Source organism: Hyperoodon ampullatus, assembly GCF_949752795.1.
Source record: "Hyperoodon ampullatus genome assembly, chromosome: 14".
In the NCBI taxonomy this organism is placed as follows: Eukaryota; Metazoa; Chordata; class Mammalia; order Artiodactyla; family Ziphiidae; genus Hyperoodon; species Hyperoodon ampullatus.
Genome location: NC_136927.1, coordinates 76,401,140 through 76,524,774, shown reverse-complemented (window position 1 = coordinate 76,524,774; position 123,635 = coordinate 76,401,140). Strand labels below are relative to the sequence as shown.

Genomic DNA, 123,635 nt, shown 5'->3' with positions numbered 1-123,635 from the left:
TAATTAAAAAGTAATTTTCCACACCAAAAGCAAAGTCAACAAAAGCAAAAATAAACAAGTCAGACTACATCAAACTAAAAAGTGTCTGCATGGCAAAAGAAAACATCAACAAAATGAAAAGACAACATACCAAATGGGAGAAAATATTTGCAAATCATATCTGATAAAAAGGTTAATTTCCAAAACATACATAAAAAAACTCATACAACTTGGAAAAAAATCCAATTGAAAAATGGGCAGAAGAGCTGAACAGACATTTTTCCAAAGAAAACATACAGTTGGCCAAAAGGTACATGAAAAGGAGCTCAACATCATTAAACATGAGGGAATGCAAATCAAAACTACAATGAGATTAACACCTCACACCTGTTAGAATGGTGCTCATCAAAAAGACAAGGAGGACTTCCTTGGTGGCGCAGTGGTTAAAAATCCACCTGCCAATGCAGGGGACATGGGTTCGAGCCCTGGTCCAGGAAGATCCCACATGCCATGGAGCAACTAAGCCCATGGTGCCACAACTAGAGAGAAGCCTGTGCACCGCAACAAAAGATCCTGAGTGCCGCAACTAAGACCGGACACAGCCCAAAAAAAAAAAAAAAAAAAAAAAAGCCTAGTTGGAAGACAAGATAAAACTGAAATACCAACTACAGACCTATAATCCCTTTTCTGCAGTTCTGAGATCCAAACATCTATAAACTGAGTTTTTTTTTTAACAAGTTTGTGGCAAACTCACTTGGCAACAAAACCTGGCCTGAACTGTTCGAGGCTGTAAATATGAATATCTCACTTAGTATGTATATTTGTTTCACTAAATAATGTATTTGATTGCGGGGTGATACCCCATGCCCCACTGGGGATGCTGTATAATCTACAGCAAGTGCATTTCAAAAAAAAAAAAATCTGAATTCTGAAACACTTTTGAGTGTAAGTGCCAAATGAATCACACAGACAGCAACTTAACTGCTAGGTTAAGAAGAGAGTCACTGGAGTATTTGTGGTCCAAGACTTCCCAGAGGCTGTGAACTTGAAGGATATATAGATTTGGATAGGCCAAGTGGAATGAGGACCCATCTCATACAGGCAACAGTGTGAGCAAAGTACAGAGATGGGAAGAATCCATAGCTCCTTTGGGGATCAGTGAACTCGGAGGCTGAGATCAGATCATATAGGTTCCCCAATACTTAGCTGAAGAATTTCATGATTTAATGTACAAGAGGAAGGTACTAAAGGTTTTTTGAAATGGGTAAAAACTTAATGAAAGTGGAATATATGTACTTTGGGCTGGTAATGGTTTACAGATTGGAGTCGAGGAAGAGAACAGAAGATCTATTAGGACACTTTTGTAAAATGGGGGAAGGGTCACAAACATGAACCAGGCACAGTGCTAGATGAGACGCTTCACATCATTTCACACAATAACCATTTTACAATCAAGGAAGGCAATTCTGGGAGATTAACTAACTTTCCCCAAGCACACAATTAATAAAGATTAGATTCAAATCAGTCTGACCCTATAGGTCTACCCTATGCCTACTACCCAAGGCTGCCTCTGAAGTGGAAATAATGACAAAGGGCTGAACTAGAGCGGAAGCACCAGCAACAGCAATAGAAAGGATGATGTGACAAAGACGGCCAGATGAGAAGTAGGGAGAGGAAGACGTCAGAGATGACTGAGACTTTGAACAAGACTGATCCAAACAAAAAAAGCCATAACGCTTCACCTTGTCACTAAAAAAAAAAAAAAAAGCTAGAAAGATTTTATAAAGGGCTATAGCTAATGCTGTGCCTGTGCAGAGTACTCCTCCACAGCCAGAAACCACAACCTGCTACGGAGACTGATCTGTTTGAAGCTAATTGTATTCTCCTCTGTACAGTCGTTTTTATCATAAGGGAAGCCAATATGCTGACTGATTTAGTAGATTCCCCCACCTATATATTCACCTCCTTTGACCCAGGGCAAACCACTCTATGGGCATGAATATCAAGTCCTGCTTAACCACACACATAATTTATCAAGAGGCTACTCTTTCTGGTTTTTATACCAAAAGTTTGGAAAATGCTACGCATCATATTCCCCCTCTCTTGGAGATTCACTTTAAAGGCTTCAGGAACTCAAAGAGTAAGTTATCCATTTAACGTTCTTTACTCGAGTTCCTCCCATCACTTGCCCACCGAACCACTTTATTATGGAACACATGTTGGAAAGGAGTGATTTAATCAATTCATTTCCCATTCTTTTTTGGGTTGCCATGCTGAATCTGTTATGAAATCATGAAAGTTCGCTGTGCCAAGCAAAACCATTTACATCAGTATATATGAGCTAAAAAAACCCTTACTTTGCCACATGCAAATTATTCTACCTTTTGGGATTTATGCAAGGCAACATGTTACAAACTGTGTGTGTGTGTGTTGAGGGGATTATAGATGTTAACTGAATCTATTTTGTTGAGTTTTTAAAGACACTCCTCAATAAATCTGCATTTTACTAACTTTCTTCATGACAGAGTCCCATGCAATCTGGCACCTGTCAACCTCGTCTCCTACCTTCTTCTTGCCCCTATGTTCCAGCCCCCAAAGCCTTCTTTATGTTCCTCAAACCAGACAAAGACAGTTCTCTCTGCCTGTAATAACACCCTTCCTTCTAATTTGATATCAGGTATCATTCAGCTGTCAGCCCACTGTCAAATCCTCCAAAGAGCCTTCCATGACTATCATCTACCCGTCACCCCTATTGTACTGTTAATAGCATTTATCCTCATCTGAGGGATCTTTGACTTGTTATCTCTTATTTGTAAGCTCCTTAGGGCAGGGACTTTGTAGGTCTTGTTCCTCTCTGTATACCCAGGACCTTCAACACTGCCTGGCACACAGCAGACATTTATTAAGCATTTGTTGCATGAACTAACGGATAAGACAATATGTCAGCGAACCAGCTAAAACATGGATCCAGTTTGGAGACTATTCTCTGAGGATCAGTTACTAGCAGGCCCGACATAATGTAGTAACTCAGTTACACCTGTCAGATAAACAGTGACCAACTTACTGCCATCATTAGTTTCTGTTCATTCAAAAATGCTTGAAGAAAGATGTGAATTTGAAATCTGTCCTGTATTATTGTTCACATCTGCCAGTGCTAGCACTTTTGTTTCGGAGGCTTGCACTTACTGTCCTGTCTGCCTGGATATCTCTGCCTCTGGAGAGCTTTGTGGCTCACTGCCCACTTCATTCAGGTCTCTTTGCAAATGTCATCTCTTTTTACAGGCGCTGTCCTGGACCATCGTATCTAAAAGATCGCCCACCTCAGCCACTCTCCATTCTCCTGCTCTGTTTTTCCAAGTCAATTTTATCAGACATATGAATTGCTTTCTTGTTTACTATGCTTTTCCCTCCATTAGACTGTAAGCTCCATGTGCGCAGGGACTTTGTGTTTTGTTCACTGCAATCTCCCTAGACCCTTAAAACAGTGATGGGTACCTAACTACATATTTGTTGTACGATTTTCAAAGGCTACATACCCTTTATTGATTTTTTTTCCCCAGCAAAAAGCACTATCGGGGCTTCCCTGGTGGCGCAGTGGTTGAGAATCTGCCTGCCAATGCAGGGGACACGGGTTCGAACCCTGGTCTGGGAAGATCCCACATGCCACGGAGCAACTGGGCCCGTGAGCCACAACTACTGAGCCTGCGCGTCTGGTGCCTGTGCTCCACAACAAAAGAGGCCGCGATAGTGAGAGGCCTGTGCACCATGGTGAAGAGCGGCCCCCACTTGCCACAACTGGAGACAGCCCTCGCACAGAAACAAAGACCCAACACAGCCATAAATAATAAATAAATAAAATAAAAATAAATTTTAAAAAAGCACTATCATTCTTCACATTTATTTTGGTCAATTGACTGTGACGAACAGGAAGAGCTGGAGACAACTGATTCTAAGAGCACATGACAGGGTGACCCCACAAAACAACAAAGTTGAAGTGCTACGGTGGGACTGTTTTTAAATTTAAAAAAAATTAAATTAAAAAAAAAAAAGTGTGGGGCTTCCCTGGTGGCGCAGTGGTTGAGAGTCCGCCTGCCGATGCAGGGGACACGGGTTCGTGCCCCGGTCTGGGAAGATCCCACATGCCGCGGAGCGGCTGGGTCCGTGAGCCATGGCCGCTGAGCCTGCTCTCTGCAACGGGAGAGGCCACAACCGTGAGAGGCCCGCGTACCGCAAAAAAAAAAAAAAAAAAAAAAAAGTGTGTAGGAGGAAAAACTGTGTGAGGCGGTTGGCAGGGGGAGGATATAAATATGCATGCTACAACCCTGAAAGTTAAAATACTATATTAAGTCCTATATTTTGAATGTTAGTTAAGGGACTAAATGTCAACAAATCCTTTTTCTATCTCCTCAGTGACAATGTCTATACACCCAACTTATAAGCTTAGCCTTGATTTGGGAAAGCATGACGAATCAGGGAATTTCAGCAAATACTCCACAGGTTTTCACAATACATCAGCAAGATAAAGGTCTAATTAAATTATCTTATTTGCCACAGGTGAAGGTGCTTCGACACCTGGAAATGTTAGCAATATATAAACGTAAAAAGTGTTATTGACATTAAAGACTCAAACTAGAAGTGAAAAAATTCACTCTTTTGCCTTTAAATAAGGGGTGATACTTTACTTCTCCACTGAGTTATTTTTGGAAATCCTTACCAATACACAAAAAATAAAAAATATGTACCACAATAAATCAATTATGACAGACTTATTTAAATCCCAAGTTCTTCTTATTGAAAGAATGGCTGGGCCTAAGTCTAGCCTCTTCTCACAGGCCCTCAATTACAGATGAAGATTTCTGGAATAAAAGATTTGCTTTCCAAGGCCATCTCACAGGCATCTGTGACATAAGTTGATCCAAGATGTGTGCCTTTTCCTTAGATATTTCCTCCACATTAGAGAACCATTCCTGAAGCCCTACATCTGGGGAAAGGGAGAGAGATCCAATAAATTAAAACTATCTGGCACACACACAAATCAAGAACATACCCCAACACCTCAATCCACCCTCTGCTATTTTTTTTTTTAATAAATTTATTTATTTTATTTATTTTCGGCCGCGTTGGGTCTTTGTTGCTGCGCGTCGGCTTTCTCTAGTTGCAGAGAGCAGAGGCTACTCTTCGTTGCGGTGCGCAGGCTTCTCACTGTGGTGGCTTCTCCCGTTGCGGAGCACGGGCTCTAGGCGGGCGGGCTTCAGTAGCTGTGGCACGTGGGCTCAGTAGTTGTGGCTCTCGCGGCTCTAGAGCACAGGCTCAGTAGTTGTGGCGCACGGGCTTAGTGGGCATGTGGGATCTTCCCGGACCAGGGCTCGAATCCGCGTCCCCTGCATTGGCAGGCGGATTCCTAACCACTGCGCCACCAGGGAAGCCCCGCCCTCTGCTTTCTAATCACAAGAACATACCAATGAGGTGCAAATCCAAACATTTTACATTGTCTGCAAAGCCCTATGAGATGTGGCCCCTGGATACCTCTCCCTTCATATACTACTCTGTGCAAGCTGGATTTTCCTCAAATAGTCCAGGCTTGTTCCTGTCCCGAGCCCTTTGTACTTTCTATTCAATCTGCCTGGAATGTTCTGTTCCCTCATCTTTCCACAGCTGGTCTCAGCTCAAATGCCACCTCCTCAGAGAAGTCGCCTTCGTCTGTCACTATCTGAAATTATCTAGGTCATTTATGTGTATTCTTGTTTCTTTCCTTGGGACTTCGTCCATTTTTGTTTCTTCACTGTATTCACAGAGATTAAGAGGATGCTCAGTCAAGTTATTAAATGAATAAAGGAACAAATTAATACCAAAGGTGGAGCACTGCCCCCAAACCCATCTAATACTATATAGTAAATGGTTTTCCTCTATCCCAGTCCCCAACCAGCAAAAATCAAAGTCAACAGAAGGGGAGAGAGAACTCTCTTGCACTGATGTAAAGAAATGAAAGATAAAGGGTCTTAAGAGGGAAGAGGCTGCGTAGATCAAGTCCCAAGAATTACGCAAAAAATGGAGACACACAAAAAAGGGCCAAAAATTTGACTATGGGGGCCCAAGTGGAGGAGAAAAAGAGCACTGTTAGGATCCAAGAGTAAAAAGCCCCTTTCTGTGATTATTCCAAGGAATAATACTTGTGCATCTACCACGTGGTAAGCAACAGCCATCTGCATACAGCAGTAATGAGACAGGCGAGGTCCTTGCTTTTTTACATCCTAGCAGTTGAGGAAGACAGTAAACAAGTAAACTACACGTGATTCTAGAATATGATAAAAGCTGTGAAGTAACTAAAACTCGGGTGATGTGATGAAGAGTTGAAGGAAAGAGATCCTTTGAGAGGTTGGTCAAAAAAGGCGTAAGGGGAGTGAAACTCGAAGGACAGGAACCAGCAAAGACCTGATGTTGGTAATTTCCAAGCAGAGGAAAGGCGCGTCCAAACGCTTTATGGAGGACATGAGCTCGTAACATTTAAGAAAAAGAAAGGTCAGCAGTATGGCTACAGTGGCTAAGGAGGAAAAGAGACAGATGGGAGAGGCGGACAATGGTCACCACCGACGGGACTTTGTAATCCACGGTAGTAACTCAGTGGACTCACTTTACGAAATAGATGTTTTCAACCCCACTTTGCAGATAAGAAAGTGGAGGCCTGAGAGATGAAGAGACCAGCCCTACGTTACACCCCTAGGGAGAGGCTAAATCTGGAACGGACGCAGGCCTTCTCATTCCAAAGCTGAATTCCACGCTCCGAACGGTATACCACGCCATAGCGTCTCCCCCAAGAGGCGGACCCCGTGTTACCGCGCAGGTGCGTACACCCCCCCGGTGCACGGACTACAAGCTAATCTTCACGAGCAACGCACCAAAGTGAGATCACGAAGCCCGTGTTACAGTTGCGGAGACTGAAGCACTGGGAGGTGCCGCTCCACCGCCTCCTTAATGACAAAGTGAGGCCAGGGGAAGAGGCGGTCGGGGCGGCTGCCCGCAAGCCCGCTCAGCCGCCGGATAGGCCTGGAGGCCGCACTCCGCTCGCGTTGCGGGTGGCCCGGAGCGCCGAGAACGGACGCGCGGGCGCCACCAATGAGAGGCGGCCTTCCCGAGCGGCGCGGCCAATCAGCGCGGCGCTGGAGGGGAAGGGGCGGGCGCCAGGGCCGCTCCGGTTAGGCCGCGCCTGGGCTGCCCTCGCCCCTCGCAGGCTCGGGGGCCGCCGGGCCTGGGCCTCAGACCTGGGATGCCAAGAGAGGACGCGAAACCCGTCGGCGAAGACCCTGCCCGAGGGCGCTGCCCGGGACACGGGCCCATATTCCGCTCTCCCCCAGAGGTGCGGTCCTTGCTTCCCAGCGTTCGGAAGTGCCGGGAGCGCCTCATTCCTCCCGCAGCCGGGTCCCAAGAGGCCACTGTGCCAGGCCGTGTACGCCCGCGCCTTACCTCGTGGGGATACGGGTACGGAGAAGGGAATCTCAGCCGCAAACCGTAGCCGGCAATACCCACCCCTGCTGCCGCTCCACCGCACATTCAAACCCCGGCAAAATGGCGCGGCGGCGAGGCTGTGGTCGGGGCGCATGCGTGAGCGGGACCGAGGCAGGGGGCGGGGCCGAGGGCGCTCGGCTCCACCCAGGCTGGAATCGCCAATCGCGGCCCCGCTCTGTGTGTGCTGACGTCACAAGCGACAATGCCCTTTGGCTTTGAACGCTGCATCGGGCATCGCAATACCCATTCTGAGACGAGCACAGATTCGGCGAGTGGCCGCTGCATTGTGGCCTATTTTAATGTCAGGCACCTAGTAGGTCTTATATAACTGTTGAACGAACTGCCCAAAGTCATGTCCAAAGCGTCTCCAATCGAAGAGAACTGTCTGCCCCTCATGGAGCTTATGTTTTAGAGGGAGGAACGGAATAAACAGGATAATTTCAAATTTTATAAGGGCTATGAGTCTTCTCATAGGATTTAGAAACAGAATGATGTGGCAGCAGTGACGTAGAATGTCAATGGGATGGCCAGAGGAGACCTCTAAACAAGTGACAATTGACTTGAATTTCAACAAGGAGACAGCTGTGGATCAGCCTGCAGACCGTTCCAGGAGGAGGGGATGCTAATAGCAAAGGCTCTGAGGCAGGACTGGGCTAGGCTGGGGCTTAAAAAATAAAGTGGAGATGGCAGGAGATGAAGTTAGGTCAGCAGGGGCCAGATGATGCAGGCCTCTTAAGCCAGTGTTATGTCTTAAATGCACCCATTACAGGATGACCACCAAATTTATATATATATATATATATATATATTTTTTTTGTGTGTGTGTGTGTGGTACGTGGGCCTCTCACTGTTGTGGCCTCTCCCGTTGCGGAGCACAGGCTCCGGATGCGCAGGCTCAGCGGCCATGGCTCACGGGCCCAGCCGCTCCGCGGCATGTGGGATCTTCCCAGACCGGGGCACGAACCCGTGTCCCCTGCATCGGCAGGTGGACTCTCAACCACTGCGCCACCAGGGAAGCCCCAAATTTATATTTTAAAAGATCCACCAGTTGGTGCTTGGACTGTATGGGGGGGGGGAAGACCTTGAAGCAGGGAGACCAGTGAGGAAGCTGCTGGAGGCATCCAGGAGAGAGACACTAGGCCTGGACTAGGGTGAGTAGCAGTGCACGTGGAGAGAAGTGGACAGCTTCAGGATATACTTTAGAGGGAGAGCGCATAGGATCTTATGACACACTGAGCGCGGGAAAGAGGAGCCAATGGTGACTTATGGAAACCCCAACCCTCAGTTTTGGCCACCTCCTCTGCCTCCCTCAACAGGCTCAGCTGTCTCCCCTCAGAGCCCATCCCTTGGAATTGCTAGCTTGCTACTCCTGGGACTGAAAGGCATGCTATTTGGTCATCATTCAAGGAAACAAATATAGGCACAAAAGGATATAGACACTGAGGACAGCAGAGCTCTCAGCCCGTGGTGACTCCGTCCAAACCTCTACACTAAGCGCTGACCAATCTCGAACATGGCTTTTAGCAACACAAGGCTGTGTCCCTAGGATGACCCCAGTGTCCCCACCCCCTCACGACTGCCTGAGAAAACTCAGTGCCACCAGGAGAATTTACTGTTTTTTCTAACCAATATCTGAGGATGGGCTCCAACCTCCCTTTCTTAAAGCATTTACTGAAAAGGGCTTACAACTGTGAACTCCTTCCTCCGTCCCTTTGAGAGGTATATGTATCTCCTACACTTCAGGAATGTTTTTCTTAAGGACCTGAAAGCCCTTCCTTTGAAATGTAATCATCAGGAGGGTAGTGTCTCTGTCTCCCAGTCTCTATGGGAGGCTAGAAGCCTAACTTTGGTAATTCCCAGCTAGCAGACACTGCTGGCCTCATCACATTTACACTGACCAACTCTCTAACTTTTCACTTGAGCCCCTGTTCTTTCCTAACTCCCTCATTCTCCTTTTAAAACATCCAATCACCTCCGCAAAGGTCCAGAATGAGCTCAGCTCTTTCCCCACCACTAATTACCAGTAATTACAGAATAAAATCTGTTCTCACCACTTTAACAATGTCCGGCTGTGTTTATCTTTGACTGCACCCTGGCTACAGACATGCAAAAGCAACTCCTATGTATAAAATGTAAAAAGTTGCTCTGTTTGAGTAGAAAGGTTGTAGTTATAAGTTTCTGGTAAAATTGCTCAACCTCTCTCATCATAGTCCACAAACCCTACGAGATCTGACGCCTGCCAACCCGTTTGACTCATCACCTTCCTCTCTGCTTCCCTCCACCCTCACTCAGCTCAGCCACCCCACCTTCCTTTCTGTTCTTCCAAGCTCCAAGCTTATTCCTACCTCATTCCTACGTGCTCTTCCCTCTTTGTCTGGAAGGCTCTTCTAGATCCTTGAAAGACTGGCTTTTCTGCACCTTCAGATTCCAGCTCAAATGTCACCTCCTCAAAGAGGCCTTCCACTTTCTTCCAAATGAAATTACTCACTCCTCACCACCCAATAACAAGACATTTAGGGTTGCCAGATATAGCAAATGAAATACAGGACACCCGGTGCAACGTGAATTTCAGAAAATCAATGCATGATTTTTTAGTATAAATATCGCATGGGACGTAGTTACACTAAAAAAATCATAGTGTTTATCTGAAATTCACATTGAATCAAGTGTCCTGTATTTTATCTGACAGCCCTACCTCCATTACATCATCATCTTCACAGCATTTATCACTCCCTGCAATTGTCTCCTTTTTTTTTTTTTTTTTTTTGGCCGCGCCGTGAAGCATGCGGGATCTTAGTTCCCCAACCAGGGACCGAACCTGTGCCCCTTGCACTGAGAGGCCGGAGTCTTAACCACTGGACTGCAGGGAAGTCCCCAACTGTCTCTTTTTCAATTGTCCCCCCCCCCGCACCTGCCTAAGGACGCTATTAAAACAAGGACTTTCTCTTATTTACAGCTATACCCCCAGCACCTAGCACAGCGTAGCTGTTCAATAAATATTTGTTGAATGTTGAATTAAATGCCCTATATAAATAGGTGAAGTCCATTGGGAGAGGTGTACATTATTAGGACACTGGTGGAAAAGATATATTTTTACCATTGCAGCAATAGTATAAGCAATCATCTTGATCATACTAGTCTGCTTTCCTGGACATTTCCTTTAGTCCTGGGGAGAGCAACCCTGATGACTTAAGAGTTTTTCATCCCCGAGAGCCAATCAGGAAGGAAGCTGGCTGGCATCTTGTGTCTGTCTAGCATCACTGTCCGTTTCTGTAGGAAGCCCTCAAGATGTGCCAAGGTTATCATGTCTGTGGACGTGGCTCCAGCGGGGCGCTCTCCCCTCACGCGTAGCAGCCTCAAGAACTACAGGGGTGAGGGTCACAGAAAGGCTTGTGGGTCCTCTCTCTCCATCCTCTGTGGGGCGTGGGTGATCCATGAAGAGTCCCTGGGGATCCCCATCCTCCCTGCCCCCACGTACACACACTCTTAGGTTTGCCACAACTGCTGTTGTGCTGGAAACCAAGGAAAATAATTCAGCCATTTTCAGGAGCTAGAACTGAGTATGCATGTAGTTTTCTTTCTTTCCAAACCCTGATAATACAGTGCATATACTGTATGGAAAGATTTTCTGAAAAAAGGAAGATACTCTTACATTTTATTTGGATTCAGAAGGACATGGACACATCTGGCTGTGCTTGGAAAGAAGAAGTCTTCTTTTGGTTCTATCTCACTTTTAAGGCCCAGCTGAGATGCAGAAAAGTGTTGACAGCTAAAATTGAGACGTGTCAGATTGCTGTTTCTTACCTTTTTTTAAATGGAGGCAACTTTCTTTCTTGTGCACATGGTAGAAAATTCACATGGTACAAACAGCTTTTGGTCTTTCACTAATCAGGACATTAGCTGTAGATAATATATTGAATATTTAAGCCCTTTATGTTCTTTTTTTTTTTTTTTTTTTTGCGGTAGGCGGGCCTCTCACTGTTGTGGCCTCTCCCCTTGCGGAGCACAGGCTCCGGAGCACAGGCTCAGTGGCCATGGCTCACGGGCCCAGCTGCTCCGCGGCATGTGGGATCTTCCCAGACCGGGGCACGAACCCGTGTCCCCTGCATTGGCAGGCGGACTCTCAACCACTGCGCCACCAGGGAAGCCCTATGTTCTTATTTTTTAAATGTTCTTTATCTGATGTTCTCTGAGAGGCGTGTGAGTCTCCCATCGTGGTTCTGGCTTTGTCATCGTTAAAGGGTACTTCAGTCAGCTTTTGATTTATAGTTTGAAGCTGTTAGGTGGATAAAGGGTTCCTGCCCTTTCTTCCTGATGAAGTCTACCATTTGATAATGTGAAATATTCCTCTTCGGCCCTTTCAAAGCTTTCCTCTTCCAATTCTTGTCTGATATCAGTACAGCTGGACCTACTTTCTTTCTGTTAACGATTTCCTGGCTCTTCCCCTCCCCGTTTTATTGAGATATAATTTTTTAAAATAAATGTATTCATTCATTTATTTTTGGCTGCGTTGGGTCTTCGTTGCTGCACGTGGGCTTTCTCTAGTTGCGGTGAGCGGGGGCTATTCCTCCTTGCGGAGCACGGGCTCTAGGCGCACGGGCCTAGCTGCTCCGCGGCATGTAGGATTTTCCCAGACCAGGGCTCGAACCTGTGTCCCCTGCACTGGCAGGCGGATTCTTAACCACTGTGCCACCAGGGAAGCCCCTGCAGCGGGTTTGGACAGAGCTGGATATCCACACACACATTCAAAGCCCTGTGGTGCAAGTGAGGCTTGAGGGGGGAGGAGAAAGGGTGCAGGACAAAGGCCAATTCTCCCCCCGCTGCTCTGTTCTGGCATGGGGAACTCTGGGGAGCCTGAGAATTCAACTATTGAACCTAGACTTGCAGGTATTACAAAGGTATTTATCAAGGAAGGTGGTTAGGGTCTGTTTTATTCGAAAGCTTATAGCTTGACATATAACTTTGAAATATGTAGACTTAAATGCATGTGAGCCCATGGTTGTATTTCTGCCCCACAGCCAGCAGGTGTCAGTAGTGGGCTGTGCTCTCTGCCCTCTGGAGCCAGTGTCACAGTGATCTATCAATACATCCATCTGTCTGCTCTCCAGCACATTAAATAGCCCTTCCCTTGTGTGAGATCCCTCCTTAGGGAGGGACTGAAGGGAGCATCAATGATGCAGTGGAGGGAATTCCCTGGGAGTCCAGTAGTTAGGACTCTGAGCTTTCACTGCCAAGGGCCCGGGGTTCGATCTCTGGTCAGGAAACTAGGATCCCGCAAGCCACATGGCTCCCCGCCCCGTCCCCAAAAAAAGGTGTAGTGGAGGGGAGGGATGGGGACAGGAGGTGACGGCTCTCACAAGCACTGATAGGTGGTGTGGGGCAGTGGTTAAGAGGCAGGCTCTAGAGCCAGACTGCAGGGCGTCAAATCTAGCTGTGTGGCTTAGGCAAGTTCCTTGAACTCTCTGAGCCCCATGTTAAAAAATGGGGTGTGGGGCTTCCCTGGTGGCGCAGTGGTTGGGAGTCCGCCTGCTGATGCAGGGGACACGGGTTCGTGCCCCGGTCCGGGAGGATCCCACATGCCGCGGAGCGGCTGGGCCCGTGAGCCATGGCCGCTGAGCCTGTGCGTCCGGAGCCTGTGCTCCGCAACGGGAGAGGCCACAACAGTGAGAGGCCCGCGTACTGCAAAAAAAAAAAAAAAAAAAAAAAAAAAAAGGGGTGTGATGGGAATTCCCTGGAGGCCCAGTGGTTGGAACTCTGTGCTTCCACTGCAGGCGGCATGGGTTTGATCCCTGGTTGGGGAACTAAGATCCCACAAGCTGCACAGCCAAAAAAAAAAAATGGGGTGTGACGATGGTAGCTATCTTATGTCCTTATGGAGAGGTTGTGAGGATTAAAGGGGATAATATATGCAGAACAAATGCCTTGCACATTAAAAATCCAGTAAACGGTCATTATTTGATCATTGCTCTGGTGCTATCACAGAAATGGAAAAAAAAAAAAAAGGCTGAACAATGGCTGAAATGGCAAAGAGCATATCAAATGATCAACAGGGAAGCCGAACAGAAGAAATGAAGTTCTCTTTCTCACCTCCTCTGGTGGAGGGGAACGGGGAAGTGAGGCCAGCAAGAATCCAGGGAATGTGGAGTTTCAAACCGGAGCCCTTTGGGCACCTTTGGAGTTGAGGACTGAGCATCTTCCTGAATGCTCTCAGGGGAAGCAGGTACCTAGTGCTGATTTCCACCATGGCAGGTACAGAGGGCAAGTGGGGTCTTTGGGTGGCAGCTTCCCCTTCAAGCTGAGCAAGGCAAATGGAGAGTGGAATTGCCAGCAACTCAAGAAAGCACAGGAAATTACCAAATTCCCAAGTTTGTGAACTGTCCCATGATCACCCTAGAATTTCCACTTAAAAAAAAAAAAAAAAATCCCTGGGCTTCCCTGGTGGCGCAGTGGTTAAGAATCTGCCTACCAATGCAGGGGACACGGGTTCAAGCCCTGGTCCGGGAAGATCCCACATGCCATGGAGCAACTAAGCCCGTGCGCCACATCTACTGAGCCTGCACTCTAGAGCCCGTGAGCCACAACTACTGAGCCCATGTGCCACAACTACTGAGCCCGTGTGCCACAACTACTGAAGCCCGTGCGCCTAGAGCCCGTGCTCCACAACAAGAGAAACCACTGCAATGAGAAGCCCAGGCACCACAATGAAGAGTAGCCCCCGCTCACCGCAACTAGAGAAAGCCCACGCGCAGCAACGAAGACCCAACACAGCCAAAAATAAATAAATTAAAAATAAAAAAAAGAACTAAAAAAACATTTAAAAAAATTCTTACATCCTTTCACCAAAAATTCACTGAGTGAATTTTATATCTGGTACTGTGTTCTGGTTGGTGAGATTGTCATAAACAAAACAGCCCTGGTTCCTGTCCCCATTCCATTCCCCCATTTCAGTGGGGGGAGACATATCAAACAGATCATTACAGATGGTGGTGAGCTCTGAGGAGGACACCAAGAAGGCACAAGGAGTTAGTGTTTCGGTTGAACCCAGGAGGAGGAACTAGCCATGAAGCAATCTAGAGAAAGCGCCTTCCAGGCAGAGGAACAGCATGGGCAAAGGCCCTGAGGCAGGAGCAAGTGTGGGACTCTAAAGAAGTCACGAATTTGTGCCTTTTTTTTTTAATTGGAGTATAGTTGATGTTGTTAGTTTCAGGTGTACAGCAAAGTGATTCAGATATCTATATCTATAAATATCTATATAAATATCTTTTTCACATTCTTTTCCATTATCGGTTATTACAAGATCTTGAATATAGTCCCCCATGTTATACAGTAGGTCCTTATTGTTTACCTGTTTTACATATAGTAGTGTATATCTGTTAATCCCAAACTCCTAAATTATCCCTCCCTCCCCACCTTTCCCCTTTGATAACCGTGTTTGTTTTCTATGTCTGTGAGTCTATTTCTCTATTGTAAATAAGTTCATTTGTATAATTTTTTTTAGATTCCACATATAAGCAATATCATATGATATTTGCCTTTATCTGTGTGACTTACTTCACTTGGTATGATAATCTCTAGGTTCATCCATGTTGCTGCAAATGGCATTATTTCATTCCTTTTTATGGCTAATATTACTATATATATATATACACAGACACACACACACACACACACACACTACGTCTTCTTTATCCATTCATCTGTTGATAGACACTTAGGTTGCTTCCTTGTCTTGGCTATTGTAAATAGGGCTGCTGAGAACATTGGGGGTGCATGTATCTTTTTGAATTAGAGGTTTTGTCTTTTCTGGATATATGCCCAGGAGTGGGATTTCTGGATCACATGGTAACTCTGTCTTAAGTTTTTTAAGGGACCTCCATACTGTTCTCCAAAGTGGCTGCACCGATTTACATTCCTACCAACAACATAAGAGGGTTCCCTTTTCTCCACACCCTCTTCAGCATTTACAAATTGGTGACTTTTAAGGTGTGTATCAAAGTGGAAAAATGAAGGCACAAACCACAAACGCTTACTGGCCCAACCTCGGCATCTGCTCGCTTCCTCTTACATCTTCTCTGCCAGTCACCGTTCCTTTCCTCGACTTCTGAATGTCTGTGCTAGTCTGGAAAGGCTCTGAGGGTATAGTATAGCCCTACCAAGGTAGTGTTAAGAGATCTGATAATGATTGTTTCTAACTCAGGTGTTTGTAATATCCAAGCAGTTCAACTTACAAACAGAGGCCTTGGAACATCAGCTCCTCAGAGACCAGGACTGTGTTCTGCTGGACGCCCTGCTGGGTTTCCCACCTCATCCACCAGATCAACCGGCGCAGTGATATGCAGTGTGGTTGGTGTGCGTGTGCCCTGAAGACAGAGTCTGGGTCAGAATCCCAGCTCTGCCACTTCCCAACCGTGTGATTCCCCGCCTCGGTGGGCCTCTTGGGCCTCAGTGTCCTCATCTAATGCTGCGACCTTCATCATATGGTTGTGGTGAGGTTTAAAGGACTTCCTGTAGGCAAAGCGCTTAGTAAGGTGTCTGGAGTGCCGTAAACATCAATAAATGTTAATGATGTTGGGACTTCCCTGGTGGCGCAGTGGTTAAGAATCCACCCGCCAATGCAGGGGACACGGGTTCGAGCCCTGGTCCAGGAAGATCCCACATGCCGCGGAGCAACTAAGCCCGTGAGCCACAGCTACTGAGCCTGCGCTCTAGAGCCCATGAGCCACAACTACTGAATCTGCATGTCACAGCTACTGAAGCCTGTGTGCCTAGAGCCTGTGCTCCGCGAGAAGCCACTGCAATGAGAAGCCCGCGCACCGCAACGAAGAGTGGCCCCCGCTCGCCGCAACTAGAGAAAGCCCGCGCGCAGCAACAGAGACCCAACGACCCAACGCAGCCGAAAATAATAAATAAAAAAATGTTAATTAACATCATTAATGTTAATGAATGAATGACATTGATAGCCTGCTCAGTGCTAATACCCCGAAAGGGCAGAAAGTTAGCACAAATCCTTCTACACAAAGAGTTCTTCCTCTTTTTTGGATTTCCTTCTCATTTAGGTCACCACAGAGCACTGAGTAGAGTTCCTGTGCTATACAACAGGTTCTCATTAGTTATCTATTTTATATATAGTATCAATAGTGTATATATGTCAATCCCAATCTCCCAGTTCATCCCACCACCCCGCTTTCCCCCTCGGTATCCATACGTTTGTTCTCTACATCTGTGTCTCTATTTCTGCTTTGTAAATAAGATTGTCTATGCCAATTTTTTCAGATTCCACATATATGTGTTATATACGATATTTGTTTTTCTCTTTCTGACTTACTTCACTCTGTATGACAGTCTCTAGGTCCATCCATGTCTCTACAAATGAGCCAATTTCGTTCCTTCTTATGGCCGAGTAATATTCTATTGTATATATGTACCACATCTTCTTTATCCATTCCTCTGTTGATGGACACTTAGGTTGCTTCCACATCCTGGCTACTGTAAATAGTGCTGCAATGAACACTGGGGTGCATGTGTCTTTTTGAATTATGGTTTTCTCTGGGTATATGCCCAGTAGTGGTATTGTAGGTATAGCTGATTCACTTTGCTGTACAGTATAAACTAACACAATATTGTGAAGCAACTATACTCCAATAAAAAAAAAGATATGAAAAAAAACAGAACAAAAGAATTCTTCCTTCCAGCTTCCATGATCTGACCACTGGCCTCTCCTACAGCGTGGTGCTTGGTTCTTCTCAGAAATCCATACACTCCGGAGAAGGAAATCAATATGCCATTATTTAAGCTCAAATTCACTCAAGCTAAGGAGTTTATTAGAACATATGGGTATTTCTTGGACATAAATCAAGATAAATTCTTTAGGCAAATCTGAACTAGGTTAAAGGAGAGGAGGCTACATAAGCTTCATGTAAAGACTGGGAGTCTCTGGGAAAGATGAAAATTGACTATTACATAAAATTATCCTCAGAGGCTCAATCGTCAGTTGAGTACCAGATAAGGTTGGCTTGTGTCTAGAAATAGGCATTTAAAAAAATACTGAAATCGTTTTTGCTGGAACCCTTGGGGAGTCCCCATCCCTGCTCCTCCTCCTCCTCTCGCTGTGGGCATGTAGCTGCATTTACTGAGCTGGACGCTCCTAAGATGTGATACAAATCACTAACTCAAGGACAACTTAGATTTCTTAAACTGGACAACAGGCATGTTACACAGGTTTGCAAAAATTCCAGGGAACCATTCTGGTCCTCTGAAAAAGGAAACGTACTTTTGCCTAAAATGTGTTCCAGTCTGTTGGCAGGGTACAAATGCAGAATAATGCTAAAATTACCTTTCAAAATGCTTGTGGGGGGTGGGATGAATTGGGAGATTGGGACTGACATACGTACCCTACTATGCATAAAACAGATAACTAATGAGAACCTACTGTATAGCACAGGGAACTCCACTCAATTCTCTGTGGTAACCTAAATGGGAAGGAAATCTAAAAAAGAGTGGATATATGTGTACGTATGACCGATTCACTTTGCTGTACAGTAGAAACTAACAGAACATTGTAAAGCAACTATACTCCAATAAAAATTAATTTTTAAAAAAAAGCTTAAATAAGTAGCACTTGAAATAAGGTAGAGCTGGCCCTTCCCTAACCAGTGACCTCAGCATGCCCTCCGTAGGGGCGAGCAGAAGAGACTTTTTTTTTTACAGGAAGGCCAAAGAAAGCTGAAAGTATCTGCCACAAAGGGACTTTTAGGTCCTGTAACACATGCTGAAGGAGCCCTGTTACTCAGAAGAAAGAAGTCACTTTAGTTCAGGGTGTTTCAACCTTGGCACTACTGACATTGGGGCTGGGTTATTCCTTGTGGGGCGGGGGTTCGGGCTGTTTGTTAGCCTCTACTCACTAGATGCCAGTAGCACAGCCACTCCCACCCCATTGTGACAACCAAACATGTCTTCAGACCTTGCCAAGTGTCCCCCGTGTTCCCTGGGGGCAGAACTGAAAACCACTGGTTGGCAGCAGGTTGAAAACCACTGCTCTAGATAAAACTCAGGCACTATCTGCTCTGAAGAGATAAAGACACTTCAGAAAACTTTTCCAAAAGAAAGCGCTGTCCCTTTGTTCTTCCCTGGAAGCACCTGAAACGTGGCACCAGAGAGAGATGTTTTATACCTGTGAATTAATAAAGACGACCATGCATTAGTCAATTTCACCAGTGGATTTTTTTTTTTTTCCTGGCCGTGCTGCGTGGCACATGGGATCTTAGTTCCCCTACCAGGGATCGAACGCGTGCCCCCTGCAGTGGAAGCATGGAGTCCTAAACACTGGATCGCCAGGGAATTCCCAGCAGTGGATTATTTTAAATATAATCATGATTTACAACTTTACATATTTCAGAAGGAGTGGATTCTGTGCTTGGAGGCAGGAAAGGCAAGGTTAGAGCTCACTGCCTTCCTAGGCCAGCTCCCCAAGTGAATCTCAGAATCGTCTCTGGCTCGGTGCCCACTTGGCTTACCTGTGAGTCTTCCTCTGTGATCTTGCCCTCAGTGCCAGCAGGAGGAGATGTCTGTCTTTCTTGGGAACTAACCCACTGGTCAAACTAATTAATGAGATAAATAAGAATCTTCTCATGACCTCATAACTGGATATTCTTCCCTTTCACAGGGGGGCGGAAAGTGAACGAAGGGAATTTTACTTAAAAAAATTAAAACCCACAATTAATATTCTCCCATTAATAATTATAATAGTTAAACATAAAGACCAAATTTTACCACCAATACCTGCCACAAGAACTAACCCAAAACTTGATATAATTATCAAGTTTGATATAAATAATGGCTTGATATACATTAATTACTACATTAAAAGCAGCTTTACTTTTTAAAACTTTATTGATTTACCACCTGATTAAAGCATGGGATATTTATTTTAACAGTATTATACATAATATTTTTACATAGAAAACTTTACATAGCATTTCATATTATATAATTCTGCTTATTCTTTCAAAAATGTATACATCCATTGGGCAAGGAATGCTTTTCATTAAATTACCAATATTAAATGCACTTAATCATTGTGTATAGATTAAACAAAAGTAGCTATTAACTAACTTTTAGGCATTTTTAAGGAGGTAAAACATACATTTGCACATAAAGAAATATTTGATGCAAATATGCAGATAAAATTTTTTAAAAATTAGAACACTGAGAAAAACTACACTTTTGATGAGTGTCTTTTTTTGAGAGCAAGGATTTCCATATATAGTCATTCTTTTAAATATTCAGCTTTGGTTTCTTTGTTTCCCAAACTACAAAGCTGCCGACAGCAAAACTCCAAGATTTCACATGAGTTCAAGCTATATCTACTTAACACAAATACTAAAACAGAATTCAGAAAATGCAGTATTAAGGATCCAGCTTCTATTTAAACCAATACCCATTTGCATCATAACAACAAACGTCTGAATGAGATGGCCATACTTGCATGTCAGCAGGTTCCTTTAATAACTATGAAGACTACTAAATGTAGAGCCATAATCACAAAAGAATGACGAGAAAGTTTAGGGTTTTTTGTTTTTTTTTTTTGCATTTTGTACAAAAGTCACCTCTCAGAGGAAAATGTTGTTGCCAGATATTATTATACAAGTTCCATTATGTATGTTCTTTGCTTGTATGTGAGGAGTAACAGGGAAAAGGTGTATTTGACTCTAAAGATCCATATTAGAAATAAAATTTCCCATCCACCGTTTGTTGTTAAGATGCCAAAGCTGGTGATCTCCCTAAAGGACAGTGAAGAAAAACAAAGCTGCTCAAAGCAGCAGTACTGTAACAAACAAAAACTTCTCCAGAGACTCAGCACAAAAAATCAACACTTAAAGCATGCTGAGAAAGAAATAAGGCCTTGGAAATGTGTCGCTCTTCTCCATAACCCTGTGAATGAATGGCCCCTGGCCCAGTGCTGCAGGGTCACACACACCCCTTTCACTGGTGTGTGAGTGGCACAAGCCACGTTCACTGTGAGCTAGAATAGCTTCATCACAAAAGAGGACCTAGGCCGAATGGCTTCCTATTGAATTAAGGGACTTCCTCTGTACGTCACTGTCCACCGACAAGAAAAATCACCCTAAATGGTTTTACATCCAGTTTCTAAAAGGTCCATGCTGGACCAATTCAAATGCCTTACTCAGAATATAGAATCTTTTAAAAAACACAGCTGAAAAGAAATTCAAACCTGAATGTTTCGGCAAGTGACAAAACGCGCTTACACATTTCCTACTCTGCGAGAGGGGACAAAAATGAAAGAGAAGGCAGGAACACATGGGCGAAGTCTTGCAGTCACATTCAGTGAAGAAAACGTCCCATGAGAACCTCAGAAGGAAAGGAAAAATCTCTACCTAGGGACGCAGCTGGACAGAAAATGTAAGTATGAACAAACCCGCACGCTCCCCATTTATACCTTTAGTGCAAATGTCAATGGAGACGGCTGACTTGCGGAGGCTGTGACCACAGTACCAGCGAGGACGTCTCAGCATGTGGGGTCCATGCTTCAGGGTAAAGATGTAACGGATTCCAGGACCAGGATGTCAAACGTGCTAACATTTTCCATTCACAGTAAAATATTTAGCAGGTCCTTTCCTGCTAAATTCCGTAGCCCCTCTTCTCTCATGTATGTAAATAACGTAAACACCTAAACCTGCTCTTTTTTTTTTCTTTGGTAGAGAAATTAAAACACTTTTGAGGAAAGAAGAAAGTAGACAGAGTACTACTGCTGGCCAAAACCAAACATTGCTCAAGGCTGTTAGAACACAAAAAATGTAAGAAATCGGTCTCTTAGTAAACAAAAGCACCAGAAATCCTTCTCTATAAAGAAAAACTATCCGATTGTTTAGATAGGTTCCCAACTTACTAACTTCTAAGGCACCAGAGTCGACATCAATACAACCCAATTTACAGGACTACAGGGCGTAGGGAGCAGTCTCCATGTGTTAATAACCCTGCAACGCTTCTAACGCTGAGTGCTGCTCTCGGTGAGCAGGGGATGAGAGGGCAGAGACGAAGCCTGTGTTCTTTCTCACCGACTCAATAAAATTCAGCTCCCAAATCTACTGCTTGCAGACCTCGGGCTGTATTCCTAGACCGCCAGCTTTTACACAAGCTGCACCAGAATTCAGTTCTACTGCAGCTGAGAGTATTGCACCGTCATTAACGTGATAGGGATCCCAGAATCTAACCCTTCCAAAGAACTCAGCTCCTTGGTTCAAATTAACGGAAGCACTGAACACAGGCCACCTCCTGCCGAGGTCACGGTCAGCTGTGCTGGACCACAACAGCACAGGTCTGCTCGGGTTCAACCCATGACACGTGGCTGGGGGAGGCTCACAGGAGCCACCCTTCTCACGCAGAGCCCCCACCCCCTCTCTCTGGAGGGACCTTGCGTGGGGACTGTGCCCAAGCAGGGACACTAACCACTGGTACACCCACTATCCCGAGGTACAAAGAAAAGGGTTCCTCAGATATAAATTAATTCTCTTAAATTACTACTTCACTTTTGTTACTGCTTCATATATTAGATGGACAATGTATTCTGGAAATTTTAATACCCCTCCACAAATACTTACTTCACTGAAGACTAATCATCTTCATTCAATTGTTGACTTTTTCCTATAGACTTTTTCTCCCCCAGTTACTAAAACAGGGAGAGCCAGGAGGCACTACATTTGTTTTTTAAACCTTGCAAGCTCTTAATTCTAACTTAATTACTAAACTCTGCCTTCAATCAAATCCTCAGTAATCTTTTTTGTCAAATGCTTTAAAAATCACCCAGACGTTAACAAATGAAACAGAAAAAAAAAAAAAACCCAAAAAACCCAACCCTTTTCCCCCTACCTTTCCCCAAACTAATATAACTACAGTTGACTCACAACTGACAAAAACACTCAAACTTCTCTAGCACACTCAAACAACAAAAGATCCCAGCGTATTTTAGGTGGCACTCAGCCGTTACAAGAAATTTTATTAACATACTTTCTAATAATCACAAACCTATACAGCTATGCTCAGTATCTTCAAGGAGAGCGACTTCCTCTGACAGAACATCTACAGCCAATCGTGGGAATTTGCTTGAGAATGACGGCAAGTGCAATGACAGATATGACAGGCAGTTCAATCGGTAAAGTGGAATGACAGATGAGACAGACTCCCCACCTACTGTGTTAACTGGGTGCGCAACAGTTTAGGGAAATACCACAACGCCTCAGTCGGGGACTCTGACGGAACCATCTTTATCCAGGCCATTCTGAGCTCCAGGATGCCGACTTTCTACGGTCTGACCCTTCCCGAGATGTGCCAGGCAGAGGCGGCGTGGTGACAGTGCTGCAGAGCTGCAGCAGTGGCCCGGAGGGGCCAGGGTTACCATACTGGTGACGGGGTCCCTGGTACCTGGGATGGCTCTTCTGGAATCCATATCTTATACACAACACCTATCCTTAGGAAGAACTTCCGCAGAACTGCTCGGAGCTCAGGAATCAGGTCAAACTGCATAATTTCACACAAGTAGGGGTAGTACATTGAAGCATGTGCTTTAAACTTGAGGTGGGAGAAACAGAGAGAGAGAAAATTAGACATGGAACTATTTTTTGGCACTAGTTTTTCAAAAGTATTCATCTCACCCTGGAACTTCTTGCAAATAATATTGGTGTTTTTTCTGGCTATTAGAAAGTAGGTGCAAAAAGTTGTAAATTAAAACTTCTTTTAATTATATTTAACTACTAACACAAACTATTTGGGGACAACCTTGCTACCAAAGTCAACTTTCATTTTAATAAATCAAGTTTCCAGTTCTAAACCAGTGTTTCACAATCTCAACCCTCCCTTCCAACAAAGCCACACTGAAAATCACGGTAGCTGTTTAACAGCAACCTGCCTGGCTTCAACTTCAGCCTTTCTCCGCTGGGGCTCTTTGAGAGAAAAAGCCCCAATAACCCCAGGCACTCATTGTTTGTAATTAATTAACTTCTCTCCGATGCATCTAGAATGGTGCTAGTTATGTAACCATCCTTGGAAGAATGAGGAAAGTAGTTACTTCAAAGTCTCAATGAAAAGCCAACCCAAATCCCAGTGGAGACGTTACTTGTTTATACCTTTTCATCGTTTATTTTGAGGGTTTTTGTTAGAAGTAACAATAGGAGACTTGTCCAGGCCTCCCGATGGCTTTCAGAGTTCACCGTGATGAAATAGGCCAGCGCCTCGCTGCACACACTAGAAGAATCAGAAGGGGGGTGGGGGGTGTGATGTCAAATAAAAGAGGAACATCTCACATTCCACTGGAGTGAAGAACTCTTTATTCTTTTATTATTCATTTATTTTTAAAAAATCTTTTGGCTGCGCTGTGCAGCGTGTGGGATCTTAGTTCCCCAACCAGGGACTGAACCCCTGGCCCCTGCTGGAAGCATGGAGCCTTAACCACTGGACCGTCAGGGAAGTCCCAAGAACTCTTTATTCTTGCAATTAAGTATTTAGTGAACACCTGCTCTGGCTGTGCCATCTTGAACAAATCCTGAGCCTCAGTTTGCTTAGCTGTAAAATGGGAATAAATAACTGCACCAAACTCAAGGGGCTGCTGTGAAGATGAAATGAAGCAAGTACATTAAACGTTAGCCCAGTGCAGGCCTGGCACGTGGCTGGGGCTCAATCAGGGTTTGCAGCACAATCAGCACAAGAGCCTGTTACCCACAGTTAACCATGAACTGTCTTTCTTTTCCCACATCGCACACAACGGCTATTTTTAAAACATGTTGTGCTAAAAACATATATGTATCTCCTTTAGAGAAACTTTATGAGACTATGTAGGTAGTTCTCTTTTGGGCTTGATGTAAATTGAAATGAGCTGCTGATGTCCTCTTTAATTAATTCATTTTTCAGTTTATGACTTGTCATATATTCTCATTGCAAGACGATTGAAAAGTGCAAAAATTATAGAAGAGAAAAAAATTCCCATAATTCCGTCATCCTAAGAGACACATAACAATATTCTGGAATAGGAAATATTCCAGGTTTTTAAAAAACATTACTGAAAAATCACAAGTATATATGGTTTTACATCCTGCTTTTTTGTGGTGAAACTTGTATTATGAGCATGTTCCCACATCAAGGAAAATTATTTTTTAAAAACTTCATTTTAAAAAAAAATTTATTTTTTGGGGGGCCACGCTGTGCAGTTTGTGGGATCTCAGTTCCCTGACCAGGGATTGAACCTGGGCCACGGCAGTGAAAGCCCGGAATCCTAACCACTAGGCCACCAGGGAACTCCCCAAAACTTCATTTTTAAAGGCTGCATAATATTCTATCATAGGATATACCACAATGTAGTTATCGATTCCACAGTCGAGCTGCTTTAAGTGTTTTCTCTTTATAAGTCTGCAATGAATGTTCTCTGTGGGAATCCTGATTCCCTAACAGTGGATTACTGAGTCAAAGAAAGAGATTGAACACTTTAAGGCTCTTGATATATATATAATGCCCCCTGATTTCCAGAAATCTGAGAGTGAGTGTCTTTATCTCGTGTTTGCCAGCACTGCATGTTAATGTTTTCAAATCTTAAAGGAGCGAAAGGAGGCTTAGACATAGCATCTTGCTCACAGTTGCCCAAGAAACTGGGTGACAAAGATCTAGTTCTTTGCAGGGGGCTCTCTCAATGCCATCCACTGCCGGCCCACTGCTGCATTTCCACACAAAGTAAGTACATCCTGGTACCCACACGATTCTAATACGTTCCTCTTGGGAAGAAGGGATGGTGGGATGTTAGAGCTGACAGTGCTCTAAAGAGGACCCAGTCAGGACTTCAATCCAGGCTGCATGACTCTGAGCTCAGAGCACTTTTCCCTGCCTATGTTTCTGTGCTTTAAACAATGTTGAATGGAAGAAATGAGGCCCTGCCCTCTTCAGGGCATTAAGAAAAGTGAAATAGAAGAACCAGATAGGATGAAAAAACAAAAAGGAAAACACCTGGTGAGGGTGTCAGCATATAGGTATTTTTCTACTACTCTTTTCAAATCACAGTATTGTTATGAAGCATCTGTGTATTACAGGTAAGAAATTTAATCAGAAATCATTCTTCTTACGTTAAAAGTCGCTGCTGTATTTCTTCCCAGGAATCCCTGCGGTTCTCATCGACATACATTCGAAACAGGATCCTCAGACAACAGGCCAGGCTGCTGGTTTCTTGTTTTAGAAGGTTGGGTTTAGACTTGCCCTTAAAACCTGGAGATCAGATATAGTCATATAAATAGTGCACACTTCCAGGGTAATGCTGAGAAATCACGTGGGAAACTAATTGAGTTACTTTAGGAAATACTGAAAGATCTCACATTTTTAATATGGCTCAATTGTGATACCAGATGAGGCAGCCCTGACATCTCATCCTCCCCACAAGATACACTTTGCTCAACACCCTGAGCTGTTCTCCATTCAGACTCTGTTCACTGGCTAGTGAAGCCATTCATTTCATCTTCTCAAGTGTAACAGCTCTTAAGAATTCTAGAATGTCTCTGACTTGCTAGATTTTTTTCACAAACCACATATAAGAACACGTTTTGTTTTTGTTTTTTTTTGAGAACCAACATGATAATTATTTTATTTTTCTAGCCTTCCAAATTAGACCCTCCATTAGAGCATTTTATCATTTGAAAATAAGGACCACTGCCCTAGATGAAAACTGCACAGCAGTTCCTGAAATAGCTCCTCAGTGCGTCTCTGTCATCTCTTCTCCTTCTGCCAATCCATCCCACACACACCAGCCAGAACAATCTTCCATAAGTATCCTTTTCTCTGTATCTCATCCCTGAAGAACACGTTTTCTTAAACAAAGCAATACCAATCTGCCACAGAGATGTGTAAAACCACTCTTATACGCAAAATCTTTTTTTTTTTTTTTTTTTGGCTGCTCCACGCAGCATGTGGGATCTTAGTTCCCCGACCAGGGATCGAGCCTGTGCCCCCTGCAGTAGAAGTGCAGAGTCCTAACCACTGGACCACCAGGGAAGTCCCTAAGCCAAATCTTATTATAGGCAAAGACATAAAACACCTAGATAGTTTAAAGCTATAGAGAAAAATGACATTTTAAAATTATGGATTAAAACAGGCATTTGGGTGGAAAATTCAAGTAATGGTAACAATACAAGAATTATATAAAGTATCACTTTTGTACACAGTTCACAAAATGAGACTCCTACCATCACCCCTGCACATACATGTGTGTCTACACGCACACACATATCACTCACTTCCAGGACTTATATATTTATTTGTACAGGTGGGAGAGAAAACCCCTAAAAGCCTCAAAAAAATGTATGAATGCTTTTGTTGCTCCTAGATGACCACACTTTTTATATCATCATACTTAACTTTACATACATACATACATTTATTTACTTATTTATTTATTTACGCTGTGCCGGGTCTTAGTTGAGGCATGTGGAATCTTTTAGTTGTGGCATGTGGGCTTCTTAGTTGTGGCATGCAGACTCTTAGTTGCGGCACGCATGCGGGATCTAGTTCCCCAACGAGGGAATGAACCTGGGCCCCCTGCATTGGGAGTGCGGAGGCTTAGCCACTGGACCACCAGGGAAGTCCCTAACTGTACAATCTTAACCTAATGTAAAATTTCTTGCCCTTGCTAGATCAATTAAACTCTACCAATTCATTTTTCCATCAAATACTTACTGAGAGTCTCCCGTGTGCCGGACAATATTCCTGGTACTAGGATGAAATTTCCCTTCTCTCTCCCTCAAGCATGAAATATCTGGTAAGTTATTCCAGCTGTGTGTACCATGCCAGGAATTTTCCAAAGGCTTTAATGTTTTAGGATGGTGACCAGTGTGACCACCTGTCCCATCTGCTGTGCTTCCTCCCTTACCTGCTCGCCACAGGACAGTCCGTTGCTCGTAATTGGAGTTGAAGGCCTTTGAGAATGAATGGGACTCCTGCAAGCAGTCTAAGAGCTTGAAGAGATGCTGGGAAGACATGCACTTATACATGCCCTGGTCCTCTGTCTCTATATGGATATCTGCATCCAGCGTGTCTTGCTAGAGAGGGGAGGATAAGAGAGCTAAGTAAAGAAGATGGAATGGTTTTGGACACTGTGGTATCAGACAGAGATCATCGTAACTCTCCAGAAGTCCTCCTCTCTATAATGTACACTTCATTCCTCAATACCCTGAAATGTTTTCCATTTAGACTCTGCTCACTGGCTGGTGAAAGAATATGCTGAGCTCTTGCATGATGGCAGGCTTTGCTGGCCAGAGTTTCAGTTTTGTCAGTACTGCTTTCATTGCATGAACAGGAGTGTGTACTTCTCCAATTATTTCACTACAGGATTGCACTGTCCTCTTTTTATTTTATAAAGAAATTGGAAAATGAGAAAATCAAACTGTAGTGCATGTGATAGAAGGTGTGAGTCTCAAAACATACTCACTGAAAGAAATTGTTAAGCAAGGCCCAAGTGGCATCTTTAGCCTCATCAGGTGATTAATGAACTTTAATAAGATTGACAACTGTGTTTCAAATGTGAAGGGAAAAACCATAGAAATAGGTATGGAACGCTAGAAATTTTTATTGAACGTGTTGCCTAAAATAATTAGGGATTATTAGACATAATTAAGGATTTTATATTTGTTGAGCCCTCTAGGAATAGACCACAACCCTCCCTAGAAGCCAGAGGTTACAAAAGGGCAGAGTTTGCAATACTCCCCAAATTGATCTATAAATTCAATGTAATCCTTATCAAAATTCCAACTGACATCTTTGCAGGAATTAACAAGCTGATCCTAAAATTCATATGGAGATGTAAATGACATGGAATAGCCAAAATAGTCTTGAAAAAAGAAGCACAAAGTTGGAAGACTCATACTTCCCTATTTCAAAACTTACTAAAAAAACGACAGTAATCAAGACAGTGTGGTACTGGCATAAAGAGAGACATATAGATCAATGGAACAGAACTGAGAATCCAGAAATAAATCCTCATATTTATGGTCAAGAGATTTCCAACATGGCTATCAGAACAATTCAATGGGGAAAAAACAGTCTTTACATCAAATGGTGCTGGGATAATTAAACATCTACATGCAAAAGAATGAAGGCAGACCCCCTATCTCCCATCATATACATAAATAAACTCAAAAATGGATCAAAGACCTAAATATAAGAGCTAAAATTATGAAACTCTTAAAAGAAAATGTAGGCCTAAATCTTTGTGACCTTGAATTAGGCAATGCTTTCTTAGAAATAACTTTAAAAGTACAAGTAACTAAAGAAAAAATAGTAACTTGGACTTTATCAAAATTAAAAACTTTTGTGCTTCAAAGGACACCATCAAGAAATTGAAAAGACAATGTACAAAATGGGAGAAAATAGGTGCAAATCATATATCTATCTGATAAGAGACTAATAACTAGAATATATAAAAACTCTTACAATCCAATGATAGAAAGATAAATAACCCAACTTAAAACTGGGCAAAGGATTTGAACAGACATTTCTCCAAAGATATACAAATGGCCAACAAGCACAAAAGATGCTCTACATCATTAGTCATTAGGGAAATGGAAATCAAAACCACAAAGAGATACTACTTCACACACACTGGGATGGTTATAATAATTAAAAAAAAAAAAAGACAGTAACAACCACTGGTGAGGATGTGAAGAAACTGGAACCTTCATACATTGCTGATGGGAACGTAAAATAGTCTAGCTGCTCTGGAAAACAGTCTGGCAATTCCTCAAAAAAGGTAAACACTGAGTTACCATATGACCCAGCAATTCCACTCCTAGGTATATACTCAAGAGAATTAAAAACATATGTGCACATTAAAATTTGTATAAAAATGTTCACTGCAGCATTATTCATAATAGCCAGACAATGGACACAACCTAAATGTCCATCAACTGATGAATGGATAAACAAAATGTGGTACAGCCATACAATGGAATATTATTCAGTCATATATAAAAATGAAGTACTGATACATGCCACAATACGGATGAGCCTGGAAAACATTATGCTAAGAGGCCAGGCACAAAAGCTCACATATTACATGATTCCAGTAATATGAAATATCCGGAATCAGACAAATCCATAGAGACAGAAAATAGATTAATGGTTGCTAGGGCTGGGGCAAGGAGGGAGTGGCAAGTGACACTGATGGTTAGGGCGTTCCCTTTTGCAGTGGTAAAAATATTCTGGTGCAGACAAAGAGAATGGACTTGAAAACATGGGGAGGGGGAAGGGTAAGCCGAGATGAAGTGAGAGAGTGGCATGGACATATCTACACTACCAAACGTAAAATAGATAGCTAGTGGGAATCAGCCGCATAGCACAGGGAGATCAGCTCAGTGCTTTCTGACCACCTAGAGGCGGGGGATAGGGAGGGTGGGAGGGAGACGCAAGAGGGAGGGGATATGGGGATATATGTATATGTACAGCTGATTCACTTTGTTATACAGCAGCAACTAACACAACAATGTAAAGCAATTATACTCTAATAAAGATGTTAAAAAAATATTCTGGAATTAGACGGTGGGGATATTTGCACAACTCTGTGAATATACTAAAGCCACTGAATTGTATACTTAAAAAATAAAACCAAAAACCGAAAAAGGACAGCCTTTGTGCTGGATCTGGCCAACAGATGTATTTTGTTGATCAATAATTATAGTATTTAATAAACAAGAGATGCCCTATATGAGAAAAATCTTGATTTCTGACTCCTCTTGAAAAACTGGAAGACCATCCCAGCTTGACCCACCTGACAGCAACTTGCCCCTGGTGCTGGAGGTGGCTGGGCTCTGGCGGGCCTCAAGCTCGGTGGTTCCCATTGTCCCACCAAGCCTGCCACCCACACTCACAGCATCTCCCAGCCCCTGAAGCACTTAAGTTTGCAACCCATGGTGTAAGGTTACTGTCCAACTTTTGGACAACAAATTCTGTTTCCAAGCAAACCATATATATAAAAGGTTGCACATAGAAAACAAAAAAGTGCACTTCCTGAAGGAAAAATTGGTACCTTTATCCACATATTTTCCCTCTCAGTGATTCATGGTTAAACTGTATATCAATTATAAGGAATAGTCCCTGTGATTAATAACACATTTTTTTCGAAGCACCAAGGTGGGGGGTGGAGTCTGAGTAGTAGTATGCTGGTAAACTGGCTCTCGGTGAGGGTGGGGGGAGAAAATGCCTGATTTTTAGCGTTCGGTGATTTCGGTGGTGTAAATACTCCCATCGTGGCCAGTTTTAAGTTACTAGTACCCTGTCACTGAACGTGGGCCTGGGAGCAGTGAGCATGCTGGGCTCTTACAAGCCAGTCTCACCAGGCTGCAGCACACCACCGCACCTGAACCACCTCCCCTCAGATGCCCTTCTTCAGGCCACTCTCACCTGGGCAGCAACCATGTGCTCCGCATCTTCCTTTTTGCTCGTTGCAGGGTAGAACACGATGTTGTCAATGGTCTGTATCAATTCCAACTGGACCACGCACTTGATGAGGAGGCTGGCAAACAGTTTCTGATCTATATTAGATGATAAAGATTAACCCTAATAATGATTCAGCCAGTACTGAATTCACTGAGCTCTGACTATGTGCCAGGCATGGTTCTTGATGCTGTGGCATGAACAGTGAATAAGCTGGACAAAAATCCCTGCTCCCGTGGCAGAGACAGACAGTAAACAAGCTACTTAAGTTAAGATGGAGTACGTGAAACGATGAGGACATCAGGCAGGGATGGGGATATGGTAGGGACGGTGTCAAGGTGGGGAAGCAAGTTTAAACAAGCTGGTCAGGAAAGGTTCTCTCTGAAAATAAGCTCCCTGAGCAAAGACCTGAAGACGGGGAGGGAGTCAGCGATGCAGGTCCCATGTCCTCTGGCACGTTCTTCTGCTGCCTGAAGGGTCACTCCTACAGACCAGCTCTGGACTGTGCTCTATCCACAGGAGGCTACAGGTTCCTGCGGTAGCTGGGAGCCGACTCTCCAAAGGGCTGAATCTCAGTCTTGAGGGGCGGGGGGTGGTGGTGGGGGGGGGAGGAGGGTGCGGCTTATTTAAGCTCTTAGTTCCTGGATCACTTTCTGTCTGTGGAGCTGCTTCCCACATTTTCTGCTTCCATATCCCTCAGAGTCTTCTCCTACTTCTTTCAGTGGTTAGCCCTCTTTGACTAGTTAACAATTCTTTTTTTTTAAATTTTTTAAACTTTATTTTATTTTTTAAATTTTTCATTTATTTTTTTTTTTAACAATTCTTTATGTAGAATTTTCCCTGTTCAAATTATTGGTGTGGTTTCTGCCTACTGATCAGACTCTGACTAATGTCTCATCTTCTCAATCCCTGGGCTCAGGGACAGCCCACGTCTGGCACTTTGTAAGTGTTGGCTGATTTGACTACAGTAAAAGTAGAGCTTCCTTTTCAACTTGTTAAAGAATCAGAATGTTGAAAATATTAAATAAACATTAAATAAAAACAAGGAGTTGGGTCATCTTCAAGCTTTTGAAAGCGACTGTGAAATTATATATATGCATATAAAAATTCTCCATGCAGAATTAGTTTTTTTTTTGGCCGCACCACAGGGCATGTGGGATCTTAGTTCCCCGACCAGGGGCTGAACCCATGGCCCCTGCAATGGAAAGGCAGAGTCTTAACCACTGGACCACCAGGAAGTCCCCAGAATTAGTTTTAATGGAAAAAGTGTACAGTGGAATTGCAACAGTTTTACATTTAACATATGCCAATTCAATGACACCATCTTGGACCAAAAAGAAAAAGAAAAAAACCAATACGAGTGGTGTAAGAGATTCTGCCTGCTGCTCTATTCACTGAGCTCATGCCCAGAAGGGAGGCTGAGATGGGAGCCTGGGAGAAACAAAGCACTGTTCCTTGAAGGAATGGCAGGGGTCTCAAGCCCCAGACATCTCTTAGAGCATAAACATCTTGCTGCACTCAGTGGTTCCATTTAAAGAAATGTCTACTTGCCCCTCCCACACAAGCCAACCCCTTTGTTTGGGGCTGATGAGGAAACAGCTTCTCTCCTTGGACATTGGAGAGACACTGGCTATGCTGCAGACACAGAGGAGCAGCCCGTCAGTCTCCAACATGGCACCTCCTGAAAGGATTCCATATTTTTTGTGCCTTCAAAAGATAACAGTGACCACACTGGGCTTTGTCTAATGTGCTGCTTCAGAAGTTTAATGTCAGTGTGAACACCTACAAACTGGCATGTTGAGAAGAGGCTGAAACTGCTATGAAGAAAAATAATGGGGACCACAACTTTAAGAAGACCAGACTAATACCAGAAAAGTTCCAATTTCTCAGTCAGCCAAAAGGGTCTGAACCCCGACTCTACTACATATTGGCAAGTCATGTCATCTAAGGCCCAGTTCACTCAAATGTAAAACAGTACTGCCTCAAAGGGCAAGCACAAGGATCACATGAGAGTACACACATGGGACACACAGTGCTGTGCCTGGCTGAGAGCAACTGCGAAACCTATTTGTTTAAATGACAGGGAAACACACCATAAGCAACATTAAGAGAGAAATTAGTAAAAGTAATTTGAAACTCATATCCAGAAAAGGGATATCTAACACATAAAGAGCCCCCCACCCAAACCAATAAAAAGACAATAATCAATACAAAATGAACAAAGATTATGAATAGATAGCTCATCGAAATTGTTCTTAAACACATGAAAAACTGCTCAATTTCATTCATAATTAGAAAACTGCAAATTAAAACTACTCAAGAGATACCAAATAGCACCTACGTATTCCCAGAGATCATGTAAATAGGTACAACCTTAACAGGCAGCAATGGGGAATTATCTATCAAAATAGCAAATGCACTTTCTCTTTTAACCTAGCAATCTTTTTTTCTGGGAATTTACCGTAGAGATAAACTCACAAATAACACATGTGTTAGGTGATTCAATGCAGTATTGTTTATAACAGAAGGAGACTGGGAATAACATAAATGTCCAGGTAGGAACCGAATTAAGCAAATAATAGCACATCTACAGCCTGCAGCAATGTACAAAAGAGTGTGAAAGCACTTTAGGTACTGATTTTGAATGATCTATAAGCTATATTAAGTGAAAAAGGAATAATGCACAGTATTCTATAATTTGTATAAAAAGGAGTGGAGAATTCATATATAAACATAGATACATATTGTATGCTTGTGTATGTGAATATGCATTTGCTTGCATATGAGCAAAATGTCTCTAGAAAGGTATATAAGAAACTGGTGACACTGGCTGCCATGAGGGAAGGGACAGGCAGACTGAGGCCCAGGGGTGAAAGAAAAGCTTATATCCTGTTTACCTTTCTGCACCTTCTGAATATTTGAATCATGTAAACATGTTACCTATTTTAAACAAACAAACAAACAAACAATAAAGAAAGTGGTCTTACTTGCATACGGTCTAGCTTTCCAGCTGTCATCGGTCGGGTTAGAGAGTTGGCTCTGGCCTCTCTCAGAGGCATTTTTATCTATGCTGCTTAAAGACTGGCGGTCTAGATCCACATCCTAGAAGTAAACCGGAGAGAAACACAATGTTCATTTCTCGGTCCACAATTCAGTACCCGGACAGAGATGAGCCTGTTTTAACACTGCTGGCCCAACTTGAATCTGTGTCTTGCTCAGCCTGAAGTATAAAAGTAGCACTTCTCAGAGGCTGCATGGGAGAGATTACAAATTTCAATAACTTCTCCCTCCCATTAAAATTTCACATTTTCTGATTCCAACTTGGACGGCATTTCTCTACATACTATGAGTTCATGATGAGTGTGACAAATTTTTAATGAGCTCAAGTTCAAAAATAAATGAGCACGGTAGCTAGGCTTTTTTTTTTTTTTTTAAAGTTGACAGCAGAAAGTTAAAAAACAGAGAATGTTTATATAATGTGCTTCATTTTTAAGTTGCTATATCCCAAATGCCTTTTAAAATCTAATGGCTTTATAGGTATTTGGAAATAGAAGCTAATTAGACAAACCCCCTTGTAAACCAAAGTATTTTAAAGTGACACGTGAATTAGAACTTTTTTATGGGGCCTTACACAACAAATAAAAACTACTATTTCATTGGTGGAGAGGAAAGTGCTCCTTACATAGGAGGGCAATAAATAAGGATAATGACACCAAAGCGATATTTATAACAGTGAAACACCAGAACTGACGAGTGTCTAACAAGGGAAAATTTGTTAAATAAATTACAATAGTGTGCAGCCACTGAAGAGGCTGTTCTCAGAGAATATTTAAGAATATGGAGGGACTTCTCTGGGGGTCCAGTGGTAAAGATGCCACACTTCCAATGCAGGGGGCGTGGGTTCAAACCCTGGTCAGGGAACTAAGCTCCCACATGCCATGCAGAGGGCCCCCCCAAAAGAAGGAACATGGAAAAATGCCCACAGTGGTGTTAAGTAACACATTATGTACAAAGTGAGCCCAAATTGCAAACATGTGGGTTGTGTGTGCTCAGTCACATAAATAAGAAACCAGAAGTGTTTTGTGGTTTTTATTGAGTGAAGTGACTTATTTCCTTAACACTTTTCTGTACCTTCTAAAAAGTATTTTAATGAACATAGTGCTTAGCTCTTAAAACCTTTTCTACTCACTTCCCAACAGAAAAGCACAAACCCTTCGGGCTGCTTAATTTTTTACTATAATATGTGATCAGAGAAAAGACAACTGAAAAAAAAATCCTACCAAATGTTTTTCTGATGGATCTTCCTCCATTCCTACAGGTCTCCATGTCAGCAAACTAAAGGGAATGCAAGAGAAGGAAATGAATCAGTGTGAAGGGCAACCCGGAGCTTTAAAATAACCACTGAAAGTAGAAATAAACAGCAGTAATCACATTAACACTTACACATGTGGGATGGTTGTTTTGAAAATATCCAACATACAATTGCATGTTTTGTCCCAGACGTCAGAACTGAATTTCTCTCCATTGGATATTACTAAGTTTTCTAAGCAATTTGTACCTGATCGAGCCAACTGCTCATTATCTGCAAAATAAAACATCTATCATTAAACTTCAAATGCCGTTTTGATCCCAACCTGATTGCTGATGCTTCCTATCGTGAGGTAGAGACAATGCAACTGTTTGGGCTTGTTGGCTTCTAATTAATGAAGCACTGGTACGGACGGTAAAATTTTCAGTTTTAAGTAGGCTATAAAGAGGCAGAATTATTTATCATGCTATATTGCTAGGGATGGAAGAAGGTCAACATTTTGCTACTTAATTAACTGGCTCCTTGTTCGAGAAATGGTAAAGTAACACAGAAAATATTAGACCAGTGTTTCTGAAAACTTAGTCACTCAAACATTACATTTCCCATTTTTGCTGTGTATCAACTGTTTTATCAGTTACTTGAAAACTGAGTACTCTTTGAAAAACTTAACTAAATTAAGCCTTGTCCTAAGCCAAATCTATCTATGGGATCCAGGTCTAATGTGCTACGTGGGTATTTTTCGTAATACATACTAAAATAAACACATAAGTACTCAAAACCAAGAATGTCCATTGATGAAGCTGTTGATCTTGATTCTCACAGTACAGTTAAAAAACATTTTATTTTAGAAAATTTCAAACATACACAAAAGTAGAAAGAATAGTAATATACAAAGGTACATCTTTTGAGATTTAAAATTTACTATATCCCACCTTAAAAGAAATGCTTTATAAACTGACTTGGTGGAAAGACTGTTTTTATTTTCTAATTAAATTTTAAAAATACACATTTTCACCTATTAAATTATACACTGTACTCCTTGGCATTACATCCATGCTTTTATATACTGAAAAAATTAATCTCTCGTTAAGGACTATGTCAAGAAAAATGATGCCTAACCACATAAAGAATACCTTGTTTTACACACCACTGCAACTGTGCAAATACATCAGAAAGAAGAACTTCATTCAAAGCTTCATAGAACTGGGTAAATACGTCACAAATAGCATAAAGTGCATGATTGCAAGTTGTTGTCATCCACTCAGATTTCTGGAAAAACAATTAAAAGATAATGTTTAAAAGCCACTCTCCCTGCGGTGAGATGGGCATTCTCACATAACATTGGTAAAATGTTCTGAAAAGCAATTCAGCACTAGGTAGCAACTGTCTTAAAATGTTCACATCCACTGATGTGATAACACTACTTCCAGTAATGGACCCTGAAGAAATAATCAAAGATCTGTGGCTGAAGGTTTAGAATAAAGATGTTTACCAACACTGGTATTTATATACTGTAAACACAGACATAAACTAATGCTCAGTAATGTGGCAATTAAATTGAGTACATCCATATGACAGAATATTAAGTCATTCAGTGATACTTCCAAAAAATTTTTGTTATGCTAAATATTCACACCTTACACCAAAAATTTAAATACTAAAAATGATGTTAGATAGACATTTTTCCAAAGAAGATATACAAATGGCCAACAGACAAGGTGCTCAAAATCAATTATCAGAGAGATGCAAATCAAAACCACAATGAGATATCACCTCATGCCTATTAGAATGGCCATCATCAAAAAGACAAGAGATAACAAATGCTGGGGAGAATGTGGAGAAAAGGGAACCCTTGTGCACTGTTGGTGGGAATGTAAATTGGTGCAGCCACTGTGGAAAACAATATGGAGGTCCCTCAAAAAATTAAAAATAGAACTACCATATGATCCAGCACATTCTACTTCTGGGTATATGCCTAAAGGAAACAAAAACACTATGTTGAAGAAATATATCCAACCCCCTGTTCGCAGCATCATTATTTACAATAGCTGAGACATGGCAACAACCTAAGTGTCCATCAACAGATGAACGGATATAGAAAATGTGATATATATACACATAATGGAATACTATTCAGCCATAAAAAAGAAAGTCCTGTCATTTGCAATAACATGGATGGAACTTGAGGGCATTACACTAAGTGAAATAAGTCAAAGACAAATACTGTATGATCTCACTTATATGTGGAATCTAAAAATAAACCCCAAAACCCAAAGAACAAAAACCAAAAAACACCCAAAACCAAACTCAGAAAAAAAGATCAGATTTGTGGTTCAGGATGGGGATGGGGAACTGGATGAAGGGGGTTAAAAGGTCCAACTTCCAGTAATAAGATAAATAAGTCCTGGGGATGTAATGTATAACATGATGACTATAGTTAACACTGCCGGATGGTATACCTGAGAGTTGCTAGGAGAGTAGATCCTAAACGTTCTTCTCAGAAGGAAAAAGAGAAGTTTTTTTCTCTTTTCCTTTCTATCTACATGGGATAATGGATGTTAACTCAACTGACTGTGTTAATCATTTCACAATACATGTAAATTGAGTCATTCTGCTGTACCCCTCAAACTTATACAGTGCTTTATGCCAATTATATCTCAGAAAGCTGAAAATAAAAAAAATAAAAATGTCACGAAATTACCAACGGAAATATATAGAGATATTTATAAATTAAGGAAAAGGGAAAGGTTGCTAAGCATGATTTCCAAAGTGGAAACTATAAAGTAAAAAACTAATAGATTGGGTTACTTAAAAGCTAAAATTTTCCGGGCTTCCCTGGTGGCGCAGTGGTTGCGAGTCCGCCTGCCGATGCAGAGAACGCGGGTTCGTGCCCCGGTCCGGGAAGATCCCACATGCCGCGGAGCGGCTGGGCCCGTGAGCCATGGCTGCTGAGCCTGTGCGTCCGGAGCCTGTGCTCCGCAACGGGAGAGGCCACAACAGTGAGAGGCCCGCGTACCGCAAAAAAAAAAAAGCTAAAATTTTCCAAAACAAAAAAGAAACCAAGTGGGCAAAATCATCTGCAATTTATGTAAGGATATTCTATATTATTTTTATACTAAAAAACTCATAAATCAATAGGAAAAAAAGATGAGTAAGTCAATAAATGGGCTAAGGATATGAAAAGGCAATTTGTAAAAGAAGAAATGTAATGATCAGTGACGTGAAGGAAAATAACAGAACCTCACTAGCAGTTAAAAAGCTTTTAAATGTTTTACTCTTGGTCTATCAAATTGATGATTAAATAAACTAAAATATGAAGAGCCGGAGTGGGTGTGGAGAAACATGAACTCCCCTGCATTGCTGACAGCAGTGTAAACGACTACATATGTATTTGGTCAACTCAGAAGTATATATCAAAAGCCTCAGTAACATGTATGCCCCAAACCTGACAGTCAGCCACTTGCCCTAAACAAATAAAGAAATAAGTACAAGTGTAGCTGGAAAAAATGTTCATTATAGTGCTCTTTAAAGAAAGAAAAACGGCAAAGAATTTTCCATGGACTATGGAACATCCACAACTAGGAATGTTTTGCAGTCCTTAAAAACATTGTAGGAAAAAAGTTACAGCTGTGGAAAAAATACTTACGTATTAAGTTAAAAAGTATGTGAGGTGGGATTCCATTTTTGTCAAAAGAAAAAAGCTATGAGATGTACAAACACACAAGAACTATCTGACGGGGTAACAGTGGTTACCAGTGGAAGACTGAAACTGTGGGTGTTTAAATTTTTTTGTTTTCCTGTTTTATAATGAAGAAAACTTTAAAGTAAGATTAGAAAACTGTATGTATACTATAACCTCAACCACATCTGAACCATGTAGAAGACTGGGGGAGTTTGCCACAGCATTGTCTAATTTCGGAATGGTAAAATTATGAATTTTCTGTATATTCCTAATATTCTTTATTAAGCATATGGTACTTTTATACCAGGGGGAGGGCAGAAACACTGTTCCTAAAAGAAGGTAAAAATGTTGCATTCCCACCTAAAAATCTTGGGATAGTACATCCTTCCCTGACCCCCTTGTCCCTAGGGGAGAAATAACAAAGACTCCTAGATGTATCAAACATTCTTTAAAAACAAGGTCTAGGGCTTCCCTGGTGGCGCAGTGGTTGAGAGTCCGCCTGCCGATGCAGGGGACACGGGTTCGTGCCCTGGTCCGGGAAGATCCCACATGCCACGGAGCGGCTGGGCCCGTGAGCCATGGCCGCTGGGCCTGCGCGTCCGGAGCCTGTGCTCCGCAACGGGAGAGGCCACAACAGTGAGAGGCCCACGTACCGCAAAAAAAAAAAAAAAAAAAAAAAAAAAAAAAAAAAAAAAAAAAAAAAAACAAGGTCTAATATTTGCCAACATTATCTCCAGCTGTAACCTCATTAAAAATCCTTTTAATGGATTTTTAAAGGGACGAGAGATGTTCCACATTTTACCAACTGTTCGGAAGTTGATATGAAGCAAATAAGTAAGAGGACCAGTGGGGTGCCTGCGAGTCCAATGCCTGAGGGCCAAGTAGGCAGACGGTGGTGATTTATTTCCCCTCACTCTTCCCCGGATGGGGAGAGTTTCTTAGCACTACTCGATACTGGTAGAAGAAGGCCAGGAAGGGTGTTTCCATTTTCAAAACAGACCCGAAATGGCTCAGTATTTAAGACTTCCGTGTGCTGTGGATGACGATGCAACACCAGACGCAGACAAAGGCTGGAGGGGCTCTTCTCCCATCTCCCCAGGGCAGTGCTTTAGTCATCACCCACCTCCGACTGCTGCTCAGGGAGTTTCATGTTGTCAAAAATCCTGAACACGATTCTGAACAGGTCCTGCCACCAGTGCTTTTCGAAGGTATGGCCATAGCTCTTCATGATCTCGAACATGACCGTGAGCCCTCTGGAGGAAAGAAAGCCAGCATGGAAGAGGGAACGGGTCGGGGAAGAGGACAGCAGAGACGACAGTGGGAGAGCCTGGGGCCAGGGGAGCAGGGGCCGGAGGCTCATTCAGTGACCGAAGGAAGGGGCACCACCCTAGGTCACGGTTACCTTGTCCGTACATCTAGCTTGCATCTGTTAATGATGCAGGAGAGCTCGAAGAGGATGGGGAACCAGCCTCGGACCCAGACTCTGTCGCCAGTAGCCACATTCATGTCGTCACTAGTGTATTCTTGCAGCACCTACAGTGAGAATCACCTCTCAGAGACAGACTAAGCAAGTGAAATAAAGGAACTGAAACAGAACTACACGAAGATTAAAGCCCTGCACATTTTCCTCTCCTGAAAATACCCATTCAGCAAGGGTCTGATGGGAAATCCTGAGGAGACAGAGACAAGCCTGTTCCAAGGGCACATGAGCAGTTTTCCCCTACGAACCTTTGGAACTTAGGGGGCTTTAGAATAAGTTGAGTGGGGCTGACCACAAGAGTCCTGGGGGCAGGAGGTGGTACATTAAGAAAAGCAATAAAGGTCAAATGGTGATAGCAAAATATCCAGGATGATTCAATATCTTAGGTCTTTCTGGAATGTTAGTGTAACATGTATTACTTAAAATAATAGTGGCAGCAGCTACTATTTACTAAATGCTTGCTATGGGTCAGGAACTGTGACGGTGCATTACATGGATTAACAATTCCCACAACAATTCCAGGAAGCAGGTAGAAATAATGGCCCCATTATACAGGTGAGTTAACTGAGGCACTAAGAGATTAAGTAAGCTGCCCAAGGTCATGCAGCTGGGAGTTGGCAATCTTTCCACAGTCTAAGTAGGTAGCCCTACTTTCTGCCCTATCTCTGGGATCTTGAGCCTTCTGTTCCTTAACCACTCTTGAAGTAGTATTGTCTGTGGTAATGGAATTTATTTAACCAACCCTGGTTATTTAACATTAGGCAATTTCTCTCTCTGCTTTGGTTAACTCCCCTGTACAATGGGGATATAATTACCCATCTCGTAGGTCTGATGTGGGATTAAACAAATCTACACACACAAAATGCCTAGAATGTTGCCTGACATGTAGTGAGTACTCAATCAACAGCGGCTCTCATTATCATCACATCTTAATGAACCACTGTAGGGACCAGAGATATCATCTTAGGGGTTTACCCTTCTGTAAAGAATGCTTAAGAAGAGATCTATACAGGCCATCAGTTTAGTTGTGTTCATTTCCACCCAATTTCAGTGTTTTGAGACAGTCAGCTGAACCAAACAGGACTCTTTATTTTTTACTTTTTAAAGGTTTTTTTTTTTTTTGATGTGGACCTTTTTTTTTTTTTTTTTGCGGTACGCGGGCCTCTCACTGCTGTGGCCTCTCCCGTTGTGGAGCACAGGCTCCGGACGCGCAGGCTCAGTGGCCATGGCTCACGGGCCTAGCCGCTCCGCGGCATGTGGGATCTTCCCGGACCGGGGCACAAACCCATGTCCCCTGCATCAGCAGGCAGACTCTCAACCACTGTGCCATCAGGGAAGCCCTGATGTGGACCATTTTTAAAGTCTTTATTGAATCTGTTACAATATTGCTTCCGTTTTATGTTTTGGATTTTTGGCCACGAGGCATGTGGGATCTTAGCTCCCCAACCAGGGACTGAACCTGCACACCCTGTACTAGAAGGTAAAGTGTCAACCACTGGACCGCCAGGGAAGTCCCAAGCAGGCCTCTCTAGAAAGGTGAGATGTAACAGAAAAACCCTAAACATTTTCAGAAGTAAACAAAAGGTCATCTTTAAATGTGATTTCTCAACCACATCACAGTGGCATAATGTCACTTCCTAAAAGAGAGGGTTGTTTTCTTTCAAATAGTAATGTCTTGCTTCTTCAGCTTTGTCAAAATTCATAGCTAAACTACTATTATCATCTACATAAACAACCTGTAGAATACCATATAAAAGTTCAGTGTGAATAAAATAACTTCATACATACAAAATAACATAAAAGGTATAAACCCTGTAATGGCAGCATTCTGAAATAAACACCTAGTTTAGGGGAAACATGCGTTTCTAAAAGAGTAGCTGGAAAGGTCTTTGCCAGGATCAAGGGGTTTTTGCCTACAACTCCTTTCCCCCCTCACAGCCCAAATGAGTACAGAGAGGAAAACCGTACCCGAGGCCTCTCGGAGACATATTTCCCACAGAAGCGGATGAGCCGGATGGCTTCCATGCTAGTGTCAGGGAAAGCAGCATTGCAGGCAAACTCTGATAAGCACTTCACAGCATCCTGAAAGGAATCGATGGCTGCAGGGAAATGATGCTGGAAAATGGTTGCTGGGGAAACAAAGGCACATTTTTTATAAGCCCAGGATTTAGAAATGGGGATTAAACACACACACACACACATACATACACCAGAGATGATTACTTTTGTGAAAATCTAAGGAAAGCATGTCAGTGTCTCTGGAAGACAGGGTTTCTTATTAAATTATTCAGGAATGAATGCATTGAGTACAGCCTGGGCTAAACTACACTGGTTCCTGAGCTCACGCAACGATGTAAAGGCCTAAACAGTCACTGATTCAACAAACATTTGTTGAGTGCTGACTACATGCAAAGCATGGTTATGGGCCCTGGGTACACAGAGGTAACCAAATTTCCTACCTTTGCTCCAATGGGCAAGATGGACAATAATCACCTAAATCTGTAGATATGTAAAATCATCACAGCTGGGGTAAGTGCTGAGTAAGGGGACAGAAGACAGAAAAGGCTAGTGGTGAGGGAAGGGGGACTCTGTGAAGAGGTCCTTTCTGAGAAGTGGCCCTAAGGAAGTGAGAGAGGACAGCCAAGAGGAAACCAAGTTTCACCAGGATGCCAAGGTGTCCGTTTTAGGATGGAGCTTACATAACCATATAAGATATAAAAGTGGATGTGTGGCGGGGGTTGGCCCAGAGGGTCTGCCTGACAGAAGCTGAGCACTATGCAAAGCTCTGGCCCCAGTTCTGTGATTCTGAGCATGTCCCTTAATTCCCCAGCTGTTTCCACCCTAAGACCACACCTCATGCTACCTCACTGGAGCCTTATGAAGACAAAGTGAGATAAAGAAAGTCAGTGCGCTAAAGGTGACAGGCAATTTAGAAACTGAAGGTTTTCAAAACCCTACAAATACCACCTAAGAGAAGAATACGAGGGGAGAGAAGTTTACAAAAAGTTAAACGACCTCAAAAAATCAAAGCTGACCCACTGCTTTACAATTTCCACAAAAACCAAGACAAGTAAACATCTTGTGACATGATGACAGGCAGGACCGGGGACCTGTGGTCAGTGCAGAGTGGAGGGACACTGTACCAGCTCCGGGCTGGCTGCCAGGTGTCAATCTTCCACCACCTCCCAGCCGCATGACCTCAGACAAGTCGTCCTACTTTACTTTTCTGTGCCTGTTTTCCTCTTCAGTAAAATAGGGGGAAATAATGGTATCCACATCAGTGGGTTCAACTAACCCCAGATCGAAAATATTCAGGAAAAAAAAACTGCAGCAAGTTCCAAAAAGCAAAGCTTGAATTTGCTGTGCACCAGCAACTATTTGCATAGCCTTACGTTGTGTTTATGAGTAATCTAGACGTGATTTAAAGTATACAGGAGGATGTGTGTAGATTATATCCATTTCAGCTTAGGGACTTGAGCACCTGTGGATTTTGGTACCCAAGATGTGTCCTGGAACCAGTCTCTCATAGATATGAAGGGATGACTGTAGTCAGTTCTTGTTACTCATGGTACTTGTGTTCTACAAAGTCGCTGTGAACAATGAATTAGCAAATACTGAACCATCTCCTAGGGGAAAAAGGGGTTAGGTTCCTGTGAGGCTCTGGTTACAATACTTTCATCAACCTATTAACACACAGCCTTGTTTTATGTGTGTTTCTGTTTAACTTATTTAATATATTTTGTTGATTCATTAACATTACACTCATGGTCAACAGCTCTATAACTCATGCCTGAACGGAGCTAATCTAAAACATGTATTTTTCTCCATAAAGTACACCACAGTCTCCCTTAGGAACACCTGTCAGCACTTCAGCACTGGGCTATGGACTGGTTTAAATGGCAAAGTCACCAACTAAGACAAAGATGCCAAAAACGTGGCAGTAAGTTTTTACCACAGAAAGGCTACCTGTTTATTTACAGTAAGAGAGCTGAAACACGAAGGCCTTGTTCAACCTCAGCTGGGAACGTGTGCCTTGGGTGACAAGCATTTTGCTGCTCTGTGCATGCATATGTCAGCAAATGACCACAAAAGGGCCAGGAATGTTGGTTTTGGGGTTACATATAAATTTTAGCAAGTAGATGAACTCACAAATGTGGAACCTGCAAATAATGAGGGTCGACTGTGTTTCCTTCCTAGGGTTGTTGAGCACATGTCAAGAGCCCAGCACATCACCTGGCACGTTAGCACATCACAGTGTAGCTAAACAAGGAAGGCCCTTTTGGGAGTAAAATAGATGGGAAAGAAATGATCACCCTTCTGGACTTGCATGTGGTACATTAGTCAGGAGGGAACAGAGACACTTACTGACGATGTGGCCTGTGGTCTGGAAGGCCAGCTCCACGATGTTCCCGTCATGATCCGAGGCAGCCTGGTGGAACACAGCGAAGATGTTCTTCCAGCCTGAGCGGATGTTGGCCGCCTGGGAGTTCACCATCTGGGTGATGCAGCGGATCACCATGTCCCGGATGGTTGGAGACCTGAGAAAAGAATGGGGCAGCCCATGTCATCTGTACTTTGGACAGTGGGAAGATAAATGAATACAGCTCATTGCTTAGAAGCAGCACTTAAAAAAACCACTTTTTAAAGCATGTTGTAATCTACATTCATTAAAAAAAAATTAGAGACAACAAAAAGAAAAAATAGTAAGACAGTCAACATGTCAGTTAGTTGCCTACCCAGCAGTCATCTTCCCACATCCTTAGTAAGTCTGATTTCATCTGGGCAGCAACATGCCCGACCTCAGGGAACCGATCATAAATAATATAAAACAACATGACAATCTTGTCTCATGTGCCAGGACCTCAATCTCCCAGCCTCCCTTGCAGCTAGGGGAGCTACATGACCTGTTCTAACTAATCAGATGTAAGAGAAAATCTATGGGTATGGGAGGGGAGGGATTTCTAGGAAGGTTCTGCTTTTCTCTTAAAAGGAATACACTTGGGGGCTTCCCTGGTGGCACAGTGGTTGAGAGTCCGCCTGCCGATGCAGGGGACACGGGTTCGTGCCGCAGTCCGGGAAGATCCCACATGCCGTGGAGCAGCTAGGCCCGTGAGCCATGGCCGCTGAGCCTGCGCGTCCGGAGCCTGTGCTCCGCAACGGGAGAGGCCACAGCAGTGAGAGGCCCGCGTACTGAGAAAAAAAAAAAAAAAAAAAAGATACACTTGGTAGGCTCTGCCCCTTTTCCTCTTGCTCCCATTCTGATGGGGGGCTCTGCCTCCTTTAATCACTCCCACTGTGAACACGGCATGATGCCTGGAGCTAAAGTCTCTGTCCAGCAATCATGAAACAGTAAACTCAAGGAAGAAAAGCACCCTGTTTATGGCCAAACAAAGGGACAGAAAGAACCTGGGTCCTTGGTTACAATTTGGGCTATGGAACCAAAGTTGGGACTGCCTGCTTCTGACTTGTTAAGTAAACAATACATAGACTTGTGATTTAAGCCACTGTTGGTCAATTTTTCTGGCCCCAAACATTTAGACTAATATACTCATAATTTTGCCACCCAGAGATAATGATTCCTAAATTCTTAATGCATATCCTCTTAGGTTTTTGGGCAGAGATATTTGTGGATGGCAAACACATACACTTGGATGGGAGCATACATATGTAACTTAAGATGAATATTTTAAATTTAATTATTACAAAACAAAACATGAAGACAGAAAAAATGGTCCATTTTCTGAAGCAGCTGCAAGGTTCAACATGGTGTGACCTGGATATTTACAACAGATTAGCACATATGTCTTTCAGACATGTATGATTATGGGGTGAACACTATTATCTCACAAATAGCGAGACGCAAGGCAACACAAACCTAATGCTTCTATCGCACTAGCTTTGAAAGTCATTAGAGTGGTTTTAGGAGGAGAGACTTGGCTTGCAAATTTCATCTGGCTTAGGATAACATTCATGCTTGTCTGCTGGACCTATACTAACTGATAATAGGAAAGGTTGCTTACAGAAGGCAAGGAGAAAGTTAAAAATTAGCTGAGAGTCCACAAAGAAAATTTGCTACCTGCAGATAATGGAGGACTGACTACATACCTAGGTGACTTTAACACATAATACCAATGAATTCATAGTTTTCTCTCCCAGGAAAAAAAAGCAACTTGTTGGCAAGAACCATACATATTTATTAAAATGTTTTTTGCCTCACTGTTAAAAGTAATAAATGATGACAATAAATGTTTTAGAAAATGTAGGGAAAAACATAAAGAAAAAGATTCTTTTATATGATGCTATGGCATTTCATATGGAGAGATATACTATATCACAATCTTTATTATTACACTGACTGCCCAATTCTATAACCTGCTCTTTTCACTAAGCGACTAAGCATTTCTCAAATTACAAACTTTCTTTTTTTTATTGAATTTTATAATTTTATTTTATTTTTTATACAGCAGGTTCTTATTAGTTATCCATTTTATACATGTTAGTGTATATATGTCAATCCCAATCTCCCAATTCATCCCACCACCACCACCACTTTCCCCCCTTGGTGTCCATACATTTGTTCTCTACATCTGTGTCTCTATTTCTGCCCTGAAAACCAGTTCATCTGTACCATTTTTCTAGGTTCCACATATATGTGTTAATATACGATATTTTTCCCTTTCTGACTTACTTCACTCTGTATGACAGTCTCTAGATCCATCCACATCCCTACAAATGACCCAATTTCCTTCCTTTTTATGGCTGATTCCATTGTATATATGTACCACACCTTCTTTATCCATTCATCTGTTACTGGGTATTGAAGTTGCTTCCATGACCTGGCTATTGTAAATAGTGCTGCAATGAACACTGGGGTGCATGTGTCTTTGTGAATTATGGTTTTCTCTGGGTATATGCCCAACAGTGGGATTGTTGGATCATATGGTAATTCTATTTTTAGTTTTTTAAGGAACCTCCATACTGTTCTCCATAGTGTATCAATTTATATTCCCACCAACAGTGCAAGAGCGTTCCCTTTTCTCCACATCCTCGCCAGCATTTGTTATTTGCGGATTTTCTGATGATGCCCATTCTAACTGGTGTGAGGTGATACCTCATTGTAGTTTTGATTTGCATTTCTCTAATAATTAACGATGTTGAGCAGCTTTTCACGTGCTTCTTGGCCATCTGTATGTCTTCTTTGGAGAAATGTCTATTTAGGTCTTCTGCCCATTTTTGGATTGGGTTGTTTGTTTTTTAATATTGAGCTGCATGAGCTGTTTATATATTTTGGAGATTAATCCTTTGTCCGTTGATTAGTTTGCAAATATTTTCTCCCATTCTGAGGTCTGTCTTTTCATCTTTCTTGTAGTTTCCTTTGCTTTGCAAAAAAACCTTTTAAATTTTGTTAGGTCCCACTTGTTTATTTTTCTTTTTATTTCCATTACTCTAGGAGGTGGATCAAAAAAGACCTTGCTGTGATTTATGTCAGAGTGTTCTTCCTATGTTTTCCTCTAAGAGTTTTATAGTGTCCGATCTTACATTTAGGTCTCTAATCCACTATGAGTTTATTTTTGTGTATGGTGTTAGGGAGTGTTCTAATTTCATTCTTCTACATGTAGCTGTCCAGTTTTCCCAGCACCACTTATTGAAGAGACTGTCTTTTCTCCATTGCATATCCTTGCCTCCTGTGTCATAGGTTAGTTGACCATAGGTGTGTGGGTTTATCTCTGGGCTTTCTATCCTGTTCCATTGATCTATATTTCTGTTTTTGTGCCAGTATCATATTGTCTTGGTTGCTGTAGCTTTGTAGTATAGTCTGAAGTCAGGGAGTCTGATTCCTCCAGATCCCTTTTTCTCCCTCAAGACTGCTTTGGCTATTCGGGATCTTTTGTGTCTCCATACAAATTTTAAGATCTTTTGTTATAGTTCTGTAAAAAATGCCATTGGTAACTTGATGGGGATTGCATTGAATCTGTAGATTGCTTTGAGTAGTATAGTCATCTTCACAATATTGATTCTTCCAATCCAAGAGCATGGTATATCTCTCCATCTGTTAGTATCATTTTTAATTTCTTTCATCAGTGTCTTATAGTTTTCTGCATACAGGTCTTTTGTCTCCCTAGGTAGGTTTATTCCTAGGTGTTTTATTCTTTTTGTTGCAATGGTAAATGGCAGTGTTCCCCTAATTGCTCTTGCAGATTTTTCATCATTAGTGTATAAAAATGCAGGAGATTTCTGTGCATTAATTTTGTTTCCTGCAACTTTACCACATTCATTGATTAGCTCTAGTAGTTTTCTGGTGGCATCTTTAGGATTCTCTATGTATAGTATCATGTCATCTGCAAACAGTGACAGTTTTACTTCTTTTCCAATCTGTATTCTTTTTCTTTCTTTTTCTTCTCTGATTGCCGTGGCTAAGACTTCCAAAACTATGTTGAATAATAGTGGCAAGAGTGGACATCCTTGTCTTGTTCCTGATGTTAGAGGAAATACTTTCAGTTTTTCACCACTGAGAATGATGTTTGCTGTGGGTTTGTTGTATATGGCCTTTATTATGTTGAGATAGGTTCTCTCTATGCCCACTTTCTGGAGACTTTTTATCATAAATGGGTGTTGAATTTTGTCAAAAGCTTTTTCTTTATCTATTGAGATGATCATATGGTTTTTCTTCTTCAATTTGTTAACATGGTGTACCACACTGATTGATTTGCGTATACTGAAGAATCTTTGCATCCCTGGGATAAATCCCACTGGATCATGGTGTATGATCCTTTCAATGTGTTGTTGGATTCTGTTTGCTAGTATTTTGTTGAGGATTTTTGCATTTATATTCAGTAGTGATATTGGTCTGTCATTTTCTTTTTTTTGTAGTATCTTTGTCTGGTTTTGTTATCAGGGTGATGGTGGCCTCATAGAATGAGTTTGGGAGTATTCCTTCCTCTGCAGTTTTTTGGAAGAGTTTGAGAAGGATGGGTGCTAGCTCTTCTCTAAATGTTTGATAGAATTCACCTGTGAAGCCATCTGGTCCTGGACTTTTGTTTGTTGGAAGACTTTTAATCTCAGTTTCAATTTCATTACTTGTGATTGGTCTGTTCATATTTTCTATTTCTTCCTGGTTCAGTCTTGGAAGGTTATACCTTTCTAAGAATTTGTCCATTTCTTCCAGGTTGTCCATTTTATTGGCATTGAGTTGCTTGTAGTTGTCTCTTAGGATGCTTTGTATTTCTGCGGTGTCTGTTGTAACTCCTCCTTTTTCATTTCTAATTTTATTGATTTGAGTCCTGTCCCTCTTTTTCTTGATGAGTCTGGCTAATGGTTTATGAGTTTTGTTTATCTTCTCAAAGAACCAGCTTTTAGTTTTATTGATCTTTGCTACTGCTTTCTTTGTTTCTATTTCATTTATTTCTGCTCTGATCTTTATGATTTCTTTCCTTCTACTAACTTTGGGTTTTGTTTGTTCTTCTTTCTCTAGTTCCTTTAGGTGTAAGGTTAGATTGTTTGAGATTCTGCTTGTTTCTTAAGGTAGGCTTGTATAGCTATAAACTTCCCTCTTACAACTGCTTTTGCTGCATCCCATGTTTAGCATCGTCGTGTTTTCGTTGTAATTTGTCTCTAGGTATTTTTTGATTTCCCCTTTGATTTCTTCAGTGATCTCTTGGTTATTTAGTAACGTATTGTTTAGCTGCCATGTGTTTGTGTTTTTTACGTTCCTTTCCCTGTAATTCATTTCTAATCTCATAGCGTTGTGGTCAGAAAAGATGTTTGATGTGATTTCAATTTTCTTAAATTTCCTGAGGCTTGATTTGTGACCCAAGATGTGATCTATCCTGGAGAATGTTCCATGAGCACTTGAGAAGAATGTGTAACCTGCTATTTTTGGATGGAATGTCCTATAAATATCAGTTAAATCTGGTCTATTGTGTCATTTAAAGCTTGTGTTTCCTTATTAATTTTCTGTTTGGATGATCTGTCCATTGCTGTTAAGTGAGGTGTTAAAAGTCCCCCACTATTATTGTGTTACTGTCGATTTCCTCTTTTACAGCTGTTAGCCATTGCCTTATGTATTGAGGTGCTCCTAGGTTGGGTGCATATATATTTATAATTGTTATATCTTCTTCTTGGATTGATCCCTTGATCATTATGTAGTGTCCTTCCTTGTCTCTTGTAACATTCTTTATTTTAAAGTCTATTTTATCTGTTATGAGTATTGCTACTCCAGCTTTCTTCTGATTTCCATTTGCATGGAATATCTTTTTCCTTCCCCTCACTTTCAGTCTGTAAGTGTCCCTAGGTCTGAAGTGGGTCTCTTGTAGACAGCATATATATGGGTCTTGTTTTTGTATCCATTCAGCAAGCCTGTGGCTTTTGGTTGGAGCACTTAATCCGTTCATGTTTAAGGTAATTATCGATATGTATGTTCCTATGACCATTTTCTTAATTGTTTTGGGTTTGTTTTTGTAGGTCCTTCTCTTCTCTTGTGTTTCCCACTTAGAGAAGTTCCTTTAGCATCTGTTGTAGAGCTGGTTTGGTGGTGCTGAATTCTCTTAGCTTTTGCTTGTCTGTAAAGCTTTTGATTCCTCCATCGAATCTGAATGAGATCCTTGCCGGGTAGAGTAATCTTGGTTGTAGGTTCTTCCCTTTCATCACTTTAAATATGTCATGCCACTCCCTTCTGGCTTGTAGAGTTTCTGCTGAGAAATCAGCTGTTAACCTTATGGGAGTTCCCTTGTATGTTATTTGTCATTTTTCCCTTGCTGCTTTCAATAATTTTTCTTTAATTTTTGCCATTTTGATTACTGTGTGTCTCGGTGTGTTTCTCCTTGGGTTTATCCTGTATGGGACTCGCTGCACTTCCTGCACTTGGGTGGCTATTTCCTTTCCCATGTTAGGAAAGTTTTCGACTATAATCTCTTCAAATATTTTCTCGAGTCCTTTCTCTCTCTCTTCTCCTTCTGGGACCCCTATAACGTGAATATTGCTGCATTTAATGTTGTCCCAGAGGTCTCTTAGGCTGTCTTCATTTCTTTTCATTATGTTTTCTTTATTCTGTTCCGCAGCAGTGAATTCCACCATTCTGTCTTCCAGGTCACTTATCTGTTCTTCTGCCTCAGTTATTCTGCTACCGATTCCTTCTAGTGTATTTTTCATTTCAGTTATCGTATTCTTCATCTCTGTTTGTTCTTTAATTCTTCTAGGTCTTTGTTAAACATTTCTTGCCATTTTCTCGATTTGCCTCCATTCTTTTTCCGAGGTCCTGGATCATCTTCACTATCATTATTCTGAATTCTTTTCCTGGAAGGCTGCCTATCTCCACTTCATTTAGTTGTTTTTCTGGGGTTCTATATTGTTCCTTCATCTGGTACATAGCCCTCTGCCTTTTCATCTTGTCTTTCTGTGAATGTGGTTTTTGTTCCACAGGTTGCAGGATTGTAGTTCTTCTTGTTTCTGCTGTCTGCCCTCTGGTGGATGAGGCTATCCAAGAGGCTTGTGCAAGCTTCCTGATGGGAGGGACTGGTGGTGGGTAGAGCTGGCTGCTGCTCTGGTGGGCAGAGCTCAATAAAACTTTAATCCGCTTGTCTGCTGATGGGTGGGGCTGGGTTCCCTCCCTGTTGGTTGTTTGGCCTGAGGTGACCCAACACTGGAGCCTACCTGAGCTCTTTGGTGGGACTAATGGCAGACTCTCGGAGGGCTCATGCCAAGGAGTACTTTCCAGAACTTCTGCTGCCAGTGTCCTTGTCCTCACGGTGAGACACAGCCACCCCCCGCCTCTGCAGGAAACCCTCCCAACACCAGCAGGTAGGTCTGGTTCAGTCTCTTACGGGGTCACTGTTCCCTCCCCTGGGTCCCGATGCGCACACTACTTTGTGTGTGCCCTCCAAGAGTGGAGTCTATGTTTCCCCCAGTCCTGTTGAAGCCCTGTAATCAAATCCCGCTAGCCTTCAAAGTCTGATTCTCTAGGAATTCCTTCTCCCACTGCCGGACCCCCAGGTTGGGAAGCCTGACGTGGGGCTCGGAACCTTCACTCCAGTGGGTGGACTTCTGTGGTATAAGTGTTCTCCAGTTTGTGAGTCACCCACCCAGCAGTTACGGGATTTGATTTTATTGTGATAGCGCTCCTCCTACCGTCTCATTGTGGCTTCTCCTTTGTCTTTGGATGTGGGGTATCTTTTTTGGTGAGTTCCAGTGTCTTCTGTCGATGACTGTTCAGCAGTTAGTTGTGATTCCAGTGCTCTCGCAAGAGGGAGTGAGAGCACGTCCTTCTACTCCACCACCTTGAACCAATCTGGGTCACACAGTTCTTGACCCTGTGTGAGGCTGCTTTGGCAGTGGCTCTTTCTCTGAACTCCCTCAGCACCCAGACCCCCGGTAAGGATGCATGACATACTTCTATTAGATGCAGTTGTATGATCTGCCCTTCTGGGAAAGGTTACACATAGATCTTAGTGTGATTTACTTAGAGACAATAGGTGTGAATCAAAGGCCGCTCATTTTATTTGCTTCCGCCAAACAAGAGAAGAAAAAACGAATCGTGTGGTTAGTGTTAAGAGACCTTTTTAGACCCCCAGCAGGGATTTGACTAAGGGTCTTCCAGAATAATGCACATACCTGTTTTTCTTCATGATATGCTCAAAGGGCCTCAGAAAATCTTTCTGGAAACGGAAGTTGGCTAATTCTCCCTTCTCAAGAAACTTCATGGAGAGCTGCCTTAATGAGTCAACAGCAAAGATAGCCACATCCTCATTGGGGTTACAGCCAACCTGAGCAGGAACAGGAGGTGAGGTGAAATAGGCACAGTGGAACAACTATGGATTTGGGGTTCTGAACCTCAAACATGGACAGCCTGCCTTCAAAACAACTGCTCTGGGAAAACACACCTCAGGAGGAAGAAAAAAGTATTTCTTGGCATGAGCTGGACAGTTTTAAGGTTAATGACGAAACACATTTAATTAAACATGCTTTCAAAATATGCTCACTTTGTGTCTCTGTGTCACATTTTGATAATTCTTGCGATATTTCAAACTTTTTCATTATTATTATATCTGCTATGGTGATCTGGGATCAGTGTTCTTTGATGTTACTATTTGCAAAAAGATTAAAACCTACTGAAGGCTCAGGTGATGGTTCACATTTTTTAGCAATAAACTAAGGCATGTACATTTTTTTGGTTGTAAAATTAAAGGTATGTACATTTTTTTTGGTTGTTGCACACTTTATAGACTACAGTATGGTGTAAACGTAACTTTTTTATGCACTGGGAAACCAAAAAAATTCGTGTGACTTGCATTACTGCGATATTTGCTTTATTGCTTTGGTCCGGAACTGAACCCGCCATATCTCTGAGGTCAGCCTGTATACTGAATGGATAAAAAATAATTAGCTTTGGGGAGGGTCTGGTTGAGGGGTGCTGATGGTCAAAGGTGTTTTTAGCTGTAATTTTTTTTTTTTTTTTTTTGCGGTATGCAGGCCTCTCACTGTTGTGGCCTCTCCCGTTGCGGAGCACAGGCTCTGGACGCGCAGGCTCAGCGGCCATGGCTCACAGGCCCAGCTGCTCCGCAGCATGTGGGATCTTCCCGGACTGGGGCATGAACCTGTGTCCCCTGCATCAGCAGGCAGACTCTCAACCACTGCGCCACCAGGGAAGCCCTGTAATTTTTTTTTAAGTGTTCGTGTAATGTTGATGTAATTAGAGACTAATAAGAATACTATTCCCCAGCTAAAAATCCCTGGCTGCTTCAGGAATACACACCACGCTTACTATGCAGCTTTGCACACCCCAGGACATATTTGTGCCCTAGTTTAGAAGAAGAGAAACATGTGACTGTCCCAATGACTGTCCTAGAATCCTGAGAGTTCTACTAGGCCATTTACTTCTTCAAACCCACAGGATTTTCATGTGCTCCGGCTCCCAGGGGGAAGCAGAACATCCTTCTGAGGTGGTGGAAAGAATGATGAGCCCCAGAGTGAGCAACTGAATTTTCCACAACTTTGTGCTTAACAGCACTGATGAGACGGAGTGGACATTTGTAATGAGGTTGACAACCACGACATGTCTAATTACTACCCGCCAGCCTAGATCCGAAGCTTGTCATAGGCTTGGACAAGAATACAAGGTGCAGTCATGGTAATGGTTCACATTTTTTCTCTCAAACAAGTTCATATCAGTGATGTCCACTAAGAATTTATTTACCCACAATAGTGGGAAAGATGGTTGCTGAGCTGACTGATTACTTCAGACGACAGTGTTACCACTCGCTCAACAAACAGTTGCTCTGGGGCATCTGCAGGCTCTCATGGCCACCTCCTCACTGAGGGTTCAGAAAGGTCACCTCCGGAGAGGCCTGACACACTGCACTGCCTGACCCTTTACCATCAGTTATTTTATCATAAAATCCAAGGAGCTCCAGGAGGGCAGGGACCTCATCTGTCTACTACCTGGTACAAGGCACTCGGACAGTTTGGTAAACAGATGGTGTGCTGAGAGGTACCTTACTTAGAGCTGATAAGGAAGCAAAGTAAACAAAGAACTCTGATTAGCTGATGGACCAAGTTAGAAGCAAGACTACATGTGACAATGCCTCATTTCACTGGGGTTCCCCAGCTGCCCAGAAAAGCCAACAGTACCCAACTCTTCCCAGTTCACATTTAGTGACATCACACTGCTAACCTTCCATCGAGCATGGGGCGGTGTTCACACCATAGAAATCAGCAGACGCTACAAATCATTTACCAGCGCTCTACTGCTTGTTCTATATCCCAATGACAGATTGCTTCTTCTTATGATTTTCTCCTATTCAATGTAGAGAGGGCAATTCTCTTTTGGATAAACCGTCTTTTATTAACACTATTTTTAAGCATCTCTATTACAACTCTTTATCTCCAGGCCTGAGAAAATTTTTTTGAAATCATGAAATGTGTTTTGGTAGCAAACAGTGTTGTTAAGCTGTTAGTTTTCCCCTAAAAAGCAAATGACATTACAGATACAGACACTCATATACATAAAATATATTCTGATTTCATTTGTTCAATTTACATGTACATGTGCCTATGTGTATATAACGAAACCTCGAGTGGAGAAAAATCTGGTTTTCCCTCCATGGTTTTCAGTTTTAGAACACAGAAGTCTCTGGCTTGTTTCTGATTTAAATAAATGTTAGTTTCCTCAACAAAGGTTTTAGAAGAGTGGTGGCAAAGGAAGCCAGAACACAAGAAGTAGTGACATTTAGAGTGAAACTACTGATATAAAGAACATAACTTAATCTTTGGTCATTCAGAAGGTGCTTCAGGATTTCACAATGCTTTCAAACACCAATGTCTGTCCAGTGACTATAATGATTTTTGTGGTGTAAGCCTACCTCCTAAGTATGGGATATTAAAGTATTTTAGATACAAATGGATTTTTAATTCATTCTCCATGCGCTCTATCAATATGTAGGTATGCTACGAGCTGTTCTCCACTCCACAGGGAATGTGAATTATACGCACCTACACACTCAATCATTTCTATTTTGAAGTTAGTTGCCTGCCTTTTTTTTGGACATTGATGCAGTGGGGTTTTTGAATTTGAAGAGTTACCTTATTGAAGTGATCTCCAATCACATGCCATATTCGGGACCACTGTAGTCGGATCCGATTCATGTTGTAGTAAGATATCTCCACAATCTTCTGCAAGCTGAACATGCGGGGGTGGTGGGGGGAAGCCAGCTCATCCATGGACACGGCACACAGCCAGCGGACAAAGTCAACTATAGGCCAGACCCAACAACACACGCGAGGCCTCGTTAGTAATGGTCAGACAGTTATGATAGGAGGCTTCTGTAGTTGTCACAGGTGAGTCAAATACATACCTATTGCATTTCCATCCAGTCTGGTAGAGCCAGTAAAAATTCTAGGAAGAAAATTCCAGACATAAAAAAATAAAAATTAGACTTGGAAGCTGCAGCTTCAATTTCAAACACTCACAAAAGACAGAAAGGAAACATTTCAGGTGTGGCACTTCCACTAACATAAACAATGAGGCATCAGAGGAACGAAACTGGTCAATGAGCTGAGTTGAGAGCTGAAATGCTTATACTGATAGGAAGAGAAAGTGACACATCAAAAGGATGGGGGAGAGTCAAGATAGGATAGCATGGAATGTCACGACAGTGGGAATGGCAGACTGAGGACCTTTAAAAACCAAAAAAACTGGCAAAAATTTAACAAAATCAACTCTTTCAGAACTGAACTCTGGAAACTACCAAAGGCTTGTAAAAATGTTCCTTCAAGAAAAATGGCTGAATCTTTAGACAGCATAGAGTTGGATCATGTTTATTTTCATTCATCCTGCCAATCTCATTTTAGCTTCAAAGACACAAATAGGTTGAAAGTAAAAGTAGGAAAGAAGACACAGCATGCAAACAGTAACCAAAAGAGAACAAGAGTAGCTGCACTGATATCAGACAATGTAGACTTAAGACTAAAATCATTACTAAAGACAAAGAACATTTTATAATGATAAAAAGTTTAATCTGTCAAGAAAACCTAACAATTATAAACGTATGTGCATCTAACAACAGAGCCCCAAAATCATGAGGCAAAAACCACAGAATTAAACGGGAGAAATAGACAATTCAACAATGTCCAGAATCGGCAAACCTACACAAACAGAAAGTATATCAGTGGTTACAGGAACGGCGGGAGAGGAAATGGGGAGCAACTGCAATAAATGCAGGGCTTCGTTATTGGGGGTGATGAAAATGCTCTGAAATTAGATAGTGGTAATGCTTGCACAACTCTGAATATACTAAAAACCACTGAATTGTACATTTTAAAAAGAGTAAGTCTTATGGTGTATGAATTATATCTCAACTTAAAACAATTTAACAGCACACAAAAAGGTGCTAGGCAAGTTACTATTGCGCACTATCTGGCTAAGGCAGAAAAACAGGAAAGAAATGTGCGGTTAATGGTACAACAAACATTTTGTTGTATTAGCCTAAACCTAAGGGGAAAAGTAGGGAAAACTCATCAAAAGTACATTACAGACAATATCTCTGTTGGAGAGAAGCAGAAAAGCAACAAGAGCAAGGTGATCAAAATATGCTGATGAAGAGTTTAAAATTCTAGGAAAATTGTTCTGAGAGCAATACAAATTATGTCATAAATTCTATACTGCTATCATTTCAGAATTATCTATATTTAATGTACATGATTAATCAATGGTAGTTTTCAGAGGTTTGTTGATTTTAAGAAAATTCCTATTTTAAGCCCTCATATATAATGAATATCTTCAAATGGGAATACCTGTATTTCTCCTGGATGTTTAGGTCAAGTTTTAAGTGAACAGAAACAGTGGGAAGGTTTTGAGGAAAAAGAAATGGAGATGTCAACTTGTCCAACTCTCACTCATGGGTAGGCTTAAATCCAAAACTCTTCTTGAAATTTTTTAAAAAGTAATTTCTACACTAAGGAAACAAGGTGATTTAAAACACTAGCACAAGGAAAAACTCTTGTTTTTGAAATAATTTGGTCACAGTTATAATTTTAAAAAAGGTTATGATACAATTCAAGATCAAAATCCAAACGAATGTGAAGGTAATTAGTAGCTGTGGATCATGTGTGCCACTTTTAATCTTTCCTAGTTTGAGTAATCTAGAACTGACAATACTTACAACAGTCAAACAAATTAGTGATCATTCATACCCAGTAAATATACAGAAGATGCCAAGCCACTGGGTAGTCCAGCTTCACTGGAGAAGAAAATCATTACCTGTCTACAGCTACGACCACACTCTGTGAGCTGGTCTCACCGACTGATTCCTGGAAGCTGGCCATCTGTCTTTTGTCCACTCCACCACTCACCAAATTACCTGAAACACAATGCACAAAATCAACGGTGTTTCCAAAACAGTGAAGTATTTAGAACAAAGTATGCTGTGATATCCAATATGCACAGACAAGAAACATAAGTGAGAATGGTTTGCAGGCAAAACAAACAAAAAACCCCCCAATGATGACAGAATAAAATTAAACTCAGGTTTTGGCATTTGGCATTCAGAATACATTCTTATTAGAGGCTCCCTGGCTTGTACCATTCATCTCCCTTTCTTAAGCGTCTTTTACATTTTTATAGTATTAAATGTCTCTTTTTAGGGAAACAAATTCAAATTGATCAATACTAACTCAGCACTCCTAGAACATGTAATGGTTTCCACACGCAGAAGGTCTGGAAAGCTCTCTAGGATTTCACTCCAGTCACCCTCATATACACCCCAAGAAGTAGATGCTATTACCCCTCCCCCAATTTCAGAGTCTGTGCTTTTATACTGTACTACTGTGTGTGGGACCTAGGAAGCCTGCTCTCCGCATCAAATGGCCTGGGTTTGAAACCTACCTCTGCCACTTCCTCATAATGTCACCTTGTTCAAGTCACTTCACCCTCTGTACCTCACTTTCCTCATTTACAAAATGGGGATGATAACAGCCCCAATTTCACTGAGTTGTTACAAGGTTTAAACGAATTAAAATATATAAACTGAGTGCCTAGAATGTGGCCTGGCATGTTTGTTTACCCTTTTTACTATTATTATTGTTATATCACGGACAAGAGAGTCTCTCAGTTCACTGTATCGCCAGAAATAATTCTACTTTGATAAGAACATCAGTTAACAAAAGATGAACATGGAAGAGAGGTTGAATCTACCTTTGAAAATCTAGAGATAACACACACCCACTCCTCGAATACCAGATGGCTTTCCCTCCAACATATTTATATGTATAGAAAGAAAAGTAATGCACCCTGCTGATGTTGATAAAATAGGCATTTACTCGACAGTTTAATCACAATTTAGAGAGCTGAGGCAGCACTTCCGCTTCCATCAACAAACATACTGTCAGCTGGCACGTAAGGAAGAGACAATCTACGGGACAGTCCTGATGAGACAAGAAGGGTTTCGTGCCGGTTAACTTGTGAGTCCATGACGGCTGGCTGGGGGGCCTGGTATCTTACCGAGGCCAAGGCCCATGAACTCTTCTCCCGACAACGTGTGGCCCTTCAGGCTCCCTTCTCTTTCACGCCCGGATCCAGACAGGTAGCGTGTCTTGACACCGGTTCCTATCAGCTGAGCGAGCTCCAGCTGGCTGATGCATTTCAAGATCTGATGAAAAGAAGGTGTGAAGAGATGAGTTCCCATTTCATTGGCTGAAAAGGGCACTATCATCTTAAATTAGCCACTAGAGAGTTCTCTGAAACAAGCAGCTTTTCAGGTGAGAATAAAATCTGAGGGTCTCAGACTGGCTTCCTTAGTTCCAGCTAGGCAACCCTCTGAGTGGGGGTCTGGAAGACAGACTTCATTATTTTTTTTCTTTTTTTAACTATTAAAAAGGGAAAGAGAAAACGAGCAAAAGAAAAACTGGTACAGTAGAGTTATGCTACACAGATGTTTAGTTATGCAAATTTAATAAGTGCTCAATAAAAAAAGAAAAAGCATTTGACTGGAGCAGGGGATTCCATCCACCATGCCACTCAGTAAGTGCACCATCTAGTCTGACTCAGCCACCCCCATCTCCCTTCCACTCGACCCCTCAGATATACAACACACTAGCCTCCCCAGCCTCCCTGCTGCTCCTTTACCTCGACACGTCTAGTCCTACCTCAGAGTCTTTGCACTCTCTGTTCCTTATGCCTGAATGTGTTCCTTATGCTCCTCCCCATGGCTCACCCCTTAGATTCCCAGCTCAGACATGTGTTCCTCAGACAGACCTCCCTCGACCGCCCTGAGGTCACACACCCTCCCCTGGCCACGCATATTTTTTTCCTTAGCACTGACTACTTTTTGGCATTATGCCAGATATTTGTTTTGTTCTCTGTCTTAAGAGCCAGCAGGGCATTAACTCTGTCTTGTTCACTGCTGAATCCCCAGCACTTAAAATAGTTGGTGATTATTATTTGGGTAATCAAATAGATGAGAATGTGCCCTGGAATGGCGTGCAGTAGGAGAAAAGACTATCTCCCAGCCCTACGGGGTGGTGCAGGTGCTTGACAACGCGTCCCTGCGCACAGGCCGTCTCTCACCTGGAGCTTACCCGAAGAAACAGAGATTGGTTTCAACTTCTACTGGAGCAAAAACTGGCTGCTTAAAACTTACTGAGGGACGACGGCATGTAGACCTCTAGGTAAACCCTTCCTAAGGAATTTCCATGGGGACTTCTGACTAAAGCTGAGTTTTGCTTTTCATGGTGACCTACAGTCTAATCCCAGAGTATGGGACTCCACTATACCACTGAGCACTGCTGAGTATTTTCACTTATAAACTGCCTTCCCCTTGACTGAGAAAGGTACTTAATTCGGCCAGAGAGAGCCAACCCCTGACTGTTCCACACAGCATAATACTGTTAAATTATTACTAGTAAACTACTAGTGTCCTCCCTTTTCCAGAAGCTGGAATCTCAAGTAGGTCAATAACACTTGTGGCCGAGGACTTACTGATTCCAACCTGATTTCTCAAGGTTTCTGCATATCAAATAGGTGGCTGATTCATTTTTAACATTTCCAGATGCTGCTATATACTTGGCAACTGGCAGAAACCCCACCTTCACCATATCTCTCAGGTTAAAGAAAAAAGAAAGTTCTAGGAGAGAAAGCAGCTATTTATTGATGCACTAGGTATCACGACTCAGAAAACAGGAAATTATTTCTTAAATAAGCGCACAACTCAAAACTACACCACTGCCCCGCCCCCCCCTCTTTTCTAATATGGAATACTCCAGAGTGGTGACCGAGAAAGTAAACATTCGGTGAAAAGGGACTGAGGTATGTGCCATGATGATGACGATCATGATGACCATGACAGCTAATACCTACTGAGTTCTTACTACTTGCCAAATGCAGTTGTAAGCCCTTTTCCACATGTTAACCCCCTTTTTTCTCAGAACAACCCTATGAAGGCTGTAGAGAGGAGGAAGATGAGGCTCGAAGACTAAGCAACTTGCCATGTCATACAGGCAGGAAAAGGATGATACCCAGACTGGATGCCAGTCGTCTGGCGCTAGGCCTTCCCCCTGAACCACATGATCCCCATGGCAGGAGGAGGCTGATAACAATTTTCTTTCTAGGTCATAACAGTCCCCACCACTCTCCATGCCCTCACCTCTACTCTTTCACAGCTTTCTCTCTAAAACAAAAAGTAATACGTACAGACAGTAGAGAAATTAGAAAACTTTAGGAAAAAGAGAAAATAAATCGCCTCTATAACGCTATCACACAGATAGGATGTTAACATTCCTGTTTATCTTTTCAAATCCATTTTCTGTGCACGTCTGGCATGAGGGACGAAGCCTCACAATGTTTATAACGATTTTTCAATTTAATATACTGTGATCACCTTCCCACAGTATTAGACAGTGTTTAATAACATCTTTACCTTTTTCTCTGAAGTCTTTTAATCCACAGGCCCGCCCCCGCCTCACCCCCAACCACCTACTATTTTCCATGCAATGTATTTGTTGAAGAACCTGGTCACTGGCTCTGAGGCTCTGTCGTATCCTAGAGTTTGCACGCTGCATTCTCATGATACCATTTATTGTGTTCCTCTGTCCCCTACATTTCCTTTAAACTGACAGTGGAGGCTTGAATTGACTCAGGTTGGAGTTTTAGGCAAAAACATTTCTTAGGAGGTATTGTGTGCTTCCATCAGGGAGCATGTCATGTCCAGCTGTCTCTCCCTTCAGCAACGTTATTTTATTTTGTTTCGTTTGGTTTTATTTATATTTTTTTTAAGATTTTTTTTTGATGTGGATCATTTTTAAAGTCTTTATCGAATTTGTTACAATATTGCTTCTGATTTATGTTCTGGGTTTTTGGCCACAAGGCATGTGGGATCTTAGCTCCCTGACCAGGGATCGAACCTGCACCCCCTGCATTGGAAGGCGTAGTCTTAACCACTGGGCTGCCAGGGAAGTCCCTCAGCAACATCATTTTAAATGGCCACACAGCATTCTAAGGAGTGGTGCAGCACACTTTTTAAAAAAAGAGCAATCTCTCATTGTTGGGACATCTAGGCTGTTTCTAACTTAATTTTTCCCTTGAACGACTAAAATTTCCATGAACAACCTTTCAAACACCTGTTTGTGCACATGGATAATTATATCCTTATGTAAAACTCTTAGAATATGGTTTAGTTAAATAAAAACGTGAAACCACTGGCAATTTCCCTAATGGCTCATTGTAGATGCTGACCATCTCTTTTCTGATACACTCAGGAGAAATCGGGCTCCTTGGCTTTGTCTTAAATCTACTCCCTGGTGGTAAGAGCTCTCAGGAGGTACATAAGGACTTGGGAAAAGTGGGAAGGAAGCTGCCACAACAGAAGTGCTCTCCGTGTGGACACTGGCCACCGGGGACAGGAGCACCTTGTGAGGTGGCCCATCTGAGGCACTTCACCCACCACGCCCCAGGGAGTCTGACTTTTCTGATACATGATGTATTTGAGGAATGAGACAAAACCCAGTTAAAGTTAGGCTTGACTTCAAGGAAAATGGAATCGACCAAAGAGAGACTGGTTCTGAATCAAAGGAAAGCTGGGATTCATCCTCACTAAGAAAAGGCAACCCCAGGCTTTCAAAGAAACACACACCTCGTGCCAGGAATTCCCGAGGTAGTTGCCGTCCGTGTGAGCCACCGTGATGAGCGTCTTTATGGTGTCGATGTTCTTCTGCTTCATCTCTGTGATGCTGGAGCTGGCCGTCAGCAGGGAGAAGCGCGCGAGAGCCTGAACGTAAGCATCTCGTTCCAGCTGTAAGGGAAGCCGAGAGGGAACGCTGAGATCCCGCCCTGAGCAAGACCGTTTTCACACTGAAGGGACCGAGCACTGGATCCTCTGCCGCCTTCTGTACGCACGTCGACAGGCTTTACGTACATTAACACACCAGCTACTCCACGCTGCTATCCTCCCGCTACCCGAACAGCCCATCTCGTGTTTGAGAACTAGTCTCTCCTTTGCAGCCGACCTCAAACTGATGTTCACGTTCCATTCCCTTCGGAGGGAGTAGGGGAGGAGTCTGCTGAATGCTAAGACTGTCACATAAATGCTAATTTCTACAACAACCCTGCAAGGTAGGTCTATGTTCTTAAGTTTACAAATGAGGAAATAAAGGGTGTCTTAGGGAGAAGTTAGCTAGACCAATGCTAGAGAAGCAGCAGAGCTGAGGTTTGAAACCCAGACTGTCTGATGTCAAAGCCCGGGGTCTTGGTACAAAAGAAAATGTCTAACTGTAAGATAAATGGGAACAGAAGACTGAGTTTTTCAACATAAATGGGTGCCAATTCTTAGTGATTTAGAAAATGATACATGGGACTGACAACTTCCTGATTTCCTAACATTTTGAGAACTGTATTTTGCTTATTTGCTTATTTGAGTTTGTCAAGATTCAAAAGATTTACAGACATATTCATTGTGCATTGAACTATTTATTTCCCCCAGAGAAGACCTGGAGATAAGGGAAATTAAAACAATAAGCTGCTTTTAAAACGAAAAACAATATTTTAAGCACCAGGGCAGGCAGTTAGCCAGATGGATAGGAAGGCTGTTTTGTCAAATCCAATTAAGTAGCTTGGACCCCACCTATCTTCAAAGAAGGTTTTAATCCAAACCTCCAGTTTTTTCCCCTAATGAGGCTGTTGCCAGCACAAATCTGTGGGCTTCCTCTTGGTGGGCATGAGTACGGAGTTTGCTGATATGTTTCTGGCTAATTGGAAATGTCTGATAATTTCTAAATTTTTCCAAATCTGAAAGAAAATGGCCCACCAGTATCTCTGGAGCTGTGCTTATACCCACCTGCATTCCAAAGATGCAGGCAATCCGGATTGCACATCGGATGCCTTCCAAACACAGGGAGGCCACTTCAGTGTCGTCACAGTTCTGCAGTCCGATGCTGTAGGCTGCCAACAGTGGCGTCCACACCAGCTACCAAGGAAGGAAGGTTTCAATAACGTCTAGAATCTCAGTGTGGAAGAGCACTTAGAGGCCACACTGTTAGTTATGAGCACAGCCAGGATGCCAAGTTCACTGCTACTTTGATTCATTCACAAAGTAAAATAATTCCTCCTCAACTGTGGTCAAAGCTGTCACTATAGATATGCCATTTACTAAACGTACAGTTCTAAAGGAAGAATGGCAAACATGCGGCTAGTGTGCCACCAGCATATCTATCTGTGCTCATGGCAGACATCACTGATCAATCAGAGATCCCACTCCCTGCTGAGTCTAATCAGGGCTCGAGAATCCTTTACACAGTGCAGCAGGCATCCATCACTAATCAGAGGCCGGCATGCAAGGTGAAATCTATAAGCAACTTGTGTTCTATAAACTTTGTTTATTGAAAGGTTCCTAATTCAAATTATTTAGACTTTACTCTTCCTCCAAGTTTCTTGTGAATTCCCTGAAAATAAAAGCTCACAAAAATCTAGAATTGATCAACTAACAGGATATTAACAGTTACTATAAAAACATCTTGGAGAAAAACATGAGTCCTATGTATTTAGAAAGTGTACCTTTTCTAGGCATTTAAAAAAGAGATCTTAGGATATTGTCTTTTACTTCTACATAATTTCATCTGATAAACTAACCCTGAGGCCACTGAGATGAGATGTCACAATAAAACTGTCTCTTATGCCTGAATTAATTCATTCAACCCCCCCGGCAGCCCTGTAGCACTCTGTATTTGTCTCCATTTCACAGACGATGAACAGAGAGAGGCTGAATAACCTCACCATGGTCACAGAGCGACAAAGTGGCAAAAGCAGGGTTTAAACCAGATGTTTTGATGGTAAAGCCCATGCTGACGTATCCCTAGCATCGTCACAGGGCTTCTAAGAAGGACTTGCTTTAGTTGCTGTCCAGAAAGACACACCCAGGCTTGGCCTTTTCCTCTCCTCAATCTCTTCACCATTATAAACTCGCTGGTGAGCTTCTGGCTGGTCAGCTCTAGAATCAGGCTTAGCTGTGTCCTAACTTCTCAGGATACTCACTTTGAACATTGGCCGGACATGGTCCAGGTGAGTGGCACTCGTAAATGGGGCTTTGGCGTGGCTCACAGCCTCCATCAGGGCTTTGGCTGTTTTAGCCATTTGCTCCATCTCCAAATTGTATAGTAGCCGTCGCTGCTTTTCACTAGCGACACCTACAAAGAAATAAGAGAATAATAGCAGCTAACATTCACTAAGCGCTTGCCATGTGCCAGGCTCTGTTTCAAAAGATTTACAACAATTAACTCACAAACGCTCATGAGGACCACTACATGAGTCTGTTGCAAGTATTATCGCCATTTTACTGATGGGAAATGAGGCACAAAGACATTAAGTGACTTGCCCAGGGTCACACAACTAAGCAGTAGAGCTGGGACCTGAATCCAGGCAGCATGGCTCTAGAGCCCATGCTCTAAACCAGCGGTCCCCAAACCTTTTTGGCACCAGGGACGGGTTTCGTGGAAGACAATTCTTCGACGGACCTGGGGGGAGGGGATGATTTCGGGATGACTCAAGCGCATTACATTTATTGTGCACTTTATTATTATTATATTGTAATATATAATGAAATAATTATACAAGTCACCATAATGCTGACAGGAGGCGGAGCTCAGGCGGTAACGCGAGCGATGAGAAGCAGCTGTAAATGCAGATGGAACTTCACTCGCTGGCCTGCCGCTCACCTCCTGCTGTGCGGCCCGGTTCCTAACAGGCTGCGGACTGCTACCAGTCTGTGGCCCGGGGGTTGGGGACCCCTGCTCTAAACCATACACACTGCTGCCTCTCAAATAAAGAAACTGATAGCTTCACAGGGGTGTTAACTGAGAGAATTCTAATCAAGGTTGGCACAATCACCACTGGTATTATAGCAGAGTTTTAAGGAACATTTTTGGGGAATAATTTAGCTCTCAGATTATTTTAAATTCCATCTTGTAACTAATTACAAATCTAGCAAGAAGATTAGGTGATATTACGAAAGCACCAACATAATCATAATAACTAATTTAATCACATTTCTTATTTAGATAGCTAGATATGCAAATTAAATCTATCACCAGGGAACTTAATCATGCATTCCGATACACTCGAAAATTGGAATTAATAGAAATAATTTGCCATTAGACCTTACTCTGCTTAGTAGATTTGGTTGCAATCGTGTGTTCTTTTGTTTCTTTCATCGCAATTTTCTTGCCTTCTATCTCTTCATAGATGCTTGAGAGATATTCTTCAGGCAGATCTTTACTATCATTGATACCCCGATTCATTTTAATATACTGCTCTTTTGTCATTTTATTTTTTACCTGAAATTTAAAAAAATTAAGAACCCATTTAGAAGATAGCCAATGGCCCAAATAAAGCTCCTTATTTAGCCACTATAGTATATGTATCATTAAAATATTTTACCTGAGGGCTGTGCAAGTCTGTAGTTAGCATAATAATTGAATATGCTAGGACATATGCAGTGTCAGCACTAGCAAATAGAGTCTGCCTGAAAAAAAAAAAAAGATTCCAGATGTGAGAACACACACGGAGCCGAGGCTGGAAGGGTGCAGTGCTCAAGGAGATGTGCTTCTCTCAGAGCAGGCCAACTGCTCTTCAGGATGCTTTCATCATCACTGAATGATAACTAATGATCCAGAGTGTAGAAAAAGCTAGTTAAGAATACGTGTCAGATTTAGACTTCTTTGAATAAAGCAGTTTCAAGTCGATTTTTAAAAAAAAATCCTTAAGGAGCCTCCAGGGCCAGGGACGAGGGTGAGGCAAGCGAGGCACCCCCCTACTCCCAGGTGCCGACCCTACAGCACATGACTCTGAACGAGGCCCTTTACAGTCTGCACCTTTAGTGCTTCGCTTGCCTCACCTTGGTCCTAGTCCTGAGAATATCTACTGTGTGCTAGGCACCGGGTGGAAAGATGACTAAAACTCCTGTCCAGTTATTAGCCATTTAAAGTTTACATTATAAGGGCTTCCCTGGTGGCGCAGTGGTTGAGAGTCCGCCTGCCAATGCAGGGGACACAGGTTCGTGTCCCGGTCCGGGAAGATCCCACATGCCGCAGAACGGCTAGACCCGTGAGCCATGGCCGCTGAGCCTGCGCATCCGGAGCCTTTGCTCCGCCACGGGAGAGGCCACAACAGTGAGAGGCCCGCGTACCGCAAAAAAAAAAAAAAAGTTTACATTATGCACTGTAATATTTAACAGCAGAAATACAAAGAAAAATATTTATGTTGTTTTAATAAACAATATGCTGGTGAACCCTGACTTTTTTCACCTTAGGCAAGAGAAGAAAGACAAATACTTGGGGATGCACAGCCTTACAATATGTGAGGCTAAAGAAAAACTTGTCTATCCAAACTGCCCCCAACAGGAGAAGGAGAAGTTCTGAAGAACACAGTAAAAGGTCTACATTCTAACGTGACATTTAATTGGGTCACATATTTACCGACTAGGGGACACAGACCAAGGTCTCTAGGTCCACATAAGAGATATGTTTAAAGTAAATAACATCTAATTGTGTCTTCACAGAAAATTCTAATAACCTGTTTGGTTAAAACAACCAGAGGCTGCCTTTGCTGACCAGGTCATCTCATGGAGACAGCCTGGAGGATTGGGACCAATTAATATGAAAACCAAGCTGACTTAAGAGGCAAAACTGTTCTCAAAATGTTTCCACTGAAAATTTTCCACTTCATGTTCACAGTATATTCAGACATTCTTAACTTCATGTTCAGAGGAAAGAGCATGAGCTTTTTTGAGTCAGACAAATTCATATTCAATCTCTGCTACTTTCTAGCTGATTAATATTTGGACAGGTTGCTCACTATCTCAGAGCCTGTTTCCTCACCTATAAAACAGGGATACTACCTCCCAGGCTTACCATTAATTAAGATGAAATGCATGTAAAACTCACGGCATGGCTGGCACACAGGAGGTGTTTAATAAAGGTTATTAGCTCTCCTTTCAATTTCCATTTCCTACGCAAAAATGAACTACCTATCAAAAAAGGCCCCAAGGGACATCCCTGGTGGTGCAGTGGTTAAGAATCTGCCTGCCAATGCAGGGGACACAGATTCAAGCCCTGGTGTGGGAAAGATCCCACATGCCACGGAGCAAATAAGCCTGTGCACCACAACTACTGAGCCTGTGCTCTAGAGCCTGTGAGCCACAACTAGTGAGCCCACGTGCCACAACTAATGAAGCCCACGCACCTAGAGTCCGTGCTCCGCAACAGAAGCCCCCGCAATGAGAAGCCCGTGCACCGCAACGAAGAGTAGCCCCTGCTCGCCGCAACTAGAGAAAGCCCGCGCGCAGCAACGAAGACCCAACGCAGCCAAAAATAAGTAAAATAATAATTTAAAAAATTGAACTGTAGGGAAAATAAACTATTTTAAAAATAAAAGAATTAAAAAAATTTTTTTAATTAAAAAAAAAAAAGTTAAGAAGAAAGGCCCCAAGATGAAATCATGTACTTAGGTGGGGTTTTATTAGTTACGGAGCCATTTCAGTAACCTGCTCATCAGTATGTAATCAAAGAAAAACTAAAATTCTTCAGATCTACCCCATATATTAAGTCAGGGAGCTGTTCTTGATTAGGGAAGAAATGCCTGAGTGCCTCTTCTCAACCCACAGAACTGCTCTTTTGTCATAATTAAGAGCGTGGGCTCTAGCTGTGTAGTCTTGGGCAAGTTACTTAGCCTCTCTGGTCCTCAACCTCCTGTAAAGGGGACATGAATGGTCAAGGTGAGGTCTTAACGTGAGACACAGTGAACAGAAACTTTAATAGCTTGGCACAGGTTAAACCCCAACCACGCTAAGACTGGTGCTCTGAGGAAGGCAAAAAGAGGGCGCAGAAGGGACTTAAACACTGTGCTCACCCCTGGTTGCACTCTATGTATCTTGCAGCAAACTTCTCCATTAACCGATCAATCTTCTGAGCTTCCCCAGGTAGGCGGAAACCTTCTAGAAACGTCCGCAGGGCTGAGACAAACTCCTTTTCACAGAAGTCAAGTTGGTCCACATAGGCATACATCACCTCCTTGTTGAACTTCATGCTTTCTCCCAGAAAATCACCTACTTGGGTCTGAAACATACACACTCACTCATACCTACAAATTGTCAAATATGAACACCCAGTGAAAGACACTTCAGTCGAAGGCGGGGAGGGGGGGCCCGAATGCCCCGGCTCTGAACACCCAGAATGGGCTGAACTGCTAGAAAAGTTAGGCGACTCCCCGAGCCTGCCCACCCACCCAACCATTCCAGGTTCAGACTGTCCCGCCACGAAGGAAGCGGGGAGGCACAGGAGACTGAAAAGTGGAGGAATGATGGGGCACACTCAGGAGGGAGGTGAGCTGCCAACAAGCACCCAGAACAATTTCTAGCAGCCAAGTGACACTTTTAGCTCTGACACTGTCCCACCAAATACACAACCACCTGTCAGGAGGCTGGTTTATTCCCTTTAAAGAACTTTTTGCAACACTGGCCAAAGGGGTAAATAGGACTGCTGTAAGCAGGGGTGTGGACACTAGCACTGCACTCAGGGTCGGCCAGTCTCTAGGTTAAAGCCGAAAGGTCTCAGAATCACCCGAAAGAGCCCACATGCGCGTATCCAGCCCCCAGTCTTACAGAATCAAGCCGCTCCTCCTGGTGCAGGAATTGGGCAATGTCTTCAACTGATGTTCCCAGCATGCCCTGCTCCTGGAGATACTGGATCCCTCTCTTGGGTTTCTTATTGAACCTTTTTCAAGAGATGGGACACAGGTTGCTTATTTCAAACTCTGGAGGATAGAAAAAAGCTAGCATTTGAGGCAAATTACAGTAACAGCACGAACTGTGTGTCCTGGTAGTTTTTCTCAATTCCGCTTTTTAATTTTTGACCTAGCTTTAACAGAATCTGCTGGTTGTCATCCATTCTCCTCTTCTCCGACACTAATAAAGCCTAGATGTTTAGCTGGGCACACAACTATCTGGGATAAGAACTACATTCCCCTGCCTCCCTTAGACAAAGTACGGCCATGTGATAAAGTTCTGGCCAGTGAGAGATGAGCAGAAGTGGTGTGGATACTTCTAGGAAGGATCCTTAAACAAAGCTGACTTGGCAGGGAGGTGTACATTTTTTGCTCTTTCCCCTTCTTCCCCAGAATATATGTGTGATGACTGGAGCTCCAGCAGTCCTCTTAAACCATGAGGCAACACTGAAGATGAAAACTGTATTCAAGATGGTGAAGCAGAAAGATAAAAGGAGCCTGGGTCTCTGACGTCCCTAAGAGTCACTGCAACTATCCTAGCCTGTCCCCTGTGGGATTTCCTTTAATGGTGCTTAAGCACTGTTATTTCTGGATTTTCTGTTAAAGGCAGGCAAACTTAATTGACGTATAAATTCAACTTGTTATTTACCAGGCCATGCATTGGGGAATGATCTTCATGTATAAGCACAAACTGTGGAAAGGACTGTGAGGACAGGCTATGACTATGGTGCAGGGACAGAGACTACCTCGGAACTGTTCAGAGAGTGTGGTTACAGGGGGCCTCTTTCAGGAAGAGATGCTTTGCCAAGCCCGAAGAATGAAAAAGATCCAAGAATATTCTAAGCAGAAGGTGCAATAGTGCAAAAAGCTTGAGGTGTTCAAGGGACTGAAACGCCCCTTGTGACCCAGGAGTACTGAAAGGGGATGAGGTCAGTGAGGGAGGCTGGAGGCTGGATCGGGCTGTGGGGAGGAAATGGGAAACCTGCAATGACTGTAGGCAGGGAGTGACAAGACCTGATTTAAGTTTTTAAAAGATTCCTTTAACTGCTGTGGGAGAACAGACTGGGAGGGATGCAGGGATGGTGAGAGTGGAAATGAGGAGATCAACATTTTAATTAATAAATGAGTATTATAACATCAACTTTTAAAATAAACTGAGTTTACAAAATTAATCATTCAGAAGTTGGACAGGATGTGAGATTGTGTGTGTATGTACTTTTGTGTATAAAAAAACTGAAAAGAAACATGATTTACCAGTGATTGTAATGATGATGATGTGGTTATATGGGAGACTGTCCTTATTTCTCAACTATGTACAGCTGAAATATTATGATGGCTACAAATTACTTTCAAATGGTTCAGGAAAAAAATACACAGATAACACTGATATGGCAAAAGTTAATTTTTCTGTATGTTGAAATTTTTCACAATACACAGTTAGAAAAAAGTGTTACTAAAGGTGATTTCCTCTAGGTAGTAATTGTATGAGTGATTTTAACATTCTTGCTTTATGCTTTTCTGTATTTTCTAAACTGGTTTGACTTTTTTAATTGGGCGGGGGAAAGACCAGGCAACAACCGCACAAAGCTATTAAATTTCTCTCTCACACACACTCACTCTCAGCCCAGTCTGATCAGGCCTGGGCACAAGTGCCAGCACTAGTCTCTGGAAACAGGCATTTCGTCTTGAGGAGTCAGTGCCAGGTTCCCAAGAGATTCAGCTAGAGTGACAGCCACACTCACAGGTCAATGCCGTGTTCAATCATCTCCTTTTGTTGCTTGATGACCTCAAACTGTTCTGGATCATCCTGGACGGCCGTCTGAGTCCCCGAGGACACCGTGGACTCCATGGATGTCACGCTGCTCCGTCTCGCCATGTCAAGGCTTTTCCCGTCCCCCATTTCCTGATCCGTGGGCCTCTCCTGACCTGCGATGACATAAAAGCAAAAGAAACCAAATAAACAGATGGGACAGAGACACGGCTGAGGTGAGGTTTGCCTCTGCAGTTCCCTTTCCCAGACCTGTAACAATAAAGTTTGTACCGTAAGGGTCATGAGCACCTTGATCTCACTCAGTTACTTTACTTAACAACTTACTTGTTTGTGGAACTTGATAAGCTAATGCTAAAATTCACATGAAAGAATAAAAGTACAAAACCAGTCAAGACACTTAAGGAACAATGAACAGGAGGACCTGTCCTAGCAGGTATTAAAGTTCACTGCTAAGAACTCTAGGCATTTGAAAGGCATGGTATTGGTGCAAGAACAGGCAAATCAATAAAACAGAATATTCAGAAACAGACTTACGCACACAAGAGAATTTGGTATATCATAAACCAAATCAGTGGTGCTTCAAATCAGTGAGGGAAGGAGAGACTACTTTAAAAATGTTAGAATAACTGGCTCCCCTTTTGGAAAAATTGAGTTTAAGCACAACTCACACTATTCCCCCCCAAATTCCAGATGGATGAAAAAACAGAACATTTAAAATACTTCACATAGTTTGCAAATGAAAGTGTTCTGCTAACTCTAAGACACCTATATCAGGATAGCTTCTCCCAATGACGTGAGTAGCCTTTTGTGCGTGGTGGGCATGAGGGCTGGATGGGGAGGCTGTTTGCAGCAGGGGTCTCTCACCGAGGCTGGCCTGGTGGTTGGGATTCACATACAGGTCTTTGCTCCACTCCACCATGCACTTGAGGATGGACACGAGGCACTCCAGGCCTTTCTTCCTCAGACTGAGCTCCTAAAGGACGAAAGTGACACGACACAGAGACTCAGCAGATAAATTAAGTGCCGACATCTAGAGGGCTCCAGGAATCCTGAGACGACATGAGATAAGCACTGACATTCGGTGCTATTAACCCAAGGAAAAGCTAATGGGTGACATAAATATTGACGGCTCACTGCAAAAACCATGAACATCTTTAAAGGTGTTCATTACAAACTCCCCAGCAGCAAAAATATGGGATGTGTGCATTCCTAAAACAGAGTATTATCTGGATTTTTTAAAAGAAAGTCCTCATTCATTGCTTGTTTAAACAAAACACTTAAAAATACCATTTAAAAAAATAAATAAGAGGGTCTTAACTAGTGCCCCTGAAAAAAGAGAAAAGAATCTTGTGCAGCAGATGAATGATTGTGGACATACCATTATCCCCTAAACACCCACAAAAGCATTCCATTTTAAGGCTTATTCTGCAAGTAAATAAAAATACTGTTTTTTTTTTAAGTAGCATTTCTTAAAAGTTGAATGCAAGTTGTAAATGTCTTAAAAAATGTTGCAGTACCCTGGTGGCCTAGTGGTTAGGAGTTTAATCCCTGGTCGAGGTAACATCCCATAAGACACACAGCCAAAAAAAAAAAAAGCAAATATTTTAGACTCAAAACAGCATCTAAAATAGTACGGATCTCTCTCTGTGAATTTAATGACAACTATGGACCTTCATCTAGGAAAAATGCCCAAACACCAAAATTCTATATATAATTCCAGGTGGCTCACAGACCTTCTGACCAGTTTATTCAGAGACCTCAGGTTAAGAATCCTATTCTCTTTGTAGGCACCCTAATAATGAGGGAATCTAATAAGAAGCAATCTCCTTTGCCTTTACTGGAGTCTGGGATCCTGTTTTCACATGATCTATGGAAAGGTGACAGAGTGAACTCGCTTCCTACAGGTCTCAGCTCAAGTGTCACCTTCTCAGGGAGACTACCCTGATGCCCCATTAAAAATGGCACCACCCTCACCTCCAACATCCCTTCTCTATCGTCCCTGCTTTATTTTTCTCTGAGGCTTACTTCTTCATTGTTTGCTTTTAAGTGTTGGGACCACAGCAATTGTGCACATGGATGTGCGTGTGTTTTTTTCACTGGTGTATTCCCAGCACCAAGGACAGTGCCTGGCACACCGTGACTCTCGACAAATGTTTACTGAAATGAATGAACTTTAAATTATAAATGAATGTTCTCAGTGTTTGTACCTGCAGAGGTGTCATTCCCAGCTCGTGTCCACTTCTTCCCTGAGCGATTTTGGATAAATCGTTTACGAGGCGCTCAAAAATGTTAGCAGCATTTAAATCACAGTCGTAGTTGACATAAATATCTACAACACACTGGGCATCTTGGAAAATAACACATGGATATTAGAAATTCTGACTGAACACAGACAGTAGTTACATTATCTTATTAAATGAGATTCCTTGGTAAAAAACTTTTCCCAGTGAATTACTAACTCAGGCTGGACACACCTCACTCTGGAAATGCATGTTGGAAGGACCAGGAGCATGGAAGGCCCTCTTTCTAGGCCTGCCCTGGTACTAAATGAAATCTTAGGCGGCTGCTTCCACCTCTCTACAGCTCACTTTCCTCATCAAAAAAAGGGAGAACAACTGCCCGATCCAATTCTTAAAGTTGTGTAACTTTTATGCAGTTACTCAGATAACAAATAGATGCTCGGTTTATAGCTACACAATTGTACGGTGTAAGGGAAATACACATTTACCTTAGCATCCAATCAAGGGTTGGCAGCACCAAGACCCAGGACCCTGTGACTTACAAACCACGTTCAGCTTGTAGGTAGGGTGACAAGTGTCCTGGTTTTCCAGGATTACGGGGTTTCCCAGGACGTGGGACTTTCCATGCTAGAATCAGAAAGTCCTGGGCAAACCAGTCTGAGTGGGTCATTAGGCTAGCAGTAGCCTTTAAGGTAATGATTTCCTCAGCACTTCATTAAAACGCTAAAAGGAGGAGTTAAAGGTCTTAACCTGGACTTTGGAGAATGAAAGCATCAGAAGTGTTTCTGGGCAAGTCAAATAGATGAGCACCCTCAGGGTGAAAATACCTGCACAGATCCTTGTCAGGGTCTGAATGACCATCCACCTGTGCTCAAAAGAACTTGTTGATGTTTCTAAAATGTTCAGGAAAATCTCTTTGAAAAAGACCTATACGACAAGAAGAAGATAAAGAAGGACACCAATTAATAGTTTAAATTAGGGCTCAAAACCCCCAAAGCCTTTGAAGAACAGGCAGAGCCTATGAGTGAAGCAGTCCGGGCAGGAGAAGAGATGAGGCACACACACTGCTGACCGGCACCAGAACCCTGGGTGGGAAGAGCTAATAGGGTAGGACCACAGTGAAGGGAGAACACGGCCCCATCAGAGGGAGTAGCTGCTCCTGAGAAACCACCAAGAGCTGCTACGTGGAAAGGCAGGACCGGGGTTGTGGTTTTTTTGAGAGAAATCACAAATCTGGATGTTCACGGAGAATCTGATTTCTCAATTTGGAAACGAATTCAAGTTATCCCAAACAACTTACAGGCACATGTTTGGGGACTGAGCCCAACACACAGACCATATGATTTAAACCTCTGGTTAAAATGAAATATACCTTTATATACAAGATTTGGGGGCAGTAACTTTTTATGAAAAGGTGTTCTCTTGCTCAAAATATTCTTCTTTGGGGCACTAGCAAGTAGACTGTGTAACTCTAGTTCCTAGTGACTATGCGGCCAGCAGTTAACGCATCATGCAAAAGTGTCATCAAACTTAAAAAAAAAAAAAAAGTCAATTTGGAGTCCTTACCTCTATCTGCATCTTCAAGTGCATTTTAAAGTTTGAAAGAAGAGTAAGAAAAATGGCGAGAGAGAGCTCAAAGACATCAGGCACTGAGGAGACGCCGTTTTTGGACAACGCCACGCAGAGATACTGCTTGATTGCATTGATGAACATCTCGTGAGTCCTGAAGACCGGGCCAGCGTTCTGCAACACGGAGAGGAGGAGCTGCAGGGAAACCACCTTGGAGCGCAGCTCGTGGGATCTGGCGAAGGAAATGGAAAACAAGGACAGAGCTGAAAGGTGAAATTTTAGAAAGGATGTTTCTTGAGGTCTCACTCCTCTACCAGTGGGGCAGGATTTTCTGAGAAGCCAGGGAGTTGAGAATTGGCAACAGCACCTAAATGTCAAGAGAATGAGGGCAGATGGCATGAGGTGGGTTCTCACAGAACCTGCAGGCCCTGGGAGAACGAGAGCTGCCAACTCCCCGTCATAAAGCACAGAGCCGAGCAGGAGCAAAATAAGTGCACACAGACTCTGGAAAGCTGGTTCTGCAACTAATCTAATAGAACCAATTACTTCACATCCATCACATGAGACGAAAACGTCTGTCCCGCTCTACCTTTAGGGACGAGGAGAACAGTGCTCTTCATCCATCTGCCTCATGCTCCCCACCCCAGCCCACAAGGGATGGTAAGAATGGGACACTTTCATGAGTCTTTTCCCTAACGGTCACCATATTCTTAACAGAAGAGTGAGGATTATTATTAGCGACTAATAATAATGATAATAATAGTAACTAAAAACTCTCATAAAGTACTAGGCCCTATGCTTGGGATGTCATTCTATCATTTCATATCACTGATCCTGTGAGGTGATTTTCCGTATTCCCATTTTTCAGATGAGGTTTAGTAGCTCATATGGCCATGAAGTTGGACTCAAGTAAGCCAGGGCTGAACACAGCTCCCTGTGGCTCCAGAACTCCTGCTTTGACACTCCACAGCACTACCATCCTTGTGGTACATCCTTGACTTTAAAGGTTTGGCTTCTCTGAGTTGAATCTGGGGCTTAAATCTGTATGCACAAAGAAGAAGTTTCCAATCAGGGTAAGAAATTGAGGTTTGTATGCATCCTGATGGTGGACCCCCAGATCAGGAGATTGAATTAATTCATTAGTCAGTAAAAAGAAGATGAATGTTCAATATAATGATTATTTTTAGCATGTAAACCAAGGAAAGGAAAATTGGGCACGATAATCATGGTTGGTGGGAACACAGAGACAATTCATGATGAAAGGACTAGGGGACCTGCATGAGCCTGAAAAAGTTGTAAAACCATCCTGTAAATTCCTGAATTTACACCAACCAGGGGACAAGGCCCTGGGGTTTCTTGGAGCCCCCAAGATCCTCCTGGGTCATTTGGGTTATAGACGGCCAAGAACTGCTGTCCGCTCACTTTGGATCTGGGGGACCTTCGCCCAGGGGTTTCATGGACAGCTTGCACAGGGAGCGAAACACCAGGAAGGCGTCCTTCTGCAGAATGTGCGAGAACCTGGCGGCCACTGGATGTCCTTGTGCATCTGATTCCTAAGATTAGAACAAAGATGAGAAAAATCAAAGGGTCCAAACCAAAGGGTAACTCTTCAAAATTAAGAAATGTAATTATCTCATGAAAATTTAAATTATTGGGTGGGCCAAAAAGTACCTTCGGTTTTTTAAGTAAAAATAAAAGACACATTTTTCATTTTCACCAAGAACTTTATTCAACAACGTATTCACCCTTTTGTTCCACTACCTTCTGCCATTTTTCAGACAACTTCATAATTCCATCTTCCCAAAACTTTTTATCTTTTTCAGCAAAGAACTGTTCCAGGTGCCTTTTACAGTCTTCCAGGGAATTGAAATTTTTTCCATTAAGAGAATTTTGTAAAGACCGAAATAAATGGAAATCCAAAGGAGCAATGTCTAGTGAATACGGTGGATGAATCAGAACTTCCCAGCCAAGCTATAACAGTTTTTGCCTGGTCGTCAAAGAAACATGCAGTCTTGGGTTATCCTGATGGAAGATTACGTTTTCTGTTGACTAATTCTGGATGTTTTTTCTTGCCAGCCGCTTTCAGTTGGTCTAATTAGGAGCAGTACTTGTTGGAATTAATCATCTGGTTTTCTGGAAGGAGCTCATAATAGAGGACTCCCTTCCAATCCCACCATATACACAACGTCACCTTCTTTGGATGAAGACCGGCCTTTGGTGTGGTTGGTGGTGGTTCATTTCATTTGCCCCACAATCTCTTCTGTTCCACATTATTGTACAGTATCCCCTTTTCATTGCCCATCACAATTTGTTTTAAAATAGGAATGGTTTCATTACGTTTCAGTAGAGAATCGCACGCAGAAATACGGTCAAAACATTTTTTTCCCCTTAACTTATGTGGAACCCAAACATCAAACCGATGAACATAATCAAGCTGGTGCAAATGATTTTCAACGCTTGATTTGGATATTTTGAGTATGTCAGCTATCTCTTGCGTGGTATAACGTTGATTGCTGTCAATTATTGTTTCGATTTGATCATTATCAACTTCAACTGGTCTACCCAACCTTGGAGCATCGTCCAGCAAGAAATCTCCAGCACAAAACTTTGCAAACCACTTTTTTTTTTTTTTTTTTTTTTTTTTTTTTTTTGCGTTATGTGGGCCTCTCACTGTTGTGGCCTCTCCCGTTGCGGAGCACAGGCTCCGGACGCACAGGCCCAGCGGCCATGGCTCACGGGCCCAGCCGCTCCGCGGCATGTGGGATCTTCCCAGACCGGGGCACGAACCCGTGTCCCCTGCATCGGCAGGCGGACTCTCAACCACTGCGCCACCAGGGAAGCCCTGCAAACCACTTTTGACACGTTTGATCAGTCACAGCACCTTCTCCATACACTGCACAAATCTTTTTATGCATTTCAGCTGCGTTTTTACCTTTCTTGAAATAATGAAGCATGAAAATGTTGCTTTTTTCTTCCATCTTCAATATTAAAATGGCTACACAAAAATTCACCAATTTTGATGTCTTTTTTTTTAAATGTCTGCTGATATGACAGCTGTCACATACAATTTTAACAAACCTGTTTCAAATGAAGTTAAAGACGACTAAGTGCTACTAGAGCCATCTTATGGAAAAAACTGAACGAACCTTTTGGCCCACCCAGTATTTATTCAATGGGGAAGTGAGGGATGTGGAGGAGGAAACAATATGTCAAAACAGGAGCTTATGGGGGAGTCATTACAGCAATTCTAAAAATTGTTCCTTGTCCTTCAAAAAGTGGGTGTGGGTGGTTTAAAATGATAAACAAGCAAAGGTTAAACCATAAAAGAACCCAAAACAAATATAGGTAATTATTTATATTAGCTTGGGTGAAAAAGGTATTTCTAAGAATATTATTGCAGGATAAATGGGGGAAAAATGACAGGTATTTGTTTTAAAATAAACTTCTTTAACTAAAAAAGTAAGCTACATTAAAAAATTTTTTAAATAAATGTTTGCAACATATGACAAGGATTAAATCCTCAACATACAAAAAGTTCTCATAATTCATTCAGGAAATATGGAAACCCTACTCCCAAATGAAAAACAGGCAGAAAGCATGAGTAAACAATTCACCAAGAAATGCAAATAACAGATAAACCAAAATAACCTTACTACTAATTATTAAGGCAGGATCTTTCTTCCATCAGACCAGCAAAGATCTGAGTGAATGCTACTGCTCAGTTTTAATGAGGGAATGGGAAAATGAGTGCTGAGAGCCTCCAAGTGGGCAGAAATTCGACCATTGCCCTCCTGGCTGCCTAATTTGATGTTGAGGAACAAAAGCCTTAAAGCTCCCAACTCTTGACCCAACAATACCACTTGTATGAATTTATCATAAATAATTAAGGATGGGCATAAGATCTATCTACAAGGGTGTTCACTGTAGAACTGTCTCCTGTGATTAAACTGAAAATAACCCAAAAACCTAATAGGGAACTGTTACATTATGGTAATCCATGATAAAATCTCACATGGTCATTAAAAACATTAGTTAGACATATATGTACTACTGATGTAAAAAGATGTCCATAGAACAGTGTTGAGTGAACAAAGTTGCAGCCTAGTACATAACACACAAATACCTAGTGTGGATTTAAGTACATCCCTATATAAGTGCATTCTTTTTTTTTTTTTTTTTTTTTTTTGTGGTACGCGGGCCTCTCACTGTTGTGGCCTCTCCCGTTGCGGAGCACAGGCTCCGGATGCACAGGCTCAGCAGCCATGGCTCACGGGCCCAGCCGCTCCGCGGCATATGGGATCCTCCCAGACCGGGGCACGAACCCGTATCCCCTGCATCGGCAGGCGGACTCTCAACCACTGCGCCACCAGGGAGGCCCTATAAGTGCATTCTTAATGGGGATGATATAACCCCAAGGGGACTGCTATAGACTGGATGTCTGTGCCCTCCACTCCACCCCAAAATTCACATGTTGAAACCTAATCCTTATGTGACGGTGTTTGGAGGTGGGGCCTTCGAGAGGTGATTAGGTCATGAGGGTGGAGCTCTCATGGATGGGATTAATGTCCTTATTAAAGAGGCCCCAGAGAGCTCCCTCGCCCCTTCTGCCAGAAGGACAGAGTAAAAAGACAGTTATCTGTGAGCCAGGAAACAGACTCTCACCAGACACTGAAACTGCTGGTACCTTGATCTTGGACTTCCCAGTTTCCAGAACTGTGAGAAACATATTTCTGTTGTTTACAAGTCACCCAGTAAATAGTATTCTGTTAGAGCAGCCTATACAGACTAAGACAGGGGCAAAAATGGTTGGAGGCGGGGGCAATGGGTGTGGAAAAAAATCATTCTTTTTACGAATAAAGCACAGATATACATACAGTACATAAACAGGTATCTAGTTTACCAATAGCTTTAAAATTTCATGAAACAGGGTGATGAATGGGAAAAATACATAAAAAGGCTCCCGTGTGTGTGTGTGTGTGTGTGTGTGTGTGTGTGTGTGTGTGAGTGTGAGTGTGTGAGAGAGAGAGAGATCATTTAAAAGGTTGAGAAACATTGGTGAAAAGGTACAGCGAGAGAGTGGGTTCAGGTGGGATGTTAATATCATTTCTTCCTGTTTTGAATGTTTATATATACTGTTTTCAAGAGAACAACAAAGCTACCTAAAAAAATAATAATAATGTAGCAGACACACTTAGGGGGGCCCTGAAAGGATGTTCATAATACACCTCAAATTTAAAAAGCAGGTTACAAAACAGCATGTACATTGTGTTACTACATTTAAGCGGTAAAAAACATGGGAGGGAGAGAAAAATCTAGAGTATAAGTAGAATGTTAACAAATGTTATCTCTGGGTTTAGAAGATTATGGATGACTTCTATTTCCTTATTTTCCTTCTCTGTACTATTTTTCTATAACGAATGTACACCATTTTAAGATAAAAGAAAAAGGGCAGGAAACGTAAGTTTTTAAAAGTCTGAATAAATACGGTTTAACAACCCTATTATATACCACCAACATTAGCATGTTCCAAGAATGGAACCTATTAACACAAAGACTATCAGGCCAGGATGGTGTGACTAAAGAACTGAACAGGGCTTGTTGGTTTTCACTCGCTTCTTCTGATAGAGATTTAATTCTGCATCTTCTAAAAAAGTAAAAACCAAAACAAGCCTGATAGGAAGATCACCAACGTACCAGATTATCTGCCGAAGACAAGGACTGCCTGTCGTCTGCTATCCCATTGGTCTGTGAGTTTTCGTCAGCTGCTGGGGGCGTGGCATGTTCCTGGCGCTCCAGTTCACCCAGGACCCTCTCAGGCTCTGTCAGGCCATGCTTTTGTGCTGCTTCTTAAAATACAATGCAAAAGTCATTACCAAGTTAGTACTTACCCTAAAAGGTGGCCTCACACCAAGAAGAAGTTATTCACATAACCTTCCAGCTACTGCTTTCCCCCTTTCCCTGAGCCACTGCCCTGCTCTGGCTGTATGTGTCTATTACCCACAGCCCCACTCCCAGGTGGCTTCCTTCACATTGTGGCCCAGGTCAGTGGTGCCTCCAGAATTGTCCAATACAGCAGTCCTGCCCACCCCTACCTACTTCCAAAGAAGATTAGAACCAGCTAAACATAAAAAGCACAGATTTTCTTTTTTAAAAAGGCTACTAATACAGGGGTTAGAGAACAAGAGTTACATAAATGAAAAGAGTTTGATAGTTATGATAGAAAACCTCAGTCACAGGAAAAAAAAAAAAATGTAGACCTGAGCTTCCTGGCAGCCATGTGGAAAAGGAAAAGACAAAGAATTAAATAGATTCCATCATTTAATGAAAGAAAGCATATCTGATGATTAGCAGAACAGCTGAACTCTATGAGGAATTTACCATGTGGATCATGTATTTAAGGGACACCGAACAACTTAATAAGCATAATCGTCCATAATGGTTTTTGAAGCATATATTCATTCAACAAATATTTATCAGGTGTCTATTATGTGCCAAGCTCTGTGCTAGGGGCTGGGGGATATAGCAGTGAACAAGACAGATAAGTGTTCATTACGTGAGGACTTCTTGCATTGGCCCCAGAAAAAAAAAATCTAAAGGTATGAAATAAAATTATTTTATTTTAAAGACATTTCTATAAAAAGTTAAACAAATAATGAAATCTATGAATATAGTTTGGTGGTACCCTAAATTAATAAAAGGATAGGGCTTAGAGCAGTGGGTCAAACTTCTTTGACCATGATCCTCACTAAGAAATACATTTTAACAGTCATGACCCAGTATACACGTGTGCACAAAAATAAATCACTGAAACATGTTTCATGAAACAATGCTTAACATTACTATATGAGTCACATTCAGCTTGCATCTATTTTCATTTTATTCTCTTCCATTTAGAAAACGCTGATTGCAACCCACTAATTTATTGAGTTCTCAATCCATTCATGGTTTATTGGCACTGGAGCTGAGTACTCAGCACATAACCACTGACCTGAGATTTTGGGTAAAAACAAAGGAAAAATCATCTGATAGTCATTCTGAGCTATGCAAGGTTAATTCCACTGAAACTACACCAAAAACTGAGGGAGTTAAGAATGAAGTCTAACAAAATGAACGAAGCCTCCCTGTGCATCTGATACCTGCTGACGTGGGGACGGTCCCCTGGATACATCAATGGCTAGCCAGGAAAATTCACCACCTCAGGGCTCCCCGCCCACTTCTGGAAAAACCTGGCTGTATACAGGAGTGGCCCTCTGCATCTCCATGTGGAGCACCCAACTCTTAACACTGTCGGACTGTGCTTCTTGAACCCAACCCGAGTGAGAACACCGATCACTAACGACAAGTAATTTCTGAATTCCATATGAATGTTGGGCAGACAGGGGCAGACTCAGCTTCCATGAGTTTACTGGGGGTGGGCACTAAAATACCTGGCTGGGGACGTCTATGAAGGAACGAGTAGGAGGAAAGGCTGGGGTCTTGGTTCTTACCTTTAACTGCAGACGTGACCACATCTTCTAAGATCTCCTTCACCACTTCCTGAGCTCCATCTTCCGTCCCTACACATACACCAAATACACAAACGCAAACACATACGTGTGGGCATTTCCAGGGAAAACTAAGGAAGGTGGAGAAGGAGATTAAGAGTCACAGTCGGAAGGCAAGGGTACAAATAAGCTCTCTCCAAAGCCAAATCTGACTGTGTCCCAGGAAATCTGGAAACTCATAGGCAGCATCTGCTATGACTCGGTTTTCCCTCTGTGGAACACTAAGACCTCGCTGTCTTATACATTCTTCCTTCCTGAGTCACAGCTGCTGGCCCAGGGCCCTCTCTACCACCCCGGCTTGGAGGCAGGAGCTGGACTGTATCCAGCTATGGTTCCTGGCAGAACAGAAGAAGGAGCTTCATCTTGTCCCTTCACCTCGTGTACCACAGAGCCCTGGTAAATGACATGCCTTCTGCTGCTTCGTTTTCCCACACTGTAAACCCAGAACTTAGCATGAGATTTCTAATGTGACAGTTGAGGATTTACTAAATTTTAAATTGAATTATTCTATAAAATGTTAACTGTTTAAGTGGAAGAGGTTTGGTACCAGTTGTTTTTGTAGAAAACTAGTTCTGGGAGAACTAGTAAACAGCACTTGACTAGACCTTTGGAAGTAAATATTACTGATTTATAAAACATCACTGACCAAAAGGCCATCATGTTAAATAAACAAAACCAAAATAACCCTTTAAATTCTTCCGTAACGAGGATTTTCAATCAGGCCACTATTTTTATGAGTTCTGGGCTTGGTCCACTAGATCCTGCAGAAGCAGCACCAAGTATTTTCATTTCCATTGAGCACTTAACTCATGTGAAAGAAAAATGCTGCCCCACATATCATATCAGTAAACAAAGGATGTTGCAGCCAACAGCCGCCCCCTACGGTAATCCCTGGGGGAACTCAGGATGGAGACAAATGACACCACGCCCTCAGCCACTGCAGCCACCTCCAAAGGGTGCACCTGAGGGGACTCAGGATGGGAAAGCACAGGACACTGGCCCCAGATAGTTAAGGTGCACATCAAAGGAATGACTTCAATGCGCCCAGGCTCTTGCATCTTCCCATAAACAGAAAAGTACTCAATTCATTAACTTGAGACATCTGGTTTTCTTGAATTAACAGTAATATTTTGAAGTTCCGACTACCTGGTCTTTGTTGCAAAAACTCCTCTACCCGCTGGCTCCTCCCTGACCTCTTCGGGGCAGGTCCGCAGAGAGGCTGTGTCCTGGCTTAAGTCCTCAGGTTTGTCCGCCAATAAAACATAATTCTCAACTTTTATTCTCAACTGTGCATTTTTTTTTCAGTTGGTACTCACCACAACTATGTATTTATTCTCCACCCCCCAGCTTTACTGAGGGCTAATTGACAAATAAAACCATCATAATTATTTAAATGGGTAAGTAAATTTATGGGGAAAATACTGATGTTATATGCTTTTCTTAGAGGGCAAAAAAGAACTTGGATGGAAGTTAGAAAAGTCCGCAGCCACAGGCAGAATCTTCTAAACCTGTTTTTTCATCTAAATAAGATGATTTAGTCTGGATCAGTGTTACTCACACTTCAGTCATTCTCACACAACCTTCACAATTTTTGCCATTTTCGTGCACCACTTATAGTATTATATTTATTACATACATATTTACATACATATTTAACAGTGCTCTTTAACTCACCTTAAATAGTAACTAATATTCACAAAAACACAGGCTTCATACGCTAATCATACTTTCTGAATGCGTGTTAAAATAAATGTACAACTATTAAAATAAAAACCATTCACCTATGAGCCGTCTAAGATCTCATCTACACCATGATTTGGTAAACAAGTGGCTAGATATTTCCAAGTTCCTTTCTAGTTCCAACATTCTCTTATGCTATGATTTAATAGAATTATGATGACAGTTTCTAATCTGTTAGTCCCTTGTACACATTCAACACCCAAGAAATATCAGCCTGATGCACACATTTCATCAGAGGAGCTGCAGGCTTGATGAGTTAAATCAGAGTCTGGGAAGTGGTGGCTGCCGGGTACATCTGGTCTACAGATATGCACTGTTTAGCCTACACCCTGCTTCCCCCCGCCCCCAAACTTTAGTGAGCTGTAAGTGACAAGAATTATATCTATCTAAGGTGTATGACTTGATGATATGATATATGCATACATTGAGAAATAAACACTACAAACAAGCCAATTAACATATTCATCACCTCACAGAGTTACCTTATTTTTTTCCTTTTTTTTCTGATGAAAACACTTAAGATCTACACTCAGCAAATTTCAAGTGTATAGCACAGTACTGTTAACTCTGGTCACACAGGTGTACATTAGATCTCCAGAACTTATCTATCTTGCATAACTGAAACTTTGTACCCCCGACAAACATTTCTCCAGCCACCTTTTTACACTATCTCTATGAATCTGACTACTCTAGGTACACCTCATATAAATGGAATCATGCAGTATTTGTCTTTTTTGTGACTGGCTTCTTTCACTTAGCATAATGCCCCCAGGTCCATCCATGTTGTTACAACTGGCAGGATATCCTTTTTTAAGGCTGAATAATATTTCACTGTATGTATATAACCACATCTCTTTTTCCATTCATCTGTTGATGGGCACTTACGCTGTTTCCATATCTTGGTTATCATGAATAATGCTGCAATGAACATGGGAGTGTAGATTATCTCTTCAAGATCCTGATTTCATTTCCTGATTTCATTTCATTTCTACATACTCAGAAACAGAATTGCTGGATCATAAAGTATTTCTATTTCTAATTTTTTGAGGAACCTCCATACTGTTCTTTTTTTCCTCCACACTTTTTTGTAACAGCTGTACCAACTTACATTCCTACCAACAGGGTACAAGGGTTCCCTTTTCTCTACATCCCCTCCAACTCTTTCTGATGAAAGTCATTCTAACAGACATGAGGTGGTATCTCATCGTACTTTTGATTTCTATTTTCCTGGTTATTAGTGAAGTTGAGCACCTTCTTAAATGTCTCCTGACCATTTGTATATCTTCTTCTGAGAAATGTCTATTCAGGTCCTTTACCCATTTTTCAATGGGGTTATTTGTGGTTTTTTACTCTTGTATGAGTTTCTTAGATATTTTGGATGTTAACCCCTTATCAGATATATAGTTTGCAAATATTTTCTCCCAATCCATAGGTTGCATTTTCACTCTGTTGATTGTTTCCTTTGCTGTGCCTATGCACTGCTTTCTAAAACTTTTGAATTAGCTGTGAACATTTAAAGACTGGGAGACATGTCATAAAAATCCAGATCTCGCTTCTATTTGAAAAAAAAAGAATATCTGGTAACACTGGCCCCAACCGGCTAGAACCAGGAGTAGCTGTCCCCTTTAGCCAGGGCATGAACTCTGCAGATGTCCTGCTGCCTCATCCCATGCCACTCCCAACTGTCTATCCTCCACTGAGGTCAAGCACAGAGAGTAGGAAAGGAACACACGCCTAGTAGCATGTCTCTGACAAGAGTGGTAAAAATGGGAGACTGACGGGGTAGGGTGTTTTAAGAACCTCAGAGAGAAAATGTTCCTCAACACGGTGATTAAGAGTGAGGGCTCTGGGGCTTCCCTGGTAGCGCAGTGGTTGAAAGTCCGCCTGCCGATGCAGGGGACACGGGTTCGTGCCCCGGTCTGGGAAGATCCCACATGCCGTGGAGCGGCTGGGCCCGTGAGCCATGGCCGCTGAGCCTGCACGTCCGGAGCCTGTGCTCCGCAACTGGAGAGGCCACAACAGTGAGAGGCCCGCGTACCGCAAAAACAAAAAAGAGTGAGGGCCCTGGAGCCAGTATACCTGGTTCAGATCCCGCTCTACCACTTCCCGATGTGGGAACTTAAGTAACTGCCCCGAGCCTTGGTTTCCTCAGCAGTGAACAAGGATGATTACAACAGCACCTACCTCACAGGGTTTGTGAGAACTGGATAAGATAAAACACGTAAAGCGTTTAAGATGGTGCCTGAAAAGAAGAGCGCTCAAACGTTCCTTTTTCTTGGGACTGTGTGTTTTATATGTAGAGCGTAATTGCGTTAAGACATTCACGATGCCCTGGTGATAGAAGCTTTCTCGTTTCTGCCATCTGCCTGGCCCTGGAGACTAAGTCCATATTGAAATTTCCCAACTAGCCATGTTGAAATCACTTTCAGTTAGCTAAAGCCTTCACTATCTTTCACTCCTACAGAGAAAAGTAAAATTTCCATTTCAACATAGATCTCTCCTTTCCTTCACTGCCGTTTTTCCATTTAAACAGCATCAGGATCACCATTTTTTTGAGGGTAAGAGTGTTTAACCTATCTTCCTTGACAGGCTGGATCCGTACCAGCACCCATTCAAAATTAAAATAGTCTCAGGCTAGGAAGGGGTGGGGAGTCAGGAAGTCCAGACTCCCATGGAAGGTTCCTGCAGAGGGAGCTGTTGCTGAGGAATCCCACTAGAGGCCCAGAAGCAGCAGGACTCCACACAGGAACCCTGGGCCACTTCCCCTGCTAACATGACCGCCTGCAGGACTCAGAAGAGGCCTTCCTGGACGGTGTAATGACCACCAAGAAGGCTGCTGTGTTTAAGTTTCAAGCCTGCTGTGAAAATGTGGGACAACCAAATCAAATCAAATCCTTGCAAAGTTCAGAGTACGCTTAAAAAACACTGGTTTGCGGGGAAGTCCAGAGGCCACCACCTGGCCGTTACTGATTAGGTAACAGACCCTACCTGTTTCACAGACTCTGTCCCCAAGTAAAATAAGATGGACACCTTGACTAGGTTCAGACTGGAGAAACCCTTGCTGCCACCCCCTCCCTAGCCAGCTAGACAACAACCCCTGAGGCAGGCACTGCCAGTTACCTAACTCAGATCCTTCTTCCTCAGAGAGCTCTATTTCTGTTTCGGAAGGGGCTGTGCCTACGTTTCCTGGCCTTCCTAGTAGAAAGGGTGGCCATGTGACCCAGTTTTAGCCAATGAGGGGCAAGCCTAAGTAACGTGGATGGCACAGGCTTCCAGGAAGGCTCCTTAGAAGGGGCGTGACTCGGCTAGGAGTCCTTTAGTCCATAAAAAAGAAAGAAATCTTGCCATTCGTGACAACATGGATGGACCTAGAGCATATTATGCTAAGTGAAATAAGTCAGAAAAAGACAAATCCTCTATGTTTTCACTTATACGTGGAATATAAAAAACAAAACAAATGGACAAATATAACAAAACAGAAATAGACTCACAGATACAGAGAACAGACTAGTGGCTGCTAGAGGGGAGGGGAGTGGGGTATGGGGCAAAATAGGTGAAGGAGATTAAGAGGTACAAACTACCACTTATAAGATAAATAAGTCACAGGGATGTAATGCACAGCACAGGATACACAGTCAATAATATTGTGATAACTGTGTACAGTTTGTCACCTCTAAAAATATCAAATCACGATGGTGTACACCTGAAACTAATATCAGGTGGTAAGTCAGTTATACTTCAATTAAAGAAATAAAAATGAATCAGTTAGTCAAAGATCCTTACTCTCATGGTACTTACATCCTAGCTAGGATAATAAGTAAATTATACTTTCTGCTACATGCTAGGGAAAAAGTAGAGTGGGAGGAGGGAGACGTGGAGTTAGAAGGGGCCAGTGTGTGCATGTGGTGACAATGAAATATGACATACACCTGTTTCCTAGAAACGAGGCTTTGGTGATGTCCAGCGTCTAAGCATTTGGTAACACGTAAGAAAACTAAAGGGAAAAACCAAGGCATAAAGCTGTTTGCTGTCACATTCTGGCCACACACCAATACGGTTCCTCAAATATATGAAATACATTGGACAACTTATTGTCCCAAAAGAAATGTCCATTACACAGCTAATAAAAATGCTATAAACCAATGAGCTGCAAAGCCTCCCTGTAAAGCAGGCTGTGCCAAAAACAAGTCAGAAAGAAGGGGGACCTGTGGGTACATTTTGTTGTTTTGATAAAGTGTTAGCCTGAGAACTTTTGTTTGTTTGTTTAAAGCTATTTTCGTTTTTTTTTTTTTTTGGCCAAGCAGCACCGTGTAGCATGGGGGATCTTAGTTCCCCGACCAGGGATTGAACCCACGCCCCCTGTAGTGGAAGCGTGGAGTCATAACCACTGGACTGCCAGGGAATTCCCCAGACCCTTTTTTTTTCTGGTCGACAAAAATAATAAAATTCCTAAAGCAGAGGATCTGGTATCGTTAACGTGGAAAACAGACTCACGTTATCCTACTGCACTGTTCCCATTATCTTCACGTCTGATTACCACTTGAAATATTTGTAATTTTTTTCTCTAAACTAACTCATTTTTTAAGCTGAAACTTATATGAAAGATAATAACAACAAACACTTACAGAGCCCTAAGTGCCAGACACTGTTCTCATTAATTCTCACAAACCTATAAGTACCAGTTGTATTCTCATTTTAAAGATGAGGAAACTGAGGCTCAGAGAGGTTAAAGATTTTGCTCAAGGTCACAGAGCTACTAAGTGGTCAGCCATGATCTGAACCCAGGCTGTCTGATCAGAACCTCCACAGTGGCTGAGGGAGGATACGTTTTCTCTATTTTGTAGTACCTAAGAGTTGGGTTGTTTTTCCCTTAAAGAATGGGTTGCAAGATGAAAAAAGTGAGCTAAGAAATCTGTGAACACACTGGTAACTCTGTACCTACAACAGCTACATATTAGCTGTATACATGTAAAAATGCTAAAGTCTAATGCTGGGAGTGAAAGAGTCAGAATCTTAAAAATAAACTTAAAAGAAAAGGGGAAGTGACTGCTCGTGGGTACAGGGCTGGGTGTGATAAAAATGCTCTAAAACTGATTGTGGTGATTGTTGCAAACTGTGACCATTCTAAAAAGAACTGAACTGTACATTTTAAACGGGTGAACTTATGGAATGTGAATTGTATTTCAATCAAGCTGTTTTTTAAAAAATTGACAAGAATAGCTGGGCCATCGGAGGGGTGTGAATGGACAAATGGGGTGAGGTCCCAAGGGAAGGCTGTTGGCCATGCCCTAAAATTCACATAAGCTAGCATGTCACAGGCTCAAAAATCTCATTTTGCGAATTTACAGAGAGCCATCTGATCCACTTCTTGGTCAGGCCGATAAGACTGACAAACTGTCGATTTATCAACTCCGGATGAAAAACTGCTGAGGGGGAAAAGATGCTCTGGTCTGTCGGTGAATTGTTACCCACACAAATTTCACTGGGAGGCACATTATCCCAAGAAGGCCCAGGAAGGGTTCCCAGTAAAGCAGGACAACGTATGTGGAGCACCCAGGTAGCAAGCACCACTCCTGGCACAGTGACTGCCTAGCCAGGGGTGGCTACGTGACGGCCATTCCACAGGATAGAACCCACAGGAGAGCTGGATGTGTCCTCTGTCACAGAGGCACTGGAGCCTGGGGGCCTCGGCAGCCTGGACTCTACCCTGGGGCGCAGTGTCCCCCAGGCCGGCACCTCCACCATCTGCCTCGCAGGCTGCTCTTCCTCCCAGGCCTCCCAGGCTCCTCAACCGGTTCTCCTGAAGGACTCGTTCTTTCTTTAGAGCCACATCTGGAGAACTGGAAGCCAGTCACTCTTTGTAAGGGTGACGGTGCACCTCCATTCTGACCTACCATTGGCAGGTTTGCGGTCTGATTTCTATAGGCAATCTGATGCCCATGCTCTTGGAAGAAGCCTCACAGGGTATATCATACTGGCAACAAAATCCACAGCAATATACTAAGTGTAAAGCATACTTTGTTAGAACAGAATTTTAAGTTAAAAAAATGTATTTACTGAATATGTATGCTGGGCACCAGACCAGGTGTTGGGAATATAGTGTGAACAGGGTGACCAAGGTCTTAGACCGGGTGCAAGTGAACACAAACTCTTCAGTGATTTGGGGTAGTAATAAGTGCTATGAGGGGGACTTCCTTGGTGGGGCAGTGGTTGAGAATCCGCCTGCCAATACAGAGGACACGGGTTCGAGCCCTGGTCCAGGAAGATTCCACATGCTGTGGAGCAACTAAGCCCATGTGCCACAACTACTGAGCCTGTGCTCTAGAGCCCACGAGCCACAACTACTGAAGCCTGCGCACCTAGAGCCTGTGCTCTGCAACAAGAGAAGCCACGACAATGAGAAGTCCATGCACCACAATGAAGAGTAGCCCGCCCCGTACAGCAACGAAGACCCAATGCAGTACAGCAAAGGAAACCATAAACAAGATGAAAAGACAACCCTCAGAATGGGAGAAAATATTTGCAAATGAAGCAACTGACAAAGGATTAATCTCCAAAATTTACAAGCAGCTCATGCAGCTCAATATCAAAAAAACAAACAACCCAATCTAAAAATGGGCAGAAGACCTAAATAGACATTTCTCCAAAGAAGATATACAGATTGCCAACAAACACATGAAAGAATGCTCAACATCATTAATCATTACAGAAATGCAAATCAAAACTACAATGAGATATCATCTCACACCAGTCAGAATGGCCATGATCAAAAAATCTACAAACAATAAATGCTGGAGAGGGTGTGGAGAAAAGGGAACCCTCTTGCGCTGTTGGTGGGAATGTAAATTGATAACAGCCACTATGGAGAACAGTATGGAGGTTCCTTAAAAAACTACAAATAGAACTACCATACGACCCAGCAATCCCACTACTGGGCATATACCCTGAGAAAACCATTAATTCAAAAAGAGTCATGTACCAAAATGTTCACTTCAGCTCTGTTTACAATAGCCAGGACATGGAGGCAACCAAAGTGTCCATCAACAGATGAATGGATAAAGATGTGGCACATATATACAATGGAATATTACTCAGCCATAAAAAGAAACGAAATTGAGTTATTTGTAGTAAGGTGGATGGACCTAGAGTCTGTCATGCAGAGTGAAGTTAAGTCAGAAAGAGAAAAACAAATACCGTATGCTAACACATATATATGGAATCTAAAAAAAAAAAAAAAATGGTCATGAAGAACCTAGGGACAAGATGGGAATAAAGACACAGACCTACTAGAGAATGGACTTGAGGATATGGGGAGGGGGAAGGGTAAGCTGGGACAAAGTGAGAGAGTGGCATGGACATATATACACTACCAAATGTAAAACAGATAGCTAGTGGGAAGCAGCCGCATAGCACAGGGAGATCAGCTTGGTGCTTTGTGACCATCTAGAGGGGTGGGATAGGGAGGGTGGGAGGGAGGGAGACGCAAGAGGGAAGAAATATGGGGACATATGTACATGTATAACGGATTCACTTTGTTATCAAGCGGAAACTAACACACCATTGTAAAGCAATTATTCTCCAATAAAGATGTTAAAAAAGAAGACCCAATGAAGCCAATAAATAAATAAAATTATATATATTTTAAAAATCTGCCGCTAGACTAAAAGCAAAATAAAGCAACCTTACAAAGGATGAAAAAAAAAATGCTACGAGGAAAATAAAAGAGGATGATGGGACGCTTCAGAGAGAGGGATCAGTTAGAACTGGGAGACCTGAAGACACAGTGGGGGACAAGGAAGGGACAGTTAAGTACATAGGCACCAAGAGCAAGCACCACACTTTCAAGAACCAGAACCACTATCACAAACGAGGGGAAAGGAAGTAAAAGAAGGGTATAGGGAGGTGGGCGGGGCCAGGTCACACAGGGCCTTGGAAGCTGTGGGGATGGGGCAGGCCTAGACTTCACTCTGAATGGGACAGAATGGGAAATTATCAGAGGGGTTTAAGCAGAGGGGGGTGGTGATCTAATTCATGCTTTTAAGAGATCACTTTGGCTGCCCTGTGGAAAATGGGCTGTAGTGGAAGGACGTTCTTACAGCTCAGAGAGACTTGCTTTTACATCTGCACAGCTATGCTCACTACAGTCTGTTTCAATATTAATGCTGATTGATTGACCACAGTCTGATAAAGGTTACAGTAAAAACCTGCCTGGTCCTTGCCCTGAGAGTTAATAAGGCAAAGACGATGACACATACAGGGGGTGGGCCAGGACTTCCTGAGCACCTTCCAAGACACTGGACAGTGGGACCGAGTAGCCTGCAACAGTGTTCACACGAGACACACATGTAGTTCTTTGTGGCAACTTTTTCTTTGATCCTTGCCTTGGGTAAACTGATACAGAACAACATTCCAGCAACAACACTTGGTCTGTTCCTACCTGTGCCAAGCACTGGTAAATTACAGATGAACAAAAACTGCTCAAGTATGGTCTCTCTGGTAGTGAACATACCACCAACAGACGTCATTACCAATAATGGGGCAAAGGAAGACATGAGACCAATTATAAAGGCAGGTCAGACATATATACGCTACTATGTATAAAACAGATAACTAATGAGAACCTACTGCATAGCACAGGGGAGGAAAAAAACACAATCTGTTTAAAAATGCGTTCCAATATACAGTAGGTGCAAAAAATACTGTTTGATTCCACTTATACGAAATACCTAGAATAGTCAAATTCATAGTCAGAAAGTACACTGCTGGATGCCAGGGGCCAGGGGGTGCGGAGGGGGAATGGGGAGTCAGTGTTTAATGGGGACAGAGTTTCAGTTCAGGAAGGTGAAAATTTCGGGAGACGGATGATGGTGAGAGTGGCACAACGATGTGAAACGTACTTAGTGTCACTGAATTGTACAGTTAAATATGGTTGAAACAGTATGTTTTATATTATGTGACTTTTACCACAATAAAAAAAACATTAAAAAAAAAAAAAAGGCAGGTCAGATACTTCACTGTAGAGCCGTCAGCTAGAGTGAAGAATTATTTGGCAGAATCACTTGGGAAGAAGGTACATTCTTGAAAAATATATGAACTTAGGATCTGGTTTGTACAAATTCCCCAGAGAGAGATGCAATCATTCAGAAATATATGACAACCCAGTCCAAAATTTCATGCGTAATGTTTTACTTACTTTAAGACTATCACCAGGTGTGGAATATCTCTTTCAATTAAAAAAGCAAACACAACCAAATAGTGTACTTGGTCTCAGAAGAAGAAAACAAAGCTATCTGTTTATCTGTTTCTCTATGAATCCACCCACCCACCCACCTTCTGGCTCCCTTCACAGATGTCCATAAATAGCAACTAACTGTCCGGCAGTGGGCAAAGCACGGAGATCCTGTGGATACGTGACAGAGGAGGTCCTTGTCTTCCTCTGGGAGATAAACAGACACTGAACGATCAACTACCCAAACGATTAATTCCTGGGAGACAAATGCTCCAAAGTGAACCCACGGCATTGAAGCTGACATCAAGTAGCAGTGGCTAGATATCAATACATTCCAGGAACTATCCAAAGAAAACTGCACAACTGACAACGTGATCTGAGACACCATGCCTCACTGGCTGTGTTTCGTAAGAGAAAAGTGAAAGGGAAGTCAAGGGGGAGGCCCAGAAATAGAAGAGCTGCTATCAGAGGTTTCCTGCGATGACACCAGACAACTTTTTCACCTGCCCCTCGGATACAGGATGGGCAGGGAAGCGCATGGGCCGTACCTGATAGCGAAGGGTCTCTGTCTCTGGGCACATCTCCATTCTCTGTGCTCACTTTTCCAGAACCACTCCTGCCATGTTCACCATTGGTTAAATCGGTCTTCTCAGGAGTTGTTGGTTTGCTGTGTGCCTGGCTCTGCTTCAAACGATTGAACTTTGGGGACACTGCTGCAGCTTGGATCACAGGGGACTGGGGTTTCGAATGGATTGGTTTTTCCAATTCTCTGGCCTCCTGCAACTGAAAGGCAATGAAAAAGGGATTCAATCTAAATGGATCCAGCGTGTTGATAAGGAATAGAAAATACGCCAGCCTGTTGCATAAAAAATTTCCAAACAGAAGGATAGAATTTAAAAAAGGAAATAAATTCCTGCAGCAAACTCAAAGCAAATTCTGAATGCAAATTTCAAAACCCATGCTAGATTCTCTCTCTGCTTTTTAAAGCAAGGATAAAAACAGAGTGCAGAGAACTCAGAGGAGGAAGGGATTGATTTTAAAATGCTATGAATCTTCACCAAGCACCGAGGCCACACATGAAACAGTTCACAGCGTGGGATGGTGTCCCGCCCCCCAGCAGCTGATAACTGCTACCGCTCACCACTTGGTTTTCCATGCGGGTGAAAATGACGTTCAGCATCTGAGTAAGAGTAGCCTTGGCAGTGGTTTGATTGATGAGATTTCTGCTGGCCAAATAGATATTGTAACATGTCCTGACTGTCTGCAGGATAGTACCCTCGTGAATTTCAATGTGCGGGGACGTCACTGCAGTCAGAAGAGCCTAAAACAGAAATCCGCAACCTTCACCTTCACGAGCACCCACCTCCCATCCTCTCACAGCCAAACTTTTCTACACGGTTTGGCTTTGTTTTTAATTTGGTTTGGTTTAAGAAGATGGCTCTGCAAACTAAACTGGATGATTAGTACCAAAAGCCAACCCCCTACTGCTCTGAGTTTAAACACTATTATTAACTCCATAGAATACAAGTCATTTAAAGTACGTAAGTTGTGTTGAAGTGGGCTTTCTACCAGCTTACTTTTTAAAAAGCCAAAAATACAGACACTTCTCTCAGGAGGGAAAGTGCTCCAACTTGATCTCACCTACGCCAGTCACAAAATATACATGTTTTGATGGGGGGGGAGGGTCAGTTTCAGAGTTCCCTGGTGGGTTTTCAAGGGGACTTCAGGAAAGGTGTGGCTAACAGGGAGCTCTCTCACAAAGCTAATATATCCAGGATTTAAGATTTGAAACACTGACCGCACCCATCCTGATCGGTTCTCTGACAAGCAGACGGGACCACCCCATGCCAAACCATTCCTGGCAGCAGAAATGGAACAGGGCGAAGGAAAGGGAGGGTAAGAGGACAAGGGCAAATGGGTGATAAAAGTACCAACAGGAGGACCTGCTGAGAAATGGCAGTCTGGGAATCCAGAATTTCGAGGGGAAAGAGCAGAGGATTTGAAGTCAATTTAATTCACAAGCAATTTACGTAGTTATTAGCGCAACTGTTTACTTTGAAAACACACCTGGTTCCACTCTTTTTGTCTCAGTCCACACTAATCAGTTCTGACACTTAACAAAAGATCTAAGTGATGCTTACATTTTTCTGTTCCAGCTCAGCACCTCCTGAGACAACTAACACATGGTAAATTAGAAATCCAAATTCCCAAGGGCGATGAGCTTTCTCATTTAAAATCCAGACCAGGCAGACAGACAGAAATACCTTAATTATTTGTAACTGAACTCCTTCATCGGTCTGAGGGCCTTGAAAACAATTGCAAATGGTTTCAACGATCCTGTCAATCAGCCGCTTCCCGGGGGCTCCACTGTCGGGGGCATTGCCGGTGATGTGCCCATATGCGATGAGTTTCTAAACACAGAAATCATAGACATGAGAAGTTTCTGCCGCCCACAGCAGTAAGAGGCAGGCAGTGGGGTCGGTCTTTAACTTCCGGTTCCCACACAGATCTCTCTGCTCTCCTGGGTGCAGGGGGCACAGCCACCCTGAGAGGGCAGCATCCAGCCTGACTCCCGATGGCAGAAGAGCCCACGATGGTGGAAAAGGCACGTGTACAACAGCCCCCAGTGCACAATCACTTGTGTAAAAAATGGAGCAATTAAAAACTATACATAATAGAGAAAGAAAGTAGTCAGCAGCTGCCTAGACCTGGGGGGATCCCAGGGAAACAGGGAGTGACTGCTGATGAGCAAAAACGGGGCTTCTTTCTGAGGATAAAGATGGTCTCTAATTAGACTGTGGTGAGGGCTCCATAACTTTGTCAATATACGAAAGTCACTGAACTGTATACCTCAGATGGGTGAATTGTACGCATGTGAATTATACGCATGTGAATTATATCTCAAGCTGCTAAAAAACTTTTTCTTTTTCCTAACGGTAAGATACATAAAAAACTAATGATAACATGGTTTGCTTGAGCGCAGGGAGAACTAAGCAGCTGTAGGCAGGGGTGGGACTAACACATTTTGTAGAGCAGGCTTTCATTCTTTTTGAATGCTGAATCAAATCATGTTGGTGTATTTTCTATTCCAAAAATTAAAGTAAAAAAACTAACTGACTTTTGCACCTACGTTATCAAACTGCATGTCACCCGTGCGGCAGCCTCTTCAGATGAGAGGCTGCTTGAGCTGTGCCCTCTCGGTCAGGTGACAGATCAGTTTGGACAGGGGCCGCCTGCCTGCCTGGGCCACCTCACTCCTGACCTGGATTTCATCAGGGACAATCTGAGAGCTGGAAGGGAACTCAAAGGTCAGGATGGTTTCAAAGCCTGGCTGAGATTCAGGGTCACCTGAGGGAGATCGTTACAAATACAGATTCCTGGACCGCAACACAAACTTCCTCTAACAGAACTTGTCGGGTGGAGCCCAGGAATCGGTTTTTCTCCAAGCCTTGCATGTTATCCTGATGGCTGACCAGATAAAAAGAACCACTCATCTGCTACAAGCCCTCTGGGATCCGTGAATTCTAAGGCACCCTCTGCTTCCAGTGACTTAGTAAAGACTCTGAGAAATGCTGTTCTGTTCTTTATCTTTTTGGTTTCTGGCGTGTCACATTCTTGATCTACCTGCCCAGAGAGACACAGCTCCTGAGGCGATCCACAGTGCCGCCACCACTGCAACAGGAAGATGCGCCGCCCTGCGGAGGCCAGATGCCGTTTCTCAATGGCTCTTCCCCATCATTAGCCTCGAAAGCACCGCCATTCAATACGCAGGAAGAAAAACAGATGGAAAGAGAGTGACTGAGAGCACAAATACGACACTGCTGGATCAAGTGACCGAGTGAGCAAGAGAGAGGCCTGCACACACTCTGCTGCTCAAGACCAACCTCAAAGAGCTCCAGACGGAGGCGGGGAGGTGCTCAAGTGTGTTTTTGAAGAACGAGTCCAGATGCCTTTTACCTCATCTGCTCTCATCGCTGCTCCCCATGCGGGCTTCCTGTGAGGGCAGCGCCGGCCGCCTGGTAAATAAGCTCTGGTGCCGGCCATCTGGTAAATGAGCTCTGCTTTTGGACACTGCTGACTCCTTACTCCTAATGGACTCAAGCCCATTTTGAGTACTAGGTTATGAGTGGGATGGTCTATGAGCTCCTAAAATGTGAATGCTGAAAAGCAGGCCCCACAGAACCCAACACTGACGGTACAAAGCAAAGATGGAGGTGAATTACAGATGTTTAATTCAAATATAAAAAAAGATTGGAAGTATTCGCCCCTCTATGCGCTCCTTAAAGGGCATGTTACCATTCCAATGGAAAAGGGTTTTAAGTATAATTTTACTCCCTTGTGAGGCAGGGCCGGAAGAAAGCAGAGTTCCTGCAACCTGTGGGTCTTTCTTTTTTTTTTTTTTTGCGGTATGCGGGCCTCTCACTGTTGTGGCCTCTCCCGTTGCGGAGCACGGGCTCCGGACGCGCAGGCTCAGCGGCCATGGCTCACGGGCCCAGCCGCTCCGCGGCATGTGGGATCCTCCCAGACCGGGGCACGAACCCGTGTCCCCTGCATCGGCAGGCGGACTCTCAACAACTGCGCCACCAGGGAAGCCCTGTGGGTCTTTCTAGCTCTGCCTTCTCGCCCTTGCTTGTACCGGATGTTGTTCTGGCACTGGGGGTACAACAGTGATAGGACAGTCCTTTTTCTCACAGGGGCAGAAGCGTGCCTGGCAGGCTCACTTGAGGAAGGTGCTCTGCACAGTGAGTGAGGGAGGAAGTACTAGCAGGTGTAAGCAAAGGATGCACATGATGGGATACATTTCTAAAGGCTCCGCCCGGCTCCTGAGTACAGAAAAGGCTGGAGGGCAACAGCAGTGGAAGCCGGGCACCCATGACGAGGCCACCTCAGCTGTCTAGGGGGGAGATGCTGGTGGCTTGGACCACGAGGGACTGACAGAGATGGAGAGTAGAAGTTCCTGTCTTATTCTTTGCTGATGCGAAGCAGGGATGGGAAGAAGGGCAGAGGAGGGAGGCCTCTGGGCAGCTGGCTCACTGATACCTGTGTCCAAGGAGACTGCCTGCACAGGGATGCTACTTGTCAATGCCCCTCTAGACGGGGAGGGATAAGTAAAATGGTTGCATAACATATCATTTATCAGTCCAAAGGAATGCCCTCAATTTGCATGTAGTGTTCTGGCATTAAAAACACTGTTGTAAAAAGCAAGCCACAGAGGGCTTCCCTGGTGGCGCAGTGGCTGAGAGTCCGCCTGCCAACGCAGGGGACACGGGTTCATGCCCCGGTCCGGGAAGATCCCACATGCCGCGAAGCAGCTGGGCCCGTGAGCCATGGCCGCTGAGCCTGCACGTCCGGAGCCTGTGCTCCGCAACAGGAGAGGCCACAGCAGTGAGAGGCCCGCGTACCGCAAAAAGAAAAAAAAAAAAAAGCAAGCCACAGAAAAATCTGTACAAGTATAAATGATACATGATATCATTTCCAGCTACTACAGTTGAGTTGAAGAGTTGAAATGGAGACCATACGACCTACAAAGCCTAAATATTTAGCATGTGGTCCTCCACAGAAAATTGATATCATAAATGATATCATTTATGTTTAAAAAAAAAGAAAGAAAGAAAAAGAAAAAAAGAAAGAAAAAAAAGAGAGAGAAAATTATACACCTAAATAGGCAACTGGGTTTGGGGTTAGCAGTCCAAGGGCCTTCAGCCTTAATCTGTAAAGTTCTAAAAGAAATTTCTAACAGAGAATATAGTCAGGTACAATTTATATTATTACAATAGATTTTTAAATGTGCATTAAAAAATCCAAAGTCTTTTAGAAATAAGAGCTAAAAGATAACGCTTGTGGGCTTCCCTGGTGGCGCAGTGGTTAAGAATCTGCCTGCCAATGCAGGGGACATTGGTTCGAGCCCTGGTCCGGGAAGATCCCACATGCCGTGGAGCAACTAAGCCCGTGCGCCACAACTACTGAGCCTGTGCTCTAGAGCCCGCAAGGCACAACTACTGAAGCCCGCACGGCTAGAGCCCGTGCTCCACAACAAGAGAAGCCACCGCAATGAGAAGCCCACGCACCGCAACAAAGAGTAGCCCCCACTCGCCACAACTAGAGAAAGCCTGTGCACAGCAATGAAGACCCAACACAGCCAAAAATAAATAAATTAAATAAATTTATTTTCAAAAAAAAAAGATAATGCTTGTGGTACGAACCAGACGGCTCAGACCAGTGGTTTCCTACAGCCTTACGTAGAAAGAAAATATTAGAAGTCTGTTTCTACTTTTTTGTCCTACCCTTTTAAAAGGTCTGTTTTTGTATTGTTTATAATGTACATAATTTAATAACAGTAGTACCTGTATATAATCTTATAATTGAAGAAATATGAATATTCTGAGAGAATATCCTCAAAAATAATTTCTGTGGTTGGTATGTGCCCAGAGAAACTTGAAGATCACTCACTAGTTTAGGCAAGACTGAACTAACCCTCCTTCCTCCAGTCCTGGCCCTGGGGGAGCGTGTGGCAACCAGGTGCTGAAGGAAAGGAATAAGGAGAATCTTTATCCCTTGGGAGAAGTGAGAAGGGAAGGCTCTGGGCTTCTCCCTGTGGGGGAGGGAATGCTGAGCTCTGTACTCACAGCAAACCAAACCCAGAAGCACCTTTGTTATCCCATCATCTCTCCATGCTCAAAAAGGGACTCCTTAAAATGCCCAGGGCACAATATGGATGCCTCTGCAGCTGGCTTCAGTCCTGCCAAAACCAACCTTTACTCCTAGAACCTGGCCCTCCATTTCCAAGGCAGAAGTCACATCACCCACACTGGGAAAAGCCAGTCAAACAGGTTTGCAAGGACAAACCCCAAGAGGAAATGAATTTTTTCATTCAGTATTCCAGGGAGCACCCAGCCACTTTCTAATGTCATAAAAAGGACGATACATTTTGCATTTTGTATACTAACCAAAGAAATCTTAGTGTACCTATCAAATTACAGAGAACTTCCGTTCTGAAAAAGTGTTAACCACATGCCAAAAGCCTCAAGACAGGTACTGCACTCAAGTCGCTGAAGTACAGCAGGATGCCGATGTTTCCATCAGAAACCATACTCACGGTACACAGAGTTCCAGAAACAGACTATTTCCAGGAAAACACAGCATATTTTTAATTAAAGAGGCCAGAACTACAGGGTAATAGTTAAGAGCAGAGGTCAGCAGCCTCTTTCTGTAGAGGACCACATGCTAAATATTTAGGCTGTGCAGGTCATATGGTCTCCATTCCAACTCTTCAACTCAGCTGTAGTAGCTGGAAAGCAGCCATATAGATAATACATCAACAAAAGGGCATGGCTGGTGTTATGGACTGAATGTTTCTGTTTCCGCAATTCCTATGTTGAAGTCCTAACCCTCAGTATGATGGTATTAGGAGGTGGGGCCTTTGGGCGGTGATTAAGTTTACATGAGGCCATGAGGGTGGGGTCCTCATGACGGGATTAATGCCCTATAAGAAGAGACCAGACACCTAGCTTGCTCTGTCTGCCATGTGAGGACACAGTGAGAACTTGGCCATTTACAAATCAGGAAGACGGCTCACCAGGAACTTAATCAGCTGGTACTTTATCTTGGACTCCCCAGCCTCCAGAACTGTAGGAAATAAATGTCTCTTGTTTAAGCCACCCAGTCTGTGGTATTCTGCTATAACAGTCTTAACAGATTAAGGCAGCTTTGTTCCAATAAAACTTTATTTACCAAAGCAGGCTGCAGGCCAGATTTGGCTCATAGCGTAGTTTAAGGACCCCTGATTAAGAACATAGGCTTGGGGTAAACAAGTCCTAGACACCCACCCAATGCCATCACTGCCTGGCCAGGGGAACTTGGCAGGGCTGGTCATTTTATTCTCCAAGCCTCAGTTTCATTGATTCTAAAATGAGGATGAGAGTAGGAACCTCAGGTGGTTGCTGGGAAGATTAAACATGATGATGGGGATAAGGCACTTAGCACAGGGCCCAGCACAGGCTGAGTGCTCAATACACTGGCATTGTTTAGGACATCGATAATGTTAACTATCAGCACCAGCTTCCAAACTCAACCTTAACGTGAGGACAAAACAGCTAATTATGCCAAATTTCCTCTGAAAATGTTCACAACAACAAATATTTTAGGATAGAAGTAGGATTCGAGCCTGCCACTTTAAAATTCTTGGCTCATTACATGTTCCACATAGGACAATTTGTACAGAATTATACTGAATGAGAAAATGGCTTTTCATTTAGAAGAGCTGCTTCTGTGAAGAAACTCTCATCAATTTTCAAGTATAGATGTATCAAACAAGAGAAATTAATAGAGTAAATATTAGACTAGAGATGCCAAAAATGTGGCCTGCCCACTGCCACTTGGCAGTCCTGTTCCTCAGCAGACATAACCAATCAATCATGGCACTTTCTCAAGAAACCCAGATGAGGTTCCACGTATTTTTTCAACACAGCTTCCAAGCAATATAATATAGAACCTATTCACTATTCCTGTTCTAGAAAGTACTGGTAAATTGTGGCTCTCTCCACTGTATTTTTAAAAATTTATCAAGCTCTTTTCATTGCTGTAGGTTGCCCACTGGGGTTAAAAACAAATGTTTCTGAGGTAACTGGAAGCTTCATGAGTAGATCTTAGGAAAAATACAAGAATGCTGGACTGGGAATTAAGAAGCCCAAGTTGTAGTCCTGTTTCTGTCCCTTACTATGTGCACGTCATTGGACAAGTCACCCTAACTTCTCCACTGCTGCTTTTTCACCAGTAAAAAGTAACTTATAACAAGGTTACTTATGGCCCTAAGTACAGTTGATCCTCATTATTCACAGGTTTGTACTTGTGAATGTGCCCGCTCACTAAAATTTGTAAGTCCCCAGTCAATATTTGGGACGCTTTTGTGGTCACCTGCAGACACCTGCAGCGCAGTGAAAATTTTGAATCACTTGATGCACAAGTTCCTGGCTAAGGTCAAACAAGGAGACGCTCTGCCTTCTTGTTTCACCTCTCATATCGTAAACAGTGTCTTTCTTGTGTTCTATTTATTGCCATGGTTTTCACACTTTTGTTCTTTTCGTTGGTGATTTCGCCATTTAAAATGGCCCCCATGCACAGTGTTAAGCGCTGTCTAGTGCTGTCTCTGTAGGATGTGCCCTACAGAGAAATGACGTGTGATCAGCTTTGTTCAGGCAAGTGTCATAGTGCTGTTGACCATAAGTTCAATGCTAACAAATCAACAATATATATTAAATAAGGTGTCTTTAAACAGAAACACACAAAGAATAAAGTTATGTATTGATCAGCTGATGTACACGTGACCAGAGAGGCTCACAGGAACCTAGCCCTGTATTCCCTCCAGGAATAATGCTTCAGGGTTTGCTAATTCCGTGTTCACAGCAACTTTATAGACCATCACCACAAATAATGAGAGTCGATGATATCTATTTCTCTACTTGGCATTATGAATATTAATGCCATCAATAAAGAAGTAGCACTAAATATTTTATGTACCCGCATATGTACCAAATATTCCAATCAATGCTAAAGGTTTCATTTAGGAAAACATACATAAGAGAGAACAAAATACTTCGAGAGAAACTAATTCTTTTTTAGGTAAAGAGGTCAGACCTCTCGTTCTTCCCTCCCTCACAAGACCTCCATAAAGAATGAGCTGAAATGCTCCTTTCTCCATCACCTCCGGAAGCATTCTGAGTACCAGGGGGTCACGGGCACAGCTCCTGTGTAAAGGACTACCTGTGGCTTGAGAAAACATCCTTCATACCACCAAGTTGAAACATGGTACCTGCAAGCAGTCGAGGGATGTGCTGACCACCCGTGGGGACTTGGACTGGCAAGCCAGCTCGAACGGAAGGAAATACTTGTCAGCTTCAATGAAGTTTGCCTTTGGTGGTGCGGTAGCACCAATCCTAGGAAAAAAGCAGGAGAGGGCCGGAGAGGGGAAATGAAAAAAAAAAAAAAGAGCTTGCTTTTCCTACCCCCCACTCTAACTTCCCATCCCACTTGCAATCATTTAATTAAAAGTGCCTGCAAACTGCATCTGTGGGGCTAGACAATGAAAAGTTTAAACACATGCATTAGGAAAAAACACCAAGGGGCCACAGGCAGAGAACAGGGTCTCTGATGAGCAAGCTGTATCGACAGCGGCCTGGACTGAATCCTGGCACCTGCCACGTCAGAGCTGTATTTCTGAAATGGGACTCACTGGCTTCATTACTATGAAGATGAGGAGCAGCCCCTCAACAGGACAAGCTGCCCTCCTGCCAGAGGAAGCATGACACACAAGAGACAAGGGCTTTGCCTCTTCTGTCAAGAGAAGGTACAACAGCATTAACGTGACCTTCCTTATCCTTTCCTCCAAATATGCAGTTGTTGAGCCAGTAACCTGTTAACTCGGTATCAGTTCAAACACATACACAGTCTTGCCATGTGCCCAGCGCTGTGCTAGGAGAGTGTGTGCCACCCCTGAGGATCAGAAATATGGGAAAACATGCAGAGAAAGGGGTTCCCACGGCCGCCACCTACTACTCCCTTCATACTGCACTTCAACAAGGAGAACGCACCCAGGCTTACCTTTGCTTTTCTATTTCTGCTTTAATTTCATCTGGTGGGGAAGAACGAAAGGCATGTTAGGAGCATGCAATATGTATATTAAAAATATATATATAACAAAATATTGAAAGCTATCTAAGTAGGGGGATGATGATCTTTTTCTCTTTTCCACATTTTGTGTAAGTATATACACTTTTTCTTTAGCACTTAAAAAAATTGTGGTAAATATGCGTAACACAAAATTTACCACATTAACTATTTTTAAGTGTACAGTTCAGTGACATTAAGTATATTTATATTGTGCTAAGGCATATATAATTTTTATGAATTAAAGTTAATTTATAAACCTTTACCATGGAGGGTACAACAACTACATGGTTACGGTTATGGAATAGTGCTAACACTCAGCAGTCACAGTCTCAAAGAGAGATCATCTTATTTCCAGGAGAACAAGATTTTGTGCCATTGAGACAAGAACATCCTATCTAAACACGCCGGATTCCCCCACAGCCACTTAGTCGAATGCATTCCTACGTGTCAGGCTCGGCAGGCTCACGGTATTATCAAAGCAGGCCAGTGAAACATGTCTACCTGAATGCCATGTATTCAGATAACCTCCAAAAGGCCAGCCTTCTTCACACAATCTCTTGAGAGCCAGTGGTTTGGATATGGCATTAGTTATCCTAGCAACCCCAGAACACAGTTCTGGAAGTGGCAAGTTTCCTTTTCCTGGACAACTCTATTCTAGACTGACCTTTAGGAAGTGAAAACCGAGTAACTGGACTCACTAGAGGTGGCAATTTTAACCTTCAAGCCACTCTTTCAATGTCCTCTTACTACACACATAAGAAACCAGAAGAGGAACACCAGATGACTAATATCAAACATTTCGCTCATGGACCATAAGGCCTGTGACCCACAGGGTCTGCTAAAGAGAGCTCTGTGGCATGGTTCCTGCTCCTCTGGGACAAGAATCCACTCAGGAAGTAGCTCTGGCCTCCTCTAGCTGAGGCCCCAGGCTGTGGGAGTGGCCCGGGAAATCCAGCCAAGGAGGCTGGTGGCCAAGCTTTCAACTTGCAGAAATCAACATGTATAATGTCAAGACTCTGCTTGGTGGTAATAACATCTGTCACTGTGTGACGTGTCAGAGGGGCACTGATGCCGGAACTCAAATGCAAGGGTTCCTTCCAGTCATGGTTACCTTATTAGAGTTAAGTTTAGATGTAAAGTGTATCTGAAGCAATGAGGCCTCTGTTAGAGTCTGTGCTGACCTCTGAGCTCTAAAATAGTCTGTTCTAGAATGCCACTGGTGCCAACCCACCAGTCGACGAATCAATCACCAGGACTGTTACTTACTCACTGAGGCACTAAGGGTAATCAAATCAAAGACTTATGGAGGCCAGGTGGGAAACCTCCTGGAGAGACACAGGGCAGGGAGGACCCCCCTCCCCACCCAACAGGGCATGGAGGGCAGCAGAGTCTCAGTCCCAGCTGATTGAGCCCAGAGGTGCCCGTTGTTCTGATTTCTCCAGAATTCAAAATCTGGATTTTAAGTGAAAACTCCAACTGTAATTGGAAGTAATTTCAACTGTTTAAAAAAATTATGCTCAGGGACCTCCCTGGCAATCCAGTGGTTAAGACTCCACACTTCCACTGCAGGGGGTGCTGGTTCCATTCCTGGTCAGGGAACTAAGATCCTGCAAGCCGCGAGGCATGGCCAAAAAAAAAAAAAAAAATTATGCTCAAATGAAACTGGTTTGCAGGCTGCCCTGACCTTACCCTACCAGTTTGCAACCTTTGCCTTAAGGGATAGGGAAGAATCGAGGAGAAAGAAATTCACTGGCCGCGGAAAACTAACTGCAGGGGATAAAGGACTATGACCAGCACAAGGAAAACAAAACATCCCCGTTTTATACAAGCAAAATGTTGCCTGGCCAAAGAACAAAGAGCAACTAAGGAGCCAGAGGACCAGGGTTCGAGGCCAAACTCTGCTATATCTTACAGATGAAGAGACAAGATCCAGAAAGGTTACAAGCTAATGAGGGGTGGAGCTGCGACTTGAACCCAGAAAAGTAGGCTCCCAAGCCTGTGTTCGTAACCTCTTGGGTACCTTGGCTCTCAAATAAGCATGTCGAATTACTCCATAACCTATAAATGCGAAACAATAGAAACACTGGTTTTGCATCATTAATTCAAAGCGTGAATGCTGCGACCATAGCTGGAAGGCTTGGTGTTCGTACTGCTCCGAGAGCCTCATCCGGCCTCGGGGAGCCTATTTACAACCCAGGCTCTGGAATCCCCCCGCCTCTTTTCCTGGCCTGATGGGACAGGACCACAGGAAGGTGCACCCTGGTTTTCCGATGGGAATGAACAAGGGCCAGTGTGACTTGAGCAGGGCAGGGCATAGCCCTCCACAGTGAGCAGTACCTACTGCAGAAGACCAAGAAACTGCGATCTTCACAAAACACGGGATCACAGATTTCCTTTAGTCTTCTTAATCTATACTTAAGTATTCCCACAAGTATGAGGAATTGTTGCACTCTCTAGAACATTCTTTGTTAAAGAAAAAAAATTTGAAAAATCCTCTCCACAAGGCCCAGGAGGGGTCCAGATGAGGAGAAGCCCCTGGAGGGCAGTGGAGGAGGGGCCTGGGCGGACCTATGTTTGGACAGATCCCTCTGGCTGCAGTTTTGAGTATAAAGAGGAGGGTGGACAGCATAGAAGCAGGGAAGCCAATCAAGAGGCCGCTGCTAATAACCCAGGTAAGCATTAGTGGGGGCTGGGGCCAGGGGGGGTGCAGAGACGGATGAGCATGAGCCACAGGAAAGCTGGAAATGGCCTGAGGGTAGTAGTTCCATATAGTCTGACCCAACAGTTGGCTTCTAGATGTATTTGGATAATACAATATTTTTTTCCATTGAAAAGAGGCAGGGGACTTCCCTGGCGGTCCAGTGGTTGAGACTCTGTGCTTCCACTGTGGGGGGCACAGGCTCGATCCCTGGTTAGGGAACTATGATGCCATATCCCACATGCTGCATGGCCAAAAAAAAACAGGGAAAAGGTGTGTGGCATGGGGTCCCACAGAACACCTGACATAGCCTGGTGTGGTGAAAGACACGAAGTGGGTTGGAAGTTCCGAAAGAAGATGGACATCTATCAGCTGAATGATGCCAGGTGGGTTACTAAACCTCCCTGAATCTTGATGTCCTACTCTAAAAAAAATGAGGATGATAAAAAGCAGCCCCATATGCTCCAGAGACTGTAACTAGGCAGTTGGGCGTAGGTAATTCTTTTGACAAACCCGAAGTATTGATGGCTAAAGCAGTGTCAGGCATACACAGGTGGTCAATAAATGTCTGTTCTCTTGCTCTTATCTTAAAAGTTTGAGTCAGTAATAGTGCAAAATCTCTAGTGCCGTCGGTGGAACGACAGAAAGCCAAGGGAAAGAAGAAAATCAGTGGAACACAAATCATCATAATAACTGCTGACATTCGCTAGGGGCAGGTGCCCATTTGGTCCTCCTTACAACTCAGGAAGACAAGAGACTCATCTCCTAACCATACACAGTGAGGACTCTGGACACAGAGAGGTGAAGTCACCTGCCCACAGTCACAGTCAGGAAGTGCCACTGCAGGACTCACACCCAGGCTGTCTGCTCCAGAGCCAAAGAGGAGGAGGATGGGTGAGGGAGGAGGAGGAGATGGTGGGCACACCTGCTCCAGTTTACTGCCCTGCCTTTTAACAGGTACGGCTCTCCCAACAGCCAACTGGGCAATTAGCAGCAATAAATGAGCAGGCTGGAAAAGAGCCAGACCTGAGTGGGGTGGGGCAGCTGCAGCTGAAAAGCCATGCTGTCTTCCTGGGAAATCCTTCCTGGCCATGGCTGTCAGTTAGGAACCTCGGGTCACACCTCCCCATTCGTCAATGACTTTGGCACCAGCTCACGTTCTCTGCTCCACTCCCAAGCTAAGTCCAACAATGACCATGACCAAGCTCAACAACGCCATCCCCAGTCAACCCCCCAAAGCCCCATGACATCCCTTGGAACCTTCACCTCCCCTCACACATCTGATCTGCACAATCCTCTCTACTATGCAAACCAACACTACCCTCAGTTCCTCCTCCACCCCAAGTCAGCCTGGTGTGGCTGGCCACACTCTGAATCTTGTCCCTGTTTGGAACTGTGCTACTTCTAGCTGCTACCTGTTCTCCGCCCACAACCTCCTTTCCTTCCAGATGACCTACTAACTGCTCCCAGTAGGACCCTTCTTTGGCCTGTCAGACCTGACAAGGCCAAGAACTTGTCAGCTTTCCCCTTTTTTCATTTTCCAGGATGGATCCCATTACAGGATTGTTATCTGAATGACAGCCAAACAATAGGCTTGACTCTCTCTGACCTTGAGTCTTAACTTCTGGCAAAATCCCAAACTTGGATTATATGACCCTCTCCTCTGACCTGTCTCCACCTAACGACCAGACCTCTGACTACAGGGCCAGTTGGTAGGTCTATAAACGCCCTAATCACCAACCACAATGGAACCCTAAATACTGCCAGTTAAGCTCACCACCTCCAACTCTCCACAAAGACTACTGCACATTTCTCTACTCTCTTCAAATACCCCACCTCTCCCTCCTAGTCATCACCATTCATCTTTACTCACAACCGATGGAGCAGCCTATTTCATGCAGAAATTAGACGCCAACACGAGGAGACTCCCTCAACTTCCTGTTGGCCAGTCTACAAACTCACCTACTTCTGTACCCAGCCTGCACTCTCTCCTGCTAGAAAACAGTGTCAAGCCCCTCCAACTCTGCAGTCTCCCATCCCTACTGCCTCCTGAGGAACTACCTAGAATCTGATCACTTCTCACATGCTGGACCACCCCCATTACCCCAGACCAAGCCACCATCATCTCCCACCTAGACTAAGAGCCTCTTTCTTAACTGGTCTCACAGCTTCAGCTCTCACCCTTCCTCCCGGCCCACATCTTTGTCTACACATCAGCCAGAGGGATTTCCTTAAAATGTAAATCAGATTACATCTGCTCAAAATAGATTATCCATAACCATCATAATGTAAATCTGATTAACATCTGCTCCTTTGCGCAGAACGCCACTGGCTTCTCATCTCACAGAGTAAAAACTCACAATCTTGACCTTGGCCTCCAAGCCTCTATCTAAAACATCTGGCCCCCTGCTATCCCTTTGATCTCACCTCCTACCACCCCGCCCCCAGCTTACTTGTTGCCTGTCCTGTTCAGGGCCTTTTGCACTTGCTCTTCCTGCCACCTGGAATGCCCTCCCTCCCCCAGATATCCACAAGGCTCACTCTTCCCTTCCTTCAGATGACTGTTCAAATGTCACCTCTTCAGAGAGGCCTTTCCTCGCCACCTAAAACTGCCCTCCTTGTGATTCTGGACCACCTTACCTGCTTTATTTTTTCACTTTACCCGATTTTTCCTAGTTTTTCATCATGGTATTTACCACCCTTGACATACTTTGTATCAGTTCACTTATTCTCCATCTTCCCCAGTAGAATATAAACTCTGTGGTAACAGAGACTTCCGTCTGTTTTGTTCACTGCTGAATCCCCATTATCTAGGAATTCCTAGACACAGAGCAGGCACTCAGTATTTGCTGAATGAATAAACTGTCCTTTCTCTTTCTTGCATTATTTAACCTCTCCCTTAACTGGCTCCCTTCCCAGTAACATTTAAACAAGTTCAAGCCTCTTCTACCTTTAAACAAAGAAAAATATAAAACCCAAAACTCCCACGATCCACATCTCCATCCTCTCCTTCACACCCCAGGCAAAGCCCTGGAAAGAGCTGTGTCTGTTTCCTCACCTCCCGTGCATGCCCTAACCCATTCCAGTCTGGTTTTCACCTTCACTGCATCAGCAAAACAGCTCAAGCTAAGGTCACCCATGACCCGCATGTCTCTAAATCTGATGGGCAATTTTCCAGTTGCCATCTGACCTGACCTCCTTGCAGCATTTGACCTGACTGACCTCCCCCTCCTTGAAATTTTCTCGACTTTCGGCTTCATAAGCACCCGTTCTCATCTGCCCTCTGCTTCTCGTCCCATCTCTTCTCCATTTCCTTGGTAGACTCAGACTCAGCCTCCTCTGCCCAGCCAGGCAGGCCGGGGTTCCTCGGGCCCAGGCTCTCCTGCCTCTCCTTTTCTGTACACTCTCCCCCACAGGCCTTCGGAGCCTCAACTGCATCTTCAGTTCCCACCTGGGCTCGGATGACCCCCAAATCTTGATTTCCGGCACCGGCCTGCCTTATGAACACAAGGCTCGTACATCCATCCACTTCCTATTCCACCTGTCCAACTGGATGCTCAAAGGCAGGTGAAACTCAACACATCCAAGTCCCAACTCAGATCAAGCTCCTCCACCCACCTCTCCCTAGATGGTCTTCCCACTCCCATCTAAAAGAACTGCACCACTATCCATCCAGTTGGGTGAGTCAGAAACTTAAGAGTCAGCTTTACTGATCCACTTTCTTGTGTTCTTACCCAATCCATCACCAGGTTTTCTTAGTTTTACCTTCTAAACAAGTGGGGAATACATTCACTTTACTCTGTTACTACTGTCACTACTTAAGTCCAGGCCACCAGCATCTCTCCCCTGGATGACGGTAACTGCCTTCTCACTAGTCCCTGGGCAGTCCCTCTGGTTTTCCTCGAAGATGTTCTGAACATAATGGCTCAAGTGATCTTTCCAAAATACAAACCTGTTTATCCCATCACCTTCTTCCCTGTTCCCTGTTTAGAACTCTGCAGTGTTATCTCACTGCTTTTGGTCTAAAAATCAAACTCCTCAACATAACCTCCAAGGTCTTGCATGGTAGGACCCTGGACTACCTCTCCCACCTTATCCCCAAAACCTCTCCCCCTTCATTTGCCACGCTCCAACCACACAGTGGCCTCTTTTAGTTTCTTTTAAAAAAATTATTATTAAAGCTTTTTTAAAATTTTGAGGTAACTACAGATTCACAGGCTGTTGTATCTTTTAGTTTCCTTAACCATCATATTCCTCTCTGCCACAGGGCCTTTGCATATGCTGTTCCCCCTCCTGCTGCCATAATGCCTCTCACCCTAACCTATTTAATTTTTATTTATCATTCAGCTCTCAAGACTTCCTCAAGGAAGCTTTCCTTCATCCCTTTGTCCACTCCCCTTGTGGGACCAGGTTTCTCTCCTTCATAGGAGTTGTCAGGTTGTTAGTATGACTCAGAGGACGTGATCATCTGAACAGTCCCCTTCTTCCCCATTAACTGCAAACACCATGAGAACAGGGTCTTTGTTTGTTTTGTTTTCCTTGCATCATGACACCTGGTATGACACCCAAATAAATATCTTCTGAATGAATGTCACCCTGGTTTAGTCAGAAGGACTATATAGAGAACAAGTATGCACTGACTACTCCTTAGGACAGAGGGAAAATTTAAGAATTCTAGGTCCTAGCACAAGAAGGCTGTTCTCCCCACAAGTCTATAAAACCTAATGAAATACCTAATAAAAAAGCTAAAAGACTCATTTACAACCAAGACAGTAAACCCAAAGAAGCTTCTTATAGGAAGACTCCAGGAATGAATTCGCAAACAGTTAAGTATTTTCTAAGATAACCTTGCTGGAAAGAAAGTCAAGTATTTTCCAGGCAGGCCCCCTCAGCCTGGTGAAAAATAACTAAATACAGTTCTGAGCTATTTATATAGGAGACTCCATGTACTTGCTGATTAAGCACACGTTTTCACAAGTTTGCTCTTTTCCATAAAGAATGGTCTTACTGTTTTCCCCAGCACTGCTTACAGTCTCCCCTGAGATTTACAAGTACAGGACAGAGCTCTAAATTTTTCCAACCACTTGCCTCACCAGTGTCGAAATGTCAGAGAGCAGCAAAGATGTCCATAAACCAACCAATAAGGGAGGCAGGAAGAACAAGTATTCAGCTCCTTCTCCTTTAAATATGGTAACACCAATGCCTCTGAATTTTAGTAGGTCATTTGTTAGGTGCCAGGCACGGTGTCAGTTATTTATTGCGTTAGTTCATATAACCTTTACAACAATCCCGTGACACAGGTATTATCACCTTTCTCATCCCAGGAAACCAAGGCTCCGAGAAGCTACATGATTAGCCCAGGATCACAAGACCAATCAATAAGCAAAGTTTCAAACTCAGCTCCCAATGAATTTTCTGCCAATCCAACAAATAAATGCTTTTAAATAATCAAAATCCAATTTTTAGTGCTGCTTCTAGACAGAGAACCTCCTCCTGCAGAACCACTATAAAGCTTTTCAACAAAAAGTAACGTCAGGGTCCCAAGTCCTATTGTTTCTCAAAATTTTTATCATCTACAGCACACATAAACAAGATGTCTAATCAAAACACCCGACTTTGCTAACATTAAAGGTTTTATTTTGTGTTTCAATTGAAAGCCTTACTTTATGACAAGTTAGGGATATTTTGGGCATTTTTCAAATTTTGCACTTACGTTCCTCCTAATGAGAATAGTTATTTCAAACATATCAAAGTTAGAAGAACAACAACGTTGTACGCAGGAAAAAGCCATTTACCATATATTATATGGACATGTGAATGCTGAATGTTTTTTGTATATTAATATGCAACTAAAATTTATGAATATACTCCCTTAATTGGCTTCATCCTAATGACATTTAAACAAGTTTGAGTCTTTTCTACCTTTAAAAAAAGAAAAAGAAAAAACCAAAGAACCCCCACGAGCCACATCTCCCTCCTCCCCTTCACAGCACAGCCAGACTTTGGGGAAGAGTTGCGTGCGCTCACGGTCTATTTCCTCACCTCCCACTCACACCTCAACCCACTCCAGACTGGTTTTCACCTTCAGCGTGCCACCAAAACAGCTCAAGCTAAGATCACCAATGACCCACATGTCTCTAAATCCCGTATATTAAACAGAGTAGCAAATCTAAAAGTGGATTTTATGATTTATATGTCAGCTACGCCTTGTAGCTGTTGCCCACCTGGCTGTGCAGATGTGGGCAAGCTGCCCTCTGAGCTTTGGTTTCCCTTTGCCTGCTGTACCCAAATACGGACATCAATCGCACGTCGCAACTCCAGAATGAATAGAGGGAGTTTACTGCTGATGTAGAGAGAGGTCATAAATCAGCAAGATTTAACACCTCAAATGAAACTCGTGGGAAACCAGCTCTTTAACTTCATTTCTTTCTTCCTGTTAGCCCCTAAATTAAACCAAAGACATACGCAGTAAAAAGCTTCAGAGAAAAAGCTGTGATCTTTTTGATTAGAGGCTTTCATATACTACATCTCAAAATTCAACTACAAAAAATAGTCTCTTTACGTATTGAATGCTCTACTTACTGAAACATCACTAAAAGTTCACTGCATAGAAACTTCACTGCCAATATAATGATTGTTTAAGACTCCAATGAGTATTTTATACAACACAAGAACTTTCGTATGGAGGAGCAATGGTAGTAATAGTTAAGATCTTGGGCTCTGGAGCCAGACTGCCAGTGTTCACAGCCTGGCTCCACTGCTTCTTGGTTAAGTCACGTCAGCCAAGTTCTTAAGGCCTTCAACGAGGATAATAATAGTAAGAACTAAACTGCATGTAGAGCGTATGGCACTGTGCCTGGAACACAGAAGTGCTTAGTACATGGTTGATATCATACAGCTATTATATAACATGTGATTTTAAAAAGTCACTCACTCGGGCTTCCCTGGTGGCGCAGTGGTTAAGAATCCACCTGCCAATGCAGGGGACACGGGTTCGAGTCCTGGTTCGGGAAGACCCCACATGCCGCGGAGCAACTATGCCCGTGGGCCACAACTACTGAGCCTACGCTCTAGAGCCCGCGAGCCACAACTACTGAAACCTGTGCACCTGGAGCCCGTGCTCCGCAACAAGAGAAGCCACTGCAATGCGAAGCCCACGCACCGCAAGGAAGAGTAGCCCCCGCTCGCCGCAACTAGAGAAAGCCTGCACACAGCAACGAAGACCCAATGCAGCCAAAGATAAATAAATAAAATAAATAAATTTATAAGAAAAGAAAAAAGTCACTCGCTCAATTGGGTGATAACGACGCGTCAGAGTTAGGTTCGTCACTATATCATCGCCCCACTCTGGTGAGGGATGTTGGTAATGCGGAGACCATGCACGAGGCAGGGCAGGGAGGGAAGTACGGGAAGTCTCTGCACCTCCCATGCAATTCTGCTGTGAACCTAAAACTGCTCTAAAAATTAAAGTCACTCAATTTCATATGAAAAACATAGGTATGTTTAATGACAACTGGCAATTACAGAGCATTGAGCCCCTACCTGGCACTTCGTGGGTCTTAAATTATTAAAGAAGATACCAAATCTCTTACCATATATGAAGACTACTGCGAAAACAATTCATTTAAAGTTTTCGAGATTTCCAGATTTTTCCACACCATTCGAAACCACTCAGATTATCTCAAGCCTCTAAACTTGATAGAGTTTAAGACCAGAAATATAATTTAAAGACACCATGGGAGAGAATGGCTCTTAAATAAACTGTTGCGAAAGGGAGGTTTAAAAATGTAATCATGTACCCCAACTGGAGGGCTGAAAGGTTCAAGATGATTAATATATATAAAAACTTCATTAAGAAAGTAAAGAGCAACAATGTCCTTGGGGTGATGAATACTTTCACAGGCTCTTTTGATTTCTCAATAAAGGCTGGAAGGTCATGATCCTCTAATTGGGCAGACCCTATCTATGCATTTGGCATTTAGAGAAGAGGAATCCCTGAGATTACTCCAAACCTATTCCATCCTGATCATCACTGCTTTTACAAGGAACAACCCTTGTCTTCATTGAGCTTAGCAAGTTAATACTCTAATAAACACAGCCTTTCAGTCGTGTAATTACATTCTTATTTATTGCACCTACAAACCAAATAGAGCAATAAGTCATTCTTGAACGAGGAACCAACCTAAGTTAACATCAAGCAGGGTGCTTAGAGTGTCTTGTGGTTTCTCACAGCTTAAAATAATAAATAACACAGCAAGCCTTTATAGAGCACCTACTACATGTCAAGTTTTTTGCACACGTCAACTATCTTTTTTTAAAAATAAATTTATTTATTTTATTTATTTATTCGTTGCTGCGCGCGAGCTTTCTGTAGTTGCAGCGAGGGGGGGCTACTCTTCGTTGCGGTGAGCGGGCTTCTCATTGCGGTGGCTTCACTTGTTGCGGAGCACAGGCTCTAGGCGCACGGGCTTCAGTAGTTGTGGCTCGCGGGCTTAGCTGCTCCACGGCATGTGGGATCTTCCCGGACCAGGGCTCGAACCCGTGTCCCCTGCACTGGCAGGCAGATTCTTAGCCACTGCGTCACCAGGGAAGCCCCCTAACTTTATCTTTATAATAACCCCATCAGGAAGCTATACGATCTGTCCAAGGTCACAAAGATAGCAAGTAGAAGGCAAGGGATCTGAACCCAGGCGGTCTTGAGTCCACAGAACATACTCCAAGTCAGTACGCTACACAGACCCTGCATCCGTGATCCCCTCCCCAATATGCTACAACTGGTGGAAGGTCACAGAAGCTGTTTCCTGGAAGTGCTCCTATCGTTCAAGCATTTCAACTTTGAGCAGTCACTTACAGCTCCTCTTATCAAAATGAGTAATAATCTATACATGGCAATCTCTAAAATACTCGCCACACTGCAATGCTTCGTACACAGGCTTGTTTCAGCTACTTTTACTGGACACAAAACTGGGCCTTGAGATGCAGAGTGAAGTATCAGCAGATACTCCGCTATATGCTTTCTTCTGCAGTCATTTTCATTTAACAGCAATGACACACAAATACTGTCTTAAAAAAAAAAAAGGATGGCCGGTCTAGCTCTTTACATAGGTTCCCTTGTAATAATTACTCAATTTGATGATGATGAGCCACCATGACAATCTGCTATTCAATAAACCTCTGGTCAAATTACTTCCTTTATAGGCTATTTCTTTTTTTTCTTAAATAACATCATATGGGATATTTTATTTAACTCGTCTATGTTGTTTGACAAGAAAAATATTTTTAATGGAGAACTTTTATTTTCAGTATAGGCTATTTCTTACAATTCACTACCAAAACACTGAATGTGCATTCCACAGTTTGGGTTGGAAAAATCTGAACTTCTCAACAAGGCATGATCCAAAAATATATAAAAAGCTCTCAATGTTAAGGCCCTCTATGACCCATGTGACGATTTTATACGTAGGTTCCAACAAAGTGATATACAATTTGCTGGAAATTTGATGTTAAGTGTTCTGAAGGGGGAATGAAAACTCTGCCAAATAACTATTTTGAAACTTCTGCAACAATTCACTTAAAGTAACACTGAGAGGACAGAATGCAGGCAGATTTTCAAGCAGAGTTGTAAGTACCAGGCTTTTGCCTAACTAACTGCTTTGTAGTGCTTATCCTGCATTCCTGATAAAACAATATTCAACAGTTAGCCTTGGTTTCCTGAATAAAAAAGCTTTACAAATCTAAATCTCAGTAAATTCCTCTAATTGATCCTGAATTTCACAGGACTAGTATGTTTCCAGATTTTCTCAGCAACAACCACCTTTGTATCAATAGTTCTTGATCCTTGAGGGAGTCTCAGACCCCTCTGAGAAGCTGATGAAAGCCATGGCCTTCTTCCCAGAGAAATAAATGCAAAGTTCACAAACCCATTCCTAGGCCCCAAGAGAAGACTCCCAGAGTACCCTGCACCAAATGAAAGGAGAAAGGTGATGGTAACCTCCAACTCTGTGACAGAAAATCCAACTTTCCATGTACGTGGTCACTTGTTAGGGAAAACAGGTCTTTTTACAGATTCCAAACCAAAGGCATTGGGGTGATGAATTAACTTGATGTCAACTCTGGCCAAATGTATTGATCCTCACGGCCTAGAACTCTCTTCTCCTGTAATTCCACGTGGTGAATACTTCCTGCCTTTCAGTACTCGGCTCAAATGTCACCTCCTCAGAAAGGATTACTTTCTTGACCACCCTATGGAAAGCAGTCCTCAGGCCCTTTTTATCACATCTACTTTTACAAAAAATTTTACACAAGTAAAGTAATTATGAAAAAATTACTTTTAGGCCTCCCCTGGTGGCGCAGTGGTTAAGAATCCACCTGCCAACGAAGGGGACACGGGTTCGAGCCCTGGTCTGGGAAGATCCCACATGCCGCGGAGCAACGAAGCCCATGTGTCACAACTACTGAGCCTGCGCTCTAGAGCCCGCCAGCCACAACTACTGAAGCCTGCGTGCCTAGAGCCCGTGCTCCACAACGAGAAGCCACCACAATGAGAAGCCTGCGCATCGCAATGAAGAGTAGCCCCCGCTCGCCGCAATTAGAGAAAGCCCGTGCGCAGAAAGGAAAACCCAACACAGCCAAAAATAAATAAATAAAATAAATAAATTTTTAAAAACTGCTTTTACTAAAGTATTTATTAGCATTCAAAACTGTCTCATTCATTTAAAAAAATTATTCTGCCTCCGCTATTAGAGTAGGAGCTCTGTAAGGGCAAATACCTTGTCTGTCTCGTTCCCCACTGTATCCTCAGCGCCTGCCACCGTGCCTGGTACACAGTGGGCATTTGATAAATATTTGTTGAGTGACAAACTAAAAGATAGGATGTTGATGATGGAATCAACTACCAAGGTTTTAACTAGAGATGAATCAGACTTCTCCCCTCTTTCAATCATCTGTGGGTCCATTCAGTCAGCATCTACTGCGTGTTACGCCCTGTTGCAGGTGCAGGGGATCCAGCGGTGAATAAAACAAACAAGTGTCTCTGCCCTCACAGACCCTCTATTTGAGTGGACCTCAAGGAACGAGCAGATCTCTTTAACACTACAGTACCTGAAAGTGCAGGATAACCCTCTACATTCCCTCCTGGAGGGAGTTACGGGCGATCCCCAAATGAAAGGAAAACATACACCAGTTGGGCACTTCCAAAGCAGGCCTCAGGAGTTTCCCTAAACCAGTTGGGCAGCTCTTCTCACAGGCTCTGCTCACATGGGGGAACTCCAACCAGCAGAACCCAGGTAAAGAAAAAGCTCAGATCAAGGGCTGCTGCTTCTGAAGGTGACGAGAGAAGGAACCAGGAAATAGGACGTCAAGGAGCCGTGGCAAGAGCCCTGGGCTGGGAGGCTGGAGAGCCAGCCCTGGCTGTCACCAACTTGCTAGGTGACCTTGGGCCAGTCCCGAGCTGGCAGGGCATCAGTTTCTCCCGGGGTATAATAAGGAGGGCGGGAGGGTGGGACTCGGGGTCGTGGGGAAGTGGCGCCCAGGAGGCCGGGCTGAGGCCCCGTGGGGTAATGGCCGGCGTGGGGAGGCCGGCGCGGGGGCCGGGCCGGGGCGGCTCACCCACCGAGCGCCACCTGGCAGGCCCTGCGCAGCTGGGAGTGCTGGGGCCGCTTCACCTCCTTGTCGGCTAGGATCTTCTCCAGGGCCCGGGACACGAACATGCTCTTGGTCTGGCTCTCCTGCATGGCCCCGGCCCAGCGGGGGCTGAAAGCCCCGCGGGCGGATGGCGTTAGCAGGCGGGCGAGCGAAGCTGAGGGCCCGGCGTCCACGCCGGCACCAGCCGCGTCCGTCCGCGCCGCCCAGTCAGGAAGCGACGCCGCGGACCCACGGCGCCGCCATGTTGGAGCGCGTCACGTGACCACGTGACTGGAGGGGGCGCTACGGCCTCCGTCGACCCGTGACCCTGGAGGGCGTGGTCTAGGCTGGGGGCGGGGCGGGGCCAGGTGGACGAGGAGGGGAGGGGCGAGGGTGCAGGAAGGAAGGGGAAAAAAGTTGGGAGGTGAGTAGAAGTGGGTGGAGGCAGGAGGGCATGTGAAGGACGGAAGAAAGGTGGTGGCAGGCAGGAGGGGTGGTGATGGGGGTGTGAGGAGAGAAGGTGAGGAGAAAGGCCATGAGGAGCGTGAGAGTGGGGATGACAGAGTCAGAGAAGAGATGAAGAAGGAGACATAGAGGCGGAGGAGATCGGAGGAGAGGAAGAAAGGAAAGGGAACAAGAAGACTGGAAAAAAAGAGTGAGAGATGCTAAAGGGGTAAGAGGAGGAAAGAGAGGAGGTGAGGGAGAGAGAGAAGGTGGAAAGAAAGTTGGTGAGTGAGAGAGAGGTGATTAGGGAGTCAGGGGAGGTGAGGAGAAAAGAGAGGAAGCTAGAGGATTGGAAGAGCAGGCGGGGCGGTGAGAGGAGGGGAGGCGGGAAGGCAAGAGGAGAAGTGAGGGGAAAGGGAGGGGGAGATAGGAAGAGAGCAGGGAGGAAGAGGAGAGTTGGGGAGCAGAGCAGAGGAGAGGGAGGGAAAGAAAGGGAAGGGGGGATTAGGAGGAGAGGGAGGCAGAATGGAAAAAGAAATGGTGCGGGAGGGAGGTGAAGGGGGAGGAGGCGAGAAAAGCAAGGAAACAGGCTGGGAGAGGAAGAGAGCAAAGGAAGGGGTGTGTGGAGGGGTGGAGGGAAAGGGCAGGTGAAAGGAAGGCAAAGGGCGGGAGAGAGAGAGATCCAAAGGAGGTGTACTCATGCACACTCTCCAGAAATGGGATTTCACCACCCCTGTGGCAAGACACACACCTCCCACACTACCCTCCTGTCCCTGGAGTAGACCCGACTCCTGGCATCCAGTCCAGTGAACTTCTGTGTGTCCAGTGCCACATCTGTGCATGGTGCTGCCAGAAAGGACCATCCCGAGTGCACCTCCCTCTGGAGTGTATCCATCTATTTTCATAAGCCTGTGGTTCCTCCCAGTGCGGTGTGTGAGGTGGGGACACTTGGGGGCATCAGACAGGGGAAGAAACGAGAGATGGCCAGTGTCACACAGCCTGCCAGTGAGGGTAAGGAGACAGATTCTGGCCCACTCTGTGCTGTCCACTGGAGCCCTTCCTTTCACGTTGCCCACCTCCCCCAAGGGAGCCATGGTGCTGCTGGGCGTGCAAGGGCAGTGTCTTTTTGGAATCTCTGGAAACTTCTGACACAGACATGCTCAGATGCTCAGGTCTCAGCTCGAACATCTCAGGGAGGCCCTCCCTGATCCCTGTGTTTACAGTAACCCCTCTCTCCCTACGGCACTTTCTGACCTTTTCCACTTGTTGACTTGTTTGTCGTCTGACTAGGGCTTAGGCCACAGAGAAGCAGGCTGCATCCCCAGGGCCTGTTCTGGAGCTAGGTAGAAGGCTTCATGGCCATAAAAATTCCATTGCTGTCTGGAGACTTTGCAGCTCCTCCTGCTAAGAAGTGAAGTCTGTATAGGATGGATAAAGAGCAAGGTCCTACCATGTAGTACAGGGAATTATATTCAATAACCTGTGATAAACCAAAATGGAAAGAAAATGAAAAAGAATATATATATATATATATAACTGAATCATTTTGCTGTACAGCACAAATTAGCACAACATTGTAAATCAACTATACTTCAATAAAAATTTTTTAAAAGCCTTTTGGGAATAGGGTCGGGTTTAAATGAATAAATGTTATCTCAAAAAAAGAAAGAAAGAAAAAAGCGAAGTCTGTTTCTCTACCCTCTTGTGACTTGCCTTGACCAATAAATGTGGTGGAAGTGAGGCTGTGCTCTTCCAGAGCCCAGGCATCATGAGGTCTTCAGATGTGCAGGAGCATCCGGAAGAAAGAGCCCATGGAGAGAGAGAGGCCCGTTATCCCAGCACTCCCGGCTGAGCCCAGCCCCCAGCTGACCCACCAGCTGAATTCAACAGCTTGAGAAACCCTGGTGAGACCAGTAGAGGAACTGCCCAGCTAACCCACAGATTCATGGAAAACAACAAATGATTGTTATTTTAAGCCACTATATTTGGGGGTAGCTTGTTACACAGCAATATATACATCACTGAGACACTCCTCAGTCCTCACCTGTTGAATGAATTCGTGAGTGAATGAATGAATGTGTGAAACGCAGAAGAAAGCAGTGCAGTCCACTGACTAACAGGTGTTTTGAGCCATCCCCCCATGACAAGGTCAAGCCATGTCATTCTCCTGCTGAAAACCCTACGGCGACTCCCCATCACTCTCCACTGTCCTTGGAATTGAGTCTAAATATCTCACTGTGGCCGACTTCTCTGGCTTCATCTCTCTCCCCCTTTCCTCCTTGTCAGGACTCTCAGGCCATTCTGGATTCCTTTTTGTTCCCATCAAGGGCTTGACATATGCACCTCTGTTATGCTCAATCATTGCTTCTCCTTGAGGGCAGTACCACCCCCAGGGACATTTTTTAAATTTTGTGGAGGAAATATTTTTATTGTCATGACAGGGGGAGCAGGAATGCTTGTCTACATCCTGCAGAGAGCTGGACATTCCCATATAGCAAAGAATTACACATGTCCCACTTGGTTGGACTAGACATTCCTGGAGGTGAAAAACCTGTTGATAATGATCTGAACCTAGAACCTACATATAAACACAAAGCATTTTCGGTGCGGTTTTAATATATATTGAATTTTCCGGGAATGCAACTGTGATTATAATTCAAGGGAAAACTGTATTTTGTCTGGAACGTTACCAAATGCTGTTCACTGTTTCAAAACCACATTGCCACCATTTAGGCCAGCCATGGTATTTGAGTTGCCCCAATGGCACCCTTGCGTTTGCAGCTGTTGTAATCCAGGGGATTTGACTTTTAGGTTCTAGCAGCTGACTGATTCATTATATCTCTTAGTGTAATAGCACCTAAACATTTATATACTGAAATCAAATCTGCAAATTACACATTGCTTTCCTTTTGTTTTGTCTTTATTAGGTCATCATATTTTCCAAAAAATTATGTGCATAAGAAGGTTTCATTATCTATGAATTTCAATTCAGAATAGTTAACGGAGGTAGAGTGTGCATCCATGAAGGTGGAGACATTGTTCTGTTCACAGCTCTATGCCCAGAGCACATAGGAGGTGCTCAATAACTACTTATGGGACAAATGAATGAATGAATTAATGAATGAATGCAGGGAGGGAGGGAGCTGGATTGGGGGCCACAGAACTTAGTCATCTAATCAGCAGGTTATCTGGGGGCACAACTTCTGTTTTTCTATGGCGTAATAATGGTCCCCAAAGTTATCCACATCCTAATTCATCTCCAGTGAATATGTTATGTTAGGGGGCCAAAGGAGCTTTGCAGATGTGATTAAGTTAAGGGTTTTGAGACGGGGAAATTATCCTGGATTATCTTGTTGGCTCAATATAATAAGAGTCCTTATAAGGGGGACACAGAAGGGTCAGAGTCAGGAGGAGATGTGTTGATGGAAGCAGAGGTTGGAGTGATTGTGGAGCCACAAGCCAAGGCACGCAAGCCTCTAGAAGCTGGAAAAGGCAGAGAAACAAGTGCCCTGAGTGCCTCACAAGTAACACCATCCTGCTGATCCATTTTACACTTCTGACCTCCAAAACTGTGAGAGCCTAAATCTGTGTTGCTTTAAGCCACTGAGTTTGGGGTCTTTTTTTTTTTTTTTTTTTTTTTTTTTTGCTGTACGCGGGCGTCTCACTGTTGTGGCCTCTCCCGTTGCGGGGCACAGGCTCCGAACGTGCAGGCTCAGCGGCCATGGCTCACGGGCCTAGCCACTCCGCGGCATATAGGATCTTCCCAGACCGGGGCACGAACCTGTGTCCCCTGCATCAGCAGGCGGACTCTCAACCACTGCGGCACCAGGGAAGCCCTAGTTTAGGGTCATTTGTTACAGCTGTTACTTTGAATTTCAGCTAAACAAGAAATCCTTTTTTTTTTTTTTTTTTAGTATAAGTAGGTCCCATGCAATAATTTGG

At 43.3% G+C, this 123,635-nt stretch overlaps 1 protein-coding gene across 5 annotated transcripts; it reads right to left on the bottom strand.

Annotated features, from left to right (window-relative positions):
- Positions 1-22,475: 22,475 nt before the first annotated feature.
- ARFGEF2 (ARF guanine nucleotide exchange factor 2) lies at positions 22,476-119,374 on the bottom strand (the record flags this gene model as incomplete). 5 transcript variants are annotated; one of them, XM_079719569.1, is made up of 39 exons in its annotated part: positions 22,476-23,067; positions 23,622-23,739; positions 25,602-25,740; positions 27,395-27,563; positions 30,919-31,049; positions 33,939-34,053; positions 35,232-35,286; positions 35,395-35,533; positions 36,394-36,529; positions 40,066-40,195; positions 40,345-40,475; positions 42,391-42,551; positions 44,788-44,960; positions 53,029-53,180; positions 55,996-56,165; positions 56,268-56,308; positions 58,172-58,271; positions 59,411-59,558; positions 63,036-63,194; positions 64,236-64,364; positions 65,429-65,580; positions 66,555-66,726; positions 66,830-66,914; positions 69,299-69,504; positions 70,050-70,161; positions 71,914-72,097; positions 72,807-72,915; positions 74,150-74,289; positions 75,010-75,109; positions 75,749-75,983; positions 77,174-77,304; positions 81,446-81,597; positions 83,239-83,319; positions 94,813-95,047; positions 95,406-95,585; positions 96,529-96,675; positions 104,073-104,196; positions 104,861-104,891; positions 119,239-119,374. In XM_079719569.1, the coding sequence occupies 39 exons, from the start codon at positions 119,357-119,359 to the stop codon at positions 22,891-22,893; spliced, it is 5,370 nt and encodes a 1,789-aa protein (XP_079575695.1). In that variant the 3' UTR covers positions 22,476-22,890. The 5 variants fall into 5 exon arrangements, with proteins under 5 accessions (XP_079575695.1, XP_079575691.1, XP_079575692.1 ...); XM_079719565.1 differs by having other exon boundaries at positions 83,239-83,307; positions 94,783-95,047; positions 119,239-119,359; XM_079719566.1 differs by having other exon boundaries at positions 83,239-83,298; positions 94,783-95,047; positions 119,239-119,359.
- Between the last annotated feature and the right edge of the window lie 4,261 nt (positions 119,375-123,635).